Source organism: Gouania willdenowi, chromosome 16, assembly GCF_900634775.1.
Source record: "Gouania willdenowi chromosome 16, fGouWil2.1, whole genome shotgun sequence".
In the NCBI taxonomy this organism is placed as follows: Eukaryota; Metazoa; Chordata; class Actinopteri; order Blenniiformes; family Gobiesocidae; genus Gouania; species Gouania willdenowi.
The window spans coordinates 32,411,002-32,530,197 of NC_041059.1; the positions used below are offsets into that span (position 1 = coordinate 32,411,002).

The 119,196-nt window shown below is 41.1% G+C and overlaps 2 protein-coding genes and 1 pseudogene across 3 annotated transcripts; 2 read left to right on the forward strand and 1 right to left on the reverse strand.

Moving 5' to 3' along the window:
- Nucleotides 1–905: 905 nt before the first annotated feature.
- Nucleotides 906–33,244, forward strand: LOC114478454 (uncharacterized; annotated as a pseudogene).
- Nucleotides 33,245–33,928: 684 nt separating this feature from the next.
- Nucleotides 33,929–76,367, reverse strand: lyplal1 (lysophospholipase like 1). 2 transcript variants are annotated; one of them, XM_028470750.1, is made up of 6 exons: nt 76,269–76,367; nt 75,068–75,167; nt 71,592–71,761; nt 61,793–61,908; nt 60,023–60,176; nt 33,929–34,907 (listed from the first exon to the last, which is right to left on the reverse strand). In XM_028470750.1, exons 1-6 carry the CDS (start codon nt 76,351–76,353, stop codon nt 34,825–34,827), a joined length of 708 nt encoding a protein of 235 aa, XP_028326551.1. In that variant the 5' UTR covers nt 76,354–76,367; the 3' UTR covers nt 33,929–34,824. The 2 variants fall into 2 exon arrangements, with proteins under 2 accessions (XP_028326551.1, XP_028326550.1); XM_028470749.1 differs by lacking the exon at nt 33,929–34,907 and having other exon boundaries at nt 59,622–60,176.
- Nucleotides 76,368–77,844: 1,477 nt separating this feature from the next.
- LOC114478455 (proline-rich proteoglycan 2-like) lies at nt 77,845–79,125 on the forward strand. Its single transcript, XM_028471551.1, has 3 exons — nt 77,845–77,905; nt 77,992–78,487; nt 78,564–79,125. The coding sequence occupies exons 1-3, from the start codon at nt 77,845–77,847 to the stop codon at nt 79,123–79,125; spliced, it is 1,119 nt and encodes a 372-aa protein (XP_028327352.1).
- Nucleotides 79,126–119,196: the final 40,071 nt, after the last annotated feature.

The window sequence follows — 119,196 nt, forward strand, 5'->3', positions numbered from 1 at the left end:
TCGTTCATCTGGGCAGTTAAATCCAAGAAGGCAGGGGTAGGAGAGAAGCTGGATGAGGTGGAAGTAGGTGAATTTTGGGGTGAAGCAGGTGGGTCCTGAGATATGGGGGGTGAGCTGACCTCTTCATTTTGGCGATTTTGATTTCTTGCTGAATCTCATCGACTCCATGTTCTTTCCTTGTTTTTTTGTTCTCCAATGGTACACAGCAAATTCAAAAGTGTTAAATTTTTGGTGTTGGTATACTGTACAAAAGCAGAGTTAATTTTACTCTAATAGAGTCACATTATTTTTATGTAACTCTGGGGTGTATAATAGTAGTTAAAATCGAGTGTTTCTATATCAAATCTGAAGGTGTTACAATGGAAACAATAACTCTTGACTTTTTAACTCTAAACGCCCACAGTGTCTATAACACTAAAAGAGTAAATTCACTGACTCCGCCCCCAGCATCACAGGCTCTCATCGAAGCGACCATTCAGAACAATTTGCTTTCCACATGACTGAGGTGTTTACCATGCTTGGTAAGTCATTTTAATTTGAGATGTTTTTATTTGTCACTATTATTTTGGGCTGAGACCAACATGTGTGATAGGCATTAGCCACATTGCTTCGTTTAGTTTGGCATGCTGAAGTTCATTGTTTGCGGGAAAAACTATAGTTTTATAAAACCGTGCAGGTGAACATTCACATTTTTGGCTAACTTAAATACAGTAGTTCCTCATTTATTGCGGGGGGAACAAAAGTGACTTGGTAGGCTAAAGTTACAACCTCACACACTGATAGTGGGAGACGTTTCTGTTAAAGATGCTCAGAAGATGTTTAGCAGCAACGTGAAAGTGATCTGCTTACCTAATGACACAGTATCTGAGGGGAGTGCCCCTGGAGGACATCTATGCCACGGCCTCATGGGCATCGCCAGAGACCTTTCCAGATTCTACAGGGTGAATGTGGCCACACCCCATCCATTGGATGTGATCCTTCAGCCAGAGTCCTCTGATCCTACACACTGAAGGGTGGTAAGCAGGATTCTTCGTGACTTTTCTGGTATAAGTCATTCAGGGCTTAAATCACTGCCTCTGGCGGTCAGCAGGGATGAAATAGAGCGAAGACTTACGAATGTAACTATGGTTCTATGAATCCCGAATGACAGCCAGAGCTCTCACTCAGAATCCTCTTGTGCTCGCGAGAAGATTCTGTAGGAAAGTGCCCTGGAGTGATACCTGAAGATATAAACTTCCTCCGGGTCATCCAGGGGTCACGGGTGACATTGTTGGTACTCACACTGCGCATGCGCGAAGGGGAATATTCAGTGCTTTAATATTCCCCTAATTCGGGATTCATAGAACGATAGTTACATTCGTAACTCTTCTTTTTTTTGGAATGCATGTTTTGTTTTATTTGAAGGGCTAATATAAATGGAAATCTTCATTGTGCTTTTTTTGAAAAGCAAAGGCTACTGGAATATTTAAAAAATGTCAGAATATTTAATAAACATTTACTTTCTTTAAAAAACATGTCTTAACATGTATTAATTTAACATCTTTAAATGTTATGTAAATGTAAAATTTAAGTGTTGCATATGATTTTATTAAAGAAGATGCAGATTGTTATGATATGCTTTTTTTCAAATAAATGCAAAGTGGATTTTTGTATAATATTACAAAATTGTGAAATTGTACACACAATTTACATGTTTTACAATTATTTGGAATATAGGAACAATGATTTCATATGACGTTTCACAAAAATTAACAAATTCCTGAATTTAAAATATTTCCTAAGGCTAGTTTTCTTTATTAGTTTACCCTTTAATGTGAAACCGTAAAGATGTAGTATTCAAAAAGTGTGTAATCCAGGGCCATCCAATTTGGGGCCTGCAGGCCAAAGTTGGCCCAATTATTTTTGGCCCACTGCCAATTTTTGAAATTGTTTTTTTTAAATATAAAAAATAATGTAATACAGTACAGTGATTTATATAAACAAAATCTAAAGCTGATGTCCAATTACATTATTTTTCTCGAGTTTTAAATTTAAAGGATTGTTCAAGGCAGTCAAAAAAATAGTATTTTTATCGTATAGGCAGGGTATGTTGTGTTCCATTTTGTTAAATTTATATAGTTATATATTTTGCTATATATATTGTTTTTATTTTGCACAGTTATGTTATTGGTATATTTATGTTTAGTTTTGGCCTGCGGCCCTCCACCGTGACACATTTTTGGCCCTTCAGTGAAAATTATTATGTCAGATAGTGGAAGTCCGTCAGATTGTCAAAAGAACGTGATAGCCTTTCCCCTAACTCCTTTAAAAAATCTCCTAACTCCTTTCCTTAACCCTGTGAGGTCGGGAAAGGAGATAGGAGGGACGGTCAGTGCCCAATCCTTTCATGGACCGGATCCTTTCAGATCCTTTCAATGCATGCGCGCAACGTGTCTACACTCGGGCCTGATGAGAAGAGTCTATCTGCAGCCGCAGCCGCTACAAGCCACGCCCCCTACAAAACACACCCTATTGATCCCCCTGATCTCATACCTGGGGCCTCATTTATAAAAGTGTCCCTATGTAAGCACACTTCAGTTGCGTAGGATAAAAACCAGGATGTGCGTTCATATTTTTTTATTACGATTTATAAATGCAAGGCGCATGTACGTCCCATGCCTGTTTTCGATTTTAAATAACAAAAAATAACAAAAATGGGGGTTGGAGTCGGTGGCGTGGTGCGCTTGGTCCTTGGCTCCTTGGGGGCTTTTCGGGTGTGTATGGGGGGGGCAATGGCAGCCTCTCGGCTTGGGACCTTGGGGGCGTTCGGGGGGCTGCTTGGCCGTGGGGTGGTCGCCGGGGGCCCCTAGATCTCTCGCTCTTTCTGCTGGCCCGACTGCTTCTTCGGGCCCGGGGGCGGCTCATGGGTTTTGCAGTAGCGGCTCTTGGAATCACATTTGTCATGGACGCACTGGCCTCGGGCTGTGGGATAACACTCATACTGGGCTCAACCATAGACACGTTGTTCCCAAATACCTGTTTTATGTAACTTCCACTCACTTCCTCCTCTGCTCACAGCCACCACCATTATTCCTAAGCCGCACACTGGTCACCAGACTGGCTTGATAACACAACAATAAGCACAATATACACAACCACAATTTCACATCACATCACTTGAAACTTATTGATTATTCCCCACCCTTTTCCTATCTTGTATCCCTCCTCCCTGTTAACTCCCCCCCCCCCCCACCCCCCTCACCCTGGTGTAACACTGCCCTCTCTCTTTTACATCCTCCCTTTAATAAAGTATTTACCCTTCCCTAGGGAGGGCTGGTGATGGTCACAATTATGCAATGAAATAAACTCATTTATTTAATTGCAATAATAAAATATGCATTGCTGTTAAAAGATTGCACTTCTTGTAGTGTTAACCTTCAACAGCATGTGCAAACAAGGTGAAAAAAAAAAAAAAAAAAAAAAAAAAAAAAAAAAAAAAAAAAAAAAAAAAAAAAAAAAAAAAAAAAAAAATAACAATCAACTCAAAAGTTGTCGCACGTGAGGAAACACCTTGCTTCGCCCATACGGTGCCCATGAACGCCCTGAATTAATATTCACGAATACAAATTTCATGGTGGATCGAGTTGTCACTGTCACTATACAAAAATGTAATTTGGATCAAGTCTGCAAGTTTTTGTCAACATTTGGCCAAACCCCACCATCTTTAAAAGCAAACTCCTCATTCATAATTTCCACTTGAATTTTGGGATTTATGTTTTTGACAAGTTGGAGACCAATCATCTTGAAAATGTTGAGTTTTTACCACATTGGCAGGCCGACAAGGGGTGCTAAAGTTTCATCAATTTTAAAACTGGAATTTTTTTTGAATTACTCAGTCAAAACTCATTCCATCAAAACCCAAAGTCATATGCAGCAATTACATGACAATTCATGCGATTAGTCTGGTGGTGATAGAAAAGCACTTTTTTTCATTCTACTAAGCATTGTGTTGACAGTTTTCAACACATACTTCCCAAATGTGCTAAAAAATGCTCTGAACAAGTGGATGATCATTTGTTTGGAAGATGGGATGAGTTTTTACAGGACCTACTTGTGGCAGAGGGCCATTTGTCAAAAAACCGAATGTCGCAATTGAAGTAATTAGACATTTTTGCAAGTGAAAAAACCTGCCATGTATGTTACGGGGACCAAAACCTCAAATTTCATAACGTTTTTGTAAATTATTTTTAATAATATGCTCTGGAGCGCCCCCTTGAACTTTTTAAATTAGCAGCTCCTAGCACACATTTGGACTACTAGACATCCCAAAATTTACTGACTTATAGTATCTATTAAGACGCACAAAAAAAGTATCTTGAAGCCATATTCTAAAACCCACAGGAAGTCTGCTATTTTTAATCAAACCTTATTTTTAATCGGATTTTAGGGACTCACATTTTAGTCTCTAGCTCCAAGATGAATCATCATAGAGACCTTAAACTTGTGCACATCACTAAAGGACTGATGAGAAGTCAATAGGTCTTGAAAGTATTTCCATATCCCACACAGTGTGGGCATGGCAAGCCTTCAACTCTGGTTGAGATCGCCATTTTAAAAGCCACGATACTGCTTATTACGCACATTGTGCTGTTGTTACGCCCTCAATTTCAGTTTCTGCGCCCTGTCTATGCTCTGAACGCCCTCGCGTAATTAAGGAAGCTAAGTAACGCCATAGTTTTAGCCTAACTTTTATTGTTATTTTTATACTGTTTTAGCTGAACTTTTATACTATGCATTGTAAAGTGACCTTGGGTGACCTGAAAGGCGGTAGTTTTCAAATAAAATGTTTTATCATTATTATTATTATTATTATTATTATTATTATTATTATTGAGTCTACTTTATTCTAACTGATTAACTGACATATAAACCATGTCAATATTCATTAAGTTGAAACATTTAACTTTTCAAAACTGACATTAAAATTAAGACCAACAATTTGAATGTAAACGATGCAGGTACAGTTAAAGTTAATAGAAAATTTTAAAATATAGCAATTAGCTCAATAGACTCATGTGATTAAGGCTTTTTGTTTCTCTTTGTGTGTTCTTGGTGCCGTTTTGTGCATGTACTTTCAGTTTCCCCAGGTCAACATTATTCTACTGAGCATGGCCTGCATGACTGAGAATCTGGTTCATGTCCTTTCATATATTCCAGGCTTTGAAGATCATATTTACATATTTGCTAATGTTTTTAAAGGGTTTCACTAAACCTGGGACTTGGTAAAAGTCTATTCCACTCATTCCCTATTAGGCCCATTACCACAAAAAGTTATTGGATCTTCACTGAATTTTAGGCTTGAACTAATTTCCAATGAATGCTTTCATCCACTAGATGGCAGACACTCCCTTCTACTAAGAATCTTAGCGATCCACTTGTTAGCCGTATACCATTTTTTATGGTTCATTTCAATTCACAGTTCAAAAAGTAATTTCAATCATTAATAATATCCTGCAACAAGAAAACAACCACACTGGAGTGTGTTTGTAGGAATGATGTGATGTAAATAAGTAACATACCTTTTAGCAGTAATTAGGGTAGTTCCTGGAGAACATTCTAGTGAGGAGTAAATTCCTATACACATTTGTGTTGCTCAGTCACTCAAACTGTGGTATTCATTGGTTCATTCAAGAAGAACAATTTGTCATGCTTTAAGATTCTTGACAACACAGTTCAATTTGGACTGAGATCAAGAAGTGTCTTCTTATTTTTATCAGAATCAGAAGTCTTTTATTTATCTCAGGGGGAAATTACTTAGCAACTCAGCAGATTTATTCTAAACACACTTGTTGATCATTGTTGTCTACTCACAACATTTTCTCCTATCAGAGGCTATTTAAAAATATAAAAAAAAAAAAAAAATCAGAGGCATCAAAACAGCTCAAAGACCTAATAGAACCATGAGACAGCCACCCCGTCTCTCATAAATACAACTGTTACATTTAATAATAGGTGGAGTCTTAAAGCCACTTGCAGATACATTCTTTATCATGAATATTGTTAGGGTAATCTTATGTTCATGTTTCTTCTTTGGATATTTTACCGTTGCTTTTTTAGGCAACCGTGGAAGAGGGAGCGATCTCTTATTGAGAGGTTTAGGGTTAGATTCCAAGGCTATACCTGTGTCTGTATCAAAGTGTCCTTGTGCCAATACTGGCCCTTGGCATGGCGGTGGCCTAGGGCGCCATCTGCTGGAGGGGCACACTGCCAGTGCCCTCCCCTCAAGATTTTTTTAAAAATAAAATCATGAAATAATTTGTCACGCCCACTGGCGCCCCCCTTTACTTTTCTGTCTTGAAAATAACAAATAAAATTACATAATAAAGTAACTATGTTTGTCACTTGGCAAGTCACGTCACATGACATGGAGGCGCATTTGCATCTCCAGTCAGCGAGCGAGCGAGGATATTGAAAGCACTGAAATATTCTTGTTATTCCATCCATCCATCCATTTTCATACCCGCTTATTCCCATTTAACAGGGTCGCGGGGGTCTGCCGGTGCCCATCTCCGGCTCTCATAGGGCGCTGGGCGGGGGTACACCCTGGACAGGGCGCCAGTCCATCACAGTATTCTTGTTATTGTTGTTGTGATGTTCCAGTCAAGCATATATTACTTGAAAACCTTTTTTCTTGAAATGTTATTTTTGTATTATACTGAATAGTTATTACTTGAAAACTTTTTTTTTTTGATTATTATTCTTATTACACAGCTTTGATTTTCCAGATTTATTCCATTTTATTTGTTTTTACATGAATGTTTATTTTTGTACGTATTAAACTGTACATTTAGTAATTTTGCCTAGGTCACCAAAAAGGCTAGGGCCCTGCATGACGCTGAGCCCAAGTGTCTCCCAAAGGTCAATTAGTGCCTTGCATGGAGTTGATATTGTAAAGCACTTTGGGACTACCTTGGTGGTCAAACAAGCACACTATAAATTACGTCAATTTATTATTATTTTGTTTAAGGAATGAAATATACAGATGAGTTTGAGCTGGTTGACTTCATCCTTTTTCTTCTTTTCTTAAACTATTTGGCAACTTTAACAGTGCTTAGAATTTACATAATTGTCCATCGACACTGAGACTCTGTCCAATGCGTCGCAATGCATTTGCCTGTTTTTTGCAATCAGTAAATAATGGAACCAGTCCCATTAGTTGACCTACACATTAACACGTTCACACCACCAGCTTCATGATTCACTAATGAATTGGCGACTTTGCTTCTTCCTTCCCCTGACTATTGTCTTCCAATCCTTGTCGTACAGGTTGGTATTTGTTCCTGGGCCAATAACTTTTATTTTTTAATTTTTTTTTCTATTAAACTCTCCTCTGGCCTTCTTTGTTTTCTTACCTGATAATGCAACACATTCTCATCCCCATCTCGTCATATATTGACGATCGATCAGGACCCCTTAGCGTCAGTGTTTGACGCACGGAGTACCCCTTTGGCATTCATTTTTTACGCTGAGGGTCCGCCCAGTCTTTTCAATGGGCTGACGTCAGGTCACGTGACTGCTGACTCCTCAATTAAAAACATAGCGGATGATATGTGATTACATAATCCGTCCTGGCAGGGCTGTCACGGGGGGGTGCCAGGCCCTGTGCGAACTGAAAATGTGAGACCCTGCTCTTTGACATGGATGCACAATTGCGCATGAATGACAGTAACACAGACACTGCTGTTCTAGTTTGAATGCACGTATAATCCTGCTTTACGTTTTTATGAAGTACAATAATACAGCATAATCATACACAGTCTCAGCTATGACTTTTTGATATTTATTTCAAAGGGGGAAAAAAATCAACTGAGCAACAAGTGGCTTTACATTAACTCAGCTCAGAGACATTCATTTTGACATAACAATGACAGAGTCTCTTCTCAGAGATTCTGTCATTGTTATGCTTAGCACAATCAGCAGGATACAAAACCCTGAGAGCACAGAGCAACTACAGATTAATTGGGACACACATACATGGAAACCTCTGAATCCCTGATCGGACTGCCTCTAAAACCCTTTGACCAAATAAACCCTGTGTCCGCATCTGACCAGTAAACCCTACAACTTGACTCTGTCTCATTCCATTCAGAACTGCCACAGCAGTTGGGGGTTCGTCTCGAGATTTAAATACATCAGATAATGAGGTAAGTGCAGAAGTTTCCTTCTTAACATTTCAGATTGAAATCTGTGCCTTGCCCGTTAAATGATTGACGAGATAAAGAACTCGTTAAAATATTAATTTGTGGTGAAAACAAAAGAGACGTGAAGCAATCAAGCATGAAGGGTCTACATTTCTGATATGATTTGTCTTGTTGCTGTAACACAATCTATCTAAAGTGTAATTTGGGATTTGGCCTTAATCCACAAAAAAATTAGTGATTCCAATATTAGGCAGTGATTACAGCATATGTGAGATAATAACCTATGGGACAGGTAAAGACGGGTGCTTGGGGGAACTCGCCTTGACAAGAAACTGTAACGGTAGAGTCCCGGCAACTGGGTCTCAGTTAGAGTCTGAGGTACTTATTACAGAGTGAGATGTCCAGTGTGAGGCAGGGTTAGTGGCCGCTGCCGCCTTTGGTCCGTATATTACACGCAAAGGTTTGTGTTTCCCGCTGTGTGAGCGGATGAACTATTACAGGCAGAGTAATTGAGATAACCATAGCACCAGCACAAAAGTCGGTGACTGTGTAACAACTGGGAAACAGAAGCATTCTCAGTGTGGTATTGAGTCTCAGTTAATCTGAGGTACTTCTGGTCAATGATGGTAAAAGATAAAGATGAATACGTAAATAATTAAGGAAAGGGTTTATTGGTCACTGTGTTATTGTTGTTATTGATGGCCATTGTCTATTTGTTTGCTTGTTTTTGGGATGTTAAGAGAAAATAAGAAAAAAACCGTGCAGTGAAATTGAATTGCGTGCAGTGAATCTGAATTTTGAATATTGAATGTTTGGAATGTATTAACAAGAATTTTTTCCAACAGGAAAAATACAATATCAAGTTACTAATTCAGTTTCAAAATAGTAAATTCAATTTCAAGTTGTTACTTTTAAATTCAATACGACCTATTCAAATTCAGTTTCTTGTGGCACGAATCTCAGGCCATAAGCTTCATTCTGATTGAGAAATTCATGCCATTTCAACTGTAATACTTGAATAAAATCTGATTATAAATAGATCACAAACACACCACTTTAGGCTAAAACATAATCATGGTTTATATCCTAGTGAATCCTGGGTTACATCCTAGAATTCCTCAAAGGGACACAGCACCTAGATTTTTGTGAAAATTTGAAAATTAAAAGTATTTCTCAGGAAATATCATTCCTGTAAATATAGGTCACAATATAACGTCTTACATAAAACTCTGAATTGTGACTGAGAGCAGCAAATGGGTCAAAGATTAAACAAAAAAGATTTTGACGCACAAAAATCCACATTTAGACGATAGAGATTAGATCATATGTTTTGCGTTTGCACATAAGTGTTTGATAGCAGAAAAGGACCGCTTGACATTTGGTTTTAGAAGGAAGAAAGGGAAAAGAGAAGGTAGACAAATAGTTTAGAGGAAGAAGAGAAGAAAGAGAAGAGAGAGAAGAAGAGATAGGAGAGAGAGAGAAAGGAAAAAGAGAAGAGGTAAGGGAAGAGTGTGTTGTTATAGAGCCAAAGGTTTAACACTCTTAGGTAGTGTTGGCTAACCCCAGTACGTTTGTAGATCTCCTGATAAGATGGTTTGCGCAAGGTAAAAAAAAAAAAGAAAAGAGCAAAAGGGAGGGAAAGAATAACATTTTAAATGATATAGTATTAGAATCTTGAGGGAAATAAGGATTCTTGTTTTCTTACTTTATTAATCTAAGAATAGTAAAAAATAGTCATCGTTTTTAAGGGAAGGCACAACACATTTTTTTTTTAAAGGAAAAACTCATTGTTCCATCATTACAAGGTTTCAAACAGTTTTAAATTACACTTAAGCCACGAGGTGTGTCACTTCCTGTATGTTCTAAGCGTCATACCACCATAGCAACAGCATAAAGCATGATGAATTTATGCCGAAACAACCAAACTACGGATCCTATACATAAACCAAATGGAACTATGAAAGAGAAGGGTACATTTCTTACTAGAAATGTCATCAAAACAATTCTAAAGCCACACTCTATCTGGAAATAAGACAATTTGCCACAAAAATATACAAGCTGTCCACCATGTTTTTCATTGAGGAGTCAGCAGTCACATGGCCAGACGTCAGCCTGTTGAAAAGACTGGGTGTACCCTCAGCGTCGAAAATGAACGCCAAAGGGGTACCGCGTGCGTCGAACACTGACGCCAAGGGGTCCTGACAGATCGTCAATATGTGATGAGTTGGAGATGAGAATGAATTGGATAATGAACCCTTTGTGATCCTCTCTCACACTGGTGAGGTGATAATTTTTGTTGTTGAGTGAGAGTATTCTCAATCAAGTCAAAGGGCTGTTTATTGGTCATAAATAGTATTCTTCTGTCATTCATAATCTTACTTTCATTGCTGAGCTCAGTATTCTTTCTTTTTAGGAATAAATCACATTCTTGATTTTGTCACATCTGATATTTTTCTCTCTGTGATTGGTTTGTTTGGATTTTTCAGCCTACTGTTGGCTTGCGTGACTGATGCTGGTGGCTCTTTGAAGATAAATACCATGCAATCATTTTTCTTATTTGCTTCTTGTACATGAAATGACGAAGTTTGACATTTCTTGTCCTTGTGAACGATTCCATATTCTCAAATTATTAGACCATGAAGCAGCTCCAAAGAAGACTTGAGAAAAAGCTAATCTTTGCTATTCGAGGAGAGAAAGGAGACTTTAGGACCGGAACTGTCTAGTCTTGGATCCATCCTTTCACTCCTGGTAAAATGACAAGGAAATTACAGCCACCTTGGTGTGTTACGGAGCAGTGTTCTTCTTCCCCCCAGACCAAATACAGATGATGCCTCCAGACTCAGCTCTCCTGGTCCACTGCCTTCGATATCATCAAATCACAGAGGAACCACTGTCTCAAGCCAGTAAGAGAGTTAGCATAATATATATCTTGGATTGGTGCCCAATGCCCATTCCTTCAGAAGAAGCCTGCTAAGGCCAACTGTATTTAGTAACTTGCTCTTTCTATGATGTCAAAGGGCATTACAAATTCAATATTAATACTAAGTGATGGATGAGAAGAGAAACTGAAAACAATAAGATATATGAAATTAGATTTTATTCAGTGTCCAGATTCCATGCTTTCACTTTTCAACAGTAGCCATTTGTGATTTGGAAATGGTGCTCTGGAAAGGGAAAAGGGCTGTATTACTTTGAAATGGAAATAACAAAATTTTTTAAATGGGATTGGTCTTCAAACTAAGCAGCGCTTGGTTGAGGTGTATTGTGTTTGGAGAGGCTTAGTATTTATTCTGCATTGGAACTTCACTTCATGCTTCTGAAAGGTTTACTCTGGCAGCAATCAACCCAAAACTGCTCAAATAAGGTTCAAATATCTGCGTGGGTTTCCGTCACTTTGAATACTTCAGCAGCAAAGCTCCCAAAACAGTGCTGGAAAACAAGGGTGTCCCCACAGGGCCCTAAGTCAACAAGCCTCCTTCCTCTGCTGGGTGCAAGCAGCTGCTTTTCCAATCACAGGAAAACCAGTTAGCTGCCGGCTGTGGACAAAGCAGAATCCCATTGGCCTCACACTCGGCAGATGGTGAATGGTGGTGAACAGTGTTAGATTTGTCGACTAAATTCTTTTCATAGTTTTCATCTATTTAAATTTTTAAGTGACAATATGACTATGACTAATAACAATACACATTAACAGACTATATCAAAATACACTGTAATGAAAAGGATTGAGCCATTTACCAGGTTCTAGCTTCCTTTAATGAATTCATTTAAAATGCAGTTACTGTACGGAGGGCCGGGGCCTCTACCAAGGCATTCTGTAGATTAGTGAAAGCTGTCTCACAATCATCTGTCCACTGTCGCTATGCAGAAAAAATTTACATTTCCTGTAATAAGATGCCAGTCCCAGAAAACATAACCTGGAATGGGCCAATCTTTTAGTATCTTTATCTTTTCATCCAGTGTACCCACATCTCCTCACCAAGTTTGTGACCCAGAAAGGTTGTCTCATCTGATGTCTCATGAAACTTGTCTTCTTTGGGCCTAATTTTCCCAAGAACCTGTCTAATTCTGCGTTCATACCGGATGCGTCACAAAATGTCTGTACGTCCAGTTTACATATAAAGTCAATGGATAGATGCGTCGCAGATGTGAAATTTTTCCAGTGCAGCAGTGGGGTCCGATCTGCACATCAAGTGCGTTGGCCGCACAAGCGTGATCCCAATTTTACACATATCCGCAGATTCGCAAGAGGTGAAAATATTGAACTCCTGCGACTGTTTCACATGACGAAAGACAATCAGAGTCTTTGTTGACGATAACGTCAGGCCATCAACACAGACACGTGTCTGTTCACCCATTCAACCATATAGTAGAAGCTGTGCATGACCACTTGGAGCTGTATGACACAGCCTTTATGACCAAACTAGGAAGGATTTGGCGTGGAGGAGAATCAGCGAGGAGGTGGTAGTAGCAGGTAAAAGTTCTCTCTAGGATAGCAATAGCCACTAATCACACCGGCTTTTTTGACTGGTGGTTTATGTTTATGAGAGGAGAAAAAGGAGCGCAGCTGCTCGCTTCAGCAGGCAGTGAAACTCACCGAGTTGGATGTGTCGCTGGTGGGCGGGGCTTTGCTTCAGACATGCGTATGAAGCGAATGGGGACATTTTTTTATCCTGCAGACCCTGCGGTACATTTCTTGCGGCAGATGACATATTCGGTGTGAACGCAGCATAAGGCCCTCAAAAAGGCCTCCATGGATGTTACGTGCACCATTATGTTATATAGATACACAACACAAGTTAAAGAGTATTAAGTGGGAAACTGAGATTACAGCACACACGCAAAGTTCTTCTCAAACAGGTGAATGTTGTAGTCTACCTTTAAGGCTATGGCTGCTGACATTGCTTACTTTGACATTAATTATTGTATGAATGTTTTAGAATTATGTTTGCTCATTTACTGAACTGTTCAGGGGGTGGACGTCGCGGGGAGCGAACAAACTGTGCAACAATAAGGCTGTGAAAGCGCTGTAGACCGACAGACCACTTTGCTAATACGTTACACTTTGTGGGAAAAGTACACACATCCCAGATAAAGTCAACCATCAACACATTATCCCTGCATGATCAAGCATGTTATTAAATGACTGTTGTTAAACAAAAATTACATGTCTTTTCTGTCTGTTTGAGAGAACTTTAGGCTTATTAAAAGCCCTCCTCACTCCTCCTAACAGTTTTTCACCTTAGGAGCTCTCTTACGGTCTAATATGCTTTGTGAATTTTTTTGGTAAGGGAAAATTCTAAGAGGGTTACTTTGAGGCCCCGTCCAAACGGAGAGGGCTTGTAGTTTAAACAGTCACATTTTTTATTGTTTACGCCTTACGTCCACACGGCAATGAGGATTTGTAAGCCGAATACAATAACTTCTGAAAACGGGTCCCAGAGTGGGAAAGTTTGAGAACGCTATCCGCTGGGGCACCGTGCGGATGGTGTATATGCATACTGTGCAAATGATGACACTGTAGCCCTGCCTCTCTCTTAACCTGCACGTGCGATCGACACAACAACAATAGTAACAATGGCTACAAAGCAGCACCTCTACCTTGTTGTCGGTCCACAAGCAAATCTCCTGTCATGTCTTTGTCTCATCTATTTCCTCTTTTCTTCTATAGGTCCTGTTTTTTAACACGATTATTAAGAGCATCCTCAGGTGTCTTCTTCTTGTTCTTCCCCTGTCATTACGGCAGAGTGAACACCACAAGGCATATTACGGCCCTCCACTGGTCTTTATTGTAACGACTAGATCCTCCCGTATGTTCCAGTGTCATACAGGAACTGCAGCACAGCTTTAAAAATCATCTGGTGGTTCTTTTTATGACCAAATAAAGAAATTACTGACAAAAACCTCCATTCCTAATCCATACATGCTTACAAATAGATGCTGCCTTTCTCTCTGTGTCTTCTTCCCTACAGCATTTTCTGCCTTTTCATGTGGATGCACACATAATTACCCATTTTAGGGGAAAACTTTTTCATTTTGTCTCCGTGTGGATGGGGCTTTAGCCTTAGAATTTTGTCAATATAGGCACTGATGACTGAATTTTAACTAAAGCTATAATGTATTTTAGTCAAAGGACAAAGTCATAATTTGATGTCAAAAATAATGCTGGTGGTGAGTGGATGGGATAGAAGTAAGAGGATATCAGATATAAGGGCAAAAGAACATTTAGGCAGACTGGACAAAAGTCCTGTTTTTGATAAAAAATCATGTCAGAGGTTGGAATGTTGGAGGACCCAGATGTCAAAAAGGGAGAGAGAGTTTCTCAAAAAATCAAAGTCCTTTTATTAAAACAGAAGAACAATTCAAGGAACAAAAACAAATGTAGGAACAAGGAAAACTGGGGGCTAGGAAGAACACATGAGATAGGAGAGTCACAAAGAAACAGCTGAGTGTTTGGGCATAGAATGGTTACTAAATAGTGAGGGAGGCTTGATTGGAAATGGGCCACACCTGGGTGCAAAACATGAGGGCGATAATCACTCAACACATAAAAAACACACACCACTGGGAGGTGAAGACACGAACAGGAATACCTGGGAGCACAAAGACACAAAAGTTAAAACAAGGATCTAAACAACTATAAACTGAGACTGCACACAAGATCTGATAACAAAGCCAGACAATTTACTGGTGGAGAAGGTATTACAATGACAAAATTCCCCATTTTGTGTTCAAGCACATGTTAGTAGTGCAGGGAAGGCAATCAAGAGTATGGGCTCACCTGGGAGGTATTTCATCAAAGTGTTCTCAGTAGAGCCAGGTTTATGGTTTAAACCTGGTTCAGCTAAGCTGTAGGTGACCATGCTGGCTTTCACCATTTCATCAAACTCTCAGCTTGAATCTCCCCAGCTGAGCCGAGCCAGCTGACAGTGTTTAGCTTAAGTGCACATCATCATAAGACCCACAAGATTGATCACAGATTTAATGATTAGAGAGTGACAGCGCATGTGCTGCAGCTTTTACGATGAATGAGAAGCCAATATGAACCAATGCTGAGACCAACGGGACGTGACGTTGTCTGTTACTGAGCAGTGAAAATAAATGACGGACACGTAAAAAAAAACTGTGATTTGAACATTTTAAAAGTAGTAAAAGATTAAAGAAGGTGTTATTCAGTAAATTTATCATAGCAAACAACTTTAAGTATGTGATCACACACTGATAGTGTGTGTTTGATAAGTTTTTTTTAACACCTGTCAGCGTTTAATAAAAGAGATGATGTAACTCACAACTGAATAATGTGTAATTTATCAGACTTGTGAGTGTTTGATGAAGTTTGTTGAACTCAGCACTAAATGAACAGTGGGAGCAGCAGTGGTGCTGTTGGATGCTGTTGGATGTCACATCCAACACTGTAAACGCTGCAGGTGCGCTGTGCATGGGAGGTGCGTGCACTGCGCGCACATCCCGAAAAGCTATAGTGAATCTTTGTCATTGGGAGCCTTTAGTGCTCGGCCCAGTGACTGTCCCTGAAGCCCCTCCCTCTCTGTATATCCACAGCTTTCTCATTATTAATCTCTGATCAATGAATGGACACATTTATACCGTGTGGTAAACGGAGGCAGTGGATACGATATGTGTATATATATATATTATTACTGATGGTTTAAATACATGGAGACTGTGATATCTATTTACAAATACGTACACATTAAACATGTAATAAGACAATGATTCTATCGTCATTTGTACAAATTTAAAATCATATTAAAACATTTACCATGATATTCTGTTTAATTTCCTTTTAAAATACCGTGGCAAAACAAATCTTTTGTCCTGAGATTTAGTGCTTGCATTCTTGTGTCTTTTCATTGGTTTTGTGAAATTTGGACACTATCCAAAGCCATTTCACTCTAGCCCCTCCTGTCATGATACAGCTGAAATCCCTCTGTCTGTAGTAAGATTGCTGATAGTTGCATTCAAATGCTGTGCCCACCGACATTTTCAAAGTCCAAAGTCAGAGTCTTTCCCCCGTAACGTTCCTGGTCTCCATACGAATAACATCATTGCGAAGAAACTGGATGACACTTAACTAAGCACTAAAACATTGATTATGGGAGAGGAACAGGGCAAAGTACACATGATGTAACCATCCATCCATCTTTTATAGGTTATCCGTGGTCAAGTCGTGGGGGCAGCATCCAGAGCAGCAAGGCCCAGACTTCCCTCTCCCTGGCCACTTTGTCCAGCTCTTCCCAGCGGATCCCAGGGTATTCCCAGGCCAGCTGAGAGACATAGCCTCTATAGCGTGTCCTGGGTCTTCCTTGGGGTGGCCTACAGGTAGGGCGTGCCCTGAACACCTCACCAGGGAGGTGTCTGAGGGGCATCCTAATCAAGTGCCCAAGCCACCTAATCTGGCTCTTCTCAATGTGAAGGAGCAGCAGCTCTACTCAGAGCCCCTCCCATATGACTGAGCTTCTCACCCTATCTCTAAAGGAGAGTCCAGCCATCATAAGAAGAAAGCTAATTTCTAGGGTTGAGCCGGATACTCGGCTCAAACGAGTATCCGGTATGGATAAAGCACTTTTGCCAAGTACGAGTTATATACGAGTCAATATCTGTGCTTAGATTGAATGAAAATCCTCATTGGCGGTGTAGGGGAACAAAGGATGATTAATATTCAAAAATATTAATTATTAATTTTTAATATGTTCGTTGCCAGGGGTGCCATCTAGAATTGAGTTTTAAGTGTCCTAGATCACTTTATTTTAATTAATTGTTACAGTTCCCTGTTTTGTGGTGGGTTCTTGACGTCAGAATAGAGGTTTAATAAAGGTTTAAATGTCAAAAAAAAACACAGCGTTTACAATATGTACATGTTTATTTTACAGGCTATTACCACGATGATAGATTAGGCAGTTTCACAATTATTCACAGTTATTTTGACTCATTGGTATCACACAAAATGTACATTTTAACACAGCTGTATGGTATCTACACATTCTGAGTGTTTTAGATGTTTGCGTGAATTTGGGATTTATAGGGATTCCTAACGCTCTGAGGAAGAGGAAGAAGGAAAATGGAAAGTTAAAGTAATGAAATTAATAAAACTTTACCAAAATGAAAAGTATGGACTATGAATCTAGAATTTTCGATTGAGAGAATTTGTTAAGTTATAAACCACCTTTTTGCCAGAATTGTGCGTGCGTGCAGTTTTACCCTCCTTCGAACAGGCGTGATGATGACAGCTCCTTCTGCGTAACCAGCAGTGTGTGGGGAAAAAGCTTTTCCTGCGTTTTTCCGAAGACGTTTTCCGCTCATTCACTGTACGGGCCCGCGGGATACTGTCGGCCTGGCTGGGGTTCTGGTTCTCCTACACGGCACCACTCCGGGACGTCGATGGGTAGTTTAACTAACATGTTCTCCAATCAAAGATGCTAGAGTTCGTTAAAGCTTACTCATGGGAGGCTATAAAAATTGATTTGTTCCAAAAATTAAAAACTGCTTGGTTAATTTCAAAAATGGAGATAAAACTTAAAGTTAGTCATTGTGGAAGTGACTGGTAGCCACTTCCTGACTGGAGAGAAGTTCAATCAATATCTCAAAAATTCAGCATCACTAAACTGAATAACATCTAACTGTTAAGTCAGATGCAAAGAGGAGGACTAGACAGAGACGTAAGAGAGAAGTAAGAGGGTAGTAAGAGGGGTAAGAGCGTGTGATAAGGGGGAGCGAGGCCTTTTATAAACATGTCAAGAGGTTATCTGATTGGTCAAAACACATCTGCAGTGTGGGAATGAGTGAAACCTGATTGGCTGGCAGAAAGAAGCGGGAGGCTTAACTTTCCTGTATAGAAGACAAAATGGTGTGGCTATCCCCACATGTGCTTCTTAAACAAAGAGTCATAAAACTAGATAGGGTGTTACCATGTTAGGTCTAAAATGGAGCATGGGTGTGTGCCAATTGCATGAACCCTTGAAAAATGACTTTCAATTGATTATCCCTTAAATGACTGATTTGAATTATTTCTAGCTTTAAGCATAACAAAGGAGGACAAATACACTTTTGATCAATGATCATGGAATATGAAGTTATAAACATTTCCCTTGAAATGTGATTGCATTAGTGCTTAAATATGTCAGATGGAGGCACACGATGAATCTCTTTCCTGTAGACAAATGGTTAAAATCGAGGTCCCATGTCTGAAATTCGTTTAAATCACAGTTCTGCCTTTAAAGCATCAGATGGTGTATAGGTTTTATTTTTATTTCTTCCTTTTTAATCTTCATGTTGAAGAGGATGTCTCTGGTGTAGGGTGTCAGGTTCCATCCCTGTTATCTCTGTGGGATGTCTGTTCTTTGGGGAGGATGGGTGTCAGCAAAGAGTCTGCAGGAAGACGGGCTGGGATTTGAAGAAATGTTCCTTGGTCCATTTTTCCATTGTCTGTTTTTGAGTCATAAAAGTGTAATAAAATTCCAAACGTGCAACAGTGTTTTTACCGCCTTTTGACCATCGACCAGGGTTCCTACAGCGGTGAATCTGCAAGTGTCTGCATTCCGCAGGCATTCTGCAGGCTAATCAGAGTGCCCCTCCCCTATACACACTTGCTCTGCTCACTGACACGCACGCACACACACACACACACACACACACACACACACACACACACACACACACACACACACACACACACACACTCTCTCTGTCTGAAAAAAATTACACTGATCATAAACAAATTAAAAGTAAAAAAAAAAGAAAGTTATGTTGAGTATGAAAACTCTTGTTCACTACATTTTACTTCATAACTGCAGCTGCATGGGTTGTATTTAGGGATGTAATGATTCACTCAACTCCCGATACGATTTGATTCACGATACTGGGTTTGCGATATGATTCTCTCATGATTTATTTTACAAAATGGGACTGTATACAAATGATGACCGAAAAATATTCCTTTATTTTTTGGGGGGAAAATAATAGAAAATACTGTACTATTTTCCTTTTGTTTTTCATTGTCAAAAGAATCCCTTGATAAACTATTCAAAACAATGAAATTTAACTAAAAATGTTTCTTGAATGAAATACAGGAATAATACAAATGAAGAAGAAACCTATTAATTTAAATTCTGGTTCTATAGTAAACAATGCAAAACTGCATAATAGTTCTTTTTCTTTTTAAAAGTGCAACTGAAAATGTATTTTGTGCCTTAAAAACAGTCTGCATTGTATTTACATCAGATATTTGTGTGGACCAGCAGAGGCAACCCAGTGGTCAGTTGGCATGCAGAAATTCTTGCAGTGAAGAAGAGATGCTATGCTAGCAGACAGAGCTAATAGAAAAACTTGACTCTTACAGATATTCACGTAATATTACAGATATTCTTTCGGTGCTAAAGGGGTAAGGAATCATTTATGAACATGTTTAAGAGTAGAAGGCAGCCAGAAAGAAAGTAGTAGCAGATTCCACCCGCCGCCTACACTTTTGGACGAGAAGAATGAATATATAGCGCCCTCTGCTGTTTGAAAAAAGTACTGCGATTCAATTATTCAGAGAATCGATGTGAACCGTGATCCCTATGAATCGATTTTTAACTGCCTTGCGATTAATCATTACATCCCTAGTTGTATTCATTGTTGCAAATTAAAACTTGTTCTGTCAATAGTTTGTTTGCTATCGTGATCAAAACCATTGATCCGAAGCTCAAAGCTGATGCTGTCCCATAAATAGTTTTCTAATCAGCAATAAATCTAACAATTTTTGATCAACCAATATCAAATGCATACTTAAAATAATATACCGGTTAAATCCCACCCAACTTCCGGGTTAAATCCCGCCCACTTCTGGGTTAGGCCCCGCCCACTCCGAGTATAAATCTTATGGTTAACAGATGCAGATAATGCTGTACTTGTTCATCCCTACTCATTTCAACTGCTTGATCTTGTTCTTTTGGTCATGACCCAAAGCGCATGACCATAGGTGAGGGTAGGAACATAGATCAACTGGTAAATCGAGAGCTTTGCCATTCGGCTCAGCAGAGGCTGCACCAATCCACCTGTTGATCTCCCGCTCCATCCTTCTGTCACTTGTGAACAAGACCCAGAGGTACTTGAACTCCACTTGGGGTAGGATCTCATCATCATGCACTGGGATTTAAGCTGCTAATTCTCATCCCGGCCACTTCACACTCGGCTGCAAACCAATCCAGTGACAGCTGAAGGTCTTGGCCTGATGGAACCAACAGGACCACATCATCTGCAAAAAGCAGTGATATAATCCTGAAGCCACCAAACCGGAACCCCTCAACGCCCTGGCTGCACTTAGAAATTCTGTCCATAGAAATTGTGAACAGAATTGCTGTCAAAGGGCAGCCCTGGTGGAGTCAAACCCTCACTGGAAATGAGTCTAACAATGAACTGGTTGGGCAAACTCCCATGAACCCTCAAGGACCCTGCTGATATAACGTCAATATAAAATCCAAACGCCACTTGGCTGAAATCTCCAAAAAGGCCATACCCACATAAAGGCGTATGTGAGGGTAAAGTTGATATAAATGATTCCAAAGACATTTCTGACACACATTAGTAACAAAGTTTAATTATTCAGGTTTAGAGCGTTCATCTAAAGAGCATTCATGAAATGCTTGGTGTTGCTTTAAGGCTAAAATATAGATACACGAAGATAGAAAGAGACACATGTACATGTTTGCATACTGGTTTTATGACCGCAACACTATGAGCCACTATGCTTTTTTTTAATTTTATTTTTTTAGCAGAATAGGTAATTATCTTTTTAGATTCCCACAATGCTCTTTAATCCGTTTATCAGGGTTTAAATCTTTTCTTTTTTATCCTTGTCTCTCTTAACTTAAAATTATACTATGTGCAAATAATTATTTAAGCATATGAACACTGCATGACGTTTATTACATTAGTCCAAGTGGCAGAAAATGTGTTACTATTAAGTAAATCATGTGCGTCAATGTTATTGTATTGGTTTCCTAAACATTGTAAATGTCAAGTCCCTTAAGCAACAGGAAACTGTAAAATAATCCTAATGACCAGCGCTAAATAGAGCCTTGTTGCTTTGCCCATGGCAGAGGGCCAAGGATGGTGTGGTGATATGGTTAATAGGTTGTGGTTTTAGAGGAAGAGAACAGAACAGGACCAGAGCCAACTTGGAGGCTGCCAGTGGTATTTGTGAGCTGCCCCTGGGGTTTAACAACTCTTCATTTTTGCCCCACATTGACTTTTTGGAAAGGCTCACAGAAAACAAAGACAAAAGAAGGATCTCCTTTGAACATCAGGGTGGTCCATTCTGCTTCCATTCCTGGTTGACTCGATGCCCCCTACTATCACACCAGAAATGATGACATTTTCTTCTGCTGCTTCCAGTCAAATATCAATTCAATTCAATGCAAACTCTAAGTTTTGGCCAAGTCAAACCAGAATATGTGAAGATGAAATTACAATTCTTGGGCCATTGAATCTGTTTCCAAAATGAAAAATAAATGCTCCCCACACACAGGGCCTCCAATTTTTCATTTTAAAATTTCCCCAGTTCCGTTTCAGAGTATTTTTGTGTAATTTACACATTAATTTACACATTTTTGTTTGTTGCCATTTCATTAGTTTTCCTTATCAGACTCATTACAGGCTATTAAACTTTCTGAAATGCTACCAAACATGCTTAATAAGGTTAATGGAGTTAACAATTGCTATTAGTTTCATATTTAAACACAGCCGAAAAGCCATAAAACAAGCACAAGCATGCATTGCGAACATGTGATTTTGTGAGAGATCTGTCCGTTTCCTACATTTGCTAAAGCTAACATTAGACTACTCATTCAACATTAAAAAATTTGGTCGCAAAATTTTAGATTTCAGAAGATAAAGGCCGTCATATCTCCTCATATTACGTTAGATTTTGTGTTAGAATTGACATTTATGTCTCTCTGACCATCCGTTTACGAAGACAAATGTAACGCGCCATCAGGAAACTGAGAAAAAGCTGAAAAACCTTCATTTTCTGACAAAATAATGATTTTTGTACTAGTATTGGGTGGGGCCTAACTAGTACTAACTATTAACACGCCGATACCTTTACAGCTTCAAAAGCAGCGCCTTGTTTTATTCTCTCTCCTGACTCTCACTGCTGCCCTGATAACTGATCACAAACACGTATAGTTATGTATTCAGTGCATGCCAAGGCAAGCAATCATTATTGGCCCGGAGCTGCCGCTCTGAAACATTTGTGGGGCCACATTTTAATTTTTCAAAAAAGCAAATGAATGTCCCTACGCACAAGGAAAAATGGAGATTTGGAAATATTTCAATATCGAAAGTCCAGCGAGTATAACAGCCACGTATACTTTTTGTGGTCTGAAAGCTGCGAGAGGTGGAACTAAAGATGTCTCTTTCAATACCACAAACCTGATTAAACATTTGCAAACAAACCACCTGAAAGAGCACCCCAAGAGTTTGAGGAGAAAAGTGAATCAACCGAGAAAATTACTGATATGACTGTGCTCTGTAGCCCGCTACTCTCCTTTGTTGACAGCGTGAGTTTTATTTTACTTTTTGTCAAGTTTGAAGGAAATGTGTTAAACATTGAGCTTAAGCCAAGTAAGCTAACATTAATCCTTGTTCATTAAAACAACTTTTACATGGGGTAATGCTATTTGTAATGATTAGACTGCAGGAATTGTTTCACAATATGGATATCTTTGTTCTTTACAGGTGCCTGCCTCTGCAGCTGACATTAAAGGTGCAAACCACAACTCTCAGATCCCTCTCTCCCCCTCCCTCCCCGCTGCTCTCATGCCCTGCCTCCAAATTTTTCAAAGTTCCTCCCTCAGAGGAGCTGACAAGCTAACGTTAGTCCGACAGCAACATCACAGTAATATAACATGCACTGTTAAAGCATATTACTGCAGCGCTTCTCTATGTGCACACACCTCAGCAGCAACTATGTCCTTACATAGTGACAGCTTTAGCAAATATGACAAAAAGTCACTTTTCTAAAAGTTGCAGACTGCACCTTTAAGGGAACCCTCATTCCTCCTGCAAGCCCTTATCTGATACTCCTTGGTATGCATTTAATTTTCATTGTTTGTTCTGAGACTATATAAGTACATAAAGTATTACTTGAAGTTTCAGGTGGAACAGGGCTACTCACTATTGCAGGCTGGATGGTCACTGGAGGGTTGTGTAATACTGTATCTCAGGGCATCACATAATCCTTTTTGACGGGACTGGCTGCTGTGTTTGTGTTTTGCAGCTAGTGCTGTGGAATTCATTCAGAGGTAAGACTCCTTTTGTTTCCTTGTCATCATTTTATTCATTAATTTAGTGAAAACTGAAACCTGAATAATTACAGCTGTGCACTCTAACAGGGATATTTTAACCTAAGGTGGTATTTATTGACAGAGACATGAATTCAGACTCTGTTATCAGAAATGAGCATCAGAAAACTGGGGCTTAGGTTACGTAACAAAAATATTTCAAACCACAACACAAAAAGAACTTGAACCATTCAAAAGAGAATACAACATATGTTGAGTATTTCATTTTCCCAGATCACACTGCCTATAAGCTTCAGTTGAGGTGTATGTGATTTGGCTCCAGTGCAATGTTCAGCAGATACAATAGTTCCAAGATATATAAAGATGTCATAGGAAAATCTAGCTGCAAAATTACACAAAATATCTCCTGACATCAGTACCTGTGAATTAGTTATATCACCTATGTTAGAGAACTCAGACTACCTCTAACTACAAAATGGAGTTTTACATTCAGTCACTGATCATAGACTATTCTATTCTGAGTGTAGATGTTTCATTGTGTAGGAGGATGAGTTATTAATAATGGGTTGTGTAAATGATAATATTAATTATGATTATTAATATTACTTTTTGCCAGGGTGCCACTCCTTTTAACAGGAGAAATATGTCTACGTTTTTAGACTGAACCCATTAATTTGAAACCAGGGAAAAGTGAATTCTAACAGCAAATCTACACCATCATCACAGCTTTAATGAATCAGAGGAATCAAAGATTACGTTTAACTTTTTATTCACAATTCAACAATTAACACAGTCAAACATCAATTGAAATGGGATAATTAAATCTTGATAAAATGCATTTCTAGGCTAATTAAAGTGAGGATTATATGTAATGAAGATAAATCACTATCCTAGGAGAATGCTAATCTAGACTAACTATTGTACAATCAAAGAATAAAATCCTAAAGAGAGCTCATAAAATAAAGGGGGAAGACACACAGGGGAGATGAACAAACATGAATGAGATGAACTGTGTGGAACATGTTGTGCATGTAGGTAAGTGTGCAGTTATGGAAGGTTGTATTGTAGTTTAAGTGAGTAAATTCTGCTGGTTCATTGTTCACTGGTCGATTCCTTGAGTTGCGGTCTGGGTTGGACCTGGAGACGTTCTGGGTTTGCAGGAACAACGTCCGTGTGGCAGTACAGCTGCGCTGGCGTGCCGCCGTTGAGTTCTGTTTCGTTAAAACAGCAGGGTTTCTATTGGCCGATCCACAACCCCTTCTGGGATGATCGCAGCCGGTTTCAGACTAGAAGAAGGGACCATGTTTTGGTCCGCAATTCAGATGTTGGAAGGTCGGCTTTCAGGCACGCTGTTTTGCATCTTAGGCTTCCGCTGCGAGCAAGGTTCTTAAAAAGTCTAACTGATGCAACTACAAATAAAAGAAAAGTGAAATGAAAGACTGGAAACATGAGGGACACGTGTGAGCATGAACGCCCGCGTCCAAAACTAAAGTTTTTGGGCAGCACGTCCTTTTATAAAAGAATATGGAGACGCCTTTTGGAGGAGGTGTCTTGGTTGATCATTCTGAGATCATGTCGGTGATTGGTCAATGTCTCTGCTTTCAGCTTGAGGGTGTGTCTCAAGTGTGGGCGTGAAGTGGAATGACATAGACAACAGAGGGAATTCCTAAACATAGAAAAATGCCTAATAATTAATTCCACATATTTCAAAACATCTTTTCAACATCATATCTTAATATATCATCTATTATGAACAGTCAGATACTAGACACGGCTGAAAAATAGCATAGTTAGTACTTCATAAACCTGAATGTCTAAATTCATGTTAGGCTTTTCTTTTCCACATGGTTAACTGTATAATACCTTAAACTAAGCTTTGTGATGTTTTCTAGTATTTCAAGCACCTTTTAAATGATGAAGCATTTTAAGAATAACATTCTGTTGGTTATTGATTTACCTGAAGAGTGGCATGAGACAGACAGTATTTGCAATTTAAATTTCTGCATGAACCATTCCAATGATGCTTTCTTTTGTGACTTTTCAAACAAGTTCATGTTCTTTGTTCTCATTTGAGCGGGAAAACAGAAAGCTGGTAACGTCCTGTGTGACCTCTGGTTTGGGTTCTGGAGGTGACAAAATCTGCAAGGGGTCGGAGCCCAGAGTTTGAAAATTAGCATGTAAACACTGACTGTTTCCTTTTGATCGTAACGTAACAGAGAGGTGATACCAGGAGCAAAACTGTTCTTGGATTCTCCTGTTCCTTTGTTCGGACACTAATTGGGAGAAGGTCCCCCTGTGGTGCACGTTTGCATTTCACAGTGGGAGACAGACCTTCTGACTTCGTTCAATGGTGAGACTAATATCTCAGTCAGAGTTCAACTTGGAGGATTTGATTCCCTACATAATCCCCCTGTTGATAAGGTTTCAATGCTTTGAAGCTCTTATCAAATAATTCTTTTGAGGAAACAAAAGAGGGAACGAACCTTCAAGTTGAAGAAAACTGGAAACAGGTAAAGGTGTGTAGAGGTCCTCACACACCCTGACGAAAGTTCAGGAGTGACAAGTCTAACGTCCTCGTTGGCAACAGGAGGTGTTTTCCCCTGTCAGGAAGGGAAATCACTCTCACCTTGATGTTGGGATGAGCAGCATTGCCAGGAAGTCGATAGTGGAGGCAACGCTGGGAGGTTGAAGCTGGAGCCCTTGGTGGTTGAGGCTGGAGCCCCGGAGGTTGAACTTGGGTTAAACTTGGAGGATTTGATTCCCTACAATTGTTATCAATCTGGAGAGAGGATCAAAGGCCATCCAAGGAAAGGGTGTCTCTCAGAAGACGGGTATGAAGGTCCAGAAGAAGTGAATATACACTCTTGAGGTCAGTGAGCTCTATTTTGTCTCTTGCTCTGAATTTCTCATATTGTTTTGAAAGGCTGCCATTAAACCATGAAAGACTTTGATATTATCAGCTTTAGAAGCATGGAATGTTATTATCAATCAATCAATCTTTTATTTGTATAGCGCAAAATCATAACCAATGGTATCTCAAGACGCTTTACAGTAGAGCAGTCTTCATTTTATGGATACACACATATGCATATATACACATACATATGTATCCCACACCCAACATGAATTCATCATGCGGCAAGGATAACCTTCTGTTAAGCAGCAGGAACCTTGTGTGGATCCCATTCCTGTGATAAACAGCCATCCACGTTATGCTGTGTTGGGTGTGTGCAGAGGAAAGGGTGGAGACAGAGTTGTTGAGACTCTGTAACTCCACACTAAGGATCCCACGGACCTGCAAGACAAAAGCCAGAAGGAGTACAGGAGCAAACACACAAGGGAAGAAGCAGACATAGAGGGAGTGTTCGAGAGAGGAATGGGAACCTCTCCGGTCCCTCTCTAACTTAAATGACCTCTCTCTTAACGCCCTCTCAAACCTCTCTCCAACCGAGCGTGCCAGACCCCCCCGGCAGTCTATGCCTATTGCATCTTAACTATGAGCTATGAGCTGGTTCCTAACTAAAAGCTTTACCAAAGAGGAATGTTTTGAGCCTAACCTTAAAGGTAGAGAGGGTGTCTGCCCCCCGAACCGTGGTTGGTAGATGGTTCCAGAGAAGTGGGGCCTGATAACTGAAAGCTCTTCCTCCTATACTACTTCTAGAGACAAATGGAACAACGAGAAGGCCAGCATTTTGAGAGCGTAGTGTTCTGGGGGGATTGTATGGCACTACAAGCTCCTTGAGATAGACTGGTGCCTGTCCATTTAGGGCTTTATAAGTGAGAAGAATAATCTTGAATTCTATTCTATATTTTATGGGAAGCCAATGCAGAGAGGCTAATACAGGAGTAATGTGATCTCTTCTCCTAGTTTTAGTCAGTACACGTGCTGCAGCATTTTGAACCAGCTGAAGTGTCTTAAGCGACTTGCTCGCGCAGCCTGCTAAAAGAAAATTACAATAATCCAGTCTAGAGGTAACAAAAGCATGGACTAGCTTTTCGGCGTCGTTCTGAGACAAGATAGATCTGATTTTAGCAATGTTACGGAGATGGAAGAAGGCAGTTCTTGAAGTTTGTTTTATGTGGGAGTTGAAGGATAAATCCTGATCAAATAGAACCCCAAGATTTCTAACAGTTGTGCTTCGTGCCAGAGTAATGGCATCTAGGGCAGTTAGGCTAGCATAGGTTTCTCTAAAGTGTCGTGGGCCCAGTACAATGACCTCAGTCTTGTCTGAGTTAAGAAGAAGAAAATTTTGGTCCATCCAGGCCCTAATGTCCTTTAGACAGGCCTCAAGTTTAGATAGCTGATTTTTCTCACCTGACTTCATTGATACATACAGTTGGGTATCATCAGCATAGCAGTGAAAGTTAACAGAGTATTTTCTCATAACATTACCAAGGGGGATCATATAGATACAGAAGATGATTGGACCTAGCACAGAGCCCTGAAGAACCCCGTAGCTTACTTTAGTGTACACAGAAGACTTATTATTCACGTGTACAAACTGGTACCTATCAGATAGGTCGGACTTAAACCACTTTAGGGCAGTGCCTGTGATTCCAAGTAATTCCTCTAATCTCTCTAGTAGAATATAGTGATCTATAGTGTCAAAAGCTGCACTAAGATCTAATAAAACCAGCACTGAGAGTCGTCCTTCATCTGAAGCCCAGAGTAGATCATTAGTTACTTTAACTAAAGCAGTCTCTGTGCTGTGTTGAGCTCTAAAACCTGACTGGAAGTCCTCGAACAGGCTGTTGTTTTGAAGGAAGTCACAGAGCTGAGCCGCCACAACTTTCTCAAGAATCTTTGAAATAAAAGGAAGATTAGATATAGGCCTGTAGTTTGCTAAAGTGCTGGAATCAAGAGTAGGTTTTTTGAGAAGGGGTTTGATTACAGCTACTTTAAAGGACTGTGGCACGTAGCCTATTGATAGGGATATATTTATTGTCTCCAACAAAGATGGGCAGACCAGGGGAACAACTTCTTTAAACAGCTTAGTTGGGATCGGATCTGAAAGGCAGGTCGATGGTTTGGAGGATGAAATAATAGAGTTAAGTTCCTGAAGTCCTGAGTTATTTTTAGTTATTTTGTTTGTTGTTTTAGAATGGCACCACTGGAATAAAGCCAAGAAGGGGAAAAAGGACTATCATGGTGAGGATTATCTCTCCCTGACTGGGAAGATTCATCTTTGAATCAGGACTATTCACACTGTCCAAGATAAGCATGTACTTATACTTCAAAAAAGTACAACATATGCCTCACCTGATTCTTTTGTGGTAAAGCACAAGCAGAACTAAGAATTTATTTTGCTTCTCAGAATCTCTTTGACTTGTTTATCTAAGACATTTAACAAATGTTTGTTTCTTTTTTTTTTTTTTTACCGTATTCATGTTAACACTGCCTGTTTAAATAAATATTTGTGTGATTCACATCCTTTGTAAATAGTTGATTAATTATTTAGTCTAGGTTGAAGCACTTCCCTGTAGCCCACAGAACAACATTAATTTTGGTTGCAGTGAACATTGAGATTTTAGATATTCCAAATTGCTGAGTCACTGTTTTATGCCTGTCTACAGTAAACAGTGAAAATTTAAAGTGACCCCAAAATGTTGCTGAAAATGAAAATAATTACCGAAATACACAGCATTTTATTTAATAAGGTGTAAAAGTGGTCAACAGTATGAATACTGAATACAATTACAATTTGACCACAAAAACAACATTGATTCAGTGAGATATTTTCAACATTGGTTAATGGGCTAGAATTGAATGATTGTTTGATGGTTGATCCACCATCAATTGTCGATCTTAACCAAAAATCAACCTTTTTGACCATAATTTAAGATTAAGATTAAGATTAATTAAGATTAAATCAGGCTTTCGCCTTTAATTGGCCATGTAATGTTAGTACATTATTGGAATTTGTCTTCTGCACTTAACCCATCCCTGAGGAGCAGTCGGCAGCCATTTTGCGGCGCCTGGGGAGCAGTTCGGGGTTGAGGGACTTGCTCAACATCCCACAGTGACGGCCCCGGTGAGGCTTGAACCGGCAACCCTCCGATTACAAGCCCAGCGTCCTTAACCACTAGGCCACCACTCCCCTAAGGCCACCACTAACATTGAATTAACATATTTTGCTATCTGGGGCCCTACTGCGACACAGTGTGGTTCTCACACTGCACTGAAGCAGAGCAACAGAGGGTGGTAAGAAGTGCAAGAAACACCATCGGCTGTCTCCTCCAGACTCTGAAGGACATTCACAGCTCACGCTGCCTCAGCAGATCTCAGGCAATCTCCAAGGACTGCACCAATCCTGCCTTCCACCTGTTTGACCTGCTGCCCTCAGGTAGGCTCAACAGGTCTATCCAAACCAGGACTAAGAGACTCAGAAACAGCTTCTTCCCACAAGCTGTCACCACACTGAATCTACACATACACCCTTCCCCCCCAAATCTAACACACACTAAGGAAATATACAAACAATAAACATTCATTGCACTGTTGCACCGTGTAGCATTGGCACTGCTATACCTTTGCACCATACTATATGTAGAAATGTATGTGCTTTTAATTTATTAAGATTTTATTGTTATTTAATTTTTTTAATCTGTTGTAACACTATTCCAAACTGCTACATTTTCGATGTATGACTGGTATTTTAGTATTTAAAGTGGATTTTGGAGTTGGAACTTGTTATGATAGGGCACTAACATTATATATGTATTGTTATTTTAATGTAATGTTAACTGTAGTTGCACTACTGTTTTACATATATTTACCAGTACATGGATATCACATTATTTTTTGGGATTTGAGAGCCAAATCTCAGGTTTTAGAAAAGTATAGTCAAAATTGTACCCATACCAGGTAGGCAATAAAGAAAGTTCTCCTACATTTACTCTGTGTTGGTGTTTTTTCCTGTTTCACAAAGTTTTAAGCAGTGCCAGACAAGGGAAGATAGCAATGAATTTTACAGTCAAGTGACTATACAGGTCATATCCTTTTTTAAACACTGCGGTATCGGCATGTGTCTGTATCGGCCGATAGTAACTGGGTATTGTTATCGGGACAGAAAATGGTATCGGAACAACACTAGTAGCAACAGCAGCCAAGTAAATCATATCACCAGAGAAAGCAGATTAGAATGGTTAAAACATGCTTTTCACAACCATTGCTGGGTAGTTGGGTTAATGCAAATGTACAGCGTTTGTTTCTTTTGTTTTTTCCCCCTCAGCCTGCTGCTGCAGAGGTGACGAAAACTACAGAAACTCTAAGCACCGTTTTCTCCCTTGTTTATTTTAGAAAGTGACACCATTCAAATGGCCATAACTTCTTTTTACTCAGAATTAATTAGTCCGAATAAAATAATTCGGCTTTAGGTCTGGGGGTTGGGAAGGGTTCTGATTGGACAGGGGCGAACACACAACACACCTTTTCTTTTTGGCTGCTGCATAGAAGACCAAATAAAAGCCATTTTCACTTTTGTTTTGATAGTAGTTTTGAAGTAGCATCGCAACAATAACATACTGTTTCACTTTGGTTAGCTGAGGAGGAGAATGGAGCAGTGGAGAAGAGAGTTAGAGGACTGTACTTTGGTCAATCAAAGCCAGCAGTTAATGCAATGGTTGCTCTATCTCCTCCCGTCATTAGTGAAGCTCTGTGGTCTGGTGCAGGGCTTCATGTCCCTGATGAAGCCTGGTCCATTTGCCAATGCCCATGTGTGTGTAATAAGTCTGTGTGAATGTGTGAACGTGTATGCTTACATCCATCCATTCTTTTCTTTATTGAGAATGAGGAGTTGTCGTCACGGCCTAGAGCCCCTCCCCCCGATCCTCCCCGCCGCCATGTTGGCATAAGTCCCGCGGCAAAACAGATTGTTTATGTGTTTTTAACACGGTAGAAGCGGAGGTACTTGCTATTCCGCACTGTTTTACCATGCCTGGAAGTCACTGCTGCGTTAAGAACTGCTCCAATACCTCCCACGATAGCCATGGAAGACGGAGGAACAACGGGATACAGTTTTTTAGTTTACCGAAATGGACACAGCATCTAGGAGAGCAAGTGTCTGACCGGACGAGGAGACGTCGGCTTGCTTGGTTGGCTGCAATTAGAAGAAAGGACCTTACTTTCGATCTCACACCCCCGTGGATGAGTGTGTGTTCTCTGCATTTTCACTCTGGTACGTTCTCTTAAAATGTCTTTATGTAGTTGTTGCTTAAAGCTAGGAAGTGTAGGTTACCTTATGTGATTGTAGACGCTGTAGTGCCTTTGTCTCTGTGTCTTTGTTACCCTCTCAGGATTTGTCTTTATTTAGGCTTTGCCAGTGTAAAGCATTGATTACATAGATGTTTTCATAATCTAATTATTCTGTTGTAGGTAAACCTTCATATGAGATTATGAGATGACTAAAAAGTAGTTGAGATTCTGTTTGTGACATTGTTGCCAGTTTAAAGCATTGATTACATAGATTTAGCTCATTATTATATTAATTATATGTTGTTATTATTCTCTTGTAGGTATACCATCATATGAGATGTTGGAGAACCACCCTGACTGGACACCATCCTTGTTGTTAGGCCACAATGATGTTAAAAATACAGATCAAGCGAGATATCAGCGGCAATTAAGGTGCAGGACCCAGAAACTGGAGCGGCCATCACCGCCAACCCAGGACCAGCTGCAGGCACAGGCGCTGCCGCAGCCACCAGCCCAAGACCAGCTGCAGGTACCGCCACCACCAGACCAAGACCAGGAGCAGACGCCGCCGCCACCAGGCCAGGACATGGAATGTGGACTCTGCACATCTAGACGAGATGTTATCAACAATCTTCTTGAAGAAAACAGAGAGCTGAAGCGTGAGCTTGATATGTACTGGATGAACGAGAACTTTCTGGGTGGTGATGATAACACAGTGAAGTATTACACGGGGCTTCCAAACTTTGCATTGTTCCAGACACTTCTACTCACCCTCACTCCATATCTGCCTCAAGGTAGAATGAAGAAGCTCTCACCCTTCCAGCTTGTCCTATTGACTTTAATGCGCCTCAGACTGGACCTTCCAATACAGCACCTCAGCCATCTGTTTAGAGTACATAGGACAACAGTCGCCGATGCCTTTCACCATACCCTTGGTGTGATGTACGCACAGCTGTGTCCATTAGTGCACTGGCCAAGCAGGGAATGCTTATTGACCAGTATGCCACACCAGTTTGTGGAGTCATTTGGGAACAACGTGGCTGCCATTGTGGACTGCTTTGAGGTGTTCATCGAGAAACCCTCAAATGTACTGGCAAGGGCACAGACTTTCTCTCAATACAAACATGCATACACCATGAAATACCTAATTGTGATCACGCCCCAGGGTGTCATTTCCTTCATATCGAACGGGTGGGGTGGGCGCGCAAGCGACAAGCATATAACTGAGCAAAGTGGTTTTCTGAACAAACTGTTACCAGGTGACATTGTGCTGGCAGATAGGGGCTTTAATATAAGAAAACATGTGGGCATGATGTGTGCTGAAGTGAAAATACCTACATTTACAAGGGGTCATTCTCAGCTTGAGGCAAAAGATGTGGAAGAGACTAGACCCATAGCACATCTCAGAATTCACGTGGAGAGGGTGATTGGTGTTCAAGTTCAAATTCTTACACTCAACTGTACCTGTGCACATGCTTGTCAAATGTGAGGGTGAGAACCTAATGCCTTTGGATAAGATAGTCACTGTTTGCTGTGCGTTAACGAATATGTGCAAAAGTGTTGTTTGAGTGCCTTATTCATTACTTTTATCGTTTCACTATTATCTTTTGTTTGAAATAAAAGCTTGAAACAACTTGATATGGCTTACCAATATTTATTGAGAACGGTACTTTTTTTTTTTGGTGCAAAACGTGTGCATTCAAAGTACTGTTTCCAGCATGTAAACATGCACAACATAGGTAATAATAATAATAACAATAATCATAATAAAACATTATGACTGTTATTAGTGCAAAGGAACAAAAACACAGCAAAAGAACGTGTGCATTCAAAGTACTGTTTCCAGCATGTAGACATGCACAACATAGGTAATAATAACAATAATCATAATAAAACAGTATGACTGTTATTAGTGCAAAGGAACAAAAACACAGCAAAAGAACGTGTGCATTCAAAGTACTGTTTCCAGCATGTAAACATGCACAACATAGGTAATAATAATAATAACAATAATAATAATAAAACATTATGACTGTTATTAGTGCAAAGGAACAAAAACACAGCAAAAGAACGTGTGCATTCAAAGTATAAATATTTCCAGCATGTAAACATGCACAACTTTAGTAATAATAACAGTAATAACAATAATTACAACAAAATCAATAATACTGTTATTAGTGCAAATGTACAAAAAACACTGCAAAAGATCACTGCAATAATTATAATACAATAGTTACGAACAGGAAAAAAACTATTCAGCACAAGAAGGGCAAAACCATGGAGTGTCAGCTGAGGGTTTGTCCACAAGCCCTACACAACTGAAGTGATACCACTGGACTGGGCAGTTCTGGTTGGCACAGACCACAATTTCACCCTCCTCTGGTCCAGCACAGAGACACCACACATCCTTTGCTCTCTTGGCTGCTCTCTGCCTCTTCCCACCTACTTGTTGTGGCTTAGACTGCTGTAGTTCCCGTAGCACGCTGTGACCAGATGATGGTTGAGAGGTAGGTGGGATAGTGAAGTATTGCACAGCAAGTTCGGGGAGAGCTACCTTCACAAAGAAGTCCTGTGCTTTCTGTAGTCGTGCCTTCCAAAAAGCAGTGTCTGGAGCTTTTGCGCAGGATCACTGTGTCCATCAAGGTCCACACTACAAAGTCGCAGTAGGAGCTCTCTGTCACAAACAGTTGTGTCTGGACTTGCAAACCAAAGGGATGATGTGTGCTGTCCCCTTGTTCGTCTCTCCATCTGCACTGCCTGTTCCTCAGACACATCTGCAACAATCTTTATAATCTGACAGTGCCGTAGGTCACTCCTATTAAGGCCACTTCCAGTTACCAGAGACTGTAGGCTCCGAATGGGAAGAACAGGATCTCTGAACAGCTCACAGTAGTCAGGGAGCACACTCAAAATGGCAGATCCTGTGCCTGTCATGCTGAGTTGTTGGTAGAATATTGCCAGCTTGTCTGGTGTTGGTGGTGGTGTTGTTTTGGCCATACGTGTTCTCTGCGTTGAACTGGTGTTGGTCTCACCATCAATTTGTCTGTCCAGAGATCTGCATGTGGCTGCTGCAGATATGAAATTGATCTGGTGACCAACCTCTGGCTGCACCTTGTTGATGCTGGTAGGCAGCTTCCAGTACGCTGGTTCATCTGTGACCGTGGCCTTCTCCTTTAGCCGGACACAGGCTTCGACCATGAAGGTGCTGCTGAGGCGCCGTGAATGCAGGACCTGTTAAAAAAATAAAGGCTAATAAATTAGGGAAACAGTCAAAAGCAAGACAGAAGGTGCCCATTATTATTTAAAGTTACAGTCTACACTTCACATTACCATCTCATTCACCTTGCATTCACACTGCTAATGGTTTTAATCTAACCAGGACATTTACATCTTGCGTTCACATTTTTAAGTACCCTTGCCCATTTCCCATTGTGCCCAGAACTTTGTCCACTTTACAGTTCCAAGCAAATTACAACTAAATAGCTAAACATACACAGCTCTTTAGCCTACATTGAAACATGTTGGAAACGTTTATGTACATTGAACATCTTATAGCAATGTGGTGTTTACGAAACATGCAGTTAATTACTTTGTCATTTTGGTCAAGAAGTGTCTGCTAAATGCAATGTAATTACAACACACTAAAACACATATGTGAAGAAACTTTCTTTTGCCAGTACAACGCTGTTTTCACCAGCTGGAGGCTTGTAGATGACCAAGTCCTGGACCCAGCCGCAGTAGAAAGTCTGGTAACTTTCCAGAGACTTGTGGCTTTTGAACTCCTGCATTGTGTAGTAACTTACACCAAAAACTAGGTAATTTACAATGTCCATGTATGTGCACGGAGGTAAAAGGTCCAGGTCCAGGTGCCATTCCGCTGCAGATAGCTCGTACGGGTCGATGTTGCGAATGTCCACTAGCTTCTCCAAATACCTCTTTTTTGCGCTTGGTATCAGTTTGTCCCTTGTTACGGCTGAATTTACGGTTGACCTCATTTGGAGACATGATTTATTGCTCTGGTTGAATGATGGAGTCCAGGAGAAGCATTGATGGTTTTATAAAAAAAAAGTTTATTCTAAAACTAAGAAAAAAGGTACAAGATGGAACAAAAGAAGTGACCGTCCCGGCCGGAGGTCCGATGATTGAGTGAGAGACAGTTCTGATCCAATACGTATATTCCCCTCAGTCCCCCTCCCTCCTCCCCCCAGGAGATTGAGATAGAGGCAGAGGGAGGGGGTGAGGACAGAGGGTGAAAAGGAAAGACAGTTTGTTCTTTTGGGTCTAAACAACCAGTCCTGTTATCTGTCGGTTGTCATAGAGACGGAGGAGTGTGCGTTTGTGTTTGTGTGTGTGAATGAATGTGTATGGCGTGTGTGTGTGACATGTGACTGTGTGAGCATGTGAGTGCGCACACAGAGTGCCTATGCGTCCTTGTGCGTTTATTGTTTTGGGGAGATAAGGTGGTGGCTTTTGACAAGGCAGTTTGACCCAGCAAAGTTGAAGACATGAAAATCACACAATGGAAAGTTACCCAAGGCTTAAGGATTAAAATATATGAACTAATAATTTCGCCCCCCACAATCCACTCTTTTTGGACAAAGTCCAACACAAAAAAAAGTGAAATTAGTTAGTAAGTTGTTTAACTTTAGCACAGCCCAAAACACATAAAACATTAATCAAAATTTAGTGTAATTCTAGCGCAACCTCATGGTCCGTAGGACTAATGATATTGACACCGTTATAACACTATGGATATAAGCATTATTTTTTTCCCAGGGGACACAGGCATCCCTCAAAGTCGGAGCAAGAAAAAGGAGGAGAAGGCAAAGAACCCCATGAACACATAATGAATATTACGTGAGACAAGACCCTCTGCACAATAAAATCAAATATCCTTAGCAACTAACATCATTGGTAATCAATGAATATGGAATATATATATATATATATCACTAGTAGCAAAAACACACATGGTATAAATGTCAGCACAGCACAGCAACAAAAACATATGTAGGTGTCATCAGTAAGCAGAGTCATCATCTGAGACATCAAAAACACTCATCATAAACACTTCAGGCTGGGCTTCCGGCGGCGGAAGGGTTATAGGACGTGGCGGTCTTTGTTCATGGCGTCGCGTGGCAAGATGCACCTACCATTGCGCAAACGCCTCTTTTGGCCACGGTCTGTAGGTCTAGGACCATTCTACTTTGTGGGACCATTAAGCGTATATTCGTGATTTCCCCCTCCCGAGAGGCCAGTAAGGGCCAAAAATGACGCGTTAACAAAGGACTTAAACCTGTATTCTAAGGTTTCGACGCGCAGCCGTACCCCAGATTGTCGTGTGGATTAAAGTCCAAAGGAGTGTGGGAATTGCGTGACAAAGTGAGCATAGTCAAAACCGTTCGCTAAATTAAACGTGCTATTAGTCCCGGGTGTATGAACGTGGGCACATGTGTGCGAATTATGTGCGGTGTCGCATTCAGGACTAAGTAAAATTGCAATTATGACCGAGAATCTGGCCTAGTTTGCGAGTTCCGTTTCTGGCGAAACAGAAGGGAAAAAAGTGTGGATCGCGTGTAATCTACATACATAGCGGAGGATGTGTCATCGCGTAGTGTAGTCAGTTTTTTACTGGCGGTTTAGAACAATGGTTGGGGTCCCCCATGCCGAAGTTAGAGTGAGACAAATAACAAAAGGAGTCGGAAGCATCCATTGGTATCGCGGTTAAGCGGGGGTGTGTTGATGACACAGGCATGTAAGAACAAAAACAGTTGGATAGGCCCCTACTTTTAGCTTGATAGAGCGCGTATCGGTACCAGGTGTTTGTGAAAAACGGATGAGTAACATTGGTCGCAGCTAAAGTGTCGTGCAGGACGATATCGTTTATCCAGCGTCTATTTCTGCTTGCATTAGTCACCCTGTAAAAAGAATCATTCACATTAGGAACAACACTTGCATTCATTGGTTCAAGTCCAGTGTCGTCGATTGTCCCCCTGGAGGCCAGGAGCCAGAGGAGTACTGGAACCGCGGACAGGACCATCGCGCCAATCGATGACCAGAACACGAGTGACATGAAACGACAGAATAGTGGCATAATTCCAGCCTGCTCCTGGGGCATAAACAGAGGGGCTCGTGACCTCTTCATCACAGCGAGAAAATGCTTGTGATCTCCCACGATGTCCTCAAGGTTGGATTTCAAAGGTTTCAACAGACCATATGCCCCGTTAGAAAGATTAGCTTGTAACCCCGGGGCTTTTCTTCTGCCTTTCGTTGCAACTTTCAAGGCAAACAAAGGCTCCTCAAAACACTGCTCCTAATCCAGAAAAGAGGAAACGCTCCTTACTGCGGTTCCACGATCAGTGGTGTTGTTGGCACCTTCCTGGAGTGTGATGCGTGAATCCACGTGGCTCGCTCCGCGACCTTCACTGCCGTGTGGGTCGTAAGTTGAATTCGGAAAGTGTCGGTCCACCTTCGGTCGTTCATTTCTAGGTCGGCATTGTAGATGAGGGGTGTTAGGGTTAGTTAACTAACTAAATGAATAGTTAGTATGGCCAGGAACGCAGAGACAGGTCAGAGGTCAGAGGTCAGGATCTGAGAGCTTTTCAGATCCTGAAAGGTGCTGCTGCACAATCACACAATGGTTAGGTGTGGGTTAGTGAGCTAGCTCAATGTTATCTGTAGCATTCGCACGCAAGTGGGAGAATATGAGGCTGAAAGGAAAGCAGGAAGTATTAATTCAATTCTCTTTTCCTGGAGCAAGAAGAAGCATAGCTGGAGTTGCAGTGATTCTCAAACTGTGGTACGTCTACTTACCTGGTGAGAAGCAACAATTTGAGAACCACTGCTTACAAGGACATGCAAGTCGGACGGAGAAGGACATGCAAGTCAGACGGAGAAGTGTGGAGTGTGATTACATGTCTTCTCAAGATGAATACATACAATTGAGAGACATGGAGATGTGAGAAAGCCAAATAAATAAATAATGTTATTTATTTATTTAAATTGTTTGTTTATTTTTTTCTTTGCTATCTCTTATTTGTGAAGGAGAAATCTTATTCTATCCTTTATTTATTCTGAATAATGTTAACACTCCACACCTAATTACATAGCCTAATTCTTTTATAGAGCTGAATTTGTCAGTTCATTTATTTCATTATTTTCCCTCATAATTATTATTTGAGATGTAATTTACTTAATTTTGAAGGTCAATTGGTGGCAAAAGTGTCTCCTATTCTGTGTCTGAGTTAGAGTTAAGCAAGATTATTGGCCCTTTAAGGTTAGACAGAATTAAAGTTAAGTTGAGTCGAACAATCATATTGTCTTTTGCTCTCTGTATTTATCCCATTCGTAGGGGTGACGAGCCCCAGCACGGTTTGGAGAGCTTCCTTAAATGCTTGGAAGTTACTTAACTTTAAACTATCTCTTATTTCAATCAATTATCAAGAATTTCAGGAGGACCCTTTTTAAATCTCAGACGACCCAGATTGGGCCACCAACCCAATGTTGAGAACACTTAATTTTTCCCTTAAACGTGTCTAAACCCAGTGAAGGTGTTTTATGGTCTTGCACGCTAAGTGCTGTTGGAACAAGAAGAAAATGGTTGGAGGGTTTTGGGGTATATTATTTTCCTATGATAAAATATAAATCAAAAAATCAGAGGGACGTTGGCCCGCTCCCTTCCCCTTTTTACATAAGAATACATTTGGATTCTTAAAACCATATGATAAATATCATTGGAAAATCACTTATCTGATCATTTTGGATGTGTCTCCGTTTTCCTCTCTCTTGTGTCTGCCTGCCTTTGTGCCCTCCAGCCTCCTCGACCTCCTCCTCCTCAGCCTTAAAAGGTCAAAGCCAGGGTCAACTGTATGCTCCTTTTGGAAATTTGAAGATCTGTCCCCACTTTCGCAGTTGGATTGGAAGTCTCTGTAGTCTCTGGAATAGATATTATGTTAGAACATCCACAATATGTCATATTGTCACGTGTCTATTTCAATCCCCTTTGTTTCCCAGTTACAGTTATGGACAATACTTCCCTTTAATTCTCATCCTTCATCATAAGAGCAGTGACCAGGCATGGCGGCTGGGGGAGGCAGGATCGGAGTCGAGAAGGCGGTGGCATTGTCTGTTAGGAAACACTCAGAAACAGAAAGAGAGGAAAACATTAAGACTTAAATGAATAATTTAAAATATCTCTTTTCTTTAGTTGGATCTGATTCGTCTCCTTTGAGTATACAGCCAGCGACCTGTATTTTGGAAAAAGCTACACAATAACAACAACTAAGACGAAGACATAGACAAGTGCACACAACAACGAGTATACACGTATAACAACAAAAACATGGACACTGAACATGAACAGTAAGGTCAGTCAAGGTCAAAGCCAGTCATTCCACTGAAAGTGGTATCATATATAAAAAACGTCGTTTGGTGTTTTTAAACACCCAGAAAAAACCTTTAAAACCTGGTAAACTTTTTAGAAGGCCAAGGCCTAAAACCATAATTTTTTAACAAGCAGCAGTGTTTTCTGAACACCCCACTACATAATTGGCAAAAACAGGGAGAAGATCTAGTGCATCAAAACCCAGGAGGAAAGGATGGTGAAACAGAGGAACATGTGTAGTCAAACAGCCATTCATCGGTCAATCACTCAATGACACGTCCACGGCACATTCGCACTCACAACACGGTTCTCTCAGGCATACATAACGTGTCATCATTCAGTCATTCATGCACCGCACACGTTCATGCCTCAATTTTCACGTCCATGCATTCACAAGGTTTTGCTGCAGTGTCTAAGTGGAATATAGGCCTCATCTAACCCACCAGCGGCGATAGCCAGTCCACCTCCTCTCTCGGGGTCAATGAGCTCTTATTGCCCCCCCATGCTTGGCAACCTTTTAGTGTTAATTAATTGCTTTTTACTGGTATCATCTGATTACTAAGAGGTACGCTCCTTTTTACATCCGTCTTTGCGGAGTCTTAGATTATCGCCCGCGGTACTGACAGTCTGCTCATCTGCTGATCAGGCAGGAATCGCACAGCCGTGTCTAACTCAACAAACTCAACCCCGGTACCAAACCGGGGGAAATTCACCCGCCGTCCGTCTCCAGAAATGTAAAAAAGAATCTCTGAATCAGCAGGGCTCAACCACCGCTCTTGAAAATAAGAGTTTGGGAGAATAATTCAACAGTACCAAACTGAAGGAAAACTCAACCTCCGGTACCAAACCGAAGGAAAACACAACAGTACCAAACTGAAGGAAAACACATAAACTCAACCTCGGTACCAAACCGAGGGAAAACACAACAGTACCAACTGAAGGAAAACACATAAACTCAACCTCGGTACCAAACCGAGGGAAAATTTCGCACAAATGTCAGGACTTTTATTGGGCACCTCTAAGATTGAACGGAGCACGCAACCTCTAATAACCCTCACTCTAAGGGAACATAGAAATTTGTTCAGAACGGTCTTCGGTTACCAAGCATGTATCAAATCAGGTGGACCACTATCCCCCGAAGGTTTATCCTTTTTCTGCACATTAAACCAGGACTTCTTGTTTGAAAAGTAATTGCCTATGTACTCATAGCAACTAATGGGACATTTTTTTCCTCAGGAAAAATTTGGTACCCCCCCTGCTGTCGAGTGGCTTTGGACCAGCAAGACAGTCCGACGCGGTAAGGGGGAGGCGCGCAAAATGAAAACAATGAATGTTGAACTAGGCTGTCTGTCGCAAGCAGCTTCAAAAAGGGTAAGGTACAGATTGTTTACGAGGGTATCGGTCAAAAAATGTCAAAATGTAAACTTGGTTGAGGCTGCAGTCCTCAATCTCTGTCTCAATTTTCCTGAAATTGAGTAAAAACAAAAGAGAAAAAGAAGAATCGTTCAGAAATAACAAAGGAGAAAAACGTGTGAGCTCAAAAAAAATCATGGCCAATAAAAATTAAAACTTCAGCTCCAAAAGCTGAGGCAACAGAGGGCTCTTTCTTCAGCGGATGTAACTATATCTTGCATTGTGGGGGGCCTCCCCTCAGCAAGAAAATAAAATGAAAGAAAAGCAAACAAAAACAACCTTATCAGTAACACTATTTTCTTCCCCTTTGTTTGTTCTTTTCTCATAAAGGCAAAGATAAATGATGGGCACACATGGTCTTATGTGGCAAACAGAAGGGTTCTGTTTGAAGTTCATAGTTATGAATGTGGGTGTGTGACTGTATGTCTGGTCTGTCTGCGTGTGAGAGAATAAATGAAAACAAAATAATCTAGTGCACAGTCAGAAGATAGAGGGGTTAGTATTGTGCTAAGGAGAAGCTTGTTGGCTATTTGCTAGTTGTCCCCCTCCATGCCAAAGTTCAAGGCTAAAGTGATTTAGCACTACCACCAAAGGCTGTGGTGGACTTCTTGTGGCTTGGTATCCTTGTGGCTTTTGAAACAGTGTCTTTTTTGGTGAAGATATCCAGCAGACGTGTGACCAGTCTGCAGTTGCTGCCCATCATTCAGGCAGTAGTCGTGGCGTTTAACTCGCAACTCATTGGTGGGGGAGTGTCCACTCCGACGCCCACGGGTTCTCAGTCTTTGATGATGGGGCAGGATGTGTTAATCCCAGCATTGGCATGCGGCCCATTCATAGACGATGAAGAGTTGACTTGGGACTGAGCGAGTTATTTCAGCATTACTTTGCTGAATGGGAGTTGAGTCCTTGAGTCCTGAAAGGTCACAGACCTTTGATTGTCCATTTCCTTCTGATGCTTGGTCCTTTGAATGATGTTGACATTTCATTAGCGTAAGAGTTGAAGGTGATTTCATTCTTTCATTGAAGATGTCGTTTCTTCAGGGGGGCAACCACAAAGCCAACAATAGAATAATAATAAAAAAAATGATAATGATGATAACAGTAATATTAAAATAAAATAAAATGAAATACTGTATTCATCTGTGTGTGTGTTTGAGTGTGTGTTGCTCATATTCATTTTAGAGTGAACCCATCAAACATGAAATCAAAAATAAAATTTAAAATAAAAATAAAAATAGTGTCTGTGTGTAATGGCACTATTCTGTAGGCAGGGGGGAAGTGAGAAATCACAATGTTGTGTCACAAGTGTGTAGTGCACTAAACTGGCCAGTGAGGGGCGCCACCTCTCTCTTGTTTGAGTGTGTGTGTGTCCTCGTTCTGAGAGGAAAAAAAAACCAGAAACACAGCAGCCCGTGTGTGTGTTTGGCTCTCTTGTGCGTGGGTGCGTGCGTGCGTGCCTGTGCGCGCTTCCCTCTCTCTCTCTGTGCGTGGGTGCGTGCGTGCGTGTTTGGCTCTCTCTGTGCGTGCGCACGCTCTGTGCGTGCGCGTTTGGCTCTCTCTCTCTCTGTGTGTGTGTGTGTGTGTGTGTGTGTGTGTGTGTGTGTGTGTGTGTGTGTGTGTGTATGTGTGTGTGTGTGTTTGTTTCTCACTGCGAGAGAAAAACAAAACAAAAAAACCCAAAGCCGGCTCTCTCCAAAATGAGAGCCTTAAAGCCAAACAACTACGAAAAAAAAGAAGTAAAACTCACCGAAAGCATGATCTGAGTTCACATCATACCAAGATTGTATATGCGTATGCATATATTATTTGTTTATTGGATTCTTCATCTGTTTGATTCACAGAAACACAATTTAGGTTTGCTTTCGGTACAGAGGTGAACTCAGATCATGGCACCGCTGGTGCAACCAAAGTTTTGGAAACTTTGGTTGCCCGTCTATCTATGGTCAGGACCTCACAGGCTGTCTGTGGGTGTCCGAACAAAACCAAAGTGAATAATGACCAGCCGTATTTTATGCCTAAACAAAATATCCGAGCCCGAAGAAAACCAGAGAGAACCTACAGCATTAAAAAGCAACCATTTGAGCCTTTCTCATGGCACAGTTCACTCCATCAAAACACAGAACAGCTGAGGATCAAAATCAAAGCTCAAAGCTGAAAATCAATACAATGCTTGACTGGTTCCAAAAAAAATCAACACAGAGCGAATATATATGTAAGTGAAAATTTATATATATATGTTTATAAAGGCAGCTTTACCTAAGTCCGAATTGGTGTTTGAGGTTCAACCGATGGTTCGTGCTCCAGTCTCTGTCCGAGGGCGGACCACCGCGGGCCAGCCCCGGGGCTTCAAGTGTGTCGACCCAGTGCTGGTCCACGGTCGACGCCCCACAGAGCAGAAGATGGATTCAGTTCGTCGACGCCAATTGTTACGGCTGAATTTACGGTTGACCTCATTTGGAGACATGATTTATTGCTCTGGTTGAATGATGGAGTCCAGGAGAAGCATTGATGGTTTTATAAAAAAAAAGTTTATTCTAAAACTAAGAAAAAAGGTACAAGATGGAACAAAAGAAGTGACCGTCCCGGCCGGAGGTCCGATGATTGAGTGAGAGACAGTTCTGATCCAATACGTATATTCCCCTCAGTCCCCCTCCCTCCTCCCCCAGGAGATTGAGATAGAGGCAGAGGGAGGGGGTGAGGACAGAGGGTGAAAAGGAAAGACAGTTTGTTCTTTTGGGTCTAAACAACCAGTCCTGTTATCTGTCGGTTGTCATAGAGACGGAGGAGTGTGCGTTTGTGTTTGTGTGTGTGAATGAATGTGTATGGCGTGTGTGTGTGACATGTGACTGTGTGAGCATGTGAGTGCGCACACAGAGTGCCTATGCGTCCTTGTGCGTTTATTGTTTTGGGGAGATAAGGTGGTGGCTTTTGACAAGGCAGTTTGACCCAGCAAAGTTGAAGGCATGAAAATCACACAATGGAAAGTTACCCAAGGCTTAAGGATTAAAATATATGAACTAATAATTTCGCCCCCCACAATCCACTCTTTTTGGACAAAGTCCAACACAAAAAAAAGTGAAATTAGTTAGTAAGTTGTTTAACTTTAGCACAGCCCAAAACACATAAAACATTAATCAAAATTTAGTGTAATTCTAGCGCAACCTCATGGTCCGTAGGACTAATGATATTGACACCGTTATAACACTATGGATATAAGCATTATTTTTTTCCCAGGGGACACAGGCATCCCTCAAAGTCGGAGCAAGAAAAAGGAGGAGAAGGCAAAGAACCCCATGAACACATAATGAATATTACGTGAGACAAGACCCTCTGCACAATAAAATCAAATATCCTTAGCAACTAACATCATTGGTAATCAATGAATATGGAATATATATATATATATATCACTAGTAGCAAAAACACACATGGTATAAATGTCAGCACAGCACAGCAACAAAAACATATGTAGGTGTCATCAGTAAGCAGAGTCATCATCTGAGACATCAAAAACACTCATCATAAACACTTCAGGCTGGGCTTCCGGCGGCGGAAGGGTTATAGGACGTGGCGGTCTTTGTTCATGGCGTCGCGTGGCAAGATGCACCTACCATTGCGCAAACGCCTCTTTTGGCCACGGTCTGTAGGTCTAGGACCATTCTACTTTGTGGGACCATTAAGCGTATATTCGTGATTTCCCCCTCCCGAGAGGCCAGTAAGGGCCAAAAATGACGCGTTAACAAAGGACTTAAACCTGTATTCTAAGGTTTCGACGCGCAGCCGTACCCCAGATTGTCGTGTGGATTAAAGTCCAAAGGAGTGTGGGAATTGCGTGACAAAGTGAGCATAGTCAAAACCGTTCGCTAAATTAAACGTGCTATTAGTCCCGGGTGTATGAACGTGGGCACATGTGTGCGAATTATGTGCGGTGTCGCATTCAGGACTAAGTAAAATTGCAATTATGACCGAGAATCTGGCCTAGTTTGCGAGTTCCGTTTCTGGCGAAACAGAAGGGAAAAAAGTGTGGATCGCGTGTAATCTACATACATAGCGGAGGATGTGTCATCGCGTAGTGTAGTCAGTTTTTTACTGGCGGTTTAGAACAATGGTTGGGGTCCCCCATGCCGAAGTTAGAGTGAGACAAATAACAAAAGGAGTCGGAAGCATCCATTGGTATCGCGGTTAAGCGGGGGTGTGTTGATGACACAGGCATGTAAGAACAAAAACAGTTGGATAGGCCCCTACTTTTAGCTTGATAGAGCGCGTATCGGTACCAGGTGTTTGTGAAAAACGGATGAGTAACATTGGTCGCAGCTAAAGTGTCGTGCAGGACGATATCGTTTATCCAGCGTCTATTTCTGCTTGCATTAGTCACCCTGTAAAAAGAATCATTCACATTAGGAACAACACTTGCATTCATTGGTTCAAGTCCAGTGTCGTCGATTGTCCCCCTGGAGGCCAGGAGCCAGAGGAGTACTGGAACCGCGGACAGGACCATCGCGCCAATCGATGACCAGAACACGAGTGACATGAAACGACAGAATAGTGGCATAATTCCAGCCTGCTCCTGGGGCATAAACAGAGGGGCTCGTGACCTCTTCATCACAGCGAGAAAATGCTTGTGATCTCCCACGATGTCCTCAAGGTTGGATTTCAAAGGTTTCAACAGACCATATGCCCCGTTAGAAAGATTAGCTTGTAACCCCGGGGGCTTTTCTTCTGCCTTTCGTTGCAACTTTCAAGGCAAACAAAGGCTCCTCAAAACACTGCTCCTAATCCAGAAAAGAGGAAACGCTCCTTACTGCGGTTCCACGATCAGTGGTGTTGTTGGCACCTTCCTGGAGTGTGATGCGTGAATCCACGTGGCTCGCTCCGCGACCTTCACTGCCGTGTGGGTCGTAAGTTGAATTCGGAAAGTGTCGGTCCACCTTCGGTCGTTCATTTCTAGGTCGGCATTGTAGATGAGGGGTGTTAGGGTTAGTTAACTAACTAAATGAATAGTTAGTATGGCCAGGAACGCAGAGACAGGTCAGAGGTCAGAGGTCAGGATCTGAGAGCTTTTCAGATCCTGAAAGGTGCTGCTGCACAATCACACAATGGTTAGGTGTGGGTTAGTGAGCTAGCTCAATGTTATCTGTAGCATTCGCACGCAAGTGGGAGAATATGAGGCTGAAAGGAAAGCAGGAAGTATTAATTCAATTCTCTTTTCCTGGAGCAAGAAGAAGCATAGCTGGAGTTGCAGTGATTCTCAAACTGTGGTACGTCTACTTACCTGGTGAGAGGCAACAATTTGAGAACCACTGCTTACAAGGACATGCAAGTCGGACGGAGAAGGACATGCAAGTCAGACGGAGAAGTGTGGAGTGTGATTACATGTCTTCTCAAGATGAATACATACAATTGAGAGACATGGAGATGTGAGAAAGCCAAATAAATAAATAATGTTATTTATTTATTTAAATTGTTTGTTTATTTTTTTCTTTGCTATCTCTTATTTGTGAAGGAGAAATCTTATTCTATCCTTTATTTATTCTGAATAATGTTAACACTCCACACCTAATTACATAGCCTAATTCTTTTATAGAGCTGAATTTGTCAGTTCATTTATTTCATTATTTTCCCTCATAATTATTATTTGAGATGTAATTTACTTAATTTTGAAGGTCAATTGGTGGCAAAAGTGTCTCCTATTCTGTGTCTGAGTTAGAGTTAAGCAAGATTATTGGCCCTTTAAGGTTAGACAGAATTAAAGTTAAGTTGAGTCGAACAATCATATTGTCTTTTGCTCTCTGTATTTATCCCATTCGTAGGGGTGACGAGCCCCAGCACGGTTTGGAGAGCTTCCTTAAATGCTTGGAAGTTACTTAACTTTAAACTATCTCTTATTTCAATCAATTATCAAGAATTTCAGGAGGACCCTTTTTAAATCTCAGACGACCCAGATTGGGCCACCAACCCAATGTTGAGAACACTTAATTTTTCCCTTAAACGTGTCTAAACCCAGTGAAGGTGTTTTATGGTCTTGCACGCTAAGTGCTGTTGGAACAAGAAGAAAATGGTTGGAGGGTTTTGGGGTATATTATTTTCCTATGATAAAATATAAATCAAAAAATCAGAGGGACGTTGGCCCGCTCCCTTCCCCTTTTTACATAAGAATACATTTGGATTCTTAAAACCATATGATAAATATCATTGGAAAATCACTTATCTGATCATTTTGGATGTGTCTCCGTTTTCCTCTCTCTTGTGTCTGCCTGCCTTTGTGCCCTCCAGCCTCCTCGACCTCCTCCTCCTCAGCCTTAAAAGGTCAAAGCCAGGGTCAACTGTATGCTCCTTTTGGAAATTTGAAGATCTGTCCCCACTTTCGCAGTTGGATTGGAAGTCTCTGTAGTCTCTGGAATAGATATTATGTTAGAACATCCACAATATGTCATATTGTCACGTGTCTATTTCAATCCCCTTTGTTTCCCAGTTACAGTTATGGACAATACTTCCCTTTAATTCTCATCCTTCATCATAAGAGCAGTGACCAGGCATGGCGGCTGGGGGAGGCAGGATCGGAGTCGAGAAGGCGGTGGCATTGTCTGTTAGGAAACACTCAGAAACAGAAAGAGAGGAAAACATTAAGACTTAAATGAATAATTTAAAATATCTCTTTTCTTTAGTTGGATCTGATTCGTCTCCTTTGAGTATACAGCCAGCGACCTGTATTTTGGAAAAAGCTACACAATAACAACAACTAAGACGAAGACATAGACAAGTGCACACAACAACGAGTATACACGTATAACAACAAAAACATGGACACTGAACATGAACAGTAAGGTCAGTCAAGGTCAAAGCCAGTCATTCCACTGAAAGTGGTATCATATATAAAAAACGTCGTTTGGTGTTTTTAAACACCCAGAAAAAACCTTTGAAACCTGGTAAACTTTTTAGAAGGCCCAAGGCCTAAAACCATAATTTTTTTAACAAGCAGCAGTGTTTTCTGAACACCCCACTACATAATTGGCAAAAACAGGGAGAAGATCTAGTGCATCAAAACCCAGGAGGAAAGGATGGTGAAACAGAGGAACATGTGTAGTCAAACAGCCATTCATCGGTCAATCACTCAATGACACGTCCACGGCACATTCGCACTCACAACACGGTTCTCTCAGGCATACATAACGTGTCATCATTCAGTCATTCATGCACCGCACACGTTCATGCCTCAATTTTCACGTCCATGCATTCACAAGGTTTTGCTGCAGTGTCTAAGTGGAATATAGGCCTCATCTAACCCACCAGCGGCGATAGCCAGTCCACCTCCTCTCTCGGGGTCAATGAGCTCTTATTGCCCCCCCATGCTTGGCAACCTTTTAGTGTTAATTAATTGCTTTTTACTGGTATCATCTGATTACTAAGAGGTACGCTCCTTTTTACATCCGTCTTTGCGGAGTCTTAGATTATCGCCCGCGGTACTGACAGTCTGCTCATCTGCTGATCAGGCAGGAATCGCACAGCCGTGTCTAACTCAACAAACTCAACCCCGGTACCAAACCGGGGGAAATTCACCCGCCGTCCGTCTCCAGAAATGTAAAAAAGAATCTCTGAATCAGCAGGGCTCAACCACCGCTCTTGAAAATAAGAGTTTGGGAGAATAATTCAACAGTACCAAACTGAAGGAAAACTCAACCTCCGGTACCAAACCGAAGGAAAACACAACAGTACCAAACTGAAGGAAAACACATAAACTCAACCTCGGTACCAAACCGAGGGAAAACACAACAGTACCAAACTGAAGGAAAACACATAAACTCAACCTCGGTACCAAACCGAGGGAAAATTTCGCACAAATGTCAGGACTTTTATTGGGCACCTCTAAGATTGAACGGAGCACGCAACCTCTAATAACCCTCACTCTAAGGGAACATAGAAATTTGTTCAGAACGGTCTTCGGTTACCAAGCATGTATCAAATCAGGTGGACCACTATCCCCCGAAGGTTTATCCTTTTTCTGCACATTAAACCAGGACTTCTTGTTTGAAAAGTAATTGCCTATGTACTCATAGCAACTAATGGGACATTTTTTTCCTCAGGAAAAATTTGGTACCCCCCCTGCTGTCGAGTGGCTTTGGACCAGCAAGACAGTCCGACGCGGTAAGGGGGAGGCGCGCAAAATGAAAACAATGAATGTTGAACTAGGCTGTCTGTCGCAAGCAGCTTCAAAAAGGGTAAGGTACAGATTGTTTACGAGGGTATCGGTCAAAAAATGTCAAAATGTAAACTTGGTTGAGGCTGCAGTCCTCAATCTCTGTCTCAATTTTCCTGAAATTGAGTAAAAACAAAAGAGAAAAAGAAGAATCGTTCAGAAATAACAAAGGAGAAAAACGTGTGAGCTCAAAAAAAATCATGGCCAATAAAAATTAAAACTTCAGCTCCAAAAGCTGAGGCAACAGAGGGCTCTTTCTTCAGCGGATGTAACTATATCTTGCATTGTGGGGGGCCTCCCCTCAGCAAGAAAATAAAATGAAAGAAAAGCAAACAAAAACAACCTTATCAGTAACACTATTTTCTTCCCCTTTGTTTGTTCTTTTCTCATAAAGGCAAAGATAAATGATGGGCACACATGGTCTTATGTGGCAAACAGAAGGGTTCTGTTTGAAGTTCATAGTTATGAATGTGGGTGTGTGACTGTATGTCTGGTCTGTCTGCGTGTGAGAGAATAAATGAAAACAAAATAATCTAGTGCACAGTCAGAAGATAGAGGGGTTAGTATTGTGCGAAGGAGAAGCTTGTTGGCTATTTGCTAGTTGTCCCCCTCCATGCCAAAGTTCAAGGCTAAAGTGATTTAGCACTACCACCAAAGGCTGTGGTGGACTTCTTGTGGCTTGGTATCCTTGTGGCTTTTGAAACAGTGTCTTTTTTGGTGAAGATATCCAGCAGACGTGTGACCAGTCTGCAGTTGCTGCCCATCATTCAGGCAGTAGTCGTGGCGTTTAACTCGCAACTCATTGGTGGGGGAGTGTCCACTCCGACGCCCACGGGTTCTCAGTCTTTGATGATGGGGCAGGATGTGTTAATCCCAGCATTGGCATGCGGCCCATTCATAGACGATGAAGAGTTGACTTGGGACTGAGCGAGTTATTTCAGCATTACTTTGCTGAATGGGAGTTGAGTCCTTGAGTCCTGAAAGGTCACAGACCTTTGATTGTCCATTTCCTTCTGATGCTTGGTCCTTTGAATGATGTTGACATTTCATTAGCGTAAGAGTTGAAGGTGATTTCATTCTTTCATTGAAGATGTCGTTTCTTCAGGGGGGCAACCACAAAGCCAACAATAGAATAATAATAAAAAAAATGATAATGATGATAACAGTAATATTAAAATAAAATAAAATGAAATACTGTATTCATCTGTGTGTGTGTTTGAGTGTGTGTTGCTCATATTCATTTTAGAGTGAACCCATCAAACATGAAATCAAAAATAAAATTTAAAATAAAAATAAAAATAGTGTCTGTGTGTAATGGCACTATTCTGTAGGCAGGGGGGAAGTGAGAAATCACAATGTTGTGTCACAAGTGTGTAGTGCACTAAACTGGCCAGTGAGGGGCGCCACCTCTCTCTTGTTTGAGTGTGTGTGTGTCCTCGTTCTGAGAGGAAAAAAAAACCAGAAACACAGCAGCCCGTGTGTGTGTTTGGCTCTCTTGTGCGTGGGTGCGTGCGTGCGTGCCTGTGCGCGCTTCCCTCTCTCTCTCTGTGCGTGGGTGCGTGCGTGCGTGTTTGGCTCTCTCTGTGCGTGCGCACGCTCTGTGCGTGCGCGTTTGGCTCTCTCTCTCTCTGTGTGTGTGTGTGTGTGTGTGTGTGTGTGTGTGTGTGTGTGTGTGTGTGTGTGTGTGTGTATGTGTGTGTGTGTGTTTGTTTCTCACTGCGAGAGAAAAACAAAACAAAAAAACCCAAAGCCGGCTCTCTCCAAAATGAGAGCCTTAAAGCCAAACAACTACGAAAAAAAAGAAGTAAAACTCACCGAAAGCATGATCTGAGTTCACATCATACCAAGATTGTATATGCGTATGCATATATTATTTGTTTATTGGATTCTTCATCTGTTTGATTCACAGAAACACAATTTAGGTTTGCTTTCGGTACAGAGGTGAACTCAGATCATGGCACCGCTGGGATGTTTTGGAAACTTTGGTTGCCCGTCTATCTATGGTCAGGACCTCACAGGCTGTCTGTGGGTGTCCGAACAAAACCAAAGTGAATAATGACCAGCCGTATTTTATGCCTAAACAAAATATCCGAGCCCGAAGAAAACCAGAGAGAACCTACAGCATTAAAAAGCAACCATTTGAGCCTTTCTCATGGCACAGTTCACTCCATCAAAACACAGAACAGCTGAGGATCAAAATCAAAGCTCAAAGCTGAAAATCAATACAATGCTTGACTGGTTCCAAAAAAAATCAACACAGAGCGAATATATATGTAAGTGAAAATTTATATATATATGTTTATAAAGGCAGCTTTACCTAAGTCCGAATTGGTGTTTGAGGTTCAACCGATGGTTCGTGCTCCAGTCTCTGTCCGAGGGCGGACCACCGCGGGCCAGCCCCGGGGCTTCAAGTGTGTCGACCCAGTGCTGGTCCACGGTCGACGCCCCACAGAGCAGAAGATGGATTCAGTTCGTCGACGCCAATTGTTACGGCTGAATTTACGGTTGACCTCATTTGGAGACATGATTTATTGCTCTGGTTGAATGATGGAGTCCAGGAGAAGCATTGATGGTTTTATAAAAAAAAAGTTTATTCTAAAACTAAGAAAAAAGGTACAAGATGGAACAAAAGAAGTGACCGTCCCGGCCGGAGGTCCAATGATTGAGTGAGACACAGTTCTGATCCAATACGTATATTCCCCTCAGTCCCCCTCCCTCCTCCCCCCAGGAGATTGAGATAGAGGCAGAGGGAGGGGGTGAGGACAGAGGGTGAAAAGGAAAGACAGTTTGTTCTTTTGGGTCTAAACAACCAGTCCTGTTATCTGTCGGTTATCATAGAGACGGAGGAGTGTGCGTTTGTGTTTGTGTGTGTGAATGAATGTGTATGGCGTGTGTGTGTGACATGTGACTGTGTGAGCATGTGAGTGCGCACACAGAGTGCCTATGCGTCCTTGTGCGTTTATTGTTTTGGGGAGATAAGGTGGTGGCTTTTGACAAGGCAGTTTGACCCAGCAAATTGAAGACATGAAAATCACACAATGGAAAGTTACCCAAGGCTTAAGGATTAAAATATATGAACTAATAATTTCGCCCCCCACACCCTGTAAGGTCCCTTTTCTTTCGCCTTCTCTTTTTGCATTGCTTTTCTTCTTTTTCCTTGTCGTATTCCTCTACGTAAATGCACAAAAAGTAAAGCTCTGGCGAATGCGTGAAATTCTGGGGGCGTCTACCACCATCATGGCTGATGGGCTCAGACCCCCCCCAAAACAACCCAACTCACGACGTGACTCCTCACTCTCAATATCCACATCTTCTAAGGCTCATATTAAATAGTCTTGGCTCAAGTACCGCTTGCTTCGGGCAGCCATTTTGGATTATGTTAATACCAGCGTGTCATTGAGACAGTGGGAGCAAGCGCAGAACGACCGGAATTAATTTAAAATGGAATTAAACGTGTACAAGATCGAAGAATTATTCCATTTGGAATTAAAATCAGAATAAACCAGACACTTTAATTTTTTTTAATTTTAATTCGGAATTAGGTGCTTACAAGGTCAGTTTAAAGAGGATTTAACCTTTTTTCTGAATTAAGGGGGAATTAAAGCTCTCATGTAAACATGGCCAGTTGCTCATTCAACTTTAAATGTATTTTCCCAGCCCGTGGTTGGTTGTTCTCAGTGTTTGAGAGCTGATATTGTTTGAGGTAGATCGCCCTAGTCTCTCTTTCAGCTCTTATGTGAGCCAGTTTGTCTTGATGTGCTTCTTCAGGGTCTCAAATCCTTTTTCCTGTGTCACACTGAACTTTCACTGGATGCGTAACTGCTCCATAACGTCTCCGCTGCGTAACTGCTGTGTAATCCGCTGTCTGTCAATCCCCACCGCCTCCGTCTGTGATGCGTAACTGTTGCAGCAAGGACTCTCACTAATTCACATGTAATCGGCCGATATAGTGAGTTGTAGTCAATACAAAGAGAACCACAAAGCTATACAGACAGTTCATGATGTCCTTCAAGAGGAGAAGGAAATCGACTCGGTCCTCACCTGTAGATCTTCCACTTTTGTGGAGATTGTGATTCAACCATGGATAAGTGCAATATTTATATGTGAAATACGATCCACTAAGAACTCTGAATATATACCAGCAAACTGCCACCACCTTGAGAAGTAGCAAACGGGTCAAAAATTGTGTCTGTGCACTACTTCCTTCAACCCCCACAAGCTGATCTTTGCTTAATTTATGCATTGTTGCTCCGGCGTCTGGAAATCTGTCTGCATATCTGTTGAGGGCTCAGAGTAGTTATGCAGCAGTGACGGACCGCATGCTGTGGAAATTGACACATTGACTTAGGGGTAAGGCAACGATGCTGGAGACAACAGTTGTTTAAAGGATCTCTGCAGCTTCCATGATCTGTTCCTGAAAAAGCTCCTCCATAATGATAAATTTTCATATATGGGGATAAATATGAGAAACACTGCAAGAGCCACGGTGCATTCAATAAGTTCTGGTGTTACTAAGGCACTTGCTCTGTAATTATAACCTTGTCCAGAAATATGTATGAAATGTGTGCAGATGTGACCAAAGACTGATTATGTTTGAATGACCCATCATGAGGATCAATGGGAACTTTAAATAAAGCCTTAAAGACCCAAACATACTCGGGCGGAAAGTAGGTGGAGCAAACTCTGTAAAGAATGTCCGCACTGCCGTTATCATTTAAAAGAATAAGTAAAATCATTTAAAACCATCAACAAACATGACCAAAAATCTCCCTCTCAATCATACGTAGTGGAGAAAAATGATTTAAAAATGTTCACATTGGATGCTGACTTCAGCTCTGCTGGCAGTTGGTTCCACTTCTTTGCGGCACAACAACTCAACACAGCATCACCATGTTTACTGTGAGCTCTGGGCTCCACTATCTGATCTGTGTCCATAGATCTGAGAGACCTGCTGGGTTCATACCTGACTTACATCTCACTGATGTATTCTGGACCAAACCCATTCACAGATTTATACACCAGCAGCAAAACTTTAAAATATATTCTGAGGCTGACTGGGAGCCAGTGTAAAGACTTTAAAACTGGAGTAATGTGTTCTGACCTCTTTGTTCTGGTTATGACCCGAGCTGCAGCGTTCTGAACCAGCTGTAGCTGTTTGATGCTCTTTTAAGGGATTTCTGTCGGAAGACCATTACAATAGTCCAGTCTGCTGGAAATAAAAGCATTGACCAGTTTCTCCTGAGCTTTCTGAATGTTTTTTAGGTGGTTCGGCTGTTTTTGTGATAGATTTGATCTGACTGCTGAGTGTCAGATCTGAGTCAATCAGAACACCAAGGTTTTTGACTTGGTCTTTAGCTTTTAAAGACCAAGACTCAAGATATTTGCTGACAGCAGTCCTCTTTTCCTTGTTACCAAAGACAATCACCTCCATCTTGTCATGATTTCGTTGAAGGAAGTTTTTACTTATCCAGAAGTTCACTTTTTCTAAGCAGTCACACAACACCTCAATGGGACCATAGTCATCTGAGGTCAGTGATAGATATAGTTGTCATTTGCGTAGCTCTGATAATCAACCTTACAGTTCTGTAAGATTTGTCCTAGAGGATGCATATACTGTAAAGACTAAATAGAAGGGGTCCAAGAACAGAGCCCTGAGGAACACCACAGGACATTGGTAGTCTGTCAGATTCAAAGGTTCCAATGCTTGCAAAATAACTTCGCTCCTCCAAGTAGGACTTAAACCATTGCATTACTTTTCCATTTAGTCCAACCCATGTTTGAAATCTGTGCAACAAAATTGTATGGTCTACAGTGTCAAATGCAGCACTTAGATCCAATAGAATGAGAACAGATATTTTTCCTGAATCTGTGTTCAACCTTATGTCATTGATCACTTTGATAAGAGCAGTTTCAGTGCTGTGATGAGAACGAAAGCCTGACTGAAAATTATCAAATATTTTGTTGAATGTTAAGAATTGACTCAGTTGGCTGAAGACCACCTTCTCAATGATCTTGGCTATGAATGGAAGATTAGCCAGTATAGAGGCATCCAGTGTTCTCTTTTTTAACAGAGGTTTTACAGAAGCTACTTTCAGGGATTTTGGTACGGTGCCTGATTGGAATGAGCAGTTAATTATCTGACACAAATCAGTGACAACTGACTTTACAACAGTTTTAAAGAAGTTTGAGGGTATTGTGTCAAGGCAACACATTGATGGATTCAGCTGCAGAACAGTTTCCTCTATTGTTTTTGGGTTTACTGTAACAAACTGACATTGTAGTTGACTCACCCCTCAGTGGTAGAAGCTTTTTGTTATTTTGCTGGTTTGTTTTTATGTTTGAAGTTATTGATTGTATTTTTTCATTGAAATGTACAGCAGATTCATTGCATTTTCCAGTTGACAGTAATTCATGGGCTATCTGACCTGGGGGGTTGTGAACTTTTCAATTACAGAAAACAATGTGCAAGAGTTTTTAGCAATAATTTCTGAAAAGTATTGCTGCTTTGCTTTGAACAAGCCATCACTGAATTTACGCAGACTTATTTTGTAAAGTTCTAGATAAATTTGGAGTTTTGTTGATCTCCATTTACGCTCAGCTCTTCTACAATCAGATTTCGAATTATCTCAATCCTCCTCCAAGGTGTTTTCTGTGTGTTTGGTTTTCTCTTAGTTCTGATTGGAGCCACCACATCTATGACACTACAGACTTTTGTATTAAATTCATCCAAAAGTTTATCAACTGTCTCAGCACTCAAGGTTGGTGTCATCGCTATGACTTCCATAAACTGTGCACATGAGCAAGTTGTCATTCATGTACCTTTTCTTTAAACACACAGAAGTAGGGAAAACAGATGTTACAGTCTCTAAGTCAAAAAAAAAATCAAATCAAGTTTTATTTCTAAAGCGCTTTACAGCAACTAAAGTTGATCAAAGTGCTGTACACAATAAAAACTACAATTTAAAAATGGCAAAATATATAATTAAAAACTGACCATTATCACATGTAAAAGAAGTGCCATAGAACTATGTATCAAACACCTTCCTAAACAGGTGAGTCTTTAGTTTTGCTCTGAACAGGGGCAAGTCTTTGATGGCACATAACTCAAGCGGCAATGAGTTCCAGAGTTATGGACCTGCCACAGTAAAAGCACGATCATCCCACTGTTTGTAAGGTGACCTAAGCACCTCGAGCAGGTGGTGTTGGGCAGAACGTAGGGCTCTGCTCGGCTGGCGAGGGGTTAAAGTCTCACATAAATGCGCAGGTTCGAGGCCGTGGATGGAACTGAAAACAAAAAGCAAAAATTTGTACTGGATTCTGAAAAGGACCGGGAGCCAATGCAGGGAATAACGGACAGGTGTGATATGGTCATGTTTGCGAGAGTTGGTGAGGAGCCAGGCAGCAGCATTTCGCATAAGCTGTAAACTGTGTATGGAGGTCTGATTGAGTCTAAAATACAGTGCATTACAGTGATCCAATCGTGAGCTGATGAAAGCATAAATAGTTTTTTCCAGGTCGGAGCGGCTGAGGAAAGGCTTCACTTTTGCGAGAAGGCAAAGCTGGAAAAAGCTTGCCTTGACTACAGCGTTAATTTGCTTGTAAAAGCTCAGGTTTGTGTCCAAATTTACACCAAGGTTTCTGATGACAGTGTGGGGGATGAGAGACTGGAGACCAGGAACAGTACTGAGTGGGTTTTGAGTGCCAAAAAGAATGAGTTCAGAAGTTTAAAAAAAAAAAAAAAAAACAAGGTTAATGATCAGATAGAGCTAAGTCTCTTAGCAGAGATAGCAACACCTTTAGAGATAATCAGATCCAAAGTGTGACCTTGAGTGTGTGTCGGACCAGTCACATGCTGTTTAAAACCAAGTGTCCATTAAAGCATATAGTTATTTGGCAGTATTGTCCGTGTTATTGTCTACATTAATATTCAAGTCCCCTGTTATTATTAAAAAGTTGTATTCAGTGCATACAACTGACAGCAGTTCAGCAAATTCATCCATGAATTCTCCAGAATATTTTGTGCGTCTATAAACAACTAAAAGCAGAACTCTTGAATATATTTAAAGGAGATAAAATCAGATAGGGTGAGAAGCTCAGTCACTCGGGAGGAGCTCGGAGTAGAGTCACTGCTCCTTCACGTCGAAAGGAGCCAGCTGAGGTGGCTCGTGCATCTGTTTTGGATGCCTACTGGTTGCCTCCCTCGGCAGGTGTTTCAGGCATGTCCTATTTGAAGCTGGCATGAGGAGAAGAGTGATCCTGGGCCTGGTATCGTCAAGGAAGGATGGGTGGTGCTGATTGGTTCTTTACGGGAGAGTAGATGTAAAAGGTGGGGTTGTCAGTCGTGTGCCAGCAAGAACCAGCTTGTTCATCTGGGCAGTTAATTCCAAGAAAGCGGGGGTAGGAGAGAAGCTGGATGAGGTGGAAGTAGGTGAATTTTGGGGTGAAGCAGGGAGCTCCTGAGATATGGGGGGTGAGCTGACCTCTTCATTTTGGCGATTTTGATTTTAATTTCTTGATGGAAGCTCATCGACTTCATGGTCTTTCCTTGTTTTGTTCTCCGATGGTACATGTTGTCCTCTGTCTTTATTGGGACTGAGAGCAGTGTGACTGGTGAAGTAAAATAAGTTGGATGTGAAAAGTTTTACTCCAGCCTTGTTTACACACAGTCCATCTGCTCTAAAAAGACGACAATACCAAAAGATCTGAAAATTTTCTATAAAATTTAGTGAAAGGGCAGCACAAGCCGAAGATGAAACATTTATTCAGAGAGTAAATCCTTGAGAATTTCAGATCTCATTTGCTGACTGGAGGTATCGGGCCACTGATGAACACTTTAGGCTGCAAACAGCTCACAGTTTCTAGCAGATGGGTAAAATCCTGCTTTAACACCTCAGACTCCTCCTTGGCTAAATCATTTAATCCAAAATGAATCACTACATTCTTCAAATGTGGGTAATCTGCCACAATATGCAAAATGTTGTCAGCCAGGTCTGATACTGTGTCATTAGGTAAGCCGATAACTGCTGAACATCTTCTGGGCATCTTTAACAGAAACGTCCCCCAATATCAGTGTGTGTGGTTGTTGCTTTGGCCTACATTGTCACTTTTGTTTTCCTGAAGCACTTTCAGTCCTAGCATTTCCAGAGGGTTGTGTGTTGACCTCATTAGAGCAGGATCCTAGGTCATTCAGCAGTGGGGGAAATCGATTATCCAGTTCTACATGAAACTGGGTTTGGTATTTGGTGATAATCCTGCCTTTAACAGATGTTCACTTTTGTGCCTGGGCAGACAAGGGAGTTGATGTCGAGGCGGCAGTCTGAGAAGGGAGTGCAGGCCAGTCCGTCTCATTACTGATATCAGGGCGCTGTCCTCGGCCCGTTAGTCTTTGAAAAGACTGTGTATTCTGTTGCGGAAAGAGCCATTCTTCTGCTAGTTAGCTTGCTACTTGTAGCTGGCTAGCTTGCTACTCAGCTTTCCAGTTGAGCCAGCGAATTAAAAAAAAGTAGATTACCTCAGAGCCAGAGTCAGATGGTAAATGATAGTTTGTTGTTGAAGTATCGTGTCCTTTCTCAGAAGAAAAAAAATTCATGTTTAGTAAATAATTTCCTCTGTGTGCTCCACTCTGCTCTTTTGCGGCTGCTTGCTCAGCTGCCTGAAGTACAGTAAGGGGATTTCTCAAATTTCCTACAATAAGATTGTGCTGTGTAATGCGTTGAAGAGGCCACATGGAGCTACATATTTATATAGTCACTTATCTTTTCTAGACAATTTATTTGGTTTGCAGACCAATGTGTCAAAAGCTGATATAATTTTTTAAAAAATGAAAAAATGACAAATGGACAAAAATATGAAATAAAGAGGCAACAAGATTTTAAGAATTAAAACAAAAAATAAAGCCATGGAAAAACATACAAATTCCATAATAATCAAGATAAATAATCAAATTTATGTCCTGCAGCCTTGTTCATGTTAATAAATCATATTTACAATGCTAAACCAAAACATTTTAGGGCTCACAATTTTTAATATGCACCATTTATTTTGTCTTTTTTCTTACATAGTTAAACATTCATAAATTAGCAGTTAATGTACGTGTCCACTTTTAACAATGAGGAGCAGATACATATGCAAGGATAGAATGAGCTACTTTGGCATGATGACTGATGGGAAACATTTCGAAATAAGAGAAATCCTATTCTGACTGATAGACAAACCTCCAGTCCTCATTTTCACCGTGATCCGTAAAATAGTAGCTAAGTAAAGGTAGAGGTCAAACATATGTGTTGGCTGGAAGTTTGGTGAGTATCCAGCTTTTTACCAGCTCCATTTCAGACTGGGAGAGCTGGTGATTCAGACCTGGGAAAGAGTGGAAGGCAGTGGAGATGCCGGCCTTGTGCAGCAGCCCTGATGTCTGCTCTCCCCACTGATGGAGCACCAGCTCATCACTGGTCCCGTGGCACTGCAGCAGCTCAGGGAGGGGGAGGCGTGCTCGCAGCCGATCCTCTGTAGCCTTCAAACACAACCAAAACTTAAAGTCAAGATGAAAGGATATTATTATTTAGGGCTAAAGTAAGGACTTACCAGTTTACATGTGTACAATAGGGAACACAGAGGTACTGTAATTTCCAGACTATAAGCTGCTACTTTTTTCTCACGCTTTGAAACCTGCTGCCACAAAATTGAGCTCTGTCACATTAGACCAGGTGGAACAATGAAATTGTTAACATTAAATCGTTCTTGCTCGCACTGAATCATTCTGATCAGTCATTTTGTCATGATGCAACAGCAGCGGGGATGAAGTAAAAGTCAGCCAGCATAAAGCTGTTAAATCACCGCATTAGGTTTGTTCTGGATTGATTAGTGCTTTGGACTCTGAGGCTGATGGAGATGCTTCCGTAAGGAGGACGGACAGACGGAGCAGAGATCAGAATAGCCTGGATACAGTTTTCTTAGAAAATTGCTAAATTATTGTAATGCGGCCAATAAAACAGTGCGCTTTATAGTCTAGAAATTACGTTAATGCTACTGAATTGTACAGTTGCTTGTATGGTGGATTTCATGAATCTTTGAAAGGATGTGGGCCGTACAGCTCGTACAGAGGTGGTTATCTTAGCTGTAGTTATGGGATGAGCATTTAAGTATTCAGCTGTGCCAAAGTGTTCTAACAAAAAGCCCCAACAGTGGTCGCACACATTAACATAAACTTCATAAGACTTGGAAAGTTGAGTGGAATACAAGCAGGAACACTATTTCCAATCAGGGCTACGTGTGCCCCTAGACTACATGTTACCAATCGTCAGTTCATTTTAAAGCTATAAGATACATTTTCCTGTTTTTTTTTTTTTTTACCTTGAAGCTGCTGGAAACAATCATTTGTTTTATCAGATGTGCAATGCATTGTGGGATATGGAGGCCAGTAGCCGGATGCACACGTTTTTTTTTCCTTCATTCTTACTGTGATTTGACTATGACACAATTTTTGCTCTAGTTTGTTCCCAGTATTCCCCGTGATATCACCTCACTCCAAAACACATTAAATTTAGATGGATTCAGAAATTTTCCAGTAAAACCTCCAAAACATATCCTTCATTATTTTTGCTACAAATTTCCATGAAAACACCAGAAATAAGTTGAAAAGTAACTATGACAGTATTTGGGGTTAAACACGAGAAATTACAGTAAGAATGAAGTAAAAACAGTGTGATGATTTAGCAAAAGGTGTCACAATTTAACAAACAACACTTAATGACAGCCTTCGAGGCACATTATTCAAGCTAATGACAGATAATGACAGTGTAAGGTCAGCCCTATGTATAAAACTTCAAGTAAAGTGTTACCGAAATTTCAACCTTCTAAATACTTTTTTTTTGACTCATCTCTATTGCAGACACAACTCCGTAAAAAAGAAGTGCATCCAAGTATAAAAAGAAGAAGAAAGTAGAAAATTAAAAATACAACATGCTATGTTTTTCTAAATCAAAAACCCTTGGAGGGATTTTTGATGAATTATGTCCCCTCCCATGTGTCTCTACACTAGTGCCAGCCTGTGAATCCTTAAACACAGTGATTCCCAATGTTTGAGCTACAGATTTATTATTTGGGGAGAATAGTTGGCAGGAGAATTACCTGAAAAGCAACAGAGTCCCTGTTGAGGAAACTGGACAGAGCGAAAACTCCAGCTACATCAGGGTGGTAGCGACACACCAGGTGGAATGCCATAGCTCCTCCCATAGAAAAACCGCCTTGGATGAAAAACAAAACATTTTTCAGTTTCAATACTGTATGTATCGTAACATTATTCATACACTGTTCATCAACCCTGAGCACTAAAGACATGTTCGTTTAACATGAAAAGATTACGATTCATGTTAAAAAAAATCGTTTTGGTTGAATAATAAGAAATTTTACAAGTGACATTTCAGACACTAAAGCTGCAGTATGCAAGTTATTTTTCCTTCTCTTGGCTCTGTATTCAAGCTTTAGAAATCAAGCAGTTAGACGCTCTTTTTCAGCCAATCAGAGATTTTTTTTACAAACTAAGTTGTCCAAGAGCTGTTTTGTCGTTTCAGCAGGAAAAGTCCCCATTGCGGCATTAAGCACAACAGCTTACACAGCAAAGAAAGCCAAAAAAGAAGGACGTGGAGAAGCAACAGTCTAACCCCCAATTTCCACTGGATGCGGCTCCGCTGCGGAACGTCACCACCGCGTCATCGGAGCTGATAGGTTTCCATTTTAGTCAATGTGTTAATTTCCACCGGGTTCGCTGCGGTGCGTGTAAGCTCCTTCCCAGATGCAGTAGTCCGGTGCCCTCCGCCATATATACGCAGGGCTTCTATTTCTAGCGGACATCGGAGCATGACGCGTCAATCAGCACAGAGCAAATGAAGCTAAACGGGAAATTAAGCACGTACTCCGCAATAAAATATCAGGTTACTTTTCAAAATAAAACACTTCAGATTATATTTCAAGTAAATACATCACCAAAATGTCATAATGTGTAAAAACAAATTCACATCCACTATATTGATTCCTCTCATACTGTAACTGCACTGTAAACTGCAGCAACTTTGATTTAGTTCATGTTTTACTGGTGCAGTTTTCTCTTCTGTTGGCTGTTGCTAAAAAATGTCTATGACAAATCCAGAGTCTAACCGACATTGCTTGTGAACAGAGGAGGAAACAATGGGGATGTTTACGGATTCATGGCTCACAGTGCTAACAATACTCGGTTGTGGAATTGGACGGCTTCCAACTTTTACGCGGTGACAGACAAAGGAGAGCGGTAAGGAGAGAGTCTGGCTGTGTTTGTGTGTGGAAAGGAGGAGCTGCTGCTGCTCTGGTTCTGCAGCAACGCGCACACACTTTTCTGACTCTAATTCACTGCACGTTGTTTGATTGCGTCATTGCGTCACACGCTACTATTCGGCCTTGCTTTTAACTCACTAAACCGAAGGCCAAATGTTGATTTTTTTGCAATATTCGGCAGAATATATTCAGTGGCCGAATATTCGGTGCATCCCTACCCAAAACATACATACATGCGAAATGCACACAGAGGTCTACGAAGGCTCAAAGTACACGTTCACAGGGCCACTGAGCGCAAAGCTCAAATTTTATGACTGGGTGGATTCCTCACCACATACTGGTGTCAGAGGGAGAGTGATAGCTGATAGAATAAATTACTTGTAAAGCATGGACAAGCATATCCCAGGTGGAAAGAACATGAGCAATTCATTGACAGTCTGGACGTGGAGTGGTGTGGGTCTCATTGCTGTGACTGAGGGCTACTATCAACCTGATCGCCTGTGCAGCCCAGTCTCACGCCAAAGCAAGTAATAACTATGCTTGTCCACTGCGTGATGCGTAGACATTTCACAGAAATGCCTATGAAAGCGTAAAATGACGCATCATCTGCCCAGTCCTTTCAATGGTGCATATATTGTCACGTGACCGCCGAGTCAGTCCGTTGGAAAAACAGAAAATGTAGTAGACATTCCTTAAATTTTAACTTGAAATTGTTGTGGCTTTAGCTTAGTTTGATAACATTTCTCGCGAGAAATGTAATCTTAACTTTCATAGTACTCTTTCATTTTATGTACACGATCTGTATACTTTCTGCATTCTCCTGTTGCTATAGTGTTGCTAAGGACTCTGTGAGCCGTACCAGAAAGGAAGTTTAATCATAGGCCGTGTTAAGTATTAAAACCATACCTTTTACATGATTTATTTATTAACATTATATTTCAATTAATTTACATTTGAATATATTTCCACAACTCAAGCCGGTTTAAGTGTTTGGAACCTTATAATGATGTAACAATGTGAATAAAGTTTTTTATTTAAAAACAAAAAAAAAAAACAGTATGACCTGCCTTTACTTTTTTTAAACAATGATTATTTTTTAGATAAAAAATGTAAGAAAAAAATTCATGAGACAGGCACTAAACGATATATTGAAAAAAAACAACAACTATATTTTAATAGATATTTCACCTATTTCTGTTAAACTGTTTGGAGGAAATATTTGTGTTGGTGCTTTGCTCCTTTGGCATACTGTATCTAGTCAATGCTGCCTCCCCATTGTCAAGTACTCTCTTAACTGTCCCGTACTTGATAGGACGAGAGACCCACTCAGAAGACGTTTGACACAACAGCAATTAATTAATGTCGTAACAGAAACTGTATAACAAACATTTTTATAATTACTCAGTTAACAAAAATTGGTGTACTTTTACTCTGTCAAACACATTGTAATCAAAATAATTCTTACATACCTTAAGTTCAGATTGTAAATATTTCATACATTTAAATAGGGATGTAACGATTCACTCAACTCCCGATACGATTCGATTCACGATACTGGGTTCACGATACAATTCTCTCACGATTTATTTTACAAAATGAGACTGTAGACAAATTTTTTTTTTGGGGAAAAAAACTAGAAAATGCTGTACTATTTTCCTTTTATTTTTCATTGTCAAAAGAATTCCTTGATAAACTATTCAAAACAATGCAATTTAACTAAAAATAAATCTTGAATGAAATAAATAAAGGAATAATACAAATGAAAATGAAGCCTATTAATTTAAATTCTGGTTCTATAATAAACAATGCAAAACGGGTATAATAGTTCTTTTTCTTTTAAAAGTGCAACTGAAAATGTATTGTGTGCCTGAACAATTGGACTTTAAAAAAAAAAAAAAACCGATTGCACTGATTTACATCATATTTGTTTGGACCAGCAGAGGACGCTGGTAACACAGTGGTCGGTTGGCATGCAGATATCTTGCAGTGAAGAAGAGAAGCTATGCTAGCAGACAGAGCTAATAGAAAAGCGTGACTTTTACAGATATTCAAGTAATATTACAGATATTCTTTCGGTGCTAAAGGGGTAATGATTCATTTATTAACATATTTAAGAGTAGAAGGCAGCCAGAAAGAAAGTATTAGCAGACTCCGCCCGCCGCCTACACTTGTGGATAAAAAAGTACTGCGATTAAATTTTCAGAAAATCGATATCAACCGTGATATGAATCGATTTACTGCCTTACGATTAATCGTTACATCTCTACATTTAAACTAGATTTGTTCATTCTTAAATTAAATATTTTTCCTTTATATTTTAACCATATTGTTTATTTTTTACTCTAATATGTAATATACTCAATTTTTAAACTTTACTTCTGTATTCCCAAGCACTTAAATTATATCAAAATAATGTTTTAATCTAATCCACAACAAAAGCAGTAGATACTCGGTGTTACGACCCGAAAGGAATGAACATATTTATAAAGGACACGGGAAAACAAGGATATCCAATTTTAACGTTTTTATTTAGTCATTGCTAGGATTGCTGGGTTTCCACTGTTTTCTGAGGAAAAAAAAAGAGCAATCATCAAAGCACTAAATCCCATGTCCCCAAAACTAACAACAAAACAAAGAAAGACAAAGTAACAATTTACAAAGTAAGAACTGAAAGTTGGACCTGACGAGTCAACTAAACAGAATAAAAAGGTGCAGTTCCAGGTTAACCCTGTACAGGGCCCGCGGAGCTGAAACATGAAAACAGTACGACCGATCCCGTCAGGCCTAAACCCAAAACATAACCTTAGAATCAAAAGGATCCAGCAGTATTCAGCCAGTCCAGGAGCGGCTGTGCTTGCGGCTGTCAAACGCTGACCAGACGAGTACGCGCCCGCAGACGAGGCGCGTCACCAGCAGCAGAGCAGAGTCAGTGGCTGTCTGCAGATGGGGAGGGGTGAGTTACCCTACTGCCAGCCTATTTATAGGCAGGATAGGTGCGCTGTGCGTAACACTTGGTCACATTTGAGAAATACAGAGCATCCCTGAATGCAACAATGTGTACACATTTAAGACTGAATGGAGCGCATCCGCGGAGCAACAAGCTCTTACCGGCGAGTCACTTTGTAGTAGGGAAAGTCCTCCAAACATGCAGTGCATGGTACAGCTGTTCACGTGCTCTCCGATCCTTGCTGCTGCAGAGAGCATGCCAAACACTCTGCTCTGCTGATTACCCACACGTGCACACCTGCTGAGCCACTCAGGTATGCAGCAGAGGAGGAGGCAGAGCTTACCAACAGCACACCCACTGTTTGACCCAACACCCATATTAACTCATTCAGTGCCAGCCATTTTCAGAATTTCTACCCCCTCAGTGCCAGCCGTTTAAGAGCATTTTGACTAATTTTTAAAGACCCACAGAATATTTTGTACTGTGACAATCTGAATTCTGACATCAGAATCTGAAAGATTAAACTCTCTAATTTCATCAGAAAAAATAATTTTGTTTCGTTCTTCCGCAATCCGCAGTTGAATAGAGGGAAGTTTCACACAAAAAGCTGAGAAAAACGGCCATTTCTGAAAAAATCTATTCGTGACTTTGAAGCATTTTTTTTTTTTTGCTTTAGGGACACCTCAGCAATGGTTTCCTTCAATAAAACTACAAAAACAACACTGAGACAGGGCTTTTGATGACAACATTATTATTATTTTTCTCTCTGGGTCAGAGTTGAATGATTTCTTACTGTATTTTGGCCGTCCTCTAAGTCTCTCCCCGTTAGTTCACACACGCAACTTCCTCCTCATCCCGGACATGCCGAGTGTCAGCGCTTGCCCCGTTTTTTAGATCGTTTTATCTCACCATCGCGACACTCTCAAGAGTCCACTTAGGTTCCACACATGCTCTGGTCGAGTGTGCGCTGCTGTAAGCTGCTGGGAACTTCAGCATTAACTCTCGTAGCTCAATTTTCTGTCTTGTAGACTCCTGCCCATCACGTGTGGTCTCTCATCCAAATGTGCACTGCTGCCACCTACATGTCACCAGTTGGTCACTACATCATTGTACAAGTTAGATATTAACCGGAAAGCTTCGCCACACTGTCTCCTAGCAAACCCAGCCGAAAAACACAATTCACATCTATAGACGTGAATGGCACTCAATCAGTCAAAGATATCAAATGTCTTACTGAATACGACACATTTAGCTTTGTAATTGTCCTCGGTCTTCTCTAACTATGATTTCTACTTCTCTGTGTGGATCCAAATATTGCTGAATGAGCACTTTCCTGGCATACTAAACTGTTGGAGCATGTTGTCCCTCAATCAAGAAGACTTTCATCCCTGGCAGTAATCTCTATTGAGAGGGAGAGAGTTTTAAATTTAAAAGAACATAAGGAGGACTTGAACAACAAAGTCACAAATATTTTTGTCCAGAAGGATAGGCCAATGGACTTCATTTACGAATAAAGTTAAGCAGTTTTATTTTTATTGAGTATGAATTGTGGAATTCCATTGGCAAATTAAGAAAACAATGGGGGGGGATTCACAAAGATCTGAAATAAAGGGTGGTAAACCAGGTGCGTGCCTAAATCCTTTGGTGATGCAGTTTCCTCACCTGCTGCGAGGATTTCACTAAGATTGCAGCAATGATTAGCGTGTGTGCAGAAGTGCTGGAGACCGCCCTATTTAAATGGGCGTTTTGCTCGTTCAGTGTGGAGAGGTGAGGCGCAGAAGCACACAATGACATTTGAGAAAGTTAAATTGAAGGCAGATGGACTTCTCTGCCTGATGCACAAACATTTAATAATGTAGAAAACTAAATACACAAATTAAAAAAAAAAAGTTTTTTTTTTTTTTAAATAACTTTAAAACCTAATGATATTTTCCCCCCCTAATCTAATGTGGCTGCTCTGTATTTTCTTATTCAGTGGCTGTTAATATTGACTATTGTTTTAATTAAATTATTTTCTTATACTAGAAAGGTTAACTGGAGCATTTTTTTTTCCATCTCCGCTGTGTTTATTCAGTGCAGCTCATCTCTACCTGTGTGTTTGCACCTGTTTGTCGTACTATATTTAGCGCATAAAACAATTACCACAAACGGTTCCTGGTTCCCACTGCATTAATTAATTTGCATGTCCTCCTCCCATTTTTTTGTTCGCCTTGTGAGATCCGCTTACTGCACTAAATAGATTGAGGGCGCATTGCGACGTGCAGCAGGTGCACACTCCTGATTCCCTAGGGTTTTGTGCGGCTTATTAGCGCGTGGAGTGACTTTTGCTTAGGGGCTATTCCATCTTGCAATATTGACGTCATTTGGAGCCAGAGTCTCCACAATAGGATCCGGCACGAAGAGCCCTGGTAACACGCTTCCGCCCATTCAGCGTAATGCCCTGATGACTTACGCAGTCCAGCTACACCACGAACTTAAGTATCTTTCCCACTGGAAATTCTACCAACGTCTTGTTAAGATGATCAGATCATAGAGGTTAATACTAGTAGCTCAAAAAAGACAAAAAACTGAACGGAAAAGTTTAATAGCGTCTCGGCTTTCCTTCAGGACGTAACCGCTTATGTTATTCACAAGAGAGCTATGTGAGACATGCGGCTGTCAATCATCATCATACAGTATATGACATCAAATCCTGTTTTTCAACCTCAAATAACGTATTTAAAAACAAACTTCACAGAAAAATGAGCAATTGAACACAATATAGGGTGATAACTAATGATCACAGCTGAGTTTAGGTTTGAAAAACAATTATGTGACGAGTATTTTAAGCATTGTTAAGATAAGAATGTGGTTGCTGCTTTGTCCTTCCACTCTAGCTCCCCAGGCCTGACGCCACATTTTGAGATGACCACCAGAGGTCATCATTATAAGGTTATTGTGACATGGTTTGTTTATAGGTGTGTAACTTGTTGACATTGCAATGCTGCATCTTTGTTACGTACCTCTCGAGCTCAAAACACTATGCTCAGGCTGAAATGTTGCACTTTGTTGTTAGTATTCTGTGCTACTTTTACCTCTGGAGTTCCCATCTAATGAGTCAGGCAGACTTTTTTTTTGGACCAAGTCTAAAAATAAATACATTGACATGTGATTTTGTTGTTCTGTTTTTGTTTTGCCAGTGCCATAAAGCCACAAATGCTTGGGGATATGTGGTCTTTTACATATTTGAAAAGAAATTGTTGTACTGTCACTTTAGACACGGCTTCTTTATTTCATAAAATATCTACAACAAATATTTACCGTTAAAAAAAAAACATAGTTCCTACACTGTATCATGTGCAACCCTATAAATGGGTTCATATGACTGTAAATCTGACTCTGAAAAAGACGTCACCAGCCATGAACCTCACCGCACGTCACTGCCCTCAATCTGATCTGGATCTTGCGACACTCGTCACTCGTCACGTGTGCCATGAAGATAACAGGCTGAGCAGATCAATGCCCTGAACATTTTGATACAAAAAATGTATTGATCAGTATCTAAGTTTTTTTGGTATCATTTTGTCAAAAATCCATAATCATCTTTGAGCATATTGTAATCCAAAGTGTTCAGAGTGGACAGTGAATCTTTTTTTCTTCTCTTGGCCCAGTATAAGACATTTAGAAATCCAGGAGCATGACACTGGATTTCAGCCAATCAGAGATCTTTCTACAGAGTGCTCCATGAGCTGTTTTGGAGTGTTAATATTGGCTGCTCGACTAAAGTTAAGTGTGTTCAGGTACCATAGTAAAAATGCAATAGCGGATGTTCCAGCAAAACTCTCCATCGCGGCATTAGGCACAACAGTTACCCGGCAAAGCAAGTGGAAAAAGGCAGACTGAAATAAAGAAGCAACAGTCTAAAGGCATTACCATACTCGGGAGGAACGGACAGCTTTGCGCCCTTATGGATCCATGTGACTGTGCAGCGCCTGCCCCACGTACTGGTTTCAGAGGGAGAGTGAGAACAGACGGGATACATCGCGTATAAACCACGAGAAGCTTATCCAAGGTGCAGAGAACAGACAATTACTTTTACAGTCTGGATGCGGAGTGGTGGTTGTCACTCTGCCTGAGCGGCAGCTGAGATCACAGCCTGTGTTAGCCTTCTGACGGTGGTGGTTAAGTTTTGGTTTCGAAACAGGGAGAGGAGAGAGGATTCTACATACTGCAGCTTTAATATTAACATTAGGTAAGAACAATTTCAAGGCTTTTTCCAAAACTTTTTGTGGTGAACTTGTGTTTCCAAAACTTTTCCTGGCCTGTAAAATGACATTTTCAAATAAAATGACATTTCGAGGTTGTTCAAATACATACCCTAAGCACTTCACAATATCATCCTATTCACTCTCACACACCTTAGACTAGAACCTACAACCTCTCGATCAAAAGACGACCTCTCTACTACCTGATCGAGGTCCCCATATTGTATGAGTGTCTTATTCCTTTCAAAGTTCTCATTGGGATTAAAAAAAAAAAACTTTTAAGTGAGACCTGTTGAAACAGAAACAGTTAAACCAATTTTAACAAGACACCAAGAAAAGTAAGAGTAACAACAATAAAAATGTGCTAGCACTCCCAGTTCCCCTTCAGAGAGAAGCGTGGGAGGGGAGGGTGCTTTTCAATCTCGCAGTCCTGATGTGGAAACCTGCTCAAATGTTACTGTTGCAGAACTCGATCAAAAACATATGGTAAAAAGGAAAACACGGCTCACATGCAAAGACTTGAAGCTAATGTGGATGTATTCAGTTAGCCATGATGACCATTGCAGGGAGCTGTTCTCTGTTTACATTGGGTTGGAGTCGGAGCTCAGTGTTTGATGCAAAAATCTTGTTTGTTTGGAAAAACTGCTGTAAGCCCATGTAGCTCACATGGAAACTTCATCAAAAAGGGAAGGTGTGTCCAAACTTTGGACTGGGAGTGTATTTCTCTCAGTGATCAAGGGATTTTCCTTTAGTTGCATCACATCAAGAAGTGAAGATGTATGAATCGTACTTGATGTGTGTACTCCTCCCACAGCTCATCAAACCTTTGACTCCAATGTCATCATGACTAGACACTTGGTCAAAGCGTTCAGATCCATCAATATTAAAAGCCTTTCAGGCCTCCCACACATTTCTGCTGGGAACTCTTGCAATGGTTGCTCTTACTGGAGAGGCGCAGTGTTTGTATTACATGATCAGATGGCTTTCATTACATTAATTATATGTGAACCTGATAAGCAGAATAATTCAGGGAAAAGCTTTCGGGATCCCAACTCTCATTGGGAAAGTATTTTATTTCATCTGCTGGCAGCAGATTAAAGGATACTGTAACCTGATGATGCATTCCTTAGTTTATATCATGACAGGGGGAGTTAGAAGCAACAGGCTGAGGTTGACTATGAAGTGACACCGTGTGTGTGTGTGTGTGTGTGTGTGTGTTGGGGGGAAGGGGAATGCATAGGTGAGAAAAGAAAGACGATAAGGGAGTGAAAGGCTGGCAGTCAGTGGATCTTTACTGTTTGACAGCTAAGGTGGGGGTTGTTCCCTGCTCCTGATACTGCACGCACGCAGTTGTAAAACATTGAGAGCTTTTGGTGTTTTTGTAAGGAATACATGGTTCCGTTTCTCATGAATGGAGTGTGATGTATACCAATGATCATCCGGTGTTTGGGGATCCCAGCCCTGACCTCGTCGTCAATGACTGAGCCCAGAGAGTGGCACATGCTGTTTATGGACTCTAAATGCTCCGGGGAGTCTTGTGATATCTTGTAACGATCAAACCAGACAGTAGAGATGGCCCCATGCATTGGTGTGTATGGCCTAAGGGCAGAAGGACAAGTGTCATTACAGCAGCACCAAGCCCTCTGACAATACACTGATATCTAATGTATCTTTTGTTTCATATGTTCAGGAATGGCTCAAAGCTGAGACCAATACTTTAATTTCAGGATTAAGGTTTACCTTTACTTTGAAGCAAGGCTGTCAAACTCATTTTAGTTCAGGGACCAAATACAGAGCAGTTTGATAATAGGCAGGAAAACAAGAAATTTCAACATGAATCTGCCCTAGTTTGGACTTCCTTATATAGCTTATATATAAAGTATGTAAGACTCCAACAATATCAAATCTCTAAGTGACATATCAGTCCCTGCAGGAGCTTCACTTTAAATTTCCCCACTTTAAATTTGTTCCCCACTCTGGAACATTATTGAAGACGGAATGAAAATGGAAGAAGTGAAATTGTGATGCATCAAGTTGAATAAGAATTTGCAACACTGACTTATTTCTCAGTCATCAGCACATATCAAAATAACTGTATTTTAAGCCATTTCATCACACTCCTTGTCCCTAAAAACCTACATTTTGTCACAAAGATCATTTTTCTAACGTCAAATAGAACCAAAGTTATGGTAAGAATAAAATTCACAATATGGATGATGGCCATCTTGGATCTTGCTCTGAGCACAATTTACAGAATTTTAGGATATATTATTGAATTCCTAGACACTGAAAACCTATAGATGTCAAATAAAGCCAGTCATGAAAAAATATCCAAATTGGCAATACGGATGGTGGCGAACTTGGATTTCTTGATTTTGAGTGAGAACTGTTGGCTTGCCAGTTTGGATACCATTACCATTTTTAGCATACTAAAAAAAACATGTACAAATTGTCACACTTTCTCCCAGAAGTGAACATCTTTTTGACATACAGTATCTGTTGGGCTAATGTGTGTGACTGAAAAATCCAGACATAGAACGCTCCGCAGTATTGGCCGCACCCTCAACTTTAAATGAAAAAAAAATTGCGTCTTAAATGCCGAAAAATATGGTCGTCAGTTCAACACTGTGATATTACTGTGATATTAATATTGACTGCAATGGTGTGATATAAGCATGGAAAAACTGTGAGCCAGCATTTATTTAGGAGCTTCATTGAATTTGTGTATTTGAAGGAGCTGAGATTTCTACAACTGAATTAGTTTATCTTTTACACAATGATTTCTGTTTTTTCTTTCATTTTTAACTGTCTCCTGTGGGACACATTGGATGTTCTGAAAGGACCAGATTTGGTCCTCGTGCCTTGAGTTTGATACAGGGGTGTTAAAGCCAGAAGGCGTCTTGTTGCTGCCGCTTTCATGGACTAAAGTGATATAAGTTATTCATAGACTCACTGGATACTGTTTATAGGCCACAATCATTACTGCGAGCTTTAGCCTGGATGGATGGGAGTTCCTCTTTAACAGACAGAATCACTCACTGGCATCATTTGATTTCTGACTTTAACCCTGAGCTTCACCCCTGTGGGTAGACTGAGACATCTAAACACTTCCAATAGCACAGAATCCACAGACACATGAGAGCAGTCCATCCATCACTGACTGGATCTTTATTACTACAAATAAAACTGATAATAAACAATGCTGTGTCAGTCAGTGTGATCTAGACTGTCTGCTTATGGCTTACAGGATAGTGATGCTGACAGTTGCCACAATATATTTGAAGGTTTAAGTCTAAATGAAGGGGTCAAAATCCTAATCGATTGCACTAAGGTTATAATCTCCACAAATTCCTGTGAGCTTCACTGAGATAAGTTTGCAAAATATCCCAATAAAAAATAAACAGAAATTGCATCGATTATTCCACTAAAAAGAAACCTATACGCCCCCCCATTGGACTCTCACTAAATGTCAAACATTTAGGTGATAATCATTAATTTGCTACAATAACTTTAAGATTTTAGAAAAGTTGATCAAGAGGAAATAATGTAGCCTAATATAATGTATGGAAAAATGGAATTCTTGTTCTATTGTGAAAAAAATCTTTCTGACCCCTTTTCCCCTTTCTCTCCTAATCAGGTCCCAACATGACACGTAAATACCTCACATGCATGTTGGTGAACAATATCACACATTTACATGCTTTTTTTCCACACTAGAAAACATGTGAATAAATGTCTAGAAAGTGTAACGAACGGAAAAATACTGATTGTCCGATTCTGCCCATAATCCCATAAAAAAAAATATCACGCTACTGGTAACGGATTAAATAGTGATCATGTTATCCTGTGACTGAAATGTAATGCAGAGCTTCATCTAAAGTGTGTTTTTAATGTGTTTTGATGAAGTGGTTCAGATTATTATGATTTCATTCAAACCTGAACAGACTCTGGTACTTTAGTTGATGGTGTATTAGCTGAACTGGTGATCATTTAAATTGTCAGGCAGAAGCATCTTCAATCACACGGTTGCGCAGATGGGATGTTTCCTCTTAAATGGGTGGCTGAGGGGCTAGCAGTGACATGCTAAACTCTTGCATGTGATTTTGTAAATAATCTAAAGAGAAGAAAAAATAAAAATAAATAAATAACAGTAGTCTCAGTAGTCTCTATTAACCCTTTTTATCATGTTTGGTAGGATTTCAGAACATTTAATAGCCAGTAAATTCATCTAAACAGGAAAACCAAACATAAAAGTATAACGTGAAGCAGAACTCTGAAACGGAATTTGGGAAATATTGAAACCAAAAATCAGAGGCCAGTACATTCAAATCTTCACCTCCGATGGTGTAAATAACTCGTGTTCATAGTTTATTGTAAGCCTTGTTAAAATGACTATTCCATTCAAGCTTTTAATTCTAAAGTGCATAAATACGTTATGGGGTTTTATTTTTGCATCTTGCAGCCAAACGGGAAACGTACATCTAATAAGTGTGTTTGACAAGTGAATTTCAGAAACAATTAATTCAAAATAAAAATTGAAACGTGTTGCTGTCCGACGGACAAAAGCTTAGACGTACTGGCTGCAGTGGGTGTTTGTTATTTAACTCTTATCATTATTCTTATTATTTCACTATTATTCAGGTGTTTTTTGTTGCAGTCTATTTAATATTAACATCTCTCCAATTGTTTATACAATGCTGTAAAGAAGTTATGTGTACATCTTATAGTTCATATTAAAAACACGTAGAGGTAAGGTTGGGCAGTCCTATTTATACCCTATAGTAGACTGAACAAAGCCAGGATCCATTGATCCAGCTACTTGACACGTGGCCACGGGGCATCAAATAGGATTGAGTTTCCTCCAGGCAGTCAAACAGAAAAAATTAATAAAAGTTTTCCACAGACCTGGCTGGAGCCGTGGGGTAAATCACTCTGATATGTTTGAAGGCCAGGTCTCCACCCATGACGTCTCGAACCCATGTTCTTAGACCTTGTCCCGTGTCACCTGGAGATGAAAACAAAGCAAGCTCCAAATCAGAGCACAGAGTGGAGAGATGATATACACAAACTAATATTATGGACTTATTGTTGCAGATTATGTAGCTCCTCTGAATTAATTTGAGAAACACAACAGTAAATAATAAAACACTGAATAGCCACAATATAAGCAAAACTAATTGAAGCAAACAACTTTAATTGTGTCTAAAGCCGAGTATGTATTAGTAATAGTAATACGACTCATACAAATCTCTGCCTGGTCAGATCACTCAGAGTCAAACCTCCTCCAGGTTCCCAATCTCCTCTTTACTAGATATTCACAATTATCTGGATCAGTGATCCTGATCATTCACAGTTAATAAGTTCTGTCCCCATTAATAACATTACAGTAGGTCCAAATGTATGGACAGCCCCATTAGATCCGATCAAGATGAAACTCAGTGGGATAATTGAGGAATCTGACATAACCCAGTCAAATTTAATAAAGATTGGTCAATCGTGAACTGAGATCTGAATTTTGGAAATTTTGCCAATGATGTGAGATGGGGATTTTTCCATTGTTAAAACTGATCCAGAATCAGTATATTGACATACATCCCCTCTAAAATGTAATAGAATTTTCCAGGACACAAGGTCTATTTTTGGTTAAGATTTAGTTATAATCTGTTCAGTACTCTTGACGTAATCATGCTAACAGACAAAAATAAACACCGGTGAAAATATTACTTCAATGGCAGGGGTAAGAAAAAAAAAAAAGTAAATCTAATTGTTTTTTTTTACACTGTTTCTCTAAAAAATGAAACAAATTAGTTGGTATCAAGTGATCAGTCTTATTTTCTGAATTGAGCTTTAATTAGGCAAAAATAAATCTAATCAAACCAAACTTTATTTAGTCTAATTTAAGAAAAAAGAAAACAAAAACAAACAAAAAAAACACCTTAATGTGACCATTAAACTACTTTCGCACATTCATGCTGTTTTACTTTGTTTATAGTGCCTGGCTCATGGGCAGCAGGGTGAAAACTTATCTGAAACAGCTCTACACATTTAATTCTGACTCACAAACAAGTAAACAGTATTTCATCTCTGAACTGCGGACTTTGAGCACCTGAGCCGTGCAGGAAGATGACGGAGCCCGTGTGTTTCCCCGTGGGACTGACAGCACACAGCTGAAGTTTCCTCACCGCCGCCATGACACCCAGCCGAAACCACGCGAGACTAGCAGAAACCTCGCGAGACGTCAGGCAAGGAGTCCGATTCTGAGTGAGTGAGTGAGTGAGTGAGTGAAACAGAAGTAAAACTAAACAAAAGAAAGAAAAAGAAGAAAAGCTTCACATTAAAAGCCTTTACACAGTGATTATAAAACAAACTGTGGAAGTCCTAAAAGATAAAACATTTATATTTTATTACAATATTTATATTTTAATATAAAAACACATTTTTTTAATTATTTTTTTTGTCTGCACATGCTGTCAAAGGTCAACACTACAAGAAGTGCAATCTTTTTTAGACAGCAATGCATTTTTTTTTGTTTTTGTTATTGCAATTAAATAAATTGCATTATTTTATTGCATAGTTGTGACCATCACCAGCCCTCCCTAAGGAAGGGTAAGAAACACTTTATTAAAGGGAGAATATAAAAAGAGAGGGCAGTGTTACACCTAGGTGAGGGGGTGGGGGGGGAGGTGGAGGGGGAAGAGAGCAGGGAGGAGCGATTCAAGGTAGAGAAATGGAACGGTGGGGAAGGGTTGATTACTGTAAAATGAGAGTGAGATTTTAAGTTGTAGGCGTGAGGCTTAACTATAATGGTGGTGGCTGTGGGCAGAGGGAAGGAGTGAGTGGTAATACCTGAAACAGGTATTTGGGATCAACATGTCGAAAGTTAAGCCCACTACAAGTTTTATCCCACAGTCCAAGGCATGCTAGTGCATCGTAGACCGATGTATGTGCAAGATACTGCCACTGTAAACCCAAGCACTGCCCCGGACTCGAGGACGTAGCCAGAATAGCAGAGAGAGTGGGGGCCAGGGAACCCAGGCAACCCCCCCCCTCCGGCCAAGCAGCCCCACAGACGCACCCAAGACACCAAGCCGAGAGGCAGCCACCGCCCCCCACATACACACCCAAGAAAGCACCTAGAAGCCGACGAGCCGGCGCACTCCGCCACCGCCCCCAACCCCAAGGCCCCCCACCGACATCGATTAAAATTGGAGGGATTGGTAGGGCAATTTGAGGTGGGAATGCCGCCCCCACGCCACTACTCAGTAGCACAGGCGGCGGCACCCTCCACCCTCAGCCCCACCATCCAGCCCCCCAAGGGTTGAGTATGGGTGTGTGGTGCACCAAGTCAGTGAGCCAGACCAGCTGGGAGTGAAGTGAGGTGTTCATTTTAGGAGGCCTGTCTGGTGTGAGCCCGGCTCGTCCACATGGCGGGCCACCGGAGAGGGTAGATGGCGCAGACAGGCACTCGGCACAGCGGACCCCAGGGACGGCCGGAGACCCACCCCGCGACACCCCCCAGACCACGTCAGCCCCAGGGGGCACGGCGGCACCCACACCCCCCAGATGCGGCCAGGCACCAGCCACACACCCCAGCAGTCCAGGGGGGAACCCCCGCCGCACGCCAGCCCGAAGCAGCCCCCCCCTGCCGCACGCCAGCCCGAAGCCCCCCCCCCCGCCGCAACATGGAGCGGCCGAGCAGGAGAGAAGCCCGCGCCCGCATCAGGGCCAGCACAGGCCCGCAGGGCACCACAATACAACGCCCTCTACTGGGAGGCGGCCCCGCCCCCCCCCCCCCCGGCAAGAGAGGACGCCATCAGCCGCCCAAGCAGGGCCATCCCGCCACCCACCAACCGACAAGTGGGCGAACCCAAGCACCCCCAGCCAGGTCCCGCCAACTCACACCAAGTGCCCCCCCACGGAGGCCACGCCCGGCCACACACGCGCCGATACGAGACACCCCCCGACGCCAGCACAGTCCGGAGGACGGCAGGCCCCAGGCCACCCACCCCACCCCGCCAAAGGCAACGCGGTGCCACAACGAACGGCAGCCAGCGCCCGGGTGGAGGGCAGGAGAACGCGCCCCAAGAGGGCCCCAACCAAAGACCCACCCCCAGGGAACCCCCCACCCCGGAACAAGCGCCCACGGGGCCCCGGCGCACCCAACCAACAGACCAACCACCCCCCGACGCGGATCCGCCAGGGCAAGAACCACAGGGCCGCGCCCCCACACACCCACCCAGCACAACTCCAGGGGAGGCCCCCGCACGGGCAAGGCCCCACCCCACCTCCGTCACGCGCCGCACACCGGCCCACGCAGTCCCCCAAGTGAGCCAAAGGGGGAAGGGGGGGCTGGGGGTAGGGGCACCGCGCAAGCGATATCCACGGCGACGGTGCGCTCAAGGGAACAAAGCCGAGGCGCCCGGACAGGCAGGCGGAGCGACCCATGGCAGCACCCGCCACCCAGCGACCCAGGATGTAGGCGCCGCCCCCGAGCAGTAGCCACTTCCAGAGCCACCACCACCCCAGACCCCCGGCCAGGAGCCACTAACCCCACCACACCAGGCCCCCCCGACGGGCCCACCCCGAAGCTAACCCATCCGACGCAGCCCCGCCCGCCCCCCAGGCGAAAGCCACAGCCCCCCCCCCCCAGTACCCTGGGCCGACAGTCGCCCCCCCAACGCCCAACCCAGCAGGAGAAACAGGCGCCAGAGCAAAGGAAAAGGAGGAGGGGAGAACAGGACAGGGGGACAGAGAGCAAGGGGAAAGAGCGGCAGAAAAACACGCAGGCCCCCCACGGGCCTCCCAGACGTGTACGGAGGGGGCAGGAGAGCAAAATCAAACAGCCCAGGGTCCGGAGGACATCCAGAAGGAAAGCACGCCCGCGAAGAGGCACCCAGACACCCAGGCAACCCACCCAAGCCACCCAGGCCACCCCACAAGCCCAGGGAGATCCAGGTCTATAGTTTGATTAGTGTGTTAGTAAGAGTGGTGCTGGCAGTTCGCTTGCAGGCTAAATTATTAGGCTAAGAAATCGAGATTAAATGCAGTTAAAAAAGGAGTCCAGCGCTCCTCAAAGCAGGTTCATTTATTTTTTCTGAGAGCTGACACTTTTTCCATGGAAAATGTATTCTATGAGGAGATTTTGCCATTGGTTTGTGTTTAAGGATGTTTTATCTTTCCAATTCACTAATATTGTTTTTTTTGCTATGTTGAGTGTCGCAAGGATGGATTGTGATTGGTTTACTGGAAGATCAAGCTTCTCAGGTCTCCTATCAGACATAGATCTGGAGAGAGAGGAATCCTGTAGTCCAAAATGGAGGAGAGTTTTTTAGTAATTAGAGACCAAAACTGTTGAACTGGGGAACAGAGCCATAAGGCATGTAAATAAGAATCAATAGTTCCTTGGCTGCACTGAGAGCAGATGTCTGTTGGGGAGAAGCCCATTTTATACATTTTCTGTTAGGTAATGTGAGATCTGTGGAGGACTTTGTATTGAATTAGCTGTAGGTTTGTGTTTTTTGTCATCTTAAAAGTATTACAACAAATTTCTGTCCAAAAATCGGTGTTTGTGGTGATTGAAAGTTCAGCCTCCCATTTAGCGATTGGTAAGTGATTAGAGTTAATGTTCGAGAGTGCTCTGTATATTGTTGAGAGTTTTTTTTTTTTTTTTTGAGATTTTCTTCATATATATAGCCAGTTCTGGAGGTTGTACGGTAATTGGATCGACAGAAGAGTTGTTCTTGATTGTTTCTGTTACTTGTAAGTACTGTAAAAAATTACTTTTATTCATATTGAATGTTTGGATTAGATTGTTATATGTCATGAGCTTGTTATTTTCAAAGAGGTCTTGGAGATGAGTGATTCCACTTTCTTCCCAAGTCTTCAGATAGAGCAGTGTTTTTTTAATTCTAAAGTCGGTGTTATCCCAATTTGGCATGCTAGTTTTTAATTGAATATTCGTAATGTCCAAAGCTTTCCACCACGCAGTCAGGGTGAAGGCAATCAGTGGGTTTTTAAAACAGTTGTGACATTTGAGGGTCGTAGTGATAAAAGGGCGATCAGAGAGTTTAATATGTTTGCAGTCTCGCTGTTCTATTTCTAGCCAGGTGTTGAAGTATTATTTTGGTTTTAGCCATTCTGTTAAGTATAATATTTGGTTTGCTAAGTAGTAATGCATGAAGTTAGGGGCTTCTCAACCACCCTCGCTTTTATTTTTTTGGAGGGTTGAACGACTTTTTTTAGGTTTTTTATTCCTCGCATAGAATTTTGTAATTGCAGAATCTAATCTTTGGAACCATTGCGTTAGTGGTTTCAGCGGGATCATAGAGAACAAATAGTTTATTTTAGGTAAGATTTTCATTTTAACTGAAGCTATTCTGCCAAGGAGTGAGATGGGGAGATTGTTCCATCTTCGCAGATCATCTCTGACTTTATCCAACAGCGGATCCAGGTTCAGTTCAATTAATTCATTTAAGTTTGGTGATATATTTAAGCCTTGATATTTATTTGTATTTGTGGGGGAGGGTATTGTGGGTTTTGGCTTACTGGGTTCCATGAATTTTTTCATGTATGAGATCCATTGTATGAATGATTCTCCAAAGCCAAATTTGCCAAGGACAGCAAGGAGGAATGACCAGTTGACTCTATCGAATTCTTTTTGTGTGTCGAGTGACAAGATTATTGTTTTCTTTTTATAGTTCTGTGCCATGTTGATCAAATTAAACAGTCTTCTCACATTGTCTGTGGAGTGTCTATTTTTAATGAATCCTGTCTGGTCTTGGTATATAATTGACGGTACTACTTTCTCTAACTGGGAAGTAAGTGCTTTAGAAAAATTTTTTAGGTCTGTGTTAATAAGTGAAATGGGAATGTAGCTTGAGGGTAACGTGGGGTTTTTGTCTGGTTTAAGTAATAATTTAATGTTCGCTGTATTCATGTGACCTCCTATGTAACCTTTATTTTTAATCTCTGTTACTACTCTGAAAAAAAGCGGAGCCAGCATTGACCAGAAATGTTTTAGGAATTCAGCAGGGAAACCACCTGGACCAGGTGCTTTGCCTGTTGACATGCTATCCAAAGCATTTTGTAGTTCTTGTAAGGTTAATGGTGAGTCTAAGGTGGTTTTCTGATCTATGGTAACCTGTGGTAGGTTTAAGTTATTGAGGAAGGTTTTAATATCTTCAGGGTCAGAGTTTAAGTTAGATGAGTATAGATTTTGATAATAATCATGAAAAATCTTATTAATGTCCTGAGGTAAGTTAAAGTTTGATTTGAATTGTCAGAAATTGCTGCTATAAAGGAATTTTCTTTTTTGTTTTTGAGCTGATTTGCTAAATATTTGCCTGATTTATTATTGTAATCAAAGTTTTTGTATCGCAATTGTTGCAAGTTTCTTAATTTTTTCTTCAATTGTTTTTTCTGCTATCTTTTCCTGTTTTTTCTTGTAAGAAGAGTATGATATAATCTTCCCTCTGATGACAGCCTTGCCGGTTTCCCAAAGTAAGGACGGTGACATTTCCAGAGAATCGTTTGTTAATAGAAAGTTCTCCCATTCTTTTCTTATAATTTTTCCAAATTCACTGTCATTAAGTAATGAAGTATTAAAGCGCCACAGAGAGGATAATTTCTGCTTAGAGTCACACTTCAGAGTGAGGGATATTGGCGCATGATCGCTAATAATTATAGGATGCATTTTAGAGGAAATCTTATGTGCAATGGAATTGTTTGAAAGAAAGATGTCAATTCGGGAGAAGGATTTATGTACAGGGGAGAAGAAGGTGTATTCTTTTTTAGTTGGGTTGTTCAGTCTCCATACGTCTCTTATTCCAAAATCTTCCATATAATTCATTAGTACTTTAGCAGATCGGGATGGTTTTGTATTCGGGCACTTACTGGATCTGTCCAATGATGTGTTGAGTGCCAGATTGAAGTCACCTCCGATGATTAATGATGAGTTTGCAGAAAGGTCTGATAACTCCGAAAAAACTCTATGGAAGAAATCAGGGTCGTCATTATTGGGGGCATAGAGATTTAGAATTGTGAAACATTTATTGTCGATTACAGTTGTGATAATAATATGTCTATATATAAAACAAATTTTAATCCCTGTGGATTGAAATGGTAATGATAACCAGGGTGAATAGAATTTAAGCATGTCTATTTTAAAGTGTCTATTTAGCTTGTCCCCACAATGAATGATGAAATCTTCCATTCTGTCTACTGTTCCACCCTGCATGCAGGAGTTGAAAGTGTGTATTCACACCTGTGGCTAATTTGCTTTGTTTCAATTCAGAAGCTAAATCGACACGGTAACAGCCTGTAGAGATATAAAGTTTTGAACAAATTTTATTCCCGGAGCAGCCGCTCTCTCATTGGTCAGAAATCCCTGAAGAAAAAATGTTGGGTAAAACAGCAATTCAGCATTTTCCAGACTAGGATGACAGTAAGTCAATGAAGCAGTTGCATACGTCCAGATATTGTAGATCTGGAACTTTGTCCTTTTAGTTTGGGAGCCAAACCCCTAAATTTCAGTAAACCAGTTTTTTTCTCACTATTTTTTGGTAGTCTAGGGCAGGGGTTCTCATCTGGTCTCACCATGGGACCCACAGTTTTCCACTGTCATTAAATCACAACCCTTTTTTTTTTTTTTTTTTAGAATTCAACCAATTAAATTTAGTTTTTCAAAAATAGCTGTTGAAAATGTCACGGCAAATTTGCGGTTGACCTCATTTGGAGACATGATTTATTGCTCTGGTTGAATGATGGAGTCCAGGCGAGGCATTGATGATTTTATAAAAAAGATTTATTATAAAATGAAAGAAAAAAGGAGTAAAAAAGAAGCTTCCATCCTGAAAGAATGAAAGGCAAAAGGCTCGTAGCAGAGCAAAAAGGCAAGACCCACTCTAACTAACAGTTTCACAGCTTAAGCTTTTATACAGATAACAGAAAAAGTTCCACCCTGAGGTGAGGAGAAGGGGGGAGTCAGATGCCCAACAGTGGAAACATTTTGAGGATGATGAAGACGTGTATATTATGAGGAATATTGGGCGCCACTCTTATCTATCCTTGATAGTGTGTGTGTGCGTGCATATCTGCACGTGAGTTTGAGTTTTGGCCTTCAGCAGAGACTCTGTGTTGCACTGAGTACAATACGATCTGTACTGTTTAATCTAACATGATTCAGCTGTTCAAAAGTGCAAAGAGTAATGGAGTCATCATGTATTAAAACATGACAAATTGTACACATTAACACACATTTGACGATATTATGATGAATATAAAAATTGTCATAACAAAAATATACACATATATAATTTTTTTTTAAACAAATCTATATATTTTTCTTTGCAACATGCATTTTAGAGCATGTTTGTCAAACGACAAGGTTCTTTCAAAAGAAAAGACATTAAGTATTTGTTAATTTTTGACCAGCTTTCCACGACCCACCCAGTACAGGTCTGCGACCCACTTTTGGGTCCCGACCCACCAGTTGAGAATCACTGGTCTAGGGCATGCTTATCATGAATCAGGGGACAGTTGATATCTGTTGGGCAACTGATGATTTTAACCCTTTTCTATTTGATACAGCCAAATTCTGAAATACTTCAGATTCCTCTGTAGTTTCAACTAATTATGTTGAACACACTTAAAATATGCTTGTATTGGGCAATAATTGATTTTGAAGAGATTGTCAAAATCATTTTAGGAGTATAATATTGCAAATTAATCCATCCTGGCATGCGGGGTCATGAAAAAATCATGGCTGTCACTTTTGTTTTGCCCTTCATGTCTTCAAAATTAGTCTTGGGCCTTAGTGAAAAACACTTCAAATCACTTTTCATTTTATTTTATTCTTCCATTCTGGCATTCATAAATGATGAGCACAGTCAACATCTGTCATTAACACGGTACCTGCTCTAGTGACCGAGTGTGATGTGCTGCTGGAGATATGAGGGAATAATCCCACAGAGCGTCCTGCTTTAATCCAGAGGACAGAGGTGTTTGGAGTGAAGCAGAGCCAGTGGCTACATGATACGCAGTTTTAAATATAAATTATTTAATGCCTTATGGAGCTAATTTGAGCGAGTCTGAACTAAAGATGAGCCTCATTTATATATGCGTGAGAAGTTTCTGGTATTCTTCCTCTCATGCGTATTTAGTTGATACGACTGGTTTTACATTGGACATAGTATGAAAACAGTTGGACATCACTGTGACCAACATGGATAGAAGTCTAATTCTGTCAGAATCAATTGTGGTGAAGCAATTAAAAAATAAATGAAAATAGAAAAACACTTTAGGTTTCATGTGAAATTCAGTTTTTCGGATGTAAAGACACACTTTTTTCAAGAATATATATATACTGTATATGCACGTAAAGTCTTTAAGAATTTGCATTCATATGAGTAGTTCCCCAAGGAAATGTATTGCATTAATTACTAAGCCATGTGGCAGCAAACATGTTAAGTACAGAAACGCTCTTAAAAATCATCCTTACTTTAAAATCATTTTTCATTATTCTCAATTTAATTATTCTCAATAATTTCAGTGCGACACTAACTTTTATTCTGAAATGTTATAGTTCAGATCACCAGAATGGAGTCCGTGACACTAGAGCTGTGAGACGTGAGCTCCAAGGCTGCAGCCTTAAGCCTGATATGGTTCCGCCGGTGGGCCGCTGGGTCAGGCCATGAGAAAGAGAAAAAGAAAGGGGGAATAAACATGCCTGTCAAGTATCCGGTTTTGGCCGGGAAACTCCCATGTTTTACCCCTCTTTCCCGCCATCTGCCACCTGAAATGGCCTTAGTGTCAGTTCTCGCTAGATTAGTGCCGACAGCGGCCACATACTGAGTTTACCTCCGTACTGAGATTATAACCTTAAACCAATCCAATAAACAAATAAAACACATGTTCGTTCACTTTGAAAACAAAAATAAACAAAAATGAATTCTCTTTTTTTTGCGCATGTGTGTGAATGCGCATATAGAATGTCAGTACGATGACACCGGAAACAACTCAGAAAAGAGATGGATGAATGAAGTTCCTGCAAAAAAAACAAAGATCTCGTCTAAATACCTAAATAATACGTTTAAAATAACGGCGTTAGGTATGATGTGATCCGAAAGCATCCCCTGGCTTCATACGCAGCTGTAATGAGGAGGTGGGTTAAAAACAAGGTGAGCGATTATGATTGGCTAAAGCGGCGTCATGTTCCATGGTAGCCAATCAGATCTAGTGTTTTTACTCATGTGCCAGCACATGCGCCACACACACACATCCACACACGCACACATGCCACACACACACATTACAGATTTGATGAAGCAGCAGAGATGTGATCGTGGAGCAGTCCGATGAAAAGTTGGCATTTTTAAGGTGGCGATACAAACACTACTTTAAATTAATTGTGGTCAAAGGCAAGAACGTGCATGTGAAGTGTTCATTATATCCAGCAGCTAAAATTTAATGAAGCACCTCACAACGACACACACATCTAAAAAATCTCAATTATTTGACATATAGCAACTTTTTTTTCAACAGTAACGCAATTAGTTACTTTCCTTGGTATTGAGTTACTTTTAATATAGAGTAATTCAGTTACTAACTCAATTACTTTTTGGAATAAGTAGTGAGTAACTATAACTTTTTTAAAGTAACGTTCTTATCACTGCTAATAAGTCATTAGTGAATACCAGAGAACCACATGAGTCAGCATGAGAAATTAAAATAAAATATGTAATGAAGATAAAATGTAAATGTCTAACTTAAAGACAAACAACGTGAAATTAACAGTAAATATACAAAGTGTTGACTTGTATAGGAACTGTAAGAATATTAGATCATTTACCCATTTAGGCTGTTTTATAATTTAGGAATATGGGAGTTTTCTATTTTGGTGATATAAAAAACCACAATATCGCCTATATCAATATATATCTTATTTTTTATAAAAATACTTGTTTTAGCAGTCATTGCTTTTACTTCTTAGAACAACATGTAAAGCTCAGTTAGATGGATCAATGAGTGCGTCCTAACCAGTGTTGGGAACGTTACTTTAAAAAAGTAATTATTTAGCGTTACTCACTACTTGTTCAAAAAAGTAACTGCGTTAGTAAGTGAATTACTCTATAATAAAAGTAACTCATTACCAAGGAAAGTAACTATTTGCATTACTATTAAAAAAAAATAAAAAAATTGCTCTATTTCAAATAATTCACATTTTTTAGATTCGTGTGTCGTGAGGTGCTTCATTAATTTAGAGTTGCTTACAACGGATGTGGACAAAGTCTTCTCTCATGGATATAATGAACACTTCACATACACGTTCTTGCCTTTGACCACAATTAATTTAAAGTAGTGTTTGTATCGTCACCTTAAAAATGTCAACTTTTTGTCAGACTGCTCCACGCTCACCATCTCTGCTGCTTCATCCAATCTGCTCTGTGTGTGTGTGTGTGTGTGTCGTGTGTGCTGACACGTGGCCTTAGCCAATCATAATCGCTCACCTTGTTTTTAACCCGCCTCCTCTTGCTGGCACATGTGTAAAAACACTGGCTCTGATTGGCTACCATGAAACATGACGCCGCCTCAGCCAATCATAATCGCTCACCTTGTTTTTAACCCATCTCCTCACAACAGCTGAGTAAGAAGCCAGGGATGCTTTCAGATAGCAGTTTATTCAATCAATGCATGTAACGCACCGCATTTAGTTAGATTACCCCATTACTGAAAAACAAACGCCATTACCTAACGCCGTTATTTTACACGCTGTTATTCCAAACACTGGTCCTAACCCAGATTTTCCCTATAACAAGCCACACTACAGAACTCACTCACACATGCTGTCCTTTACAGGTGAAAAAAACAAAAGTGGCACATATTGTGCAGCTGTTTGTTAATAAATTAGCCTGTGTAACATTTAGCATCAGGAAATTTAACCAATAATTGTCTTTCTGGTCAGACTTCAATTGAAATAAAATTATCTAGATTTATATCGTATATCACCATTTTGAGAAAATATATTGCAATATGAGTTTTGGTCGATATCACCCAGCCCTAGTAGGAATGTTCACAGCATTTCAATGTCAACAAAGGTAGGGCTACCAGATTCTAATCACATAATTGTATTTAGTAAGTGGTTGATAAGTGTCTGTTTTAGATTTCCTGTACACCTGTCTTAAAATATAAGGGATACTGGAGCTTGGTTTGGTGGTGGGGACAGACACATGTTATTGTATCAATGACCTGTTATCATTAAAATCACTGCATGTTGTAAAATCACTTTACTGCTGTAATTAATTTACTGTAGGCTAAGGGTTCAAGTTAATGATTAATGTATGATTATGGTCCAAAGCAACATCAAATTCAGTTTTTTTCATCACGAGACATGAAACTTGTGTTTACGGCTAGCTGGTTCCCCACATTGCGCATGAAGTGGGCCGGTCTGTCTATGACTACCAGGCCACTTTCCCCCCAATCCGCCTCTGCCTGACACTCTTTACAACTGTGCACGCACATGTAGAATGATCTGAGGTTAGTTTCTTTAATATCTCAGCAATATTTACCAGCCACTTGTTCTGCATACAACTATAAATAAGACAAGCAGCTGACACTACATGTTGCATAGCGGTTTAGTTCTGCCGTAAAGCATGTAGTAACACACAACTCAGAGACCTGCTCTCAACATGTGAAAGCACACAGCTCAAGAGCAAGTTGTTTATATGTTTTTTCACATCATGTATTCATTCTCCAGAGACCATCCACCTACTCAGCATCCATTTGTGCATCTTTCTCACACTAATCAAAACACGTCACCTGAGCGCTCATTTACCATGCAGCGCCTCAGCCAGTGTAAAAAATAAGAATAACATAATAGTAATTATTATTAAAATTTTATTTTTTTCATTTTAGTCAAATTATTTCAATTTGTCGTATTTTGTTGTAAAAATGGAAGAGTGACTGCCCTCTATGCGTAAAAACCTGGCAATTACAATTTAATTTTGCTAATGGCTAAGAATGGTGGTTTGTGACATGTTGGTGCCTTATAATGTCACTGTTGGCTCCGTCCCTCCTATAAAAACTAGCACTAGCAATCTGTGACAAGTAAGTTGAACTAAGAGAATTGTAAATAGAGATGTATGAGTATTGAGTATCTATTTAGCAGAGCATAGATTGTTCTTAGGAGATTTTATAGTATAAACTGGGCGTGTACTAACTCCTACAAGAACCCCGCCCATAATCAAGGCATTTTTAAAATTTTCCTCCAGTCACACATCAGACAAAACCTCAGAGGGTTTAGTTACTCTTTAGTTGCATTTTAAAATCATGAAAACAGCTAATTTAAAGTGAAAATGAAATCACATAAACAGCATGCATTACTGTGTTCCATTATATCGCTAAACAAACTGTAAACATAGGGTACTTTGTATATTTTTTCCTAATGATTCATGCCATTTACCACTGACGAGGTTCTGCACGTGTCTCCATTGTTGTGTGATGTCAAACAAATGATGCTCCAAGTAGTCGGGGTACTTTTTTCCTCTGCTTAACCGAGTAGGAGCTCTGACCTCAGGTGGCTTTACAAGACACTTTTTCAAGTACTAATGTTGGAAAATCAAGAGTTCCGATTGCCTGGAACACAGTACAAGTTTTACTGCTTTCAGTAGCAAAACATCACATCCTGAAACAGCTTTCGACATTAGACAAGGATGACAACCTTGACAACAAGTTTCATTTTGATCAAAAACAAACTACAATTTCGAACAAGATCTTACTTGACAAACTTAGAGCTGTGTTGGCTGGAATGCTATAGTCGTGTATGTGTGTTAGCACCTTGCTGTTTCCTTCCTGCTCCACACACCTACAGTGCACACACAGCTTCAACTCTTCTCTTACAGCAATAATGACTCCAGATCAAAGCTCCCCTCCTACTGCTTAGCCAGAGGATTCACATAACTCAACGAACATGAAAGTGTGACCCGATGTAGGCTTTTTTATGGAGACAAAAGTCAAAGTAAACACAAACTTGATAAGATTGGGACAAAAGCAGGGCACTCTCACTGTGCTTCTGTAAATGTTTCTACTTAAAACACACAGGATGCACGGGAGCAGCTTTTTGAGATTTATAGGAATGCTCACCAGAGGCCAAAGAATCTTCTGGCAATGTCGTTTTATTCCGAGGCCGTACTTTGATGTGAATTTTTCACTTCCCAAGATAATTGGAAGCTCACATGTCAGCACTAGAGTCAACAGGGAACATACATACACGATGTAGGACAGTTTCACATTATGGAGCAGGCCTGTGACGTCCCAAAAGCACCGACATGAGAGCCAAAGCCACATCCGGCCCTCTGTCTAAATTTGTGTAACCCCCGAAATACATGATAAAATCAGTTCAGGTACACACAAAATGACAAATGAGAAAAACACAAGGTCAAAATATATACACAAAATGGTGCAAAATATACAAAATGACAACAGTGTGTGAAATCACCCTATACTCAACCTCCTCCAAGCTTTTAGAAATCCCTCGTGGCTGTGATGAAATGTTGAACTAAATGATGTACAAACTTAATATACTGTAACTGTGATTTTGCAAAGAACAAATATATATATATATATGTATATTTATTTTTTTTTCTTGTTTGTATAAAGAAAAGAAGGAACATTTCTACAAACACCCATTCCATTATATTGCAGTAAATTTGGAATACAATTTAAAGCATTTAATGTGAATACTGAAAACACACAAACTCATAATACACATTTGACCAAACCTTATTTATACAACCCGAATGTCCCGCTAAGCTTTCATCTTTGATCAGATAGTCCAAATTTCACATTTAAAGCTCATGCTCTGAAGAAGAAATTGCCAGGTCTGGGCACCAAGCCTGGAATAAAAGTATCAGTCTTCAGTCTGTGTATGGCTTCAGCTGATCTGCAGACATGGAGGATGCAGTGAAGTGGAACATTTCAGCCATGACAAACAGAGCCAACCTCCATACTTGACAAACGCACGTGTTATATGAAAATGGTATCTTGATTCACTACTCCTCCCGACCAGAGGTTCCACTGATCTCACTGTGGGAAAGATCTTACTGGTGGGAAAGTGGGCTGACTCTGACAGGAGAATGGAAAGTGCAGGAGCATGGCTGAGCCGCCACAGTCGGAAGGTTCCAGAAACTCTAACTCTAACCCAGTAGCTCTTATCATCTCAATATTACTCAAAGGCTTCTGGTGTTCTGGGAGGGTTCTTTAGATTGGGTGTTGTGATCATCAACATGTTAAATCCATCATGAACTGAAGCAAAAAATTGGGGGTGAAGGGGGGAGTCATCAGTTTTTCCATTACCTCAGTAAATCAAGCTCAGCTTTGGTAAGATGGATGCCCATCGGCGAACGGTACCAGGGATGACTGGATTAGATTTAGCTTTTTTAATCAGTTTATTTTAATTAAAATATAATAGCAACTCACAATGATGGGAGACAGTGACACTCAAACTCGTACTAAACTTATTTATTTATTCAAAAAATAATGTAATAATGTTTTTGCTTTATTATTAGATTTTTTTATTTCTGGGTATTTTTCATTGAAGTGTGGATTTATGTGAGCATCTGTGTGTGTTGATGTGTGTTTGTATGGGAATAGGATTTGTTTTACTACCTATGTTTTTATATACTGTGGCAGCCATGGCGGGGAAGCCGTCTGCAAAGGATTGTGGGAGTGCAAAGTGGTGTTCTGTTTTAGCACTTTAGAGTGGAATTGTGCACTTGTTTAGCCATGTTCTGAAGTGGCTGTTAAATATAAGTTGTGTCTTCATGTTATGCAATGAAGAAGGTGCGTTGTGTTTGCACCGTGCGTCAGGTCTGTGTACGCAGCAGTGACTCTGCACACTGTGTATGTGTAGAAGTTTGATTAAAAATAGCACCACCTGCAGTCTTGGGGTGTGTGTGAAAAGTAACCAGTCGTCAGTGTCTCGTGCCTCCGCATCGACCGCCACATTGGTGTCAGAAGTGGGATTTTATCGCCACAAGAGAGGTACAATGGAGAAGGAGATTGCAGCCATGGAGAAAGCTGTCCAGCAGACCTGTCAAGAGTTGGATAAACTAGGAATTGAGTTTATCAGGGATGGTCGTGGATCTGCTCTCCCAGACGGCGCCAGCACGGCGCGGCGCCAGCACGGCGCGGCGCCATCGCTCCCTGGTGGTCGGCGGGGGAACTACAGCAGGGGAACAGAGGCTTGGAGCAAGGCCGTGGCTCTACCGCTCCCTGGTGGTCGATGGCGGAACTACAGCAGATGACCAGAGGCTTGCTGGAGCTACCCCAAACCTGACCCCCAGCTTGATGCGGCCTCATCGCCCCCTGGTGGCCGGGAGTGGCACAACTTCAGATGAACAGAGACTAAATGAAACTGATCTTGGCCATGTCTTCAGCAGAGACGAGATTGAGGAGCCACCACTGCTTGGTGCAACTTCTTCAGACATTTATCCAGTTATGAGGGACTTCTCACCATTAATGCCACCTACTGCTGCCCCTAAGACCCCAGCTAAGCTGCCGAAATACAACGGGCTGACACCGCTGGAGCCATACCTTCTCCAGGTCCAATTAGCTGCGAGATACAGTGGGTGGAGAGATGAAGAGACTGCTGTTCACTTGGCTCTGGCCCTGGAGGGGGCTGCTCTACAGGTGCTCCTCGACCTAGCACCGTCAGAACAACAGGATTACAGCAACCTAACCACTGCCCTAGAAAGGCGTTTTGGACAACGCCTCTTCACACAGCAGAGCAGAGAAAGCTTGGCCAGCCGTTACCGTAGAGGAGGGGAGAGTTTGGGAACCTTTGCTGCTGATGTGAAGCTCCATGCCCAGTATGGCTACCCAACATTTGATGCCAGGGCTCGGGAAGAGCTGGCGCTCCACGCCTTCCTGCAAGGACTTTCACCAGAACCGCTACGTCAACATGTTCGTCTTGCCATGCCGCAGACACTCCATGCAGCCCTGGTGGAAGCTGAAAGGGCAGAGGTGGTGCTGTCAGCCCGGCCAACTCCGCCGAAAGCCCCAACTTCACGGCCACCTATCTGGCAGGTGAATTATGACCCTGATGATGAGGGGGAGGAGGTTTACCAACTACGGCCAGCACAATTCAGGCGACGACCAGCACAGCGAAGCGGCCGCTGCTACCGATGTGATGAGTCAGGGCACATTGCTCGAGACTGTCCTGCACCGACGCCAAAGGCCAGGACCCCACAACCGACGGGAAACGGCAACGGGGTGGTGTAGCAGGGGGTCCGCCACTCCAGTCCCCACTACCCCCCAATGATGAGCACCATAAAGTAGGACGTGTGGGCCGAGCTACGGGACTGTACCTGATCTGCCGCATTGACAATCAGCTCTGCCGAGCCTTGATAGACTCTGGGTCCACAATTTTGTTGGTGCGCCCTGGTGTCCTCCCTGGCACGACCGGTCCCTTTCCCGGGGCCTGGGTCCCCACGTGCACTCAGATGACCACGGTGACGGGACAACGTGCTGCCATGAAGGGTAAGAGAACGCTGTCTGTGTGTGCTGGAGATCAGGAGAGGCTACAGGAGTTCTGGCTTGCTGATATCCAGGACCCCTGTATCATCGGCCTGGATCTGCTGACCAATTGGGGGGCTGTAGTTGATGTGCCAAACCAAACCATCATGATTGGTGGGCAGACTCTGCCATTGGAGACCAACAGGTGCGTCGGTCGCAGACCCAAAGATCAGCCCACCAGTTGCCAGGCCACCCCCGTTTCATCGGTTTCCGAGTCCAGTGTCATCACGCCCCCACAACACCAGCCAGGTTGTCAGCTCGAACCAAATCCTACATCCAAAGAGACAACAGAGGCTTTGGCCGAGTTATGGCGTCGCAGTAGTAACGGCTTGGAACCCAACCAACAGCAGCAGCTCAAAGAAATCCTCAACAACTTTGCTGACATCTTTGCTGCCAAGGATGAGGACTGCACCCAGACTGGGCTGGTACAGCATTCCATTGACACTGGCTCAGCTCAACCCATTCGGCTACGGCCTCATCGGCTGGCGCTCTCAAAGCGACAAGCTGCGCGTGAACTGATCCGTGAGATGATTGCTGCTAAGGTCATCGAGCCCTCCAGTAGCCCGTGGGCAGCACCGGTGGTCCTGGTAAAGAGGAAGGATGGTCGCTGGCGTTTCTGTGCAGACTTCCGCCGCCTCAATGCTGTAACCAAGAAGGACTCTTACCCATTACCTCGCATTGATGATGCACTGGACTACATTGCTGGATCCTCCTGGTTCAGCTCCCTTGACCTGCGCAGCGGCTACTGGCAAGTGGAATTAGCCCCCCAGGCAAAACCAAAAACTGCCTTCACGATCGGAGAGGGGCTGTGGCAGTTTCGTGTCATGCCCTTCGGACTTTGCAATGCACCAGCCACCTTCGAGCGTTTGATGGAGAGGGTGTTGGCAGATGTTCCCCGTAGCCGCTGTGTGGTGTATCTCGACGACCTCCTGGTGCACGCTAATGATTTCAGCGGAGCTCTGGCTAACCTGATAGAGGTTTTCACTGCTATACGTCGAGCCAGGTTGAGGCTGAACCCTGCCAAATGCCACCTACTGTCCAGAGAGACCATGTTCCTGGGCCATGTCGTCAGCGCGAAAGGAGTAGCAACTGATTCGGGGAAGGTGGAGACTGTTCGAGATTGGCCAACCCCGACGAATGTCAGCGAGCTGCGTAGCTTCCTCGGTCTGGCCTCCTATTACCGCCGTTTCGTCCGTAACTTTGCCACCATCGCCAGCCCTCTGCACCGTCTGACCGACAAGGACCAACCCTTCGACTGGAACGAAACCTGTGCAGCGGCATTCTCAGAGTTGAAGGCGACTCTTACCAAAGCTCCTGTACTAGCCTATCCAGACCATCAGCAACCCTTCATAGTGGATACTGATGCAAGCAATGTGGGAATCGGGGCTGTCCTCTCACAGAAGGAAGGAGAGGGTGAGCGTGCAGTGGCCTACTTTAGCCGAGCCCTAAGCCGAGCAGAGAGAAACTACTGTGTCACTAGGCAAGAACTGCTGGCTGTGGTCCTGGCCCTGCGACATTTTCGGCCATATCTGCATGGTATTCACTTCCGGATCCGCACCGACCATGCTTCTCTCGCCTGGCTCTTGAACTTCAAGAACCCTGAAGGGCAAGTTGCTCGGTGGCTGGAGGCCCTTCAGGAATACGACTTCGTCATTGAGCATCGGGCCGGGCGACACCACGGTAATGCTGATGCACTCTCCCGGCGCCCCTGTGCCTCAATAGAATGCCGTTACTGCCGTCGACAGGAGGAACGAGACCAGGGAGCACCGATGGTTGCAGCTATCCAACCGAGCCAACATGGTGAGCTGTTGTCATTGTCCAACGAACAGCTCCAGCAGCAGCAGGAGAGGGACACTGCAATCGCCCTTGTGAGGAGTTGGATGGACGTGGGTCAGCGTCCCGATTGGTCGGGTGTGTCATCGCTGGACTTGGAGGTAAAGGCTTACCATTCCCAGTGGGGTAACTTTGAGTTGAGAGACGGACTAGTGTATCGGCGTTGGCAGGCTCCCATGCGGGGACATCAAACTCTGCAACTCCTGGTGCCCAAAGAGCTCCGTTCCCAGGTCCTGAGGATGGTCCATGGTTCAGTGGGGGCCGGACACTACGGGAATGCAAAGACGCTCCACCGGCTCAGGAGTCGGTTCTATTGGCCTGGCTGTCGCCAAGATGTGGAGTTACATGTACATTGCTGCGACACCTGCACTGCACAGAAAGGACCGCCTCAGCGATCACGAGCCCCATTGCAGCAATATCTGGTGGGGGCCCCAATGGAGCGGGTGGGGGTTGACATCTTGGGTCCTTTCCCTCTCACTGACACTGGTAACCGCTACGTCCTGGTGGCGATGGATTATTTTACAAAGTGGCCTGAGGCATATGCGGTGCCAGACCAAACCGCCACTACGACTGCAGAGAGGTTGGTGGAGGGAATGTTCACGCGTTTTGGGGTACCAGCCGAACTACACAGCGACCAAGGGCGCAACTTTGAGTCGCAAGTCTTCGCGGAGGTGTGCCGCCGCTTAGGAGTGAGCAAGACCAGGACCACCCCACTTCATCCTCAAAGTGACGGATTGGTGGAGCGCTTCAATCGCACCCTTGCCACCCAGCTTGCCATTCTCACCAGCCAGCGCCAGCGCGACTGGGATCGGCATCTTCCCTTCGTGTTGTGGTCCTATCGCACAGCTGTCCAAGAGTCAAGCCAGTGTACGCCTGCTGCCCTCATGTTTGGGCGAGAGCTTCGGACGCCAGTGGACTTAGTGTTTGGTGCTCCACCATAGCCTGAAATCCAAGGCGGGAGTGAGATGGACTACTTCCGAAAGCTGAAGGAGCGTCTTCAGGTGGTTCACGACTACACCCACCAAGTACAGGCCAACTCCGGAATGCGACAGAAACGAGCCTACGATACCCGTTGCCAGGGTCAGCCCTTTAACCCTGGTGACAAGGTTTGGGTCTACTGTCCGAGCCGTAAGAGAGGAGTTTGTCCGAAACTCTGTAGTCACTGGAAAGGACCTGGGGAGGTGTTAGACAAGCTGTCGGATGTGGTGTACTGAGTTCGAATGCCTGACAGAAGACGTCAGGTGGTGCTGCATAGGGACCGGTTGGCACCATATCGCCCAAAAGCCTCTGGGACTGTTCGAGAGGATCCAGATGAGGCAGTGCCCATCACAGTTCAAAGTGACTTTTCAGCTGTGGCCCCGAAAGTGGATACGGGGCGTCCTGTTCGCCAGCGTCGCCAGCCAGGTCGCCTGAGGGACTTTGTGTTGGGTGATGGGGTTGTCGGGGACGACTGACCCCTCAGGTGGGGGCTATGTGGCAGCCATGGAGGGGAAGCCGTCTGCAAAGGATTGTGGGAGTGCAAAGTGGTGTTCTGTTTTAGCACTTTAGAGTGGAATTGTGCACTTGTTTAGCCATGTTCTGAAGTGGCTGTTAAATATAAGTTGTGTCTTCATGTTATGCAATGAAGAAGGTGCGTTGTGTTTGCACCGTGTGTCAGGTCTGTGTGCGCAGCAGTGACTCTGCACACTGTGTATGTGTAGAAGTTTGATTAAAAATAGCACCACCTGCAGTCTTGGGGTGTGTGTGAAAAGTAACCAGTCGTCAGTGTCTCGTGCCTCCGCATCGACCGCCACAATACTTTCTATGCGAAGCATTTGTGCTGCATTTGCATATGTATGAACTTACAAAATAAATACTGATTGATACCCCCTTTTCCACCAAACAAGTGTTTTTTCCGTGCTAAAGCTAGTGCTTGTGCAATCCTCCTGTAAATATCCTGTATTATAATGTTATAACAATTAAAAGATAAATAAATAACAACATTCCTCTGCCTCTCTTAAAGTGTTAGAGGATGCAAGTCTGCAACAAGGTGGAGGTGGAGGAGTTCAAGTACCTCGGGGTCTTGTTCACGAGTGAGGGAAGGATGGAGCGAGAGATCGACAGGCGGATTGGTGCGGCATCTGCAGTGATGCGGAGTCTGCACCAGTCCGTCATTGTAAAAAGGGAGCTGAGCCAAAAAGCGAAGCTCTCGATTTACAGGTCGGTCTACGTTCCAACCCTCACCTATGGTCATGAGCTTTGGGTCATGACCGAAAGAACAAGATCGCGGGTACAAGTGGCCGAAATGAGTTTCCTCCTTAGGGTGGCTGGGTTCTCCCTTAGAGATAGGATGAGAAGCTCAGTCATTCGGGAGCGGCTCAAAGTAGAGTCGCTGCTACATTTTCACTATTCATCTTATTTTTCTCATATTTAGCACATTTTTCTACATTTATCACATCATTTAACCACATATATAGAGGTAAAAAAAAGTACTAAATCTAAATATTTAAATCTAAATCTAAATGGTATATCTTATATCTAAATGTTAAATCTTATATATAAATGTTGAATATAAATCTATATGTTTAAATCTAAATTTAAATATTAAATCTTAATCAAAATAATACATGTTAAATCTAAATGTTTAAATTTAAATGTTATATATCATATCTAAATGCTTAATCTTATATCTAAATGCTTAATCTTATATCTAAATGTTAAATGTTAAATCTAAATCTAAATGTTCAACTTAAATGTTTCGCACATATGCTAATTGACCCCGTCCCTTGCAACCTCAACCAATACACAAGCAGAGACACACAAAGCCGCTCCCACCCACCTCTTCACCGATGGTTGCCTGGGTGATATGTATGGCTAATGCTCTCCATGCTGCCCTTCACAGTACACTCCAGCAACACAACAATGAAACACAGTTATTAAAATGTAGCTCTCCTGGGTTACATGGGTGCGGGAGCTGAATTAAAAAGGCACATAAGGAAAAAGGAAAACATACGGTATCTGGATCGAACCCACCATGGGCCACCTTTTTTATTTCGTCTTTTTTGGGATGTCTGAAATACGTCTGCTGAGCAGACCAACGTTGAAATTATGTAATGGCCTGAAACGTGATGGCCTGAAGTTGAGACGACGTCTATATATATATACTGTATATATATATATGTAGGGAACAAAAGCACCTCAAGCATAAATCTTCCCCCTTTGCCAGCAGGAATGAACCAAGGAGCCTGTCTTTGTGCTATCATCGAACTGTTTACACACAACTGCCCCCGTAACTCTGAGATGCAGGACTAACCCCACTATGTGGTCTTTGAACTTCTTACCGGAGCCGCTAAGACTGAACCAGCTATGTGAAGTACTCAGTATGAACCCGTCTTTTACGACTCCCCTTCCGGCCAAACAAAAGGACCAGAGAATCCAAGGACAGTTTTCCCTTATATTACCTCCCTGCGACATTTATGATCAAAGAAGAACATCCCTCTTCTCCCCCTTTTTAAAACAGATACTGTGGGATGCTATAAGTTCAAAGAACGGTCCCAATGCCCTTTGAGATGTCACAAGAAGACGCTTACCAGACCTTCACTGAGAGGTCTCCTAGTGAAGAAAGGAGAACAAAGAAATTGTACTATGTTTGAAAAGTTAGAAATGAGAACAACGAACATGTGTTTGACTGAAAAATTACAAATGAAAACATTGTTGTGGAATGATTTCTCCAGAAATTGGAATTACAAATATTGCCTGTTCAATCACACTCGTTTCATGCAAGACAATAACCAACAGAATGCTATTTTAAAGTGTTTATCATTTAAAAGTGCTTAAAATTACCAGAAAAACATCACAAAAGTTAGTTTGAGGTATTTACTGCGACCGTATAGTTAAGAGGAGGCATAACATGATTTTTGACATTTATGTTATGAGTAATTACAGGTAAAATGCATTAATTAGTTCCTAAAGTGATTCGAGGCTATTTCCTAGTCGTGTTTGGTATCAAACTCTTTCGTAATACATGATATTTCAGGATATGATGTTGAAAAGATGTTTTGAAATATGTGGAATTAATTATTAGGCATTCTTTTATGTTTAGAATCATCCCTTGTCGTCTGTCTCTGTCTCACACTCACACACACCCAAGACACACCCACAAGCTGAAAGCAGTGACAGTGACCAATCACCGACATGATCACAGAATAATCAACGAAGACGCCTCCTCCAAAAGGCGTCGCCAAACGCCCTTTAAAAAAAGACGCGCGACCAGAAACTACAGTTTTTGGACGCGGGCGTTCATGCTCACCCGTGTTCCCTCATGTTCCAGCTTTCATTTATTTCATGGTAGAAACAGTTAGATTTTTGAGACAACAGCTGCTTGGTTCGGACGAATCCGGCACCGAGGGACGTGCATAACAGCCGAAAGGAAGCCCGGCCCGCGACCCTTGGGGTTAGCCAAGAGCCATTATCTAAGCCAGCTGCGAAGGCCTAACCGCCCGGATCGGCTGAAGGGGCTAAATTCTGTGGAACCGAAACAGAACCAACGGTGGCACGTCCTGCTACATTGCTTCAACAGCACCTCCAGGTCCAGCCTGACCACCTCCAAGGTACAAGAATGAACTTTCATCAGCAACTTCATCTACAATAGATCACATACATATTTCCATAACTACAAACTTACACGCATTAACAACATGCTACACACACAGTACATCTCATTCATGTTTGTTCGTCTCCCCCTTGTCCGTCCTCCTCTCTTTGTTATGAGCTCTCTTTATTTATTCTTTGATTTTATGATCTTATTATTGAATATGTATCCTGCATTTTTATTCAATATTTAGTAGATTAGCATCCTTCTAGATTAGTGATTTCACTTTATTACGTATAATCCTCACTTTTATTAGCCTAGAAAGGCATTTTATCATGATTTAATTATCCCATTTCAATCGATATTTTGACTGTGTTAATTGTTGACTTTTGAATAAAAGGTTAAACATAATCTTTGATTCTTCTGATTCATTAAAGCTGTGACTATGGTGTAGATGTCTGGTAGAATTCACTTTTCCCTGGTTTCACATTGATGAGTTTAGTCTAAAAACTTAGACATATTTCTCCTGTTAAAAGGAGTGGCACCCCGCAAATTTGAAGTAATATTAATAATCATAATTAATATTCTTAGTTATATAACCCATTAATAATAACTCATCTCATCTTCCTACATATATATATATATATATATAAATTTACATTCCAAAGATTACTTTTCATACTTTATCAAAATATGAAACCAGATAATAATAATAATAATAATAATAATAATAATAATAATAATAATAATAATAATAATAATAATAATAATAATAATAATAATACATTTAATTTATAATGCCCTTTTCATTCCAAGGAATCTCAAAGTGTTACATTTAAAAGCACAATAAAACTACACGAGATTTAACACGTAAAAGCATTCCTAAATAAATATGTCTTTAGTTCAGCTTTAAATGAGTCCAGACTCTGCACTCTTCTGAGCTCCAGAGGGAGGCTATTCCAGAGTGCAACTGACCAAAAGGCTCTATCCTCCATGGTTCAGAGCTTAGTGGAGGGGATCTGGAGGAGCTGGCCACTAGATGATATCAGGGTGCAGGTGAAGCTTTGGAGAGGGATGAGATCTTGTAGGTACGTGGAAACATGGCCGCTGATACATTTACCGGTGAAAAGGAGAGTTTTGTATTGAATACGGAAGGGGACTGGGAGCCAGTGAAGGGAGTTTAAAAAGGGAGTGAGATGTTCATACTTGCGTACTTGCATTAGGATTCTTGCGGCACTGTTCTGAATGTACTGTAATCTTTGAATGTTTTTGGAGGTGATCCCAATAAAAAGTCCATTGCAGTATATCCAGTCTGGAGGAGACAAAGGCATGGACGAGTTCTTCAGCGTCAGAGAGGGTGAGGAGTGAAAGGATCTTGGAGAGATTTCCAAAGTGGAAGAACGAGGTCTTAGAGAGGTTTTTTATGTGGTCGTCAAGTTGTTGATCAAACCTGATGCTAAGGTTGGTTATGGAGGAGGTAAGAGCAATGATCTTGCCATCAAAGGAGAGCTGGGATATGGAGGAGTTGGTGATCAGTGTTACTACTGTTGAGGAGGTTGTTGCTCATCCATGCCTTTATCTCCTCAAGACAAGCAGCAACTCATAAAAGGGTTGTGGAGGATTTGGGGGCAGTACTGATGTACAGCTGTGTGTCATCAGCATAACAATGAAACAACAAGTCGTGTCTGCTGATGACATGACAGAGTGGAAGAATGTATGTTATAAAAAAGGATAGGGCCCAGATATCCAGGGGGAATCTAATGGACTGACTTTAACTAGTCGGAAATCTTAAAACTTATATATACTGTATATTAGAACTGCAACTAACGATTATTTTTGTTTAGTCAACTAATCTATCAGTTATTATTTCGATTCGTCAACTAATCAATAATTTTTTTGTTTTGAAGCACATATTTTTGAATCGCTATTTTACCCCCCTGCTTAAATCCTCACACCTAATTAGGACAAAATAATGCATTTATAATAGTTGTATTTTCAACATGAAAAATTGTGATCACAATAAAAAATAAATACACAATACAAACAATGTTCATGTGGTCTTGAACAACTACTCATAACGGAAACACAAAAAAGAAATAAAATATTTTGCTAACCTGCCTTGCAGGTTCTGGTGGTAAGAACTTTAAAACAACTAACGAGTTGCTTTTACTTAAAGCATAAAAAGGAGCCATCATACTCAAAGGTTAGCATTATCTAAGTGCAAACAGTCAAACTAAGATTAATAAGTAAACTTGGCTAACGGGAAGTTAAAGGTTGTTTTTTTTTTTTTTTTTAAATTAAAGTGCAAAAACGAAAGCATGTCAACATGCTTGGGTGTGAGGCTCGCTCTGCTCTTTGAGACAATGTTTTTAGCAGCAGAGAAAAGACACTCAGATGGTGTAGAGGTAGCTGGAATACATAGGTATGACTTGGCCAATGATGCAAGGGTTGGATATATAGCCTAATTCACCTTCCTCCAATACGCTTAAAGTGCCCGTGCATCACTGTATTGCTACCATGGAAATGATGTACCTCACATAGTTTACGGTCTAATTTGTTTTGCTGTTTTATCTTTGCTGAAATGTTCCTACATTTTAGAAACTTTAGGTCGAAGGTTTCGGGCTTCTTCAACAGTTTGGTCCGCATTTCTACCTGGCTTGTATTTTCCAATTTCCAGCATGTAAACGGTCAGGTGGGAGTGCTACTGCCCCCTGTAGTTCATGTAAGGACCTGCACCAGGAAGTGGCAGCACGCCGGTTTTTATCCTTTGTTTACAAGAATAAACGACGCTCTGTTGCTATAAAATCTGCATTGACAAATTTTTGTAGTCAATGTTATCGATTATGTGGACTAATTGTTGCAGCCTTAATATATAAAATGTTGGAAAAGGGATTTCTGTCTTGTACCAAAGTACGATGAGAAGTAGAAACACATCAACTCTTTATATAGTTGCGATAGAAGTGGGAAAAAGAAGTGGAGTGTGATATTCACTGAGAAATGGTACAGCATTTGCAGCACCAGACATAAAACCACCAGCTTGAGAAGCTGGAAGATGACCAGATTTTATCACATCAAAAATGAAAAGGGCATTTCCATCCACGCCATAGGCATCTCGGAGACTGTGTGGAAAGCAGGATGTCAATCACAGTCATGTTTTCTGGAACTGTCAAAATATTGGAACAAGGTGTGGAATGGACTTTAATCAATGTTGTGGAATGAGTTACCAGAACATGTGTGGTTGTTTATTTGGGAAACATAACAAGCATTAACATGAGTGAGAAAGACAGATACCAGGGGCCTCATTTATAAATGCTGTGTACGTACAAAAGAAAGCGTACGCCACTTATTAGCAACATTTGGGACTTATAAAAAACAAACTTGGAGATAATGTGCGCACCACCACGGCAGCTCTGACCCTGCCAGTCACCAAATTACACTCTACTGTGTGTGTCCACCAACAATTAATACCTTCACCTTGCATTGAGTGAAATTTGTTTTTATTTGTTTACTTTCCCCCTCGGTTGTATTAGTAAATATTCATTTAGGGCGGACGTTTTATAGGCACGAAGAATAAGGTAAGAATATGTCATCCCTCGTTTGGGCGGAGCAAGGTGTTTCCTCACGTGTGACAGCTTTCGAGTTGATTGTCATTTAAAAAATTAAAACAGGATGAGTGTGTGCCCTCGTTTATAAGTTTGACAGTTTTCTTGTATATGCACTTCCTGGTTTTTATTTAATCATCACATTTACATTTTTAAAAACATTCTTTGTTGGCCTTTGTGCAAAACAGAAGAAAAATAAACACAATATCAAACTACCAAAGTCGGGACTTACCCCAAAGTTACACAGAGACAAGACAAAATACACAACACCCTGTCCACCCATGAGGCACAGCACATCACTCAAAATATGTGAAGGAAAGCCACCACCAGGGGTAAGGACTGGTCCACAGTTCTCATCCTGAAAACAAAAGAAGGTTAACACAAAATACAGTTCACAAAATAGCAACAAATTAAATTAATAAATAAATTGGGGGTAACCCCCAGTTTCCACTGGATGCGACTCGGCTGCGTTACGTCACCGCCTTGTCACCGGAGCTGATAGGTTTCCACTTTAGTCTATGCGTTAATTTCCACCGGGTCCGCTGCGGTACGTGTTTGCTCCTTCCCAGAAGCGGTAGTCCGGTGCCCTCCCCCATATATACGCAAGGCTTCTATTTCTGGCTGATACCGGAGCACGACGCATCAATCAGCACAGAGCAAATGAAGCTAAACAGGAAATTAAGCAGTACTCCGCAATAAAACATCGGGTTACTTTTCAAAAGAAAACACTTCAGATTATATTTCAAGTAAATACATCACCAAAACGTCATAATGTGTAAAAACAAATTCACATTCACTATATTGATTCCTCTCATACTGTAACTGCACTGTAAACTGCAGCAACTTTGATTTAGTTCATGTTTTACTGGTGCAGTTTTATCTCTTCTCTGTTGGCTAAAAAATGTGGCTATGACAAATCCAGATTATATAAATATGGTGAGAACTGCTCTGTCTCGTGACGTCACAGTCGTTCAACCGGAGTGCACCGTGGCGCACTCAAAACGCAACCGGTGTGAATTACCGGACGGCGGATAGCGGTGAAATACCGGATCGGTGCCGTGGCGCAGCGGAGACGTATCCAGTGGAAACCCCGGGTTTGTTAAAATAGGACAGTAGTAGTCACGGTGGAGGGACAAAACAGCAGCACCCGCCCAGGAGTGGCCCGTGGCAGCCCGTCTGAGGCAGCCTTCGTGGTGAGCAGCCTGACACACGTCTCACCACCTGCCTTTACGGCAGCACACAGTCCCCGCTACGTCCCACACTCATATGAGGGAACGGCCAGCGCTGGGAGGACCAGGAAAGAGAACAACACAATAGAGAAGCCCCAGGTGACACTGTTGATAAACAAACAGCTAAGCAACATGCTAGTGATGGGCAATGCAGTAAAACACTGCACCTACCTACCTGAGGTTAACAGGAATGTTCCAATACCCGGAGAATACAGCTGGACGCCGTCAGCACAAACACCCGACCACGGAAGGCTCGACGTAGGAGGAAGTGATCTCTGCGTCAGTTCACTACCGGTGCAGATATACACATCCTTCCACTTATCGCAAAGCCCACCAATTAAGGTGCCAGCTTGGAGTGAGAGCACCTGAAGTAAAGTTTTATAAATGAGACCACTGGCTAGAGCACTTTGAGCTGCAGCAAAGAAAGCTATAACCAGGAAGTGGAGACAAAGAGACCCTCCCACCTCATATGACTGGAGGGACGCAACTGGAGAATTATACAAGTTTGAATAAAATCACATTACTTAAGACTACAACAAGCTTCTTGTAAATTAAAAAGGCAGAAGTGGTTCAAGCATGAATCCCTTCCCCAATAAGGATTTTCACACTCTCGCACTGGTTCAGTACTTCCGCATTAGGTCAAAGGTCAAGAGGGATAAACTCGCCATGGCTGACGGTGTTAGAAGCGAGTCTGACAGAGATTTGCATTATTTTACCCCTTTGAGCGTTGATTCCTTGAAAAATTTTTTGCATAAATGTGGTATCAGTCTCTGAGGCAGAAAGACCGAGTTAGCTGCTAAAGCTAATGCTGCACACGAGCTGAAAATTCTGTTTTTCCTGACTTTTCAAACTGTTTCAGCTAATTGCGTTACTCCAGTTCACTCATTGATCTGTTCATCTTGTGCACTTCCTTCAAATTTGTAAATTGAATTAAAATAATAGCTTAATAGAAATAATCATGGACCTGGTTAGTGAATGGTGGACCTCGTAAATATACCTTTTCAAAGTGAAAACTCATACTGTCTTTTTCACACTGGGAAATCTCACTTGCCCCATGAATAATAATAATAATATATTTTATTTATAAGTACGTTTCAAAAACTCTAAAACACTTTACAGTTGTTAAAACAACTACACAAGTCAGAAAAAGAAACCAGTAACAATAAAGTAATTACAGAAAATACATAACAATCAAAGTTAAAAGATTGTAGAAGGAAAGTGGAAGCAGAGGGGGTCTGTTGCTTTGATACTGTTTCTCACATTGGTTTTACAAAAGTGCTCGAATATGTGCACCATTCCCGGGTAGAGTCCGAATCCGCCCGCTGGAGATCCACGTTGTCGGTGTTTTCATTCACCAGGGGTGGAAACAAGGGGTGTGCCCTTGCTTCTACTGCTGAGCTGCTTCCATCGGTTTTTAAAAGTGCTCGGATCGGCCAAAATTGCCATCAGCGGAAAACCCTGGACACCTCCTCGAGTCCAAACATGTGTACTATTAATCATATAAACACTATTAAAACACTAATGATCTCTGTCCGCAGGACAGGCTCCTTCATAGCCAAAGTGCGGTTTGGTCCGCGGGGCTCTATCCACTTTTCCCTGAATCTCTTTGGAGGACCACAGTTCCAGGAAGCACTGGGTCTCCTCCTCCTATCACTGCTACTTTAGTTTTTGGTCCATTTCAGGTTTTCTGAAAAAGACATGACGTTGAAAACAAAAGCAGAAGCAAACTGCCTGCTTGTCTAATCCCAGCTACAGCGTGAAAATCTGATTCAACAAATCATTTAATAATTTTGATATACGTTCCTCTAGTCTTATGCAGAGGTTGAAAGTTGAAAAAAAATTCTGTTTTCTCCCTCCCTTGTTATTCCACATTTTGTAAAAAGTCAGCTCCAGAGTTGCATTTTTCCTCTGCCCTGACAATCCTGGCTCCTCCTACCCTATGGGAATGTGAGCTCCTCCCTCTCAAACTACCTCTGGCACCTCCCAGATTTTGATTGATGTGATTGGATCTAGCACCTCATTTTACTTTTGTGCGTTTAATAAAATTTTGAAGTATTATATTAGCGACTAGCAGCACCTGTAGCGATGACGCTAATGCCTCTAACAGACATGACACGGGAAGAGAACTATCCAGTGGACATAAGGAGGACTCAGGGTGGACTCAAGATGATCTGCTACTCTTGGCTTATGAAAGACAAGGCAGGCCTCAGCTGTTAAATACCTGGTATGTTAAAAAGTTGCGAGGAGGCTATTTTGTAAAAATAATAATAATAAAATAAAAGGTAAGCACCCATTTTATTTTCATTTTCTGCTCTGCTGCTGATTCATTAGATGAGGTATGGCCTTATGTTATGGGTGTAAAAGTTTGTACATATTTTGTATTTGTGGGTTTTGAAAGTTTAGAGACCTTTGTGCCTAAATTAGCCGTGATTTTGCGCAGTCCTTGTTGTTGAAGCACGGCAGATTTGTGTGAGACGGATGCTCTGTAACGGACGATTTTCCATGCTTCTTTAACGCTGATTGGTTGTTTGTGTTCACATTGGCCCATTTAGTTAGCAAAAATACATAAAATGTGTTCACTGCATTTAACCCTTCCCTGAGAAACAGTGAGCAGCCGCGGTGTAGTACCCAGGGAGCAGTATAGGGTTAATATAAGGGACTGATCAACATCCCACAAAAATGGACCAGGGAGATTAGAACCAGTGAACCTACGATTACAAGCCTGCTACTAGTCCCTTAATTCACAGATGATATATTTATGTTCAGTATATAGAAAATCCAGTATATAGATAAAACAAAGCGCATTCCATTTTTAGTAGCCGTCATACCGCCTTTGACATGATCTGACGTGTTTGTTACCCACGTATATGTTTGAAACAGCTGACTGTTAGGTTCTGTTATGTTGTTAGTAAGTAGCCCTCGTGGTGGTGAAGCACAATTTTGATGCCCAAAACGCGTTTGGTGTGAACGTACTATAACTCTTGTCTTTGTGTTCCAGGTATTCCCGCTCATGTCTCCACTTCCCAGTGATGTCAGTGTGTTTGGGTTGTGAGTGATTAGCTGCCAGTCATGTTTTAGCTTCACTATTTAGCTCAGTGCTTGGACACAGAATGATTGCTGGATCGTCTTCAATGTTACCCATGACACCCTCCTCGTGCCTTTTTGGATTTTTTGTTGTTTAAGAATTAAAATTGGACTGGAATTACCACCGTTATCCCTGCCTGCTGCCTCCACCTGTCTCTGCATTTTAGTCCACATCCACACATCCTGACAGACTCAGATGACTGACTGCGCTGCTGATGTGATAAACACACACCTTGGGGCGTTTGTCGTTTCACAATCACAATCGCCGCATAAATAGCCATGTATTTTACTGTAAGTGTCTACAGACACACCCACTCAGGCATATGCATGAAGGCCCCAAAACAACCTGTTTTAGAAGCGTCATTAAAGTGACTTTTCAGAGGGATGAAACTCTGAAAAAAAAAGCTAGTTTGGGAAAATAAAGCTCAAATGTTGTTGGGGTTCTTTGAAAAAATAGCATAATATTGGAACTTTAAACTACAGTGGCTATTTGTAAAAAAAAAAAAAAAAAGGAAATAAAAAATATGACAATTGCTGTGTGGAATGTATATTGAAATAAAAATATGTTCATTATAAAGTAGAAGATTAAACAAGAATATGAAGACATTTGATTCAGATTAAAGACAAAACAGACAAAACATGACCACGCTGGATTTTAGCACCACCTCAGTGCAAACTCCAAAACATCAGCAAACTTTATCCGCAATGGTGGGAATCATACAAGGAAAATAGTCAGCTACCAGTAAAACTTTTACAATTTTTTTCACTTCCGATACAATACAGGTATTGCAGATTACAGTATTGTCCGATACAATAATAATATAATCTGGGATGTTCAATATTATCTTTTTGCTGACATTGAAAATTTCCAATATTAACCAATACTGATATATTCACCCCCTCCCCCAACCTATTTGTAGGTCACATATCTTTCCATGGAAATATTAGCTTAATCCTACTTTTAATGTGATGTCCCACTGGATTTATTCTACAAATAAACCTCATCTGTGAAAAATATTAAAACTTTTTAGACTTGAGTAATGGAAAAATTGCCTCAAACAGGAGCACATATTGTTTTTTAAATATCTGTGGGAAAACCAATGTACATCATTTTTATGCTTCATGACTGATATTGGCCAATCGGTGGGCCGATAATATAATTTATCTCTGCTTTTGTGGTGTGAAATGTTTGAAAAGTCTTAATCAAGTGACATTATTCAGAGAACAAGTGTCAGCAACAGGAGATATGAGAAAAACTGACCCGTTTATTATCAACCAATGGGTTGCAGACATTTAAATCTTAAACAAAAGAATACTCTAAAATTGATCAGAGTATGTGAAAAATAGCCTCAGTTATTCCAATAAAAACTATATATTTTTATTTGGAGATTTTAGATGCAGGTCAGTATAATCTGATACTCTTCGTTGCTAATATGATAATATAACTCAAGGGAAAATGTGTATGTCATTTAAGCAACAAGCTGCTGAAAACTGTGACAAACTTCAAACATTGCTTGGAGTTTAAACAAAAAGGAAATATAGCAAAAACTACCAAAAGGGGAAAAGAACCAAGATAAGAAAAATAAATTAAAAATGCTAATATTTTATGGATAAATGAGCCTAAAGTAAACTGAAAATCAGCAACAATCCTTGTTTATATGATAGCGCCTCTATCCCTGACTCCCACACTCCTGTTGTGTATCGGTGCAGCTCACTTTTAAAACCTTCTACATTTCTAATGTTTATAAGTATTTCTGGAGGCCTTGACTGTTGCCAGAATCCTAACGTCATACTTTCCACAGGCGGTATTCTGTCACATTCCCTGTTTACCTCAGTGGTTCAAGTACAGAGGAATGTTAAGAAGCAGAGGAATACTCCAATGGGTCACGGTCATTTATGAGCTTAAACCTAAAAACAAGAACTTTCATCACTGTCTCACCCTTCACAGGTTGGGTCACGTAAAGAGTCGTGCGTGTGTTTCAAATTTTATTTTGAAAATATGGGACTGCCACTGATTTACCCCTTAATGGAAGCAGCAGGCAAAGAAGGTTTCCTCTGACATTAAACTCATTCCTCATGCTCACACACACACACAGCCACGCACACACACACACACACACACACACTACTATTTCAGATTATCAAACCTGTGTAAACACAAAGTTTATTGTCAGGAGAGACTTTCTAAAATATATGGAAGCCCATTCCCACCAGTAAAGACACAAAAACAAAAACCAGGAAAAGTTAAATAAAAAATAAACAAATCTAAGTCATACTTATGAGATAGAGATACACAGTCATAATTATGACATAGTAAGTGGTAATTATGAGATACCATCTAAGAGGTCGAACAAAAAACAGATGGATATCAACATTGGAGACTACTTTAGAAGTGGAGTCACAAATGGTGAAATTGTAGTTGTTTTAGATGAATCTCACAACATCAAAATCAGCCTTCGGACTAGGGGTGGGAACCTCTGGGTACCTCACGATACGATGCGATACGCGATACAAAGCTCACGATCACCATTATCTCACGATATGACGATACTGCAATTATTGATATATTGGTCAGAAATCAAACTTAGAAGTAAAGTTCTATGACATAACAAGAAAAAAAAGATTAAGTGAAAAAATACAATTTTTATTTCATATCTCTGAAAGACAATAAATTGAAAAAGTGTTCTATGAACAGTGACACTATTTTAGTGCAACATTTCTGTAAATAGGTGTCAACATACCAATGTGAACGCATAGGTATTTTTTAAAGTTTTTAAAAAAAAAAAAAAACTACTTAGCGGGAGCATATCAATAATCGATCGTAATATCACGATATATCGCCGTATCGAGATATCGTCACACTGTGGAGGAGACAAAATAGGACGGATGAAGCTCAAGTTGCAGCTTTTATAGACGTTTATACCTTTATATCCTTTATACCTTAATAGACCTTTAAAGACCTTTATACCTTTATAGTCCTTCATACTGTTACGGCAGAATTTACGGTTGACCTCATTTGGTGACATGATTCATTGCTCTGGTTGAATGATGGAATCCAGGAGAAGCATTGATGATTTTATATAAAAAATGTTTATTCTAAACTAAGAAAAAAGGTACAAATGGAACAAAGTGAAACACAATTAGCGTCCGTCCAGGCGGACGTCCGAAGGAAGTGCCGCGCCCCGCTCCAACAGTTTCAAAGCTTAAGCTTTTTATACAGATAAGAATAGGTCCCAACAGTGAGAGACAAAAGGGAGGGAGTCAGATGCCCAATAGTGGAAAGATTTGAGGATGATGAAGATGTTATGAGAAGGTTTGGCTCCAGTCTTTATCTGTCTTGATAAGTGTGTGCGTCAGTGTGTGTCTGCATGTGAGCCTTGGCAGAGACTGTGCTGCACTGAGAATAATACGATCTGTACTGTTTAATCATGATTCAGCTGTTCAAAAGTGTAAAGATTAATGGAGTCGTCATGTATTAAAACATGACAAATTGTACACATGAACATACATTTGAGGATATGATGATGAATATAAAATTTGCCATGACATTCCCCACTTTTGGTCGCCTCAACGACCAAATCAAGAAACAAAATTATTATATTCCACCTTTGCTGTCTGTCAGGGTTAACCATTAGCATCGTTATTGTCATACATTGGATATATTCTTCTTTTGTGAGGCACAGATATGTCAAGAAAAATGTGGAAATAAACTTCTTCATCATTATTATTAATGGCATGAATCATCAAAAATCATCCTTTATTGCATCTAGATAAGCAAAAATCATCATTTGCATCAAGGACATCACTCGTCTTCATCGGCTGAGTTCAGTGGTAACTGGGGTAACCAATAGCTCCCTCAACCTAGCTATGAGCATTTGGTGTGGCTTATAAACAAAGCTAGGCCCTTGTTCTAGAGAGTTTTCTTGTGTGTGTGTCTCAGTGGCCTTGTCGGTTCCCCCTTCATTGTTCGGTCAGCCTCCGTCTCAGCATCAGCTGGTCTCGGCAATCATCTTGGATCCATGTTGCCTGCTCCGCGACCTTCACTGCCGTGTGGGTCATTTCGGTCGGTGTTGTAGATGATTGGTTGTTGTCTGAGGAAGGGTAGTCTCCACACACCTGGCAACCTCTCTTGGGATCGGAAGGTACCTGAACAGAAGAGGGGGAAAAACACCAAAACAAAACTCTTGGGATTGGCTGGTACCTGAACACAGGCGCGATCCCACTACTGAGGCTTTAGCTGGTACCTGGTACCTGGTAGGCTTTTAGCTGGTACCTGGACAGAAAAAAAAGGGGGGGGGGAAAAAACAAAACAGAACAAAACAAAACAAAATAAAATAAAACGAAATGAAATAAAATAAAATAAAATAAAATAAAATAAAATAAAATAGAATAAAATAGAATAAAATAGAATAGAATAGAATAGAATAGAATAAAAGTTTAGGGGTGTTAGGTTTAGTTAACTAACTAAATGAATAGTTAGTATGGCCAGGAAGGCAGAGACAGGTCAGAGGTCAGGATCTGAGAGCTTTTCAGATCCTAAAAGGTGCTGCTGCACAATCACACAATGGTTAGATGTGGGTTAGTGAGCTTTTAGCCATGCTAGCTCTGTAGCCCATTCGCACGCGAGTGGGAAAATATGAGGCTGAAAGAAAAGCAGGAAGTATTAATTCGATTTTCAGGAAGTATTAATTCGATTTTCTTTTCCTGGAGTAAGGAGAAGCATAGCTGGAGTTGCAGTGATTATCTGTGGTACATCTACTTACCTGGTGAGAAGCAATTTGAGAACCACTGTTTACAAGGACATGCAAGTCGGACAGAGAAGGACATGCAAGTCAGACGGAGAAGTGTGGAGTGTGATTACATGTCTTCTCAAGATGAAAACATACAATTGGGAGACATGGAGATGTGAGAAAGCTAAATGAGTTTAACCAAATAAATAAATAATGTTATTTATTTATTTAAATTGTTTGTTTCATTTTTTCTATCTCTTATTTGTGAAGGAGAAATCTTATTCTATCCTTTATTTATTCTGAATAATGTTAACACTCCACACCTGATTACATAGCCTAATTCTTTTATAGAGCTGAATTTGTCAGTTCATTTATTTCATTATTTTCCCTCATAATTATTATTTGAGATGTAATTTACTTAACTTTGAAGGTCAATTGGTGGCAAAAGTGTCTCCTATTCTGTGTCTGAACCAGAGTTTAGCAAGATTATTGGCCCTTTAAGGTTAGACAGAATTAAAGTTAAGTTGAGTCGAACAATCATATTGTCTTTTGCTCTCTGTATTTATCCCATTCGTAGGGGTGACGAGCCCCAGCACGGTTTGGAGAGCTTCCTTAAATGCTTGGAAGTTACTCAACTTTAAACTTATTTCAATCAATTATCAAGAATTTCAGGAGGACCCTTTTTTAAATCTCGGGCGACCCAGATTGGGCCACCAACCCAATGTTGAGAACACTTAATTTTTCCCTTAAAAGTGTCTAAACCCAGTGAAGGTGTTTTATGGTCTTGCATGCTAAGTGCTGTTGGAACAAGAAGAAAATGGTTGGAGGGTATGAGGTATATTTTCCTATGATAAAATATAAATAAAAAACCAGAGGGACGTTGGCCCGCTCCCTTCCCTTTTTTACATAAGAATACATTTGGATTCTTAAAACCATATGATAAATATCATTGGAAAATCACTTATCTGATCATTTTGGATGTGTCTCCGTTTTCCTCTCTCTTGTGTCCGCCTGCCTTTGTGCCCTCCAACCTCCTCGACCTCCTTCTCCTCAGCCATAAAGGTCAAAGCCAGGGTCAACTGTACGCTCCTTTTGGAAATTTGAAGATCTGTCCCCACTTTCGCAGTTGGATTGGAAGTCGCTGTAGTCTCTGGAATAGATATTATGTTAGAACATCCACAATATGTCATATTGTCACGTGTCTATTTCAATCTATTTCCCCTTTGCTTCCCAGTTACAGTTATGGACAATACTTCCCTTTAATTCTCATCCTTCATCATAAGAGCAGTGACCAGGCATGGCGGCGAAGAGGTAGGATCGGAGTCGAGAAGGCGGTGGCATTGTCTGTTAGGAAACACTCAGAAACAGAAAGAGGGGAAACCATTAAGACTTAACTGGATAATTTAAAATATCTCTTTTCTTTAGTTGGATCTGATTCGTCTCCTTACAGCGACCTGTATTTTGGAAAAAGCTACATAATAACAACAACTAAGACGAAGACGTAGACAAGTGCACACCACAACGAGTATACACATATAACAACAAAAAACATGGACACTGAACATGTAAGGTCAGTCAAGGTCAAAGCCAGTCATTCCACTGAAAGTGGTATCATATATAAAAAAAACGTCGTTTGGTGTTTTTAAACACCCAGAAAAAACCTTTAAAACCTGGTAACTTTTTAGAAGGCCCAAGGCCTAAAACCTTAATTTTTAACAAGCAGCAGTGTTTTCTGAACACCCCACTACATAATTGGCAAAAACAGGGAGAAGATCTAGTGCATCAGAACCCAGGAGGAAAAGAAGGTGAAACAGAGGAACATGTGTAGTCAAACAGCCATTCATCGGTCAATCACTCAATGACACGTCCACGGCACATTCGCACTCACAACGCGGTTCTCTCAGGCATACGTAACGTGTCATCATTCAGTCATTCATGCACCGCACACGTTCATGCCTCAATTTCACGTCCATGCATTCACAAGGTTCTGCTGCAGTGTCTAAGTGGAATATAGGTCTCATCTAACCCACCAATGGCGATAGCCAGTCCACCTCGTCTCTCGGGGTCAATGAGCTCTTATTGCCCCCTCATGCTTGGCAACCTTTTAGTGTTAATTAATTGCTTTTTACTGGTATCGTCTGATTACTAAGAGGTACGCTCCTTTTTACTTCCGCCTTGGCGGAGTCTACACTTAGAGTATTGTCCCTTGCAGTACTGACAGTCTGCTCATCTGCTGATCAGGCAGGAATTGCATGGCCATGCCTAACAACAAACTCAACCGCGGTACCAAACCGCGGGAAACTCTCAACAGCTGCAAATTCCAGAAACTTAAAACAAATATCTGAATTAGCCGGAGACCCTCTCAACCTTGCCTTATGAAAATATAAAGTAGGGAGAATTTCCAGGGAACCTTCCAACTTCTGACTTTAAGAAAAATATAAAGTTGGGAGGAGTATGGGGGAAGGGTAACCTCTCGACCTGTGTCTTTATTTAAAATATAAAGCTAGGGAGAATTTCCAAGGAACCTTCCAACTTCTGACTTTAAGAAAAATATAAAGTTGGGAGGAGTATGGGGGAAGGGTAACCTCTCGACCTGTGTCTTTATTTAAAATATAAAGCTAGGGAGAATTTCAAACTCGACCACTCGTTACTCCGGAGATTAAAAAAACCCTCCGAATTAGCAGGAGAATTATAAACCAACGCAGACTGTCAGGACTTTCTTTTGGGCACTTCTTAAGATTGAACGGAGCACGCAACCTCTAATAACCCTCACTCTAAGGGAACGTAGAAATTTGTTCAGAACGGTCTTCGGTTACCAAGCATGTATCAAATCAGGTGGACCACTATCCCCCGAAGAGTGCTTTCCCTAGCAAGGTTTATCCTTTTTCTGCACATTAAACCAGGACTTCTTGTTTGAAAAGTAATTGCCTATGTACTCATAGCAACTAATGGGACATTTTTCTCAGGAAAAATTTGGTACCCCCCCCATGCTGTCGAGTGGCTTTGGGCCGGCCAGACAGTCCGACGCGGTAAGGGGGAGGAGCGCAAAATGAAAATAATGAATGTTGAACTAGGCTGTCTGTCGCAAGCAGCTTCAAAAAGGGTAAGGTACAGATTGTTTACGAGGGTATCGGTCAAAAAAATGTCAAAATTTAAACTTGTTGAGGCTGCAGTCCTCAATCTCTGTCTCAATTTTCCTGAAATTGAGTAAAAACAAAAGAGAAAAAGAAGAATCGTTCAGAAATAACAAAGGAGAAAAACGTGTGAGCTCAAAAAAATCATGGCCAATAAAAATTAAAACTTCAGCTCCAAAAGCTGAGGCAACAGAGGGCTCTGTCTTCAGCGGATGTAACCATATCTTGCATTGTGGGGGCCCTCCCCTCAATCAAGAAAATAAATGAAAGAAAAGCAAACAAAAACAACCTTATCAGTAACACTATTTTCTTCCCCTTTGTTTGTTGTTTTCTCATAAAGGCCAAAGCAGTGTAAATAAATGAGCAACATAATGAATAAAAGCAAAGATAAATGATGGGCACACTTGATCTCATGTGGCAAACAGAAGGGTTCTGTGTGAAGTTCTGGTGGTCCTGTGTTTCTCATAGTTGTGAATGTGGGTGTGTGACTGTATGTCTGGTCTGTCTGCGTGTGAGAGAATAAATGAAAACAAAATAATCTAGTGCACAGTCAGAAGATAGAGGGGTTAGTATTGTGCGAAGGAGAAGCTTGTTGGCTATTTGCTAGTTGTCCCCCTCCATGCCAAAGTTCAAGGCTAAAGTGATTTAGCTCTGTGCGTGCGCGTGCCTGTGCGTGTGCGTGCGCACTACCACCAAAGGCTGTGGTGGACTTCTTGTGGCTTGGTATCCTTGTGGCTTTTGAAACAGTGTCTTTTTGGTGAAGATTTCCAGCAGACGTGTGACCAGTCTGCAGTTGCTGCCCATCATTCAGGCAGTAGTCGTGGCGTTTAACTCGCAACTCATTGGTGGGGGGAGTGTCCACTCCGACGCCCACAGGTTCTCAGTCTTTGATGATGGGGCATTGGCATGCGGCCCATTCATAGACGATGAAGAGTTGACTTGGGACTGAGCGAGTTATTTCAGCATTGCTTTGCTGAATGGGAGTTGAGTCCTTGAGTCCTGAAAGGTCACACACCTTTGATTGTCCATTTCCTTCTGATGCTTGGTCCTTTGAATGATGTTGACATTCCATTAGCGTAAGAGTTGAAGGTGATTTCATTCTTTCATTGAAGATGTCGTTTCTTCAGGGGACAACCACAAAGCCAACAGAAACTAACAATTTAAATAATAAAAAATCATAATGATGGTAACAGTAATATTAAAATAAAATAAAATGAAATACTGTATTCATCTGTGTGTGTGTGTTTGAGTGTGTGTTGCCCATCAAACATGAAATCAAAATAAAATTTAAAATAAAAAAAAAAATAGTGTCTGTGTGTAATGGCACTATTCTATCGGCAGGGGGCAAGGTGAGAAATCACAATGTTGTGTCACAAGTGTGTAGTGCACTAAACTGGCCAGTGAGGGGCGCCACCTCTCTCTCTTGGGATGGGTGTGGCTGTGCGTGTGCGTGCGCGTGCCTGTGTGTGTGCTCTCTCTCTCTCCCTTTCTCTCTCTGTACGTGTGTGTGGGTGTGGGTGTGTGGGTGTGTGTGTGTGTGTGTGTGTGTGTGTGTGTGTGTGTGTGTGTGTGTGTGTGTGTGTGTGTTCACACGTCCAAAAAAAAAAGAAAAACACAGCAGCGACGTGTGTGTGTGTTTGGCTCTCTGTATTTCTCTCCCTTTCTCAAAAGCTGACACTCGTCAAATGAAAGCATTAAAGCCAAGCCAAAGGGAGAAATCTGATTCCACGTTTAAACAAAATAAAAACAAAGATAAAAAAAAAGTAAAACTCGCCTGAAAGCATGATCTGAGTTCACATCATACCAAGATTGTATATGCGTATGCATATATTATTTGTTTATTGGGTTGTTCATCTGTTTGATTCACAGAAACACAATTTAGGTTAGATTCGGGGTTTTAATCTATTTTGCTTTCGGTACAGAGGTGAACTCAGATCATGACACCGCTGGGATGTTTTGGAAACTTTGGTTGCCCGTCTATCTATGGTCAGGACCTCACAGGCTGTGGGAGTCCGAACAAAACCAAAGTAAATAATGACCAGCCGTATTTTATGCCTAAACAAAATATCCGAGCCCGAAGAAAACCAGAGAGAACCTACAGCATTAAAAAGCATAGAACCTCAACCATTTGAGCCCTTCTCATAGCTATTCACTGCGTCAAAACACAGAACAGCTGAGGATCAAAATCAAAGCTCAAAGCTGAAAATCAATACAATGCTTGACTGGTTCCAAAAAAAAAAATCAACACAGAGCGAATATATATATATGTAAATGAAAATTTATACATATATGTTTATAAAGGCAGCTTTACCTTAGTCCGAATTGGTGTTTGAGGTTCAACCGATGGTTCGTGCTCCAGTCTCTGTCCGAGGGCGGACCACCGCGGGCCAGCCCCGGGGCTTCAAATGTGTCGACCCAGTGCTGGTCCACGATCGACGCCCCACAGAGCAGAAGATGGATCCTGTTCGTGACGCCAATTGTTACGGCAGAATTTACGGTTGACCTCATTTGGTGACATGATTCATTGCTCTGGTTGAATGATGGAATCCAGGAGAAGCATTGATGATTTTATATAAAAAATGTTTATTCTAAACTAAGAAAAAAGGTACAAATGGAACAAAGTGAAACAAAATTAGCGTCCGTCCAGGCGGACGTCCGAAGGAAGTGCCGCGCCCCGCTCCAACAGTTTCAAAGCTTAAGCTTTTTATACAGATAAGAATAGGTCCCAACAGTGAGAGACAAAAGGGAGGGAGTCAGATGCCCAATAGTGGAAAGATTTGAGGATGATGAAGATGTTATGAGAAGGTTTGGCTCCAGTCTTTATCTGTCTTGATAAGTGTGTGCGTCAGTGTGTGTCTGCATGTGAGCCTTGGCAGAGACTGTGCTGCACTGAGAATAATACGATCTGTACTGTTTAATCATGATTCAGCTGTTCAAAAGTGTAAAGATTAATGGAGTCGTCATGTATTAAAACATGACAAATTGTACACATGAACATACATTTGAGGATATGATGATGAATATAAAATTTGCCATGACAATACCTTTTTAGATCTTTAAAGACCTTTATACCTTTATAAACCTTTCTAACTTTATACCTTTATACCTTTATAGACCTTTAAAGACCTTTATACCTTTATAGACCTTTATACCTTTATAAACCTTTATAACTTTATACCTTTATAGACCTTTAAAAACCATTATACCTTTATAGACCTTTATACCTTTATAGACCTTTATACCTTTATAGACCTTTATACCTTTATAAACCTTTCTAACTTTATACCTTTATACCTTTATAGACCTTTAAAAACCGTTATACCTTTATAGACCTTTATACCTTTATAGACCTTTATACCTTTATAAACCTTTATAACTTTATACCTTTATAGACCTTTAAAAACCATTATACCTTTAAAAACCATTATACCTTTATAGACCTTTATACCTTTATAAACCTTTATAACTTTATACCTTTATAGACCTTTAAAAACCATTATACCTTTATAGACCTTTATACCTTTATAAACCTTTATAACTTTAAACCTTAATAGACCTTTAAAGACCTTTATACCTTTATAGTCCTTCATACCTTTTTAGATCTTTAAAGACCTGTATACCTTTAGAGACCTTTATACCTTTATAAACCTTTATAACTTTATACCTTTATAGACCTTTAAAGACCTTTATACCTTTATAAACCTTTATAACTTTATACCTTTATAGACCTTTAAAGACCTTTATACCTTTATAGACCTTTATACCTTTATAAACCTTTATAACGTTATACCTTTATAAACCTTTATAACTTTATACCTTTATAGACCTTTGTACCTTTATAAACCTTTGTAACTTTATACCTTTATACCTTTATAGACCTTTAAAAACCGTTATACCTTTATAGACCTTTATACCTTTATAAACCTTTATAACTTTAAACCTTTATAGACCTTTTAAGACCTTTATGCCTTTATAGACCTTTATACCTTTATACCTTTATACCTTTATAGACCTTTTAAGACCTTTATGCCTTTATAGACCTTTATACATTTATAGTCCTTTATACCTTTACAGACCTTGATAGTCCTTTATACCTTTATAGACCTTTATAGACCTTTATACCTTTATAGACTTTTATAGACCTTTATACCTTTACAGACCTTTATAGTCCTTTATACCTTTATAGACCTTTATAGACCTTTATAGACCTTTATAGAACTTTATAGTCCTTTATACCTTTATAGACTTTTATAGACCTTTATAGTCCTTTATACCTTTACAGA

Excerpts from the sequence above, each read along its gene's own strand:
- lyplal1 (XM_028470749.1), bottom strand. The coding sequence starts at position 76,353 with ATGGCGGCGGTGAGGAAACTTCAGCTGTGTGCTGTCAGTCCCACGGGG. Across the intron at positions 75,168-76,268 it reads CATCTTCCTGCACGGCTCAG|GTGACACGGGACAAGGTCTA; the intron begins GTGCTCAAAGTC and ends TTTCATCTCCAG. Across the intron at positions 60,177-61,792 it reads GGGACTCTGTTGCTTTTCAG|GCTACAGAGGATCGGCTGCG; the intron begins GTAATTCTCCTG and ends TTGTGTTTGAAG.
- LOC114478455 (XM_028471551.1), top strand. The coding sequence starts at position 77,845 with ATGGAGCGGCCGAGCAGGAGAGAAGCCCGCGCCCGCATCAGGGCCAGC. Across the intron at positions 77,906-77,991 it reads GGCCAGCACAGGCCCGCAGG|GGCCATCCCGCCACCCACCA; the intron begins GCACCACAATAC and ends CCGCCCAAGCAG. Across the intron at positions 78,488-78,563 it reads CGGCCCACGCAGTCCCCCAA|GGAACAAAGCCGAGGCGCCC; the intron begins GTGAGCCAAAGG and ends GGTGCGCTCAAG.